The sequence below is a fragment of the Melozone crissalis genome, unplaced genomic scaffold (assembly GCF_028551555.1).
Source record: "Melozone crissalis strain CALT ecotype California unplaced genomic scaffold, PUWL_Pcris_2 ptg000014l_1, whole genome shotgun sequence".
Lineage (NCBI taxonomy): Eukaryota > Metazoa > Chordata > Aves > Passeriformes > Passerellidae > Melozone > Melozone crissalis.
The window spans coordinates 11,484,568-11,628,746 of record NW_026535792.1 but is presented as its reverse complement, the minus strand read 5'-3'; the positions used below and the strand labels follow the sequence as shown (position 1 = coordinate 11,628,746).

The 144,179-nt window shown below is 38.3% G+C and overlaps 3 protein-coding genes across 7 annotated transcripts; 1 reads left to right on the top strand and 2 right to left on the bottom strand.

Moving 5' to 3' along the window:
- Nucleotides 1-11,743: 11,743 nt before the first annotated feature.
- Nucleotides 11,744-25,928, bottom strand: LOC128934750 (aromatase). The gene is made up of 9 exons (XM_054272601.1): nt 24,707-25,928; nt 23,590-23,740; nt 21,174-21,328; nt 20,319-20,495; nt 19,524-19,638; nt 17,561-17,675; nt 16,808-16,970; nt 15,397-15,638; nt 11,744-12,472 (listed from the first exon to the last, which is right to left on the bottom strand). The coding sequence occupies exons 1-9, from the start codon at nt 24,849-24,851 to the stop codon at nt 12,206-12,208; spliced, it is 1,530 nt and encodes a 509-aa protein (XP_054128576.1). The 5' UTR covers nt 24,852-25,928; the 3' UTR covers nt 11,744-12,205.
- A 22,324-nt stretch (nt 25,929-48,252) lies between these two features.
- Nucleotides 48,253-65,576, top strand: GLDN (gliomedin). Of its 4 annotated transcripts, none has more exons than XM_054273025.1 (10): nt 48,253-48,353; nt 52,387-52,438; nt 54,534-54,551; nt 55,201-55,299; nt 55,487-55,633; nt 56,274-56,399; nt 59,092-59,175; nt 59,251-59,376; nt 60,099-60,249; nt 63,582-65,576. In XM_054273025.1, exons 1-10 carry the CDS (start codon nt 48,321-48,323, stop codon nt 64,039-64,041), a joined length of 1,296 nt encoding a protein of 431 aa, XP_054129000.1. In that variant the 5' UTR covers nt 48,253-48,320; the 3' UTR covers nt 64,042-65,576. The 4 variants fall into 4 exon arrangements, with proteins under 4 accessions (XP_054129000.1, XP_054129002.1, XP_054129001.1 ...); XM_054273027.1 differs by having other exon boundaries at nt 48,272-48,353; nt 55,487-55,558; XM_054273026.1 differs by having other exon boundaries at nt 48,272-48,353; nt 55,487-55,576.
- A 346-nt stretch (nt 65,577-65,922) lies between these two features.
- On the bottom strand, nt 65,923-113,790 carry DMXL2 (Dmx like 2). Of its 2 annotated transcripts, XM_054273079.1 has the most exons (44): nt 113,664-113,790; nt 105,557-105,682; nt 103,778-103,849; nt 103,053-103,131; nt 102,238-102,394; nt 101,797-101,863; nt 100,859-101,037; nt 100,366-100,549; nt 98,878-99,052; nt 97,896-98,129; nt 97,504-97,781; nt 96,638-97,334; nt 94,854-94,975; nt 93,705-93,794; nt 92,200-92,317; nt 91,336-91,455; nt 90,651-90,878; nt 88,347-90,026; nt 87,941-88,051; nt 87,030-87,199; nt 86,378-86,475; nt 86,051-86,216; nt 84,801-85,065; nt 83,070-84,157; nt 81,835-82,026; nt 81,032-81,108; nt 80,622-80,752; nt 79,725-79,973; nt 77,924-78,105; nt 77,480-77,610; nt 76,902-76,987; nt 76,470-76,671; nt 75,389-75,506; nt 74,544-74,606; nt 74,076-74,162; nt 73,875-73,996; nt 73,091-73,229; nt 72,118-72,178; nt 71,914-72,041; nt 70,749-70,826; nt 70,065-70,156; nt 69,438-69,490; nt 68,600-68,817; nt 65,923-67,492 (listed from the first exon to the last, which is right to left on the bottom strand). In XM_054273079.1, the coding sequence occupies exons 1-44, from the start codon at nt 113,748-113,750 to the stop codon at nt 67,283-67,285; spliced, it is 9,210 nt and encodes a 3,069-aa protein (XP_054129054.1). In that variant the 5' UTR covers nt 113,751-113,790; the 3' UTR covers nt 65,923-67,282. The 2 variants fall into 2 exon arrangements, with proteins under 2 accessions (XP_054129054.1, XP_054129055.1); XM_054273080.1 differs by lacking the exon at nt 74,544-74,606.
- Between the last annotated feature and the right edge of the window lie 30,389 nt (nt 113,791-144,179).

The following is a 144,179-nucleotide window of genomic DNA, read 5'->3' as shown; positions in this document are numbered from 1 at the left end:
TTTGCTGCCCAGTTGGATTATTAGGGCAGCAAAATGTTTGTAATTCAGCAATACATATTTGGACTGACAGTTGCATTATTAGTTTTGGCTGCTTTATCAGAATGGTTGTTGAATATCATTCCTTTTTAAAACTTAGAGGCAAGGAAGAGTGATTAGTAAACTATTTATCTTTGACAGTCCATATGTGAGTTTTCTACTTTGATTGAGTTTATGGATTTTCTGACTGTTGGTCTGAGAAGCTTTCCCTCTAGGTTGGTAGATGGGAAGGTTCTGTGGTAACTGTATCATGACTGACCAGTTTTGGATTATTTTAGAATTATTTAGAGTGGAAAATACCTTTTTAAAGATATATTTTAGAAAGATTTGTCTTTTAACAAGGCTTTTTAGAGTTTAACCCTGCAGTCTCTCAAAAATGGATTCTTTCTGTGAGTGCCAAGAATTAGATTTTGTTCGTTATCATCCAGAAAGCAACAGATCAATTTCATCAATCAATTTAATTCTGTGCCTCTGTTTTTCCATTTCTGATAAAACTCAATTGTCCAAAGATGCAATACTGTTTTACAGAAGTTGTATTAATTAGACTTTCTCCAGCACGTAATCATCCTGAGTACTTCAGTGCTTTCAGTTTGACAATTCCCTACAGTCCTGCAGAGATTGTGGAGCTATGTCAGCATCATTTTACATGTTTTACCTTGTCTCAAGGAAGTTTCAAATTTTACCTTTTCAGCACTTCAGCAAATTTCCCTGGGAAAAAAATATTCCCCATTATTGAAATTCTCTTTGACTGCAAGACAAAATGCTCAATATCACAACAGAAATACATGGGCAGGTGATAGAGAGGAACTCTTAATGGCTGTACATGTTTCAGCAAGATTTCCTGTAGTCTAATCAATCAGTTTTGTGCATTTAACTGGTCTTGTCAACTGGTTTGTGTAGAATTTTACATCCAGTTTGAGCAAACCACACCTGAGATTTATGCAAAATAGAATTCATCTCACATGGTGCAGTGGTGGGACAATTGTCTGAGGTTTGATGTGAGACAGAAGACTTTTCAGCTGTCAAACAGCAGCTTTGTTGGAAAGCAGGAGGAAGGAGTAGTTTGTGAAAACTCATGGAGAGACAGACCAGAATCAGGCAGTCAGAAGGGTGGTGGTCTTTTTTTGGACATAGCTTCAACAGGATTAATAAAATCTGTTTTTAATTTGATAAAATAGCCTTTTCCAGTGGCTGTGGTGGTACAGTGTGTCTGAGTGCCTAATGACATTGAGATCTGTACATGTCCCATTTAATACCTGAGAACTGGAATGTCTGAGCAGCAAAAGGGAGAACTCGGATAAGGGGAAAGAGAGAGAGAGAACCCTGCACGAGATTTCCTGGGGCTGCTGAAAGCCAGGCCTGTCTGCCTGGCCTGGAAAAAGCTCAATAACACATCATGTCACAGCCAGAGAGCTCAGATTTCTCTGTGTCCATATGTGCTAAACAGGGAAGGTCCTGGTTTCTGAGATTGGAGGTCACACTTTCATGTAGAAAGGCAAGGACACTCCTGTAAGACTTTTCCATAGCAAAAAATGTAAACTACTGCTTGGTTCCATCACAGGGAACAGCTGAAAAATCAATCTCATCTGATTAAGACAACATTTCTGCTTTGTTTTTTATCACTGACAGGCATGGTGAAGGTGTTGAAATTCTAGAATAAAACAATACTCTTTCCCAAGTATATTATTAAAGCTTTATTGAGATGGGGCTGGCTTGTGAGCAGGACCTTTCATACTTGCACAACTCTAGATATCAAGTTTCAACTTTAAAGCTGGAAAAATGGTGATGAGTAAAACACATGATTAATTATGATTAAGTACTTGAATTAAAGATTTGGGGTTTGTATGAGTAAGGTCTCCTTTGGTTCAGGTACAGCTACAGTTTTTTCAGTATCTTCTTTTGAAGGCTGAAAACTGCAGAATTAGAGGAAACGAGTAGAGTGTTGCATTTGACTTGAATTCTAGGCATAAAAATATCAAAAGGCACTTCACTGGTGTGAAGGAGAGCTCTGTAGAATGATTTCCTCTATCATGGATATGGGGAGAAAATATTGCAGCAGAGTTGACTGAGAACAAATGGCTTTCTTGTTGCAAAAGAGTAAATGCAGCATATCCTTAATAAAAGTACTGACAAAATCTCTTTTGGTTAAAATGGGAACAGGATAAGGTCTGTTTAGGCTTCTGTATGCCCTTTATTTTTCTAAAAATTAGATACAGCCAAGACATCTTAGATAATCTGCCTTATGTGAGGCAAAAATATTGTATCTTTTAATACATGTTCTGAGACTTTTAAATTTCTTTATTGGTGTTTTTATGAAAAATTGAATGGGATTTTTTTTTCAAAAAAATGTTTTTGTTGGGTGTTCTGACCAGTGATGGGGTTTTGCCAATGGATTAATTTAAACTGTTCAACTTTTTATAGGCATGCATGTACTTGATAGCATCACCCCCATAACAATCAGTCCTTTGGCATTCTTTTATAACAGCCTGACAGGATAGCTGTGATGGACAGCTCTGTTGCTTATCAGCTGTTTATGTTGTACACAAGTATCAGTCTAATAAAAGATAATTATTTCTGGGAGCCATTGCTCTAGGCCCAAAAATGATATGCCCTCTTGGCAAAAACATTTTGCTTTTAATGTATTTCACCTGAAGAATAATTAAAGCCAGTTTGCAATGAATGTTTCATTCTTCTTGTTTGTCTTCAAAAGATATCTCATTCTAAAGAGATATTGGAGGCAGCTTATTCCCTAAATAATTTTAAAAAGTCTTCATGTAACTTCTCTTGTACATTTAATTTTGAAAGCACAATAGATCTGACTTTACAGTCCAGATTTATTAACTGATATTTTTACTCCTGAGAGATAATGAAACTAAAAATTATATGGCAAGTGTTTTGTCTAAGCATGACTCTTGATGTCTGTATTTCATGCACATGGTGCTCTGTCATCTTCCAAGGTATAATATCAGAGTTCAAGTGTTCATCCAGTTTGTTCTCAACAGAGGCCACTTTTTTTGCTCAAGAAGTTGTGTGGTTTAGATCCAGCGATCCCATTTCGTTCTTTTGGTTTGTGGCTTACAGAGGCATTTCTCTCCCTGGTACAGGATTCCCCAAGGGCTGGGAGGGAGACAAAAAGATTCTGTTTGGAGAATAGGAATAGAGTTCTCTGCAACCAGGATTAGGAAAGTCCAAGTTATTTCTTGAGCTTACTTTTGTTTAATGAGCTGTGAGCACAAATTTTGTGTCATTGTAAGAAAGCTCCATCACATCTCATAAATTAGGAGTGTGGGTTTTTTCCTCAGATACAGTGGTTTTTGTATTGCTGCATGTTTTAGAAAACTGGTATATATGGGACTCAAAATAGGTTAAAAATTTTCTTCTCTTCCTCTTTTTATTACATTAAGTTCAAAAAAATTTTAGGATGAGAGCGCACAAAAAGAATGTACCATTGCACAATCCTTATTTTTGACTAAATGAGATTAGCAATATGCAGCTTATTCTTTGATTTCTGCATGGATCTATGCATGCAGTAGGTGAAACAATCCTTGTTCCTCCCTTTCCATACTAGCATACACACAAAAGATGTGATGCATAAAACATCTTTTAACAACTCAGAAGAATCATCATTAGCAAGGGGAGGGCAATTATTTCTCTTCATTAAACTTCTCAGTGCTTATGTTAAAGTAATCAGGAGACTGTATGCTTTACAGACTTGCATAGTTAAGGCATATCCATTTCTGCACATTCTGTAACACCAAAACCCCAAATTATACTGAAGGGTTAGAAAATACTTGTGGTCAAATGGTAATTTTAGAAATGGCTTTCAAGAGGTGTTAATTAAATCTTTAGTTCTCCTGGATGTGTGTTTTAACTTTTATACAGAAATTAATACAGATGTCTGGCTGCTACAAGAATCTGCGAGCATTTGTTACTGAATGTAACCTGAAGTTAAATCTGCAAGAGTTGAAAAGTGTTTTTTTTTCTGGATTTGAAGACAATTCAGATATGAGTGCTTTTTTCCTCCAAGGCAGTTCAGAATCTGAACACGTTTTGCATGCACAAAGCCAGATTGTGACACAAAGTGCAACCTTAATATTCCAGAATTAAAATACTATAAAAATAATAGTAGCAAAGCTCTGCAGATGAGGTAAACTCTACAGTATCTCAGAGGTCAGGCTGAAGGAAGACAATCTAGGATTTATGTTGTACATGGGTACTGCTGTTTATTGCTTATCAATTAGAAGGACATGGAGTCTTTGCTATTAACTTCAAAATGTGTTTACGATTAAATTTTCCTTGCTTTCAGGAGCAATCATAAAACATACACCTCCAAATCCCACTGGCTTTACATGACATTTCATTAGACTAGCTCAGAATACTGAGATGAACCCCTGTAAACCACACATTGTAAGTTGTCTAAAGGCTTGGTGAATAAATGTCACACTTGAGTTTACTTTTTAGATTTTCAGACTGGGGACCAATATATAAATACTCACTGGATTTGTAAAGGCTCTATTCCAGTAATATTCATTTAGGGTTTTTACTCTGATCCAAGTCCAGTCAGGGGTATTTTGGTGTCACTGAAACACTTCTAAATTATCAGCTTCTTCAGAAGCCAAACATGAATGATGTTTTGTATTGGTTTAATCTCCTATTGCTCTAATCGTGTTCTGCTCCTGCTCTCTGTTCTGTGGAGAACTCCTTGAATTCTCAGAGGAGATTTGGGAACTTAAAAACTTAATTATAAAAAATCAATGTGGAAGCAGATACATGTTAGCAGGCTTAAACAGAAAATTTTGAAAGCATTTTGAAATTTAAGTAGGTCTGTTATTGAATCTGCTCAAAAATTTATGATCCATAACTTGACAAATTTAAAGGACATGGCAAAACTGAGTTCTTAATAGTTTATAAATTTGGACACTATTCCTGCATGTCAATACTGCATACTGCATCATTGCCCTTATTTCAGGAAGTATGCTGGGTTGTTGGTTGGTATAGTGGTGAGTTTGGTTTTTTTGGTTTTTTTTTGTAATACAAATACATGTATTTGGATTCTCCTTTTGGCCTTGGTCATCTGAAGATTGAGTTCTTCCACTGGGCTTTTTGAGCTCTCTCTTTCCAGAGAGCCCAGCAGGGTAAATGCTCACTAGGAAGTACAACTTTTCTGTGTCATCTGCAAAAACTTTCTCACATGTTTGTGTTAATCACAAACCTCACCAGCTTGTGTCAGTGTTTTGAACTAGAGTGCTGCATGAAAACTTTTAACCCTTGAGGATGCAGTTCTCCAAAACAATTTATCCTTTGTGGAGTTGTGTCACAGTTTCCATGGCATTTCCAGAGCCATGTAGTGATAAGAGACGAATTTAAGGGAATTTCAATGGACTTCTGCATTTGCCAGGTGACATGCTGCTGTTGACAAAGAGCTGTAGTGAGTAGCAGGAACTGAAAATGGGAAGCTGTCATTTCTTGATATAGTTTTAAGTAGCTGTTGAAAAAAATGCCAACCAAAGTTTGAGGTTCTTGCACGTGTTATTTCAAGTGGGATATTTGCCTGTAACAAAGGGAAACACAATAATTTACTGCCAACCTAGTTAATAATGATAGGGAAGCAATAATAAATCACAACTGGCAAGTTTTAACGAGATGTATAGATCCTTCAGGAAGTGTTCTTGCATCTCAATTATGTAATAAAATGATACATATGTATTAAGGTCAAGCCTGTTCCTTCCAGGGTGGGGTGTCACAACAGGGCGTTGTGTCCCCAGTTCTGACAAGATGTTCCTCCTGATGCTGATGCCATTATCCTCACCTGTAGGTTCTCTGGAGCCACATTTACAGTAGGAGCTGGATCACCTTCCCATTTCCCTTTAGTCTGAAACTTTCTGCTGTCCCTGAGTTTTACTGGAGGCTGGAGCCAAAGTATTGTCAGGGGCAGTTCCTGCTCCACAGCCTTTGGTTAGACTGTGAATGGCATGGTTTATCTAGGCAAATGTTTACTGTGTGTGCAATCTTGTTTACCCACACCTTCCTCATAGATGCAGGCTCACATATATCCTGACACCTAAGCAAAGGCATTTAAAATGGATTTTTGTCTGGATGCCTTGGGGTTTTGACCAAACCTTGTCTGAGTGAAGGGGCCCATAAGTAAAGAGGTCCAAAGCCACACAGTTACATTGTTTTTTACTGTAACCTTTCCTTGAGGCAGGAGGTTATCAAATCAGCCTCATTGCAAAGATTTAATTCCTTCTCATAACATGCTTTGGGTTCATGAGGTGAAGTAATACAATGGATTGGTAACACTTCTGCAGAATGAATTTATCTTCTTTGCATTGTCTTTAATATTAGAAGGAAGACCATGCATACACTTTCATTTGTATTTATACATCTGAGCTGGTGATATTCCATTTGAAAACATTTCAAACAGAGAGAGATCCATTTGCAGCTGCTTTAGAATTCATTCAGTAGCTGGACCAAGTTCTTTTGCAAAATTTAATTATGTGCTTTCTGAAATGGCAGTAAGTGGCAATTTTCTTAATGCAGTTAGTACCATACTTAATATTATAATAATACTGATTTATACTCTTCTCATGTCTCTCTTGAACTATTGTTTAACACTGAAAAAGATCTTCCAATATTTGTTGGAATTAAAAAAGGATGAATATAAATACAAATATGCATATAGGTGTTAGAAGGTGCAGTTTCTGAATGTAGTTATTTTGATCTATAATTACTTGCCAAGAATATTTCAATGATTGTTAAATGGAGAATGAAATTCAATTCCATCTACATATCATTACAAGGTAAGGGCAAGTTTATAAGGCAGTGAGTGCAATGCTAATCAACCCTTCTGAAATTAAAGAGGAATTAAATGATTGAAATCCAGTGGGAGGTATTTCAGCTCTAATCAGGTTGTTTAATAGAGTTTGGCACATTGTGCCAAATATGCCCTCTTTTGAATGTGACTTGATTTTGGCCAGCAATTAATTAAAGAATAAAGAGTTATTGTGAAGACCTGCTCAATTCTTGGGCTGATAAGTTGGTACCTTCTGCAGAAGTGTGGTGAGGCTCCATGAGGTGTTGGGCCCTGCATTACTCATGAAAATCTGACTTCAAAGACCAGAGTATTTCCTTAGTGATTGCTGTTCTACCGTGGAATAATGCCATAGAGGCACTACATTAAATTAAGCCAGCAACAGGGAAAATATTGTATTAAGATATCATATTGAGAGAATGTGTTGGTATCAGTACATCAAATTAATTGTTGAATTATACTTAAAGTGCTAGCAAAGCCCTACAGCTTCTCAGAAATCATTTTGAGCCCTACCAAGTTAGGTTCTGCTGATCTTGATGCCAAATGATAAATAAAGATTTGAGTAGACTGGGAGAATTCTTTTAGCAAAAGGTGATACTGGAAAATGTTCTGTGCCAGTGCTAATTGGAATAATGAATAAATGGATTATTAAATAAACAGGTTGGTTTCTTGCCAATAAATTCTGTCCCTGGGCTGGGTTTTCTCTCTGTCTCCACGCTTTGAATGACTCCACGTCTCCCTCAAGCAGAGTTTGATACCTGAGTGAGAGCAGGAGTGTCTGGGCTTTCAGCAGGACTTGGCCAGGGCTGCGCTGTGCTTGTGGCAGGGGGAATTCGCCATCTGCTGGCCCTGCCGAGGCTCCTGCGGAGCTCCCTGGCACCTGGGCAGGGTCACCTGCCCCGAGAGAGGGGCAGCAAATCCCGCAGGAGGAGCAGCATCAGCGCCTCCCTCTAGGGCAGCGCTGGGGCTCCTTTTAGTGCAGCGATTCGTCTGAGGGAACGAGTGCTGCAGGAGAACAGGGGTGTGGGATCCACTGCTTGCCCACACTGTGAAACTAAAGATCTGTGCTGGAAAAAGGCACAATCATCACAATTGTGATAATCACAGTTATCACAGCATGCAAACACGGCACTTTCATAAATAGATATCATCAATTTTAAGGCTTACAATAACAGTAGGCAGGATTCAACACAACATCACCTAACACTCTTAACCTCTTAAATCCTGATTAAAAATGTCAGGTGCAAATTCCAGTTTTAAATTACAAAAGAATTTACTTCAAACAGATTTGTCTTAAATTCTGAACTATTTTCCTCTATCAAACAGTACTGCGTTCCTTTCTACTGGAAACTGTCAAGTTGAATTTTCTTTGGAGGTTAGAATTGAATTTAATAGGATATTAACTGAGGCTATAACATTGGATTGTATTGTACAGAAAGTGAACAGTTTATAAAATGAAAATTCATAAAATGAAAGTTTATTATTGTTTAAAAATTACTAATACAGCTTGTGAAATTCTAGGGTAAATATTTTCAATATCAGGTCACTGAAATATCTATTTGCAGCTATGTTAGAGTTTTGTGGTCTTTTATATTTTGTTTTTTAGTGTGCCATTTTCTACCTTCCAGTTCCCTGTCACTCAGCCAGATGTTTATAATTCTGAAAGCTTTTAATTTGAGTGAAAAAAATTAGGCATTGTATACAAATTGAATTTGTTGTGCTGTCTTTTTACGAGTAGAAAATGAGATTAAATTTTTTACTTTCCACTGTATAGTCAATCTAATTATTTTATTTGTTACATTTTTTAATTACTTTAGATACTTTTCTCACTGACAGCTGAGTCCTTTATTTGCATCATCAAGCCAATTTTTTTGGTTATATTCATAAATACCTGTTATCTTAAGAACCACCAAAACCTATCTCTTCCTTCATTAAAGCTTTGATAAAGTGCATTCCTAGGAAAGTAGTCTTGTATGAATTTAAATTATTTTAACTATGCTTTCTTGCTATCATGAAAAATACCTTGGCAATAATACAGTGTCTAAAAAGTGGGAATTTTGATTTTAGAGCATCGTGGAGTTCATCCTTGTATCTAACACATTGATCTGTTAATTCATGCAGACACAGTCATGCATTTTAACACAAGCTTGTGATTCTCAGATTGGGAAAACATGATGAAACATGACTTTAAACTCTTTTGCATACAACTTTTATTAGATGTTTATTTTATTTGCTGACAACATCCACATCCATGTGCTGTGAGCAGCCCATAATCACAGTGAAGTATAAAACACATTTGAGTTTGTTGTGTGCAATGCATTGAACATTAATGGAGCAGTCATGTCACGACTGTGGGCTCTGTGTGGTTTAAAAAGCCACTGGAATTTGTGCAGGGCCTGGTGGTAAAGCACTGTTTAAAACCAGGGCTCTGTTCTGTACAGTGAAAGGCTGAACCTGTTCGTACCCACGTGGCAAGGTCTGAAACTCTGCTGCCCCAGCTGCAGCTCTCAGGCAGGGGTGAGGTTGTGGGGTGGGGAATGGAGCTGGCAGTGCAAAAATCCAAACAAATATCCATGCAAACAGAGCACTGAGGAGCAGCCCTGAGAGTCAGGGGGAGCAGCACTCGGATGAGCTGAGAGCTCAGATCAATCACAGCTCTCCTGTCCAAACGGGGACCAAACTAAACCCTGTAGAAACCACAGGACCAGGAATGCTCTGTTCAAAACATGTCAGACACAATGGGAAATAACTCTGTCTTGCTGAGAAAAAGTAAAAAATGATACTGCTTTATTTTGTCCATAGAATAATTATGGTAATAATTTTTCTGAAGTTCCTGCCTACAAATTCAACAATATAGAATGCATTCAAGAAATCAGAGCAGCATGCATTTTCCATCTATTTGATTTCATAAAATTACTTCAAAATTTGAATGATAATTTATTAATTTCAAGCTTGTGAAAAATTTTACTTGGAGGAGGCCTATAATTGTGAGGTGGGAAAATCAGACAGAAAATTATCACTACAAAATTGGTTTTGTGTGTGAAATAAGCAAAGATATGTAGCCTGCGTACAAAATAGTAGTTTATTCTCAAGAAAAAGAGCTTTCAGTGGATTTCTTTGCAAAGTTCTAATGCAAATAAGAAATACATGCCCACTGAAGTACCCTGAAGTGTTTTATGATGCAGAAAGAGTAAAAAAGTTTTAAACATGGTTGTGTTTGTTGTTCTCCCAGCTGCTTTGTCAATTTCTTAGTTTAAAGGGTATAAAGAATGTAGAAACAGAGGTCACATTAGATATTCCACAGATTCATACCACTGTGGCACTTCATGACCTAAAAAATAGAAATCCTAGGAAACATAGAACCTTTTCATTTGGAAAAGACCATTGAGTCTTACCATTAAATCCTATTTATTCATGTCTTCAACTGCCCAGTTTTGTCTGCATGTACAGGTGGTACATGATTGCACCTTGCTGTTGTAATTTTTGGTATAATGCAAAAGTTATGGAGAAAGTTTTAAAAGTAACCTAGCTGCAATAAATTGTTCATGTTTGCTTTCAAGTTTGATTTTTTAAATTACTGTACAAACTTTGTATATTGTTTTGAGAATTACCCTAAATGGGCAGCTCCTCTTCTTTGCCACCATTCCCAGTTTAATTCATTACCTTTGGGTGGGGCATGTGGTTATTTGTTGGGTCTCTGCAGTTTTTCTGTGCTACTGGATAGATCTTTCTCTTCTGGACTTGTGCCTGAGATCAGTGGTCTGAAGAAATAGATTAATTAATGAATTGTATTTATATTTTCAAAGTGAAGACACATTTTTCTCTTTTTTCCCTTTTTTTCCCCCTTGCCTTCTATTATAGTTTAAATGACTTGGACGGAAAAGGTTAATATAAAGCCCACTGTACATTGGTTGGTTGTCTTTATCAAGGCACTTTGTCTGGAAAATCCCTTTCTTTGTGTTACACAGTATGAAAACTCAAGCTTAATGAAAATGAAAAGTCTCTGTCAAGGAATGTTGTCATTTAGCCAGGAAGATCTTTTTCTTCTTGACCAAGCTGGCAACTCCTCATTAGGCTACTAAAGATATCAATGTCCAGACTGTACAAATTTCAAGATGGGTCAATTCTGAACAGAAAGGTTGAGTAGTTGTCCCTTTTTCCTGTTAAGGATTGAGTATAAACCCCAGCCTGGTTTATAGTTAAAATAAAAACCTGTGTATGCAAAACACCTTGAAAAACATTTCCTAGACATCTGCTTGTTAGTTCAGAACTTCTCTCCTTTGTCACTATGAAACTCTGGGCACTTACCCAGTGAAATTTGCTTCATGAAAGTGTTTATCTTTATAAACTCAGAACCTCTGCACACCAGTGGGCATGGAGCAAGAGAGAGAGAGCAGGACACAGCCCAGAGCTCCTACAGAAGCAGCACCAGGAGTTGTTTGGATTATTTGGAAGGGACACTGTCTCGTGCTCTGGCAGGTGAACATGGGCAAGAATTCCAAATCTTACTCTCTGAAGTGGAATTGAGCAGCTAAAACCAGGTCAAAAAGGGATTTGGCACACCTTAGAGGGAATTTGACCACCTTCACTCAAGATGAGGGGAGGTGGGAAATTTCTGTAATCAATCAGGTGAGGAGGTGGGGCTGAAAGTCACCCCACCCAGGTGGGCTGGTGATGAAGTTTGGTGCTCATCACCTCATTCTCACCCGGCTTTAACTAAGATATTTACAGATCCCCTGCAGCAGGATACTGGGTTTTAAAAACATAGAACTGTTATCTCAACTACCATTATTACCTAGTACTCTGCTATTGGTAAAATCTGTGTGACACTGTGTTTTGTACAAATCTTTGGTATCTAACAGGACAGCAAAACATGTAAAGAAAAATGTTTGACTTGTTCAAACACTTCTTTACAACTTATAGACGTCTTGAATACTTTAAATTGTTTCTTAGTCTTGAAAGGAACTTATGTTATTCATTCAGCTATTTTGAAAACAGCGTTTTTGCTGTGGTCAAATATTGCTAGGTCCAGCTTCAGGGAGGTAGGGGAAAGGGAATTAAGCACATATCAGGTATGTTGGTTTGTTGACCCTCAAACCTCTGAACTGGCAGTGTTTGAAAGGGAAGGCGTAACTTTGTCTAAACTCTATGGTTTTAAAATGTAATCAGGAATTGTATAGCATGGCTTCATGTACAACAAAACTATTCTGTACTTTCAGTCTTTCCAATTCTGCTTTGGTTCTGCTGCACAGGCAGAACAAGGTGTCACTTGAAGTCATTTAGGGGCAACAAAACGTTTTACTTTCTGTATTTAACTAGGAATGATTATTTCTTAGTGGTTGAGAAAATCCTGTAACTTTAGTGCTGATCCATTCTATCACCCTGGCTCTCGTCTGCATTTCTTCTGGGTGTGAAAACCATCTCCAGCAGAGGCTGCCTCTCTATGGGGTGCATGGACAAGTCGTTGTTTTTCTGGATGTTGTTCAGGCCTCTTCCTTTCACTGTCTGCACTCTGCAGCGCCTCAGGAGAGTCACCAGGATTGCCTTCATCATGACCATGGCAATGAACTTGCCCACGCAGCTCCGGGGGCCGAACCCAAAGGGCTGGAAATAGCGGGAGGGGACCTGGGGGAGCAACGGGAGGAGCAAACTCAGAGACAGGGTTTTCTCCTTAAAAGCAGTGAAAATAATGATGGAAACTGGTAGTGGATATTATTGCCAGTCAATATTATTGCCAGGGCTATGTACAAATCACAAATGGGATGGGACTGCTGGGAACGTGCCTTGAGCTGTTGTATTTTCCAGCATCAGTCTCATTGCATGGTTATGACAGTGGGAAGATGCCAGCAGCTCACATCCCAGGCAGCAGACCAAGAACTTAATGTTACAAGTGACTTGAAAGTTTTTTGACCAATCACACAAAGCAAAATCACATTGACAGTAGTTCTATCCAACCACTATAGGCACAGGTACCTTTGGTTAAAGAAAGCTTGCTTATTTCGAATACAATCCCTGCTTGTAAGCCTTAAACACAATGAACAGAGCTCCCTTATTAAGCTTAGAACTTCCTAATATCTCACTAGATACACTTTTCTGCAGCTTAGGGAGTTATTCTAGACCAGTGTTAATGCCCAGACAATTGTTCTATTTGTCCTCACTTTTCTACTTCTTACATAATTTTTCTGCTGACCAATCTTACGGCTACTGCTTAACTCTAATCAGAGTTCTGCTGTCTCTGAGGCCTGCCTTTTGCAGCTTTCCCAAAACCCTCTGATTTTATGGATTCCCACAGATATATTCTGAAAAACTTGTGGAAATCAACTTTTGAGGGCAATTCCTCATTTCACACTGGAAATTCCAGGCCCAGCTACAGGCACTGACAGAATAGGGACCAGCCCTTGGAAATTCAGAGGTAGCAGGGATTGTACAGTTAAACAATTGAATTCTGCTCGTGTGTTTGTCTGTTTGTCCTGGGAACTACAGTGATTTCACCACAAGCTGTGAAATGGAGTGAAGCCTCTGCTCTTCAAATGCATTAAAGTTCATTAAAAAGTTCTTCAGAAAATGTTCATTATAAAGCTTATAAATATCTGAAATGATGCCTTGTCTAATGATAATCACTGAGCCATACGCCTACTCCATTTGTAATTATAAAGCTAATATTTCTGAGAACTAATTTGTCATGAAATTAAATGTTAAAATTTTTCATATTTAATAGAGAGATAACACAAAACTATTGTCTTCTGCCCTGGCAGCTGAAATATGAAATGCAGGATTCCCAGAATTCCTGAAGAATCAACAGCTAGTTTCTGCTACCTTTATTGCCATTGAATAGATCAGTTAAAAAGCAAGTATGGTTATAAAGAAATTATTTTTCTTCATCTGTGTAACTTCTTTTTAAAAAAACCAGGTATTAACCATGTTCTGATTTCCTATTTAACAAGAATAGAGTAGAAACCATTTATTTCTATCAAATCATCTGGAAAAAAGTGTACTGTTTTTTCTTACTTTCAGACTGACAGAAGTGTTCAGTTTAATTTTTTTTAAATAAACTGAGCTGTGCTTTTGGAAAAATTATAGATAAATACAAGTGTTGATAACACAGAGCAAGTACAGCAGCTGGCAGTGCAGCACAATGGCAAATGCACAGCCTGTGAAAATGGAAAAATGTTTAGATTCTAACAATGGCATCTTATCATAAATAATGCTGTGGATTGCTATTCACTTAGAGAACTGGAGGGAAATTGTGCCTGCCAGAATAATTATGTGGCAAACAGAATGCATCAAGTCAGATAGAAAATGTGTGGTTAAATATTTGGTCAAGGGGAAATATTTTTAGTAGCAAAATGTCCTTGTAAATTAAGCAAGATACCAATTTTTGATAGAAATACTTGGAATGTAAATAATGGGTGGCAAAATGGAGTCTATTCACAAGGAATTGTAATTTTGATAAACTTCATCGCTTACTCTTCTTGAACTTTCTGCAAAAACTTTTTTTGAGCTGTTGTTTTTAATGTGGTTTGCAGGATTTGCTCAGCAGTTGAGAAATATGAACCAGGTGGATTAATACTAGTTTTTTGTGTGTGTTATATTTGATATGCTTAGCTTTTTTGGTAAGAAATAGGTAAACCTTAAAGTTTTTTTTCTGGCTTGAGCACTTTTTTGTTTTTCTTTCTTAGTTGTTGCTTCAGGTGTTTGTGAGTCCCTTTTTGGTGTATCAAAGTAATCTGTTCTTTTTTAAAGCTGAAGTTGCTGCTGTCAGTGTTCATTTGTGCAGCTGCTAACATATCAGTGCAGTTTTAATCTCTCCAGGTTATTATTGCTGAACAAATACAGCTTCGCAAACCCAATTGTTTAATCAGTAATCAGCAGAGCAGAGGTCTGAGTAAATAATCTGAAGGATGATTTGAACCAGTGGGGGATTACAAGAAGAAAAAATATTCACATATTGCTTTTGATTGTAGTTCTCCTGGTAGTTAGAACATAACTTCATTTGAAATTCAGAGCTGAACGGGAACTTAATTACTCAACATCTGCAGTATTGAGTTAGTTAGAACTTAGCATTCTCATTATGGTCTATAAAATATTGTTAATTTAAAGAGGAAAAAAGAGAATAACATGGGCACTGGATCCCCAGTCTCTCAGAAGTTACTGCACTGCTCCACCTCTCCAGAGAATGCTCAGTTCTGTGGGCTGCTGGCATGGCTTTAGCCCCATAAAACCTTTTTATTTTGTCCAGTGCCAGGGGATATAATGGCAACCGTGTGTGTCTGACAAATTTAATCAGAGATTTTTAATCAAAATTATAATGTCTGGAAAAACTGTTTTCTATATTATGATTATTTTTTATTTAAAAGGCAGCTTGAGAGGAAAATATCTGCCCAGCTCTAATAATAATAACAGTACTCAGAAGGTTGTATGGCTAATTGGGCACTTAGACAAAGGGAAAACAGTCTTATGGCTGCAAAGTTCTTGAGCAAAGTAAGAGGAAGAGACATTAGCAATAAATAAAATCCAAATTTCTGAAAGAAACAAGATGGAACACTTACATTTTTCTCAAAATTTTCCAGAGAGAACTCGTTTGGCTTTGGGAAGAATTCGAGTTTGTGCATGCGGCCGATGTTGAGGATGATGTTGGTGCCCTTTTTCACGGGGTAGCCATCAATGACATCGTCCTGCAGTGCTTTCCTCATGATCAGGTCCACCACTGGCTGGTATCTCATGCTCTCATAAATAAAATTCTCCACAGTTTTTAAGTTTGGCATGTCATCACTTTGGATGTCTCTGTCGCCTTGTGGAATAGAGCAGATGGTGAAGAGATTAGTTGGTTAGGAATTTAATAACTTCATTGTACAAATATCAGAATATTTTGGGAAGATTCTCGGGTTGAGGTTGTATGAAGGATCCAACAGCTTCTAAGGAGTTGTGTGGCCTTACTTATTGAGGAAATCTGGTATATTGTTCATTAGTGTAAATCCTAGTTTATTAATTAACAATCTTCTCATCTTCTTATCAGTCCTTGTTCTTGTCACCAACAAAACTCTGGGGGTCTTTCTTTGGGTTGTGCATGAGAGAGCAACAAGGAACAACAAATTCATCTTCCAGGAGCTGACAGCAAACAGACCCTGGGGACAGTCTGGAGCTAATTCTGTAGGGATGTTAAATTTCCACCCTGTGGTAAAGCCTTACCTTAGAGGGTAAGGCTTCAGAAAGAAGCGGGGAAAATGAGTGACTGAGTACTCTCATGAGGACAGTGCAATGAGGATTATTAAATGTACCTTAGAAAAAGAGTAAAAGACTTGTGATACATTTTCTGGGGTTTAACAGACCAGAAGTAAGTCTTAAATAAGAGTGGATGAAATTAGTTTCTATATTGGTTCAGTGTCAGGCTTTGAATGAAGGCTAGAGAAGGGGAAGAATACAAATTTGGAATATCTTGATTGTGTTTTGAATAGTTAGTAATTAGTACTTAGAGGAGGCCAATTTGAGATCAAAATGGATGACAGCAGAATATAATTTTAATTTTGTGTAGTCTTTTCCTTCTAGAGTTATAATGAAACTTAGAGAAGTTCTCTATTTTAGCACAGAGAAATACTGGTGATTAGAATTATTTGAAACAAGTGCCCCCTTTTGCTATTTCAGGGTAACAGGAAAATAATTTCAATTGAACTTGAGGTGAATGCTGATACTACTCTGTGGTTGCTGAGGAGAAAATATACCACATTTTTTTCTAATATATTATCAATTCTGATGATTCCTATTTTATTTTATAAATTTCTCACATTTTTTAATTTGCTCTTTAATATAATTTTTTACTTACAGTAATAGTTCATATGTTTTACAGCAAACACTTCTGTTAGGAGGAATTGCTTAAAATTTTCAGATTTAGACAAATTAAATTAGATCACTGCTGAAGCAAAATTATATTCCCACCTGACTGACTTTGCAGCTCATGCTTACCCACAACAGCTTCAATTTCTCTCATCATCTCCTCTTCCACTGTGGGGTGCTCTGCAATCAGGACTAGCATAAAGAAGAGAGTCACAGACAGAGTGTCAGGAGCAGCAATCATCATCTCCAGCACACACTGGTTCACATTCTCAGCAGTCAGATCCCCTCTGTTCTGGAAAAAAAAAAAGGAAATTTTGGAGAAAATGTTGATTGCTGACCTCTGACGCCAACAAAGGTCTTATAGAATGCACAATTTCTGGACAGTCTATCTTACACTAAATAGCATTTCTTTTTTGTCTTTCAGAGAATGACAGCTCATGTTCTGATGGGTGTTTTGTAGGAAAGCAGAAATCTGTGTTCTTAGCTCAAATTCCTTTTAGTTTGTTGCATTTCCTCAATGAGTTTGTGAGCTGTCAGAGATTACACAAGGTAGGAGTGATATAACATTTGAAACCTTTCCAAACATAAGGCAATATATTAAATAATACATAAGGGTTAAAAAAAAGACTGAAGGACACTCAGGGATAGATGCAAGAGTTTTAGGGATGTTGTTTAAGCCATGAAATAAGTATGACAAGCACCTGATCCTGAATACAATATTTCTATGTGAGTCACTCTCAGGGACTCCCCAACACCAACTCAGCATCCCTTTATGATGATGTGACTTTTGGAGAGGCATGTGAAGATTAAATTGCAGAGTCTGTGTTCAGGCGAATGTCAGAAAACCCAAAACTTGCCATATTTTGAGTAAATTCCCAATACCTGTGCAAAAATCAACTGAGATGCAAAATCCATGTGTTCATCCAACTTTTCCACAGTGGAAAGCTTTTGTCTTTTCTGTTCTATTAAAGTTTCCATTGTTCCTTTAAGATCCTTGCTGAAAAGAGATGAAATGCAACATATTTTTAAATATCTGCACCAGAGTATGACTAGAAATACAGAGATATATCAAGAAAAGCACCTAAGGATGGCAGAAATTAAGTATTCCTAAGAATAGTTGTGTGGTTCTCTGCAAAAGTAGTAATACTTAGGCAAAGTGTGTTTTCTTATTATTCTTAAATAATTACTTGACAGTCTGGAATGAATCTTAATCTCTTTTTATAGAATAGACTGAAAAGGAGGGAAAAGTGTCTATATACACTATTAATGAATAAAGGTTTTAAAGATTTATTACCATTTCCAAAGAATTATTTTCTTTCCTTGTATCTTATATTGTGTTTTATCAGTAAGTAAAATGAATTTAGAGAACATAAGGGATGGTTTTTTTAGACAAGTATTAGAAAAATTGTATATTGGAGTAGAGTTTATTTAAACTTTTCATATTTGAATAGTAATACTGTGTCAACAGTTTGTGTTCCAGTGGTGGAAAAAGTAAAGTTCAAAGGTTGTTATAAATTTTGGGGGAATTTTCAATTAATTATAGATTTGAAAGCAATTGTTTAAAAAAAGTATTCTGAAAAGGTTTGGAATGGAATCTTCAGGTTTTTCAAATGTGGATTTGTTACTGTTTACTTAGATAATGTGTATTTGTAGGGTAAATATATTTAGAATTTCAATTACCATAAAGATCTCAGTATTTATAAATATTTTATGTATTAGAAATAGTTAGTAGTCCTTTTTGAAAAGTTTATCAGAAGAATATTACAAGTCTTCATATCCTGTGGTGGTTCTTTGCATTGTCTTAAATCCAGAAATATTTTCTTTTTTCTTTCTTTGCAATAAAAAATTATTAATAAGTTCATTTTTTATGGGACTGCTTTTGAAATATCAATATTTGCTTGCAGGGGCTTTCTGGTAATTACTGGGCTATAATAGTTTATTATCAGCATCACAGGATAAAGCAGTAATCAGTGCCATAATAAAACTAGCAAGCAAATATCAGAAAAGGTGAATCTTGTGTCCGGTGCTCAAGAGCTGTCAATTACCTTGGGTGAACTTGATCTTTTCCTTAGAGCCTTTGTTATGTAGCACTATCAAAGCAATTTATTGCATATCCTTCTTAAGGAACAATTTCACTAGATGGAAAACAAATCCAAAATGGAAAAAAGTGACTGCCAGCTCTTTTTAAAGCCAGCTCTCTTTTGGCAGAAGACAGAAAAGAAGATCACAAAACTGGAAGAGTAATTTTGTGTTTTTGCAAAGAGGAAAATGGCAAAATGTATTTGTTCCTTACTTAGGGAAAAAAACCCTCAACCTTGAAATGGATTATCACACTGAGCACCAAGTTTCAACTCATAAATGAGTGTTTGACTCAAAAATGCATGTTGAGAAATCCAATAACCAGAAACTGCTCAAGGGTTAACTCTTGGGGGTCTGTGCCCTGAATACAGATGGGTTTCCTTGTTTGGACGAGCTGCAACCTGATTGTCCTCAACTGGACAGCAAATATCACTTCATCCATACAATGGCTTTTCCTTGTCTGAACCAAAGTTTCAAATTTGAGTGTGCATGAACTGATATTTTGGTGAATAAATTGGGTCTGAATAAACAAAGCTTTTAACTGGTCCCAGAATTCAGCTACTTGTACCACCAGTGACAAACCTGGTTCTGTCTTGGCTCTGCAAACAGGGGACCTCAGCAGCCACCTTTGCAAGTGTCACAATTTAGTGTCTAAAAGGCAGAGGAAAGCTCTGATTCATTTCCCTTGATTTCCCATTGAGGGAAATGCTTCTTCATAAAAAGAAAGACTCTTATGCAATCACTCTGTAGAACGGTTGATACTCACACTGCATCTTTGTACTTCTTGCACAGCCAAGAAATCTTAAAAAATATGTCAGGCTTTAATAAAAGGGCTTGCCAGGCATCAAAGTAGTTTTGAATCTTAAGCACAATGGCATTTTCTGAAAAGAAATGTAAAAAAAAAAAAAGGTCATTAGTGAAGTAAGGTAAATCTTTCAGAAATTTAATAATAAGGTTGGGTTCCCTACTCCACTAAGTTCCTGGGAATCTGATAAGCAACTGGTAGGTAACATTTGAAGCACAGTGTATGAAAGGTCTAGATCTTTGCAGAAACTCTTGGTAACTTGCTGCAAGGACACAGAGCTGTGTCAGCCAGACCAAAGAGTCTCCCACAGGAGAGCAGAAGCAGAGCTATTGCAGAACACTGGAAAGGGCCATTTAGACATCCTGATAATATTATTTCTGTTATAGGCTGAAGAAATAGAAAATATAATTTTTTTGGTGAACTTTTTAGAGCAATCATTTAGTTTGGTAGAAAGATTTCAGATTCTTGCGTGACTATAATTTAATATTGGAATTGTACCAATTTGGTGCATAAACATCTCTTTAAATGGCACAATTCATTAAGGTGGGTGAAAAGCTAATGCATATTTTTGGTCACGTAAAAATTTTTTATAACTACCATGATACTAAATCCATTCAATTAATTATTGATATGGTGATACAAGGGTCTGGTCTTGCTCTGTTATGTTGAGACAAAACAGCTGAGCGGCGTCAATGAATTTTCCTTGGATATGCATTTCAGGCCCATCCTGAGGCCCAGAACTGGAGCTGTCAGTACCATCCAGGGGGACCCCAAGGAAGAGCTTGTTGGAAGTGTCGAGCATGATCCTCCTCATGAGGTTGAGCACGTTGATGTTGCCCAGCTCCGTGGTTTCCTCCTGCAGCTGCTCCAGGTGCTCGATGGTTGACTCCACGCAGATCGCGATCATCCGCACCAGCCCGGGGCCAGACAGAGCTGGGACATTTGTGCAAAAACACAAAAGGTTGGTTAGGTTTTGTACCTTCTTTATGATGCCTCAAGTGGTGATAGCAGTGTTGATGAAATGGCCAGTTGTGTCATTGGGCTGGTGTGAAACCATTCTGGAGCTTCAGTGGCTTATTGTTCTTAGAAAGGAAAATCCAGGGATGGATTGTAGCAGCCTGAATAGCTGCTGATATAGTCCAGGGTAAGGAAGCAAAAAGGGTCTTTGCTAGCATAGTCCAGGGTAAGGAAGTAAAAAGGGTGTTTGCTAGTATGGTACAGGTTAAGGAAGCAAAAAGGGTCTTTGCATAATATCCACACATGTTTTATTCAACTGTGAGGTGAGACGTTCAAGTCCTGACCCCTATGCACAGAGGGTCTCCCTTACTCTCTATAGGGGCCTGGGGGCTGACCCTGGTCTTGGGGAAGTACAAAGGTGAGGAACAATCAGGGAAATGGGAGGGAGTGGCTCAGGGACATAGGAGCAGACACAGGAACAGGGCAAGGAGCCAGTGGGGTCTAACAGCTTTTTGAGGGAAGCTTCTCGTGTCCCCTAGAGCAGGGAATGTCACCCAGGGTCTCCACAGTGGATTTCAGACAAACACAGCAGCATTTCAGGGAGGGTTGGCTCTGTGTGTGTCACAGGGATGCAGTGTCAGTGCACATGGTTACCTTTGGTGAAAAAGGGCCGAATTTCTTTCCAGTGAGCTGGGTTGTTGTTAAATATGATCCCATTCTCGTACATGCCAATGCACTGCAATCCAAGCTTGCTCCCAAACCGAGACACGTAATGCCAGTGCTTCATTACATGGAACACGCTGGAGGATCTGGGGAAGGAAGGAGGAAAAAGCCCCCAATAAAAGAACTGTTTAATGGACTAAATACAGCATTTGTATGCTGACATTTTACAGTTGCTCCCAAGTGCTGACTCGCATTCTTAATTTAGCAGCAAGTACAATGCTTAGCACGAAATGTTGTTCCTTTTACATAATTAAAAATCTGATCAATGCTTTCAGAATTTATATTAAAGCCATAAGCTGTTCTGCTCAGATTTAAACTATTTTTCAATTAAAATGCAAATAGTTGATGAAGGATTTTTTTAAAGGATTTAAAACTGAATAGTGTGTATACATAGAAATGTGTAGATATATATGACACACTTAGGTAGTGCCCAGTGTCAGATATTTCAGAGGATAAGGTGAAATATTTGATGTGTACTAAATTACAGCTTTACTGTTGTATAGTCAATGCCATGTACTCTTTTGTAGTTCTTTGATCATTCTCAGACACATATTGAAAGCATAAAAACACATGCATCACTTGAATATGCATTATCATAGTACAACGGTATGTGTGGGATAAATAATAAATATTCTTACAGAGATACATAAGGGAAATCCATGATATGCATAATTATATTTTCAGTCAGCGAGATTAATTTGGTGGTGCTGGCAGACAGCATTCTTGCTTTAGGATGTAATTTCCTTTAGAGGGAGCCAGCATTTCAGAAATGTGGATGTGATGAAACACTGATCAAAGGAAATCCAACCAAAAGAAAGAAAATCAGATCAAAGATTTGAAATGAAACAATATGCTTCTTTCTGTACTGTGCAGTATAGTCTATGGGCCAAACCCCAGACTACTAACATGGGCTTAGTTTATTTTTTCAGTCAGATAATATAAACGTGGCTTTTGCTATTGACTGCAAATATCCTTGGTTTTACAGTTTTGCTTCCTCCTGTCCCACATGTCTCTGTGCAGGAGACACATCATAATGTTTCAAGGCAGGGTTTTGTCAAGTGACCTTGCATAAGGAGGTTTTCCTTTTGAAACCTCCAAAAGACATCAGCTATTGTAAGCAAGACTGCAAATCCTTCTCTCTGAGCATTAGCACCTCAGTATCAGATTTGATGCTAAAAGTTCAGATGACATTGGTGAAAAGAGATGACATTGATTTTCTTGTGCAGAAGCCAGGTTATGTTTAGTTTTGCAATGAATTTAGGATCCACTGAAAATTTTATTCTATGTTCTTACTTTAAAAAAAGTTAAATATTCGTTTTCTAGGTATAGCCGATGATTTAAAGCCAGAAATGTCTGAAAAGAAACAATGTATAGACTGTAAATCTGGCACTGTTTAGCAGCACTCCTGGTTTGTTTCTGGTAAATTGGTAGCACAAAGACAGCTGTAAGAGTTGCTAGGAATTTCAAAGCATTCAGAGCATTCTCACAACATTTTACTGCTTTAGCTGATATTTGCAACACCTTTGTAGGATAGAAATGTGAACAGTTTTCTTGTCATGATTACTTCTTTCTACTGAGGTTTAAATAGAGATGAAGCTGACTTGCACCATATGGCAAATTCTGTGATTATTCTCTATGCTGCTCTTCTTTCAAAGGTTTTTACTTAATGAAGGTATTAATTGATTGACACTGTTACTTAAAAGGTTCTGATTCTTTATCAATTACATGTGGTAAACCTTTTACTGCTTTTTTTTTTCTTTTTCATGGCATGACTTGTAATAATCCAATTCAAGAAACCGATGGAGCTAATAAAATGCTAGGCTGAAGTTTAGCATTATGTTTAATACTGTGCATAATTGAAACCCATGAATAATCCCATTAATTGGAGTGGAATTATTCCTAATGCTATAATGCTGTATTTGCTAAGTTAAATCACTGAATTGGAGCCATAACCTTCAAGCATTTACTTCCACTTTAAGGAGAAATTTAAAAACACAGAAAATGAAAATTTGACTTAATAACACATTACAGTAAGCCTAGATCCCTAAACTGAAAGTTATCTCTATAATAAATGGATAGTAAAATAGATGGTAAATTATTTCTAGGATTTAGCCACAGTAATTTCCTATCCACAAAAAATATTAGGAGAATTCACCAAAACTTCAACAGCAGAGTCTTTAAACAGACAGAAGATTAGAAAAAGGTCTAGAACAGTAAAAAGTAATAGGCTTTTGTTAGGACAATTTTCGAAAATAATAACTTCAATTCTGCTTTAGAATAAAGTAGCAAAGAGGTTGTAAAGATATAAAGCTTTTCAAGTTATTAAGTATGGAAAATAAGGATTTACTTGCTAATTATAAATGTTTCTTCACCGCCGATCCAAACTCTCACAAACTCTCCGTATGTCTTGTTGTAGTAGTTGCAGGCATTCCCTACTCCCATCCAGAGAAATCTGCCATGAGAGATGAGGGGGCCAATTCCCATGCAGTATCCTGGCCCTAAGAAACAGGGGAGAGAGGGCTGGTCTCAGCAGTGCTCACAGACAAGAAAACGCCTTTTGAAAGGAGGTTTTACACACGGCAGTCACAGCCTGTGCTGGGCAGCTCACACAAACTGTCCTGCTCTGAGACTGTTGCAGGAGCTGCAGCTGTGCTGCTGAAATCTCACTGTCTGAGAGGCCTCTAGTGCTTTCAGTGGTACCTACAACAAATGACAGTCTTTGCTGCTTTGGACAGCTTCCAGCTGCTGCTTGCTTTTGGAGGGACAGTGGCTCCATCCTAGGAAGAAGAAATTCTCTTTTAGGCAAGAATCTTTTCCCAGGGTTTCTTCCAGGAGTCACTGGTTTAGGGTTATTCCTGTCCAACACCTGTGAGAGGCTGTGCACTGCTCTGCTCCATGCAGCACGGTGTTGCATCTGGTGGAAAATAAGCTGAGCCATTAAAGTCTAAACAGGCCCCCAGAATGTTCCAGAGGGGAAAGGAGATTCGATGTTGTTCTGTTCTAGAGGGTTTTCAGTGCTAAAGATAGAGAAACATTGATAACCTACTAAAATCTTAACAGCTTCTTAGATAACTGTCTAGAGTAAAGGTAATTTAGAGGCTTAAACTTTAAAACATGCAAAAAGTAGTTTATAATGCGCATGAAAATGGGAGTTGTAAAATAGAGTGAAATAGTTGAAAATCCTGAGCTGTAAAATAGTATTTTAGCTTTCTAGCATACACAAAATAAACTGAAGACAAAATGTCATATGACCAAGCCACAATTATTATGGAAGTTCTGAACTTAGAATATGCCTGATTTCCTTTACCAGGAAAGTTTAAGAATCTGTATTGCTTAAACTGATTCATAACAAATTTTGTTGTCATACCATGATTATTCAGCATTAATTTGGCACTTAAATTTGAGAAACAAACAAAAATTACTCTGAAAACTTTAATATTGCAGAAGGGCTAAAGCTGACTTACCTGGTATTGATGAAGTCTCTTCATGATTCCATATGAGGAAGAGAAAGCACATGAGGATGAGTATGGGCACGGTGGCCACGGGCATCGTGTCTGGTACCAGGCTGGTGATGTTGAAGTGCATTGGGTTCAGGGTCTCCAGGACCATCTCTTCAAAGAGGTTCTGCTTGGCTTCAGAAAGAGAGAGAAGGGAGAGAGGCAGAGGCTGTCAGAGGTGTTCAGCTTTGCTTGGTGCCTCTCAGCCCCTTTGCAGTCCCTACAAATGAGCAAATCCGCTCCGGACGTGGCTTTATAACCAGGGGGACTGCCTGGAGTGATTGCTGGGACAAGTCTCATCACAAGTCAGAAGAGACATGAAACAGACACATTTTTTTGCTTGGGAATAACAAAGGTTTTCTGACCTTGATGTTGAGGCATAGTTTTGGATATTTTGGCTGACAGACCTTTTATCTCTGATATCGGCTTTGCTGGCCAGCACTGAGGTTTACTCCTTGCACATCTCTAACCAAAACACAAGAAATTAAACTTTCAGCACATGTGCAAGCATTGAATGAGTTCACTTGCCAGCTTTTGTCTGTCTTATTTAGCTATTCCCTTCCTGCATGCCTGTAGTGCCAGAGTTCCTGAATTTCTAGAATAACTATGGTAGTTTTCAATGATTCAGATAATATACCCCAGAACCACAGTTTTTGTCTGAGACATGTATTATAGCTTTTTTTTTACTGCCGAACTTTGAGTGTAACATAATGAAATATAATGTAAAGCATTTCTTTATGGTTATTCTGTTAAATACTTTGAAAAATATAATACATGCCATAACAAACAGTGTCATAGATTCTCTGTTGCCATATTTTTACTCAGGCTGTAACCAGCACTCAGCACAAGAAAGAAAACCCAAGGACAGCCAACAGGTCTCATGCATAAAGAGAATAGAAGGATTAATTCAAAGGGTTTTTTGCATATTTTTGAATTAATTAGTAAAATATAAGAAGCTGGGTTACCTGGGAAGGAATATGTGTGAGGAGGAATGTGAGCGAGAATTCATTTAACCACAGGAAGGTACTGCTTGAACATGCACAATATTTTATTAAAAAAAAATCTTAATTCTGCTCTGGCGATAACTAAGAAGAGATTTGATTTGTTTCTTCCTGAAACAATATTTCAAAGTTGAAGGATATATTTACTTAGTAGAAGCTTTTAGATGCAGTTTACTTTCAGCAAGTGCTTTCTTATTGGTCTTGTTCTTTGGTTTAACGTAGCTGAAAAAATGGGAACTTGCTCTGTAGTGACCAGCAGTGCTATAATTATGTTAAACTAAGCCAAGAATGGGAGAGATGCTTTCTAGATAGTGAGAATCCTGGTGTGTATGGAGTGTAGGAAGGGTATATGGGAAAAGGGAGCAAGCAGTGGTTTAAAACCTTGCAGTGCGTGCAATGCTCCCTTTTGTATATTTTGTGTCCAGGCTTCTGGGGTTTTTATGATCCAAAGTGACCCAAGTGCCAGGTGACATTTCAGAACCATCCCTGCTGTTGCAATGGGGAGCAGCCCAGCCCTCCTGAGGGTGCCCAGGGACAGGTCCCACCCTGGACACCTCCAGATGTTCCACTGCCCTGTGAGTTGTGAGAAACAGCTTTGTATCCTCAAGCATTTTTATCACAATCATTTATGCCATGGAATTCATTAGTTTGAATTTCCTTGACTGCTACTCCTTAACACAACAAAAGCATGCCTGTGTGTATGTGAATGTTTTATCAGCTTCTGTCCCTTTCACTAAAATGAGTTTACAGCATTACAGAGGGAGAAAACCACACTTGGGGTGTATAGTTCCATTTTATGTTGCTTTCTCCCTGGATCTGCATAAACTTCATGTTTTTACTCCATTGCCACAGATAGGCTCTGATGTACATTGTGTTTTCTGGGTTGGTTTTCATTTCCAAGACATTCTGGTGTGTGCTCAGTAGTTTCACTGCCTCACATTCCCTGTGCAGACAAGCATGGAGCTGCTTATGCATTTGGGTGCTGTGAAATAAACCAATTTCATGCCTCCCAATGTGGATGTGTGAATATTAGATCTGCAGGGTGAGCCCTGGTGGAGTTGAAGGCCCTGATATGTTTGCACAGTGTACTTTGCAAGTATGAGTCTCCCCCTTCTATCTCCTAAAAATGAGTTTTGATCTTGTTCAGCTCTTAAATACTCACAGCTAAATCTTATCACTATTTTGACAGTGGAATGCAGACAGGTTTCTGTTTTTTCAAAATATACAGATAACAATGGACCAGGTTTTAGATTCTTGATTACCCTAGCTTCATGATTTTACAGTTTTTAGTAAAAGAATTTTTTCTTTTTCTATGTCCAACACCTTGCTGTTACATTTATAATTTTAACATCCTGGATTGTTCTGTCATGTAGATAAATGTACTAAAGGCAAAGTAATTGGTTTGAATATTTTATACACTCTTGACCTGATCTTAAACAGCCTTTAGTCAAAGTGGCTTCTCAAGCCCTTAAGCAGTTGATATTTCCTGTATCGAGGGGTTCTTTGCTTAAATTCAATGAGTATTAATGAAACATACTTTCAGGGCTTGCATTTTTAACCTCTTTTTTTCTCATTGCAAAAGCCAGCTGGGCCATGAAAAATTCACCTTAAAGATATTTCCACACAACTGCTTATCCTTCTTTTTATGCGTTGCATCTTTTAAGAACTGCCCACGAGTGAAATCTCTCCTCATAAAAGCTCAAACCCATTTGGACAGTGAGTAGTCACTGAGCAGACTGAAAAATTTAGGAATGGAACTGAGTTAGAGTGCCCACTGTGCATGAAGGAAAGTTTCCCTAGTCTTGCTCATTTATCTGCTGTAATTTTTCTTTTCCTTGCAGCTGGTTGAGGTGGCTCAGATCAGAGGGATTTGTTGATTTGGGTTGTTATTTATGGGGCAAAACTTTTAAATCCCACATCCAGTGGGGGAAAAGAGACTCATTATAGGAAAGGGCTTTTGGGACAGAATAGATGGATGTGCCCAGGCTGTCTGGCCTGGCAGCAATTACAGATCTCAGCACCCGGGAAAGCAGCTGCCAGCAGAGGGCCTTTGAGATTACTCATTTTTGAGATTGGCTACAAGGCACTAGGAGAATGTTCTAGCTTCTGTCAAACATTTTCTTGTTAAAGGTAATGTGAGGAATGATGGGTCCACAGTAAAGGGAAAAGCTCATACATCTAAAGGACAGCTGTGTTGACACGTCTTATTGTGGTTGGAGCTTTGTACTTAATGACTCTGTCAGTAAAAGAGCAAATTCATAAAATCGTATTATAGAATTGGAGCTGAAAATCTCTCTTAATTTTGAGAAGGAGTTTATAAAAACTCCTGAACTCTTGAAGAGCCATTCTTGTGTTGTGGAGTTGCTTCCTTTGGAGTGGTTTGTCTGTCAGGAGACAAAAAAATCTGCTACTTGTTATAAATTCCCAGGTATTAGTAACCTGTATTAGCAGCATCTGAAGCAACTTTTCTAGGTTTAAACAGTTTGGAAAAATAAACAGACTTATTTCATTTAAACCCCATTTTTTTAAAATATCTGCTCCCATTGTACCACAATTTTGGCCAATGTTGATATAGACTGAAGGAGCACAGTATCTCTGAAAAATAAAATAGTGGGTTTTAATTGAGTTGAAGTAGATATTTATCACCAGGTGTACAGCATATGTCACATCCTTGATAGTGGGGTTGTCTTTTTTCCTTGAAAGGTTCTGGAGTTTAAAGCTGAGAACAGGTCAGGAGACTCTTCTAAACTGGGGAGTGCTCACCATTCCTTGTGAGAGGTAAATTACCCTGTAAGCATCAGGCTGCACATTTATTTAGTGCCACCCTGCATTCTGTGGTCTCTTCTAATTCTTCAGTTCTCTCAGAATGCAATGTGGACGTCACTGAGGATTTTCAATCACAATTTATTGGTTCTCTTGAGTTGCACTCCTCTTGATCTGCCATACTTTTTTCTTAATTACTTTTCATTTGTTTTATTACTTAATTATTTTTATCATTTAACTTCTCACTGTGTTTAGTCACCTGATCCTTTGCATCTGTCAGACATCTCCCATTACAGGTGGGTTTGCAGTCCCAAGGTGCAGAGCTGACATTTTAAATTTGGGTGTTTTCATTACTCTGCTTCTGCAGCACTCTGCCTTCTTTAGGAATACTTTCTACTTTTAACTCAATCCTCTGCATCTCAAAAGGAAGATGAATATAGTAAAATGTGAAAAGGAGGGAATAAACCCCCTTTTCAGTCATGTCTAGAGTTTGAGTCAGTGGGCTGGAATTTGTGTAGCTGTAGAGGTCTATCCCATCTAATTACTATGGAAATGTATTCTAGCAGTGTTGAATGATTATTACAGCCTGGTAGATTAATCCTGCACCACTTGATTACTATGAAATCTAATCTAAATAGCACTTACAACTTCATCTGTTGTTTAGGTTAGAGGAGGGGGAGGAATGGAGAAGGGAGAGATGACAGCTTTCAGCAAAGCTTGCAGGTGGGAATTTAGTAATGACCATCCTGGCAATCTAAAGGGGCTCTTGACAAGTAAATGAGGAGGTAGGAGCCTAAACTTGTGTCAGAGGGCAAGGGAAAGAGGCAGAACACAGCCATGATTTTGTGGTGTTGAAAAACATCTGTACTATGTGATAAGAAAGATTGTTACATTTGATGCCTCTGCTATTATATTGAATTTTATTTTTTAATTTTGGTGAGCATTGTTATGACAGGGTTACTTTGTTTCACAGCTGAATAGGATCTGTCCCTAGAGCCTGCTTCTCTGAGATTAAGTTCTGTCAGCTGCCTTTGATAGCACTTGTAAAATGCTGCTGCATTGTTACAGGGCTGCTGGTGGCCCCAGCTTTATCCACACAGCTCAATTTCTTGTCACCCTTTCTACTCAAGGTCTACAGTGAGTTCCAATGTGCAGAGAAGTTTGGAATGGCAAACTTAAAATTGCTGTTGTAAATGTTGACATTCCTACTGTCTGGAGTCAGTTTGGACAGTTTTCATAGCACCACCCAGTACTGGCATGTGACTGGAAATTAGCTGGTCACTAAACACTTTTCCAGAAACAAATACATTACAAAATCTTCTATAAATGTAGGACTCCATTTGAATACTAATGGAGTTCTGTTGTAAGAGCAGTGTACCTTTTTAATGCCTTTTTATGGTGGCTGAGGTGTGATTTGGAAAAATAACTTGTCAGTTTTGAGCACTTTTGTGAAAAGGTCTTGTTGCTTATGAGGCACCACAATGTCCATGAAAAGCATCGCCCACATGGGATGGTACCAGGGTTTCCTGTGACACAAATCATCTCCTGAGCAGAGCAGGGGTGCCAGTGCTTGCAGGGCACCAAAACCAGCTGGGGATGTGCAAACCTCTGCAGGAGGGGCAGGGCTGGCATTTACTTCATCCCAACCTCAAAGTTTCATTGCACCACCACAAGGTCTAATTAACTCAAAACCAATCAGAAAATGAGTTGTGGATGGCAAATGAAATCTCTCTAAAGTGCTTTTGATCAGACTCCTTGTGGCTGTGGCAAAGCAGAACTGTATGAGGGTTTTCTGTAGATAGCTGTTGTTGGTTTCTGTTACTACAGGGAAGGTGTTTTGTTTCTAATTTCTCAAATAAAACCCAGCTCTCTCTACCATAGTCATGTTTCTGCTGTTGTACTTTTACTGCTGGCAAATACCTTGATCAATTTAAGCAAAAAGTTGGTTGACACAGAAGGGATGACTCTCTAAGAAATATTAATTAAATTTTTGACTTTTTCCTCTGGCTATAAGTATCATGTATTCTATCAAAATATGTAAATTAGTCCTGAAGGAAAGTTTATCTGTGTATTTGAAAAAAAAAAAAGACTGAGAAAGAATGCATGACAATTCTCAAACCATTCTTTTTGCAAATGACTTTATTAATCAGATATTAATATGAACTGAGATATAGCAGCTAGAAGAAAGACAGCACCTTTCCACAGCAAGCACCAATTGAGATATACCAAGCTTTGGTTGAATAAAAAAATCCCCAGGGTCAGTTCAAGACTTGTTTTGCCTGAGAATTTTATCCTCACTTTATTTTAACCTCGCTTTTTAAACCTCACTTACAATCCATTTTTCCATGCTGTGACAGTGATGCTTGGAAATGTCAGTTTGTCCAAAATTCACAACTTCCCAACTAATTCTACATTGCTGCGCAGCAGCAGCTGGCAGTGCCTGTCCCATGCTGTGTATTCCCCCAGAACTTTGTCATGGTACACATGAAAAAAATCCACTTGAGAGTCAAAAGTATTAAATCAGAAACCACAGAAACACTGAAAAGGTTTGGTTTTTAATCTATTGGGTCCACATCTATAAAAATATGAAATACTTTAATATTTTCTGATGTTATGTAAACCGCTTGGAAGTGTATTCACGAAGTGAATACACTTTCTTAGGATAACTGTTCTGCAAGAACACTGTGCTGTTTTTTAGAAAAGAAACTTCATAGAACACTTGACAAATATATAGCATATTGCTGCTGTTTTACTACCAAGAATTTGGCCAAAGACCTGCATATTTTCTGCTAAAAAACCCCTCTGTTTAGGTAGTGACAGCATATAATTTACACAAAGATAATTACAGTAGCAGATCAAAGCAGCTCCAGAAGGCATACTTCCCACTCAAAACAAAAATAAATCCCATTTATTTCATGTCCTACCCATGCAGTTTGAAGAAAAATGTCAGAATATGAATTGAAAAGGTACCTGTGTCTTCTTTCACTTGTGGGTTTCTGCTGGAGGAGAGCGCTGTCCTGGCTCCTGGTGAGCTCCTCTCACAGGTCTGGATAGGTTGTCTGGTGATCACTCCCTGTAGCATCTTTTATGCAGGTGCTTCTTGTTGCTAAGAGATCAGTTGCTTGGAGATGGAAGTTTGTTTATTGTAATAGATCAGGGGCTGTTGCTTTGAAAAAAAAATTTTGTTATTTTACCTCTACAGCTCAATGTATCTGCTGCAAAACAGCCACTGACAGAGATACACATGCCTGGTGCTGATTAGAATTGTGACTGGAGAGTCAAACAGAGAATTAAACAAAGTTTATAGTTTGTGTTTAGTGGCTCTGAACAAGGAAACAGATTTGTTGTTTAACTGGAGATACTACTAGCAGAAATTATGTGAACTCTTTGTCGTGTGTATCTAAAGGTATTTTAGATTTCCAACAGCAAGGAAGTCCAAATGTTTCATTCTAAAATAAGAATGTATGGAGTTGTCAAAGACATTGTGTAGGACACAATCCTTCACTCCCATTGCAGAGACTGCTGTCCTACATACTTTGGTATTTGCTGTTTGCTTTCTGTTCCCAGCTGGTTTGATAACTCCCAGAATGACTGCAAAAACTAAGGCTGGTTTCTCTGCTTTGTGGTTCTTCTCCTTTTTGCTGTAGATTAGGGCAACTCAAACAAACTGCCAATGGTTTTGAGGAACTGCATTATGTGATTACAGCAAACATTAAAGTAATGTCCAAAGATCTATAGGAAAAGGTGTTGAAGATGTTAATAGAGGAGACTAACACAGAAGCATGAATAAAGTGCTCGTGCCTGTTACTGCTTTGAAGCAAGAGAAATCCAAATTGTCTCAATGTCAGCGTGGGGAAGTCCTTGGCTGGCTCAGCTGCCTCTTCTTTAAGTTTACCCCATGAGTCCAAACAGACTGTTTTTGAGAAATAGGTCAAAATCATCTTTTTTTCTTAGTACTCTCTAGTTGGGAAAATTCAGTGACTCAGTTCTGTTTCCAGTAGAAAGACACTGGGCATCCCTGTCTTCCACTGTCAGGCCACAAATGTAAAAGATTCTCATAAAATGTTTTCATTCTTCTTCTTCTGAAGAAAGAAAATTACTTTTGAATTCACTCAAAGCTTTAGCATTAGCATTTCTTGAATAAGAAAACTCTTCTAATGGGGCAAGGGGTCTTAGAGCACTGTGATCTCACTTGGAACAGAAGGTGTTGAAGGATTTTGTACAATAGTTGCAGTGATGGAATCTTTTAACTCAGGGAAGGATGAAGGAGACCTAGAATTTTTTTTTAATGTAAAATCTCTTTTGAGAAGCCTTTCTTAAAGTAATTAAATAAATAATGCAAACAGTTTGGGGAGAATAAGGGCTGAATTAATGCACAAATTCTTGTGGCATTATTGCTGCCCTGTGGAAGAGACTCAGATTAGACAACCAGAAACAAACATAATTTCAATCAGACAATGGAACTCTTCTTTTTCCATGTGTACACACCCTTCCATGTCTATTTATTATGCAGAGGCTTGTTTGCAGTACAAGCAAAAGTGGGCAGAACTTCAGTTCTGCTGTATTCAGTGTTTAGAGATGGACACAACAGTGGCTACAACCTGTGGCGTAGTGTCTGATATTCTGAACCTGTTAAAATTACTCTCTTTTATTTCAAAAAGACAAAATAGCTGGTTGTAACTTTTGGGCTGAAAGTTGAGGAAAGTCATGCATCAACTTTTTTTTTTCTTTCTTTTACAAACCAACTGTATATTCTTGCTGCTTGTAGACTAGGGATATTTACATTCTGGAGGAGCTGAGGTTTGGGGCTGGTTTTGGTCCATTGTATGATGCATTTCTTATAGATGGTTAATGTGGGCAGGTTAATATAAGTGATCAGTTCTGAAGCAGATGGATAATTGTTCCAGAGACACCAAATTAAGAAAGCCTTGTACAAGAAAGCTATCATAGAAAGTTTCCAGCTCTTCCCCATGACTTGGAACTGGTTTATGGCATTTAGTGTGGTTGTGCTTTCAGCTGCTGAGAAGAACAGCAGCTTGTGTTGAACTTTCTGTGCTGGTTTTCTGGTTGTGTTTTTCCTTTGTGTTCCTCATGTGTTTTTTCAGAAGCCAGACTTGGTCCTTGTTGCCACTGCAAGCACATCATGGGTTTTGTATTCTGTGGAGGAAGAAGGCAAAGGAAGTTCTGACACTCCCAATGCTTTTGTGGTTGCAGCCACCTCTCACTGATGGTTTGGTTTTGTTTTATTGGTGATGGTCAGGCTTTAGCATTAGGGAGTAACTTGGCTATTGGTGAAAGAGCTCTCAAAGGCAATTTTAAGTTTTAATTTCAATCTATCACTAATAATTTTATTAGTGATTGAAATTAAAACAAATATTAGCTGTGTTTGGAAGCACCTAAATCCTTAGATATTCTTAATTATACATGCACAAAAGAAACTACTTAAGTACTCCTTTTTAAAAGCTCATCAGAATGATGAGATTAGTGAAATACAAAGTTAATATAAGGAGTGTGAAACAAATTCAATTTTTTTCTTGGTCAGCAAGTGTTACTTGAAGTTTAAGGGGGACCAAGAATGGCCAGTTTCTCACACATGGACATTTTTATTTCTTGCTCCATGATAATTTATTTAACCAAAATTACATGTCTAAAAATGAAAAAATCTGTTAAAGTTTTTGTTGGAACTCCTTCTTCTGAGAGTGCTATGTATCTACTCATTGATACAAAGAATTTGTGTATGAATTCAGGGGTAGGAAGCTGATTAAGATGGTCATGAAGTAGCCTTAAAATGGGTAAAATAGCATGAAAGTGATTGTCTATATTTAAAGTAGGTTTTGTCAAGACTGACTTTTGTGGGATACAACTTTAAATCAAATAATATTTCCATATGCCAGACAAAATGTATCTTTCTCTCATGCCAGAGAATTCCTGGAACTTTGCATAATGCGACCAGAATGATTGGACTTGTTGTTCACTACAAAGGTCTATGTTGAATACTACAAATTCTTCAGAGCCTGAGTAGGCATTCACTGAATTAACAAAGTTGGGTTTTATACCATTAAACAAAAATAAAGCAGGTTGTTTTTTTTTTTTTGTTCTAAATATTTCACAATAGGCTGTTGAGGGAAAATGATGCAAAATGCTCTTCATAGCTGAGCAGAAGGGTATGTAACCTTCTAGGGACCCTGTGCCTCCTATGATAACATGATAAGAGCTGGGCTTTAGTCATAAGGGCTTCATTCTCCCCTAGAAACTAGGTAGAAAGAAAATTACTTACATTAAATCAGTGGCAATGAAAACACTGGTATAAGAACCAGCATTGTGAAACTGGTGAGATGGTGTCAGATCTTAATTCTTTTTGTGTCCTGGTGGTTTCAATGCAGCCTCAGAGGTGTGAGGGAAATGCTTGCTTTGCCCCAGGGATGCACAGCCCCTGGTGGACCTGTCCTGTTGTACCCCCTGATGTGTGAGCAGACAAAGAAAGGGGGAGCAGAGACATCTGTGTGAGCAGAGCTGTCAGCACAGGCTCCTGCTGGAGATCCATGGAGATTGTTGCTCCATCCTGGATATTGGTCAGAATCAGATGCCAGGTGGGGAGTTTAACCATGGGACAATGTGTCTACTTTCTTCTCTGTGCCTCTGCTTCTCTATATAAAAGTAAAGGAACCTGAAGTGGCACTCTCAGACACCCCTAGGTTTGCAATAATGACTGCCTGTCTTTCCTAGGCACTTAAAGAAAGGCATTGCTATAATTTAACCAGCCATTTTATTCTTTCTTTTTCTTTTAACTTCCCATGTGTGCTATTTTCCTGTTACCCCTAAGTCAATTATCAGTTACTGAGAGAGCTGAGACTACTGCAAGTGCCTGTGTTCAAATCCTTCCAGTGCTGCTTTCTAATTGGGGTGTGTATCAGCCAGGGGAACAGGTGATGTTCAGCCTGTCAGGTTCTCTCACTGGGGAGCAAAATTGTCCAACAAACACATCCTGTGTGTATAAAAAATTATCAATTTAAAATTGTGTCAGTGAACTGCTTGCAGATTTTGAGTCTGTTTCAGTCCACTGTTGTTAAAGAACTAGCAAAGCACAAAATGCTGCAGAATGTTTGCAGGCAATCAGATTTCAGCCCTTGCCTTCATTTCCAGCCACATTTCCAGTGGGGGGTGCCTGGGTGCTGCTTCTAAACAGCTCCTTCATTTGGCAGCATCCCCTGCACCCTGAAACCTGTTCATGTCCCCTCCACGGCTGTTTCTGGTCATTGTCATAAATGCACCTTTCCAAGAACAGTGTGCATACAGGCAGGTGTATTTTGAGTGCATAGGCAGGTATGTTTTGAGGGATTTAGTCACACAATATTGGAAATCACTCATTTCACATTTGGTATGTGAATTTTTCTTGTGCAGTGTCTTGTAAGGAGCTGTCTTGTTTGGCCTTTCTAGCATTATATTCAGTGCAGGGATGGACTTTTTTGGCCTCACAGCAGAATTTTCTTCATTCAAACTGGAGTTTGGCTTCCCTAGATAATGCCATTTTAAAAAGATCATTGAAGTACTCTCATATCAATGTAATTGGTTGAACCCATTTATACTGCCCATATTTTATCTTTCCTGCCCAGCTTCAGAGGGTCTATACTGCTTGCAGTTCTAATACCAGGCAGATTTGGCAATTCTATTTCACAAATCTTCACAATTCTCTTTCTGGCTTATTGTCCAAACCCCCAAACTTTAGAGTGCTTTGGGAAGTGTGGGTGCTCAACATCCAGAGTGTCATGGTCAGCAAATTTCAAAAAAGAACATTGGCTCTTATTCTGGAAGGAAAGAAAAGCTTTAGGAGAAGCTCATGATATTGTCAGGTACAAAACAATCCATAACAGCCTCTTGAAATCTTTCTGCCTCTACTGCCTGGAGACAGGTGCAAGTCTTCAGACACCACCTTTGGGTACTTGGGGCGTGGTGTTTATGGTTTTGGTGGGTTTCTCTTTGATTGTAAATGTTGTTGATGTAAGGAGCTTTATAAAAGATGTTCCATGTGGCTTTGAACACTCAAAAAAATCTCTTCAGTGATTTCTTTGGTCTGGAACAAGTGCAGGCAGAATGGTCAGTTTTCAGTATGACTGAATGCAGCCCCTTAATTTCTGTACATGAGATTGAATTTTCTTCAAAACAGGTCTCATGTGATGTTTGTGTGCTCTGGGCTTTATTACAACCATTCTTCCCCTGAATAATCCATAAGTGAGGAGGTGCACAGGAGCCAGGGGCTGGTTCAGCTGGTATTTGAGGGTCATTTTCACATCCAATCTGCAAGGAAGAATCTCCTGGCCTTGGGTAAGGAACCTCAAGCCCTGAGAGGTGTCCCTGCTCGAGAGGAGAGTGCCCTGGAGTGCAGTCAGGGGCAGTTTAGAGGGAGCTTGGGTTGGACTCATCCAAAGCTGTATCTTTAGCAGATGTCTGTCTGTCCTGGGAAGCTGGAGGGGAGATCTCTGCCCTGCAGGGAGGGCCCAGAGTCAGCAGAGGCAGCTCACACAGGCTCCCAGGGGTATGGAGTGCAGTGTTTGGCTCACAGTGAATCACAGAAGGGACCCCTGTGCACTGCTGCTCTCTGGGCCCCCCTCCTCCTCTGGGGGTGTCCTGGGGGGGTTTCTGACCCAGCTCTAGTCAAGCCTCTGCCCCTTTTGGGGCCAAACACCTCATTTTCCTAAGCAGTCAAGTGCATCTCTCACACTCCCCCCAAAAATCACTCTTCTCCTTTTGTCCACATCAGACTGATAGAACAGCAGTAAAAATTCCAAATGAAAGCCAAAATGGAAAGAGTTAACAGTATGGATATTTTTCTCCTATTAGTCTGCCTACATAAGTTCAAATCTTGAGACTATTGTAGACCACACTTGTTAATTCAAGAAGCACTGCCTATTTTGAAGAAGGGGACAGTGTGTTCTTGTCACTGGCAGAGGCAGCTGTAATGGTGAATTATAGGAACAGGTCATGCATGCACTGTCTAAAACTAAATTTCTATTTATTAAGTGCCTGAGCATCTACACTTTCAGCTTGTTAGCTGGCCAACTTGTTTTCATTTTATTCCTTCTCCTGAACTGGCGTTTCAGCTGGTGAGAAAAAGAAAGAGGTGTGTGATGATTTTTGTCCTTGATGTGCAAGAACTAGTGAGGACTGTCTTAGATTTTCTGTCTCTGTCTGTGGGCATCAGAATAATTTGAGAGCAACACTTTGGAGAGTGGAGAAAGGTGCTTTGAGAGACAATCTGTTCTCTTGTCATGGAAAAATGTGCAAGATGTTCAGAGCAGTTCAGGATGAGTCTTCAGATTGTTACAGGATTCTTTGTCAGTTAAATACTTTTTTCTCCTTGGTTTTTTAAGCCCTGCTGTCACAGGGATGTCTTTGTAAGTCTCATGCAGTGTTCTTTTATGTCTGCAATAAAGGTGACACAAACTTGTGAACTTGCAAATACTTCCCCTGTTTTCCCAGCACTTACCATCTATTGCTGCCACATTTAGAAAATGCTCCAATATCCATTTACTTTTTCTAAGCAAATTTCTGTTATTTGGCAGTTACAGTGAGAACCTGAATCCACTGCTCTTTCATTGTATCACATCAAATTCTTTTTAATGCTCACTTGGATATATTGGGATGATTCAGGCATTCTTTTATTTAACAAGTGGGGATACTTTCGATGGAAAGTCCAAAACAAACATGCTGAACTTTTGCTGAAATGGAAGTGCAGCCAAACCTCCCAGCCAGTCAAAGCAGCCCTGCTAAGAGTATCTTCACTGCTGAAGGTGCTGCAGGCATTTTCTCAGTGGAATTAAAGCACTGAATGCAACACTAAAGTTTAGCTTGGAAAGAAGGTACGAGGCCATCAGGTTAAAATTCTGTTCACTACTTCTGTTCTGAATCCTCTAATCTGCTTCCTCAAGTGCTGTTAGTGATATCAATTTCTCTGTTAAGGCAGGTTTGGCTGCACAGTCTCTGAAGTGAAGAGGCTCCAGAGAGGCCTCTCTGCACCTGCTTTGCACAGTGCAGTGTGCTCTTGTAGGCACAGCAGGTTTGCAAAAACATTGTCTGTGCACTGGGCTTGTGGCTTATACAGAAGAGCTTTTCAGTGTTTTAGGACTATATAATTTTGCTTGTATATCAGATCAAGTTATGAAGTATTTTGGGGACTCATCAGATTCTCATAAAGTGTTGTGGTTTTTTAATTTATGCTGTTTTGTTAAATAAGAGTAACATATATTTTGAAATGGTCTAAGGAGGAAAAACAATCCATAACCATTAATAAATCCAACTTGAAGCTGTGTAGGATTTCAGGTTGAAAATGCTCCTTTAAGATAATTCCCTCTGTGTTGAAAAATATTCTTTTAACCTCCTGTATTATTATGGCTCCCCCTTGTAAAAGCTGCAAGTCAGTTTTGTAGAAATATATGTTTTATGTTTAGGCCCTCTCATGTAAGAGTTTGATGGAATATTATATTTTCATGCTGCACAACACAGTGTGACAATTGTAACCATCTGCAGAAGAAGCTGTGGGCACAGAGTTACCTGTGGCTCTGTAGCAAAACAGCCAAAATTGCTCTTTGGTTGTGAGCCCAGAATTCATGACCCAGAATGTATGGGAAATGCTGTGATCTAAAAAATTATCTTTAAAGCTGTATGTAAGTATGCTTAGTGCAGGTCGTTTCTGATAAGTTCTGAAATGCAAACAAAGCTGAATGTATCATAACCTGCACAGGTAAGAATTATCTGTAATTATGTTTATCAGCCAGCCATACAGTGAAATGTTTACTTGTCCATTGCAAAATTGCTCACAGTTACTGGGGTGTGCAAACAAGTAAAACACAATGTATTTTCTAAAAACCTACTTGTAAAAAGATAAACTCAAGCTGAAGAAGCAGTATTGAAATTTATTCACCTGAAGACACCTATTTGCTGAAGATTATGTCTAAGAGAGCAGCATAAGGGAAATGGTGCAAAATCCTCTTCAGTGTTTGGTGGAATCCAGTCAATTTTAATACCTGAAATGTTCAGAATTATTAGGGATTCTGAATTAAGCCTTTGTAAATAGTCTCAAAGCAGCACTGCACAGGGCAGTACTCTCAGTGTTAGCTAAGCTAACTCTGAAGGAAATACCTTGGCAGCAGAATGGTTGTGTTACTTCAGTCTCTGCCTGTGATAATTCCCTCTGTTCCTAGTAAATGTTCTCAGATGGAAATTCCTCTGCTGTGCTTGGGTGACTGAAACCACTGGCTGGTGAGGGTAATCAAGAGGAAATCTCCTGGTCTGTATTTTCTTAATGGCTTAGATTGTATTTCTAGGCTCAGGAGAGGCTAGGTCCAGTAGATCTTCCATAAAACTAAATAAATAATTGATCAAAGGCTTGAGTGATAAGCAGTAAAAATCAGGTTAGAGTACTCTAGATTACAACTATTCTTTAATGAACAACCAAACCCATCATTATGGCTTTGCTTCACATAAATATTTATGTATCAAATCATCCTCACCTCTGCTTGCCAGACTCTGTACAAACCTGTGATAAATCCCAATCTAATTCTGTAACACGTAAATGACAATCCCCCATGCATATGAGCAAGAATTCTAAAGTTAGTATCTAAACATTTTAAAATTATAAACATATAAAATTAGGTGGCTTTGTGTAGTTACTTAAATATGCAAGGACACTTATCAGCACCCAAATTACATCAAAAGTAGAATATTAAAAAAAATTTCGAGGATTACCCCACAATCAGTCTGCATCTCATCTCTTCTGCAGAGTAATGTAATGTGGTGAATCACTCTGGAAGGATCAGGTTTTTTGTTTGGTGGTTTAGTTTTTTTTTCCTTAGTAGCTGATCTGGCTGGAGAAATGCTGCAGTTCTTCCTCACTGCTGCACTTCCCCTACCTAGCAGCTTTAGCACAGATTTCCAGTTTTCCCACCTGAAGAAATGTATGATCATGTTTAATTGCATTGCTATTAAACCTACCCTAACATTAGGTACAAACTATACATACAGATCACAAATACATTGCATGCACTAAGTGTTGTGCCCATCTATGTCATTATTCCATTTAACCTACTCATTACAGAGGACGCCTGCACTCACAGGGAATGCAGTGCTGTGGCATCCAGCCGTTCATGTTCAAAAACCTGATAAAATGACTCTTTTTCTCAAAAGTCTTTCTGACTTGAGCTGCTTGTTTAGAAAATTATTAATTTTTGTTTTTGAGTTGTGGTATTTCTAGTCCTTTTGTGGTACCTTCAGATGTCTCACTGTGGAGACAAGGAGCACAGACAGTCTGAGAGGCTTCTTCCCAGACAGGGAATGTGCCAAATTGCTGCCTGACGTGGGTGCAGCTCCAGTGCCTGCAAGGGAACTGAGTATTCTGCCAGAGTGCCCCCTCCATCCTGTGCTCCCAGAACAATCTGAGTGTTGTGGCACAGCCATGTGCCATTTCCAGATCTGCACAGACTTGCACATTTTCTGCTCTGCAAATCAAGGCATACACAGCTCTGAAACAGGGGGAATGCACCCCTTCCTTCAGCTGGAAAAACCCAAGTGCCTTCCACACTTTCTCCCTGAATAGGGCAAAATACTCAAAATACAGTTTTATGTCTGTACTTTCTATTATTGCATGCACAGCTTTTCTGAAAATTGTGCTTCTAGATAATTTATACTTAGAAAACCATATTTCAAATCCAATCTAATTAGAAATAAATGTATATTTTATCTCCTGTTTCTTGCCTTGGTTCCCTTTTCTGTTATGTCTTGAGATTATGGAGTCACTGGAATAGAGAGAGTCTCTTAGGAAATGTGTCTGAATAAGGTTTATTTTAGTATCAGACTTTCCCTGGGTGGTAATAGTTCTGTGAATATGATTAATTTTCCTTAACTCTAGACATTTACGTCCAAACCTGTCTTTTGGCCCTGCTTTGTCAGTAGTAGAGGGAAATAATTTCTATGAGTGACTCTCAGGTCTGTGTCTGCTCACCAAGATCCCAAATCTGTCTGTAAGAGGCACTGAGGTGTCAGGGATAAACTCATTAAAGGCTCCTCTTTAGTTAATCCAGTGGATATTACTTTAATCCTGATTTTGGGTGAATAGAGAGTTGGCAATTATTTGGTTACTGATGGAAACTTTAACTCTTCTAGCTGAAGAAGATCCAATTCTAGATTATTGCTAGATTTTAAAGATGAAAATGGCAGTTGGATTTAAATTGCTTTAGTATAGCTGGCTTTTATGTCACTCTAATGCTTGGTTTTACTGTTAATTGCCTTTGTTACCTCGCTGTATCTTTAAAATTGTAATGGGTTTTCCTATCAGGACCTCAAAAAATATGTCCCATGATTTTGATATGAGTGGGCAAATAGTGCCTATAAAAATCTGCCTAATACAGAGCAGTTTTCTTGTGAGTGTTCTGAGAGGACACTGCTGTTCTCATTTGTAAATTATCCCAGTGCAGTTGGTGCATTTATTTTTCAGCTGTGTTTGGCTATGACTGTGTTCAGTTTTCTGAAACTCAGAGACACCAGTAGTAAATTCATTATTTGACATTTCTTCTCTATGACATATTAAACAGTGCTGTTATATAGTGCTATTTCTTTCTCTTGGCTTTATAAATAGTCTGAAGATGTATATTTATGGTTTGTATAGTTCTATATCAAATTAATGTCTTAAAAGTGCTCAAATAGGCAAAATTATATTTAATCCCCTGTGAATCACAGTGGTAAATATGAATGACAAAGAGTTGAGGGGAATAAAGCTGGAATACTGTTTGTATTCAATATTTCCTGGCTGAACATTGCCAGGAGCTGCAGGGAGTGGATTGTGACAGAGCTGGTTGAAGCTCTGGGCAGGAGTAGCTGTAAGGTGGTGAGTGCCATGCACGGTGAAATGATGTGGAGCGAGGTTTTGGAAGCAGAAAGGCAATCCTACTTCTGCTCTATTTTATATCCAGCTGTTTTATTTCTCCCAGTCTGTTATACCTGGGCACAGAGACATCCACTCCTGCTCCTTGGACAGACCTCTTAAGAGTGGATGGTGTAAGAGAGTTTCCAGCATACAAACTCCAATTTTTATTGTGTTGTTGGAATACTCTCACCAAAAAATATTCTTTGTTGCTTTGTATCTCAACATGGGTATGACATAATTTTGATTATTTTTTTGATACTGGATATTTAATATTTAATTCCTGACTGTGTTTCAGGGTAGTTGAGGAGTGTTCTGGTCCTTTGCTTCCCTACTGAACTGCAGGATTCTGTGCAAAAAACAGGGACTATTTTCAAGGATAGCTATCTGGATTTCTACAGTTCTTCTCATTGTTTTCAGATTTCAATGGTGGTACAAAGTTGTGATGGATCTTTTAAGTCACTTCCTATTTGTCATGTGTTTTGATCAGTTGCTTTACCCCCATAATTTGGATTATGAATGGGTTGTTGTAGCCATGGTGTCTGAATTGTTCTCTTTCTTTGCTCCTTAAGTCATCTTTGTCTATGATGCAGCTTTGATTTTTTTCTAATGTGTGTTGGAGGAATTCTGAGCAGTTTTCTGGGAAAATAGTCTTTAGCTGCCAGTGCCCAGATGAAACATCTCAAAGGCATCTTCCTCCAATTTATTGAACATGCATTCAAAGACAATGAGACATTCTGCTGATGCCACTGAATAGTACTCTTTGTGCTGCAGCCCTTGCAGATATTTATGGGTTTTATTTTGAACTTCAACCACCAACTTGACCTACCTATTAAGAAACACTTTTCACTGAGTCCTCATTTATGATTTATAATAAAGACAGATATTCCAAATGAACAACTGGCATATTCTTTCCTCTGCATAGATTTGCTTATTCTTGCAGCTCTGTACTAAGTAGGAATTTCCTGAAATCAGAAGTAATTTTCAAGGTATCTGTGTCAGATTCCTTGAGGAGCTTTATGTATTTGTGCCACTGAAAAGCACAATACAAGATTTAAGGGGTTGGGGCACTGCTTCACCTTTTCCACACCTCCTCTGATACAAAATCATGAGAATTTTAGTATTTTCTTTGTATTTTTATCTTCTTTCAGTAATTTTTTTTTCCTTGAAAATGAAGCCTGTATCCAATATGCCATAATCTGTGTGGAATGTATGTGCAGAAATGGAGTAGGAGGCATTCTGGTGTGTGTGCCTGATAGAAGCCTGAATTAATTCTGTGGGGTGAGGTTGATCACACAGCTTAGTGTGGTCTGGGTCACTAAATCTGCTATTGTGCCTGACCTACAACTGCTGCAAAGGCATTTCAAACCTACATGCTCCAGTTTCTCTGAACATGAATATGCCAGGACCTAATATGAATTTCAAAATCAAGCCTCTTTTTGCATATAGTCAGAAGCCTTTTGATATTTTAAAGCTAATTCTTTCCTGTAGAAGCAATGTGCCAATATTTATTTCATATTATTATAAATTTTGTATTATTTCAGTGCCAATATTGAAGTGTAACTGTGATTTGGATGGACAGACTCTGCTCAGCTGCTGCTGCATGCCATGGTCTGAGCAATGGGAGCAGGGGTGAGGAGAAAGGGCATTTACAGCCCTGCCTGGGGATTCCTGCCTGAGCACATCCCTGCTGAACACATGGCTGCAGCACTCACCAGGGTCAGCTGTGGCAATGGAAAGCACAAGAAATTTACTGGAAAGCCTTAACTGTTCATCGGTTTGACAGCCCAAAGAATGATCTTCCCCTTGTACTTGGTAGGTTTGGAATCTATTGTAGCTTATGAGTGGTAGAATAAATATATCGAACCTCTGGTGTATTTCTTGAGAAGAAGGGAGATCCAATAAAATCTGTCACTTATCATGGCAGGTTATGAAAGCTTTAAAAGATCATTTTTTCACTTTGACTAGGTCAGGAAAAGAGATTATCTTCTTTCTGATAGCATTGATAAGGACTCTAATCTGTCTGATGTTGTCATGGCATGATCAGAGGCAGTTTAACTGTCTCATGAGAGCATTGTCCTCAGCACCTTGGTCCTTCTTCCAGCATTATCTACCCAAGTGAAATAATGTTCTAATCTCCAATGTGCTTTATCACTGGGGCAGCTGCCAAAATAGATGAGATTTTAGTAATAACAACTTCTAAGAAGTAAACCATCAGTGGGAGCATTAGTTAAGTGTGACACCATCTGAATACATTGCCAGCTTGAGGATAATCAAGGAATATTTTTTATTATACACATAGTGAGTAATTTGGATACAAAAATACCTCTTGTGGGAATGCTATGTTTTATTTTCTGGGAATTAATTTCAGCTCTGCAAAGCTGGAATTCTAAAAAGAATAAAACATGGCGCTGCCTCTGCAGTTTGCATATTGGTAGCTTCTATTTGCTTCCAGTGCTGCTTGGGCAGATTTATGTGACCTTTGTATGCCCTGTCAGTTATGATGCACAGTTAGGATGTGCTTTAGAGACACAGGCTCTGAAATGCCAGGAAATAATTGAAGTGCTGCTTGCTGGCATTCTACCTAACTGAGAAAATGATGGATCTAGGGGATAACACTTTTCTCACATGGGTTTAAATTGCTACTGAGCAAATTTTTCTGTTTTTTTAAAGTAAGAAAATAGCAGGAAAGTTCCTAGAATTTACCAATAGCATTCCCAAGCCTCCATTCTGCTTTGCTGATCACCATTGGGGAGCATTGGTTTTTGTCACTGTGAAGGAACAGAGGCATTGAGCATGAAGTGCATGGCAGCTGGTAGCAAGTGCTGCATGGATGAACCAAAATCTCAGCTGTGACAAGAGATCCAGAAGGAGACACAGCATTATCAGGCAGTAGCAGAGGATAACATGGAGACATTTGAACGAGCTGCTGTTCATATGGGCTGGGGGAGCACTCAGTGGAAGGCAGGGATGGGAATGTCCACAGCTCAGTCAGTCAGCTGCTCCTGCCACTGGAGTAGCTAAAGGATTTTCAGTGCAGTCTTGGGAACCTCTTTGCCATGAAATTGAGCTGTCAGCTGATTCCTGGCTTTCAAAAACGGGGCAGTTTCTCACCAGAGGTGTAACTGTGTGTCCTGGCAAGCCAAAGGCAGGTCTGCACACACTGCCATAAACCTCTGGTATATTTTGGGCCCTGGGGAAGAGCTCTGCCACTCTGCCATTCCAGCAAGTTCCAGCCTGCAGCCTTGGATAGTGTGTCTGTGCTGATCCAATGGCCCATTTCTTAATGAACAATGTTCAGTTGCTTTTTGCTTGTAATGGAGAGAAAACCTTGCAGACTTAGGCAGATGGGAAAACAAGGGTGCTAGGAGTGCTGTGTTGCTTTTGTTATTCTCCAAATTGTAGCTCATAATTCTTATACTCTTTTTTTTTTTACTCAATCATTGCTCTTTGAAATGGACAATAAAAATGAAGAATTGCTGTTAGTTGTGCTGTATGGTCTCTGAGGTGCAGTTCTATTTGTTCTTGGACAGAAAGTTTTAGCTTGCTGGTGTGATAGATTCTTAGTCATTTTGTTATGTCTATGAATTATAAACTAAGCTTGCTTAAGATAAGTCTTCTGGGAAATTCTATACAAGGTCTTATTTCTTTCTCTTCTTTCTCCTTTACAAGTGTAATACTCTAAGTAAAACTCAAATATGCACTTCTATGCTAAGCTGGGACATCAACTGCAGTGTCTCCTGGTTTTGGCTGGGATAAAATGATTTGTTTTCCTGGCAGCTGTTGCAGTGCTGCACTTTGGAGATGTGGAATAACGCTGACAGCACAGTGACACCTGGGCTGGTGCTGAGAGTGCTCACCTGCAGCCAGGGGCTGGTCAGAGCCTCTGAGCAGGTGCACAGGGAGCTGGGAGGGAGCACAGCCAGGACAGCTGAGCCCACCTGGCCAGGGCATTTTCCACACCCAGGAATGTCCTGCTTGGTGTGGATATATTGGGGGAAGCAATTATTCTTGTGACCCTCACTGACATCAGAAAGGTTATTCACATTTATGGAGGACTTTGTGATACCTTCAGAATAGTTTGCCAAGGCCCAAAGCCTCAAATGATTTTTGAGCAAGTGTTTGCTCATTTAGTTCTGTAATTATTCCTTAGACTATCTTAGCGTAGGTTTGGACTAGATACAAGGAAGAAATATTTTGCAGTAAGTGTGGTGAAACACTGACATGGGTTGTCCAGAGAGGTGCTCCATCCTGGAAACGTTCAAGGCCAGGCTGGATGGGGCTCTCAGGAACCAGGTCTGTCTGATGGTGTGCCTGCTCCCTGCAGAGGGGCTGATTTTTAAATGTGCTTTTCAGCCCAAATTACTCTTTGTTTCTGTGCTGATAAGCCTTATGCGTTTGGGTGCCTGGTGATTTTCTTCTGTCTCATCTGCCATCATGGGATGAGATGGAATGATTGGTCTCTCTTTTTTCGTCTTGTTCGACCTATACCTGTAGCAGTTTCATAAGGAAACTCTCCAATGCAATGCCTGAGGATACCAGCACTTTTTGCAGTAATTTTTTATTTCAGAGAGATGAGAAATTTAATATGATGGAGTAGTTCTCCTATCTCTGCTTCTCTACTGTGCTTAGGCAGCTGTAGCACAACTGAGTGTATTAAGTTTAGATTTGGTTAGACCCAATAGTTCATCTGTCAATGTACCATGGGATCAGCATGAATTACAGGTCAATGGTGTAGTTAGAATGGAGACAAAATTTATGTGATCAGTTGCAGCAGAGAATTGTCACTGAGAATTGTGACAAAGGATCAAAGCCTTCTCTTGTAGGAAACTTGGCGTTCAAAAGCTGGGGGTTTCTTGAGGTCGATTTGAAGTGGTATCAATGTAAGAAAGTGCATGGCTTTGATTTGAAATGTCAACTTTAAAAATAACTTTTTTGAAAAGTGTTTTTGAGTTCAAGAGCTTTCACATTCTTCATGAAATCTTGGTATTCAGTCAGATTCTGCTATATGCTCTAATTCATTTTCTTATCTTAGCTATGAATTAACTGATAACAAAATTTACTATATGAAAGGTATCCCCTGTCAGAGAAGGTTTAGCAGTAGTGATTTGGGAAAGGTCTGTGCTTGAATTAACTGATAACAAAATTTATTATATGAAAGATACCCCATGTCACAGAAGGTTTAGCAGTAGTGATTTGGGAAAGGTCTGTGCTTGAATTAACTGATAACAAAATTTACTATATGAAAGATACCCCATGTCACAGAAAGTTTAGCAGTAGTGATTTGGGAAAGGTTTGTGCTTGAATGTCTAAAGCAACGGGTCAATTTTTGTAAGTGAATGACACATGGTATTCGTTAAGAGAGCTCAGTGATGCTGTGAACTGCAGGACCTGTGTCACAGATCTGCGTGATGACAGAATCTGTCTAACGGGGGGATTTTTATTCTGCAGTCTCACTGCTTGACCCCTGGAAAACCCCATGTACAGCATCAGCCCGTTTGTGTCACACGCTGTGCCAGGCGCATCCCGCTCTGGCAGTGTCCGAGGCAGTCCCAGTCCTGCCCGGTTTAGCGGGGCCAGTGCCCAGCCCAGCCCCGCCGTGCCCCCGCACTCCCGGGCCGTGCCCATAAATGCGGGGCGCGGCGGGCGCGGCGGGGCGATGGAGGCGGCGGGCGGGCGGGCGCTGCTGGCCGCCGTGGGGCTGCTGTCGGCGCTGAGCGCCGCGGGCACGCTGTTCCTGCTGGCGCAGTGGCGGGAGCTGGGCGCGGCGCTGCGGGAGCTGGAGGCGGCGGCGGGGAACGGCTCCGAGCGGGGGCTGCCCCCCGCGCCCGCGCCCGCCGCCCGCACCAAGCGCAGCCGCCGCGGGGAGCGCGCCCGCGCACACGTGCGCGCCGACAGCGACGAGATGATGATGATGCTCACCTACTCCATGGTGCCGGTACGGCCCCGCCGGGGCTGCCAGCGGGCCGGGGGCGGGAGAGCCGGGGCTTGGCCCAACTGCGGCCCCGGGGCGGGCACGCACCCGCCTTGGCTCCTGCTGGGCGGCTTTACCTGGAGAGAGCGCGGGGCTCTGCCCCGCTGCCTGCTCTGGGAACGCTGGGCTCGGCTCGCAGGGTACCACCCAACTCTGCAAACCAGACCTACACAAAGGGAGGGAGGTTGGGTGTGATGGGTGTTCGCAGGGGTCTGAGGATGAGACTCTATGTTTCAGAAGGCTTGATTTATTATTTTTTGATATATATTATATTAAAACCATACTAAAAGAATAGAAGAAAAGATTTCATTAGAAAGCTAGCTAAGAATAGAAAAATAATGAATAACAAAAGCTTTTGACTGACTGAGACAATCCGGACAGCTGGACTGTGATTGCCCATTAATTAGAAACAACTACATGATACCAATCACAGATGCACCTGTTGCATTCCACAGCAGCAGATAATTATTGTTTACATTTCATTCCTGAGGCCTCTTAGCTTCTCAGGAGAAAAAAATCCTAAGGAAAGGATTTTTCAGAAAATATCGTAACTACAGTTGGGGGTTGAGTGAAACTCCAAAATTTCATTACAATAAGAAGCCTTCCAGTTTCCAGTGTTCCTGGTTTTTAAAACTAACACTACTAACAGAGCCCCCGTGTTTTTTTGTGCTGTTCAGCATCTCAGCATGAGGCACAGGATATCACCTGACATCTCTTTGAAACTGATAATGCCCTTCCAGTAAGTGCTAAATTTCAAGTGGTATTTGATGGATCAGGAGAACTGTATGTCCTTTCTGTGGTAGAACAGCACAGTTTTTTGCACATCAGTGAAAAGATGATGCTCAGTAGGAACTAATATCATGCAGTTGAAAAATTACACAGGCTGTATAGCTGACAAATTTTGAATAGACTGAAGTGCTTTTGCATTTTGAGATAGAAGAAACGCAAGAAAAATATTACTATTGAGAGAACTTTGGTGGAAACTGTCCCAGTAAGGGCTGCAGGTCTACATGCACAAAAGTGTAACTCAGGCTCTAACTCGTGTATTAATGTTTAAAAAACGGTTTACAGAAAATACCTCTACAGTCATGTTCTGATGGCATTTCTGTTAATAAACTATTGCAATCCTCATTTTACAGTGATAACATCTCCATTAAAGCTAATGAGAGTGTCAAGCACAGGTGTTCAAAGCATGGAGTCATGATAACGACTTTGTTTGGGTTTTAGAGTAATATTTTTTTAAGCTAGGCCCTCTAAGTTGTTGTGCTTTAAGTTTAGAATTTGCAGCACAAGACTTCTGCAAAAAGTAAAAATTTGTAAAGTCACATCATTTTGTACTCAAAACTGTCTTTTAAAGAACTTATTTTAGGAAGTCATCCCTGAATTTGGCAGGTGCAGTTTGTTTTGCTCTATCTGATATGAATTGCTCTTTTGAGTCCAAAAGATCCACAAATAACATTATTGGGGAAAGGATTCTGATCCTGATAGGGCTTGAAGACAGCCAATGCCATTTATGCTAGGTGCTCAGACTGGGATCATTAGTTGCAGGTGAGTGTCTGGATAATTTTGACAGTGGCCATTAAATGTGCTACTCTGCTGTCAATAGGTACCATGATTACATTAATTACATTACATTAATTTTATTGCCCTCTCCAACTAGGACTGAGCATATTGTGTATATTTGAACAGCACGTGGCCAGACTGTGCACTTGTGCCTCTAAATGTCCACTGTGACTATGCTGTGTGTGATGTGCTTCATTAAACCTGTGTATCCTGCAGGGAGCTGCTTGGGAGGGTTTGATTCCTTTTTATTCTTACTCCCATCAAACATTTTTCATTCTCACCACTACACAGTGTGTAACTGTGTGCAGAATCATTTGCTCAAGGGGAAAAGAGTTCTTAGAAAACTATTAAAGCATCCCCTCCTCCCACTCCTGCATTTCTGTATTTTGACTCTAACACCCACTAATGTAATTTGAAGACTTGGCTACTTTTGTAGTGTGAGACAAAGTTCCTCAGAGTTGGTGGGATGACCCCTGTGGCACTGGTGGCCCCTGTTCAATGTGGGCCTGAGCGGAGGCTTGGTCTGAACAGATTCTCTCTGGAGATTAGATCAGAGCTAAATCATCACAGCTCTAATAATATGAGCATATTTTTTGTTCAGGGCCTCTTATTTAAGTATATTTATTTTGCAAGTGAGTAAAATAGGAAATTGCAAATCTGCTGCTGCAGAAAGGCTGATGGGAGGGTACAGACCAAGATTCAAAGTGTGATTTAAGACAGTGCAAGAGATGATGGCTACCAATTATCTGAGTAATATTTCATAGCTTAGGAGTTTATTTTATTTTTATTATCCCACCATTTCTCCATGAGCAAACTAAGGTTTTAGCATTTAAATTATATATTTTAATCTGTAGCTTTTCTTAGTGATGATGCTGGTTGTGAATGGTATCTTTCATAGCTAAGCTGGAGGTTCTGTCACAGGCTATTTGCACTTCTTGAGTGCTCTGTTTTTTAATTGCCACCTGAGTTGCACTGACTGGTAAAAGTAGTGCTGCTGAGATAATTGGAGAGCCCCAAAGTGAGCTGTGATCACTTCAACAACCTCAACAGAACTATTTAAATTAAAATGCAGTTAGAATTAGAGTGCATATGGACAACGTGTATTTTACAAATTACAGGGTAGGAGCCAAGTGTTTTTGAGGAGTGTGAGGGGAAAGAAAACAAGCATATTCTGATATTCAAAATCAGTTAGCACTTCTCAGCTAATTTAAACAGTCTGAAATTCTAAATGTACTGTTCCAGTACAGTCTGGAATCAGTACATTCTCAGCAGGTATCAGACAGAACAGGAACTCGTTGTCAAATATGGTTTGGTTTTGCAGCAAAAGGATACTTTCCACTAAACTAATTGTCATCTATTTGAGTCTGTTAGATTTGACAGTTGAAACTAATGATGTATTAATTTAAAAAATGATGATTGACAGTGGCAAATAACCTTGCTAGGATTAAACTTTATTCTGCCTTTCAGATTGCCTTGCACTTGTTCCTTCTGTCTTTTGGGACTAGTGCATTCCATTAATTTCTATAAATTGTAGATAGAGTAACTGCGCAAAGATCAACAAATGTGCAGCTCTGGGTAAATGGTTCATAAATTATCACTCATTGTACAGCCCTGAAATGGTGACCCTTTATTTTTCTGGCTATAAACAATAGACTTTCCCATAGAGAGCTGAGGGACTTCCAGAGATCATGGTCATAATATTTCTGCTGTTTGTTTTGATGAGTCGCAAAATGTTTTAGTGTTGACTCGCATTATGCAGGACATGTAATGTGAATGTTTGCTCAGCCAAGAACTGTGTATTTTGTAAAGATGACTCCTCTATTGATAAATTTTAGTCTACTCTAGATTAAAAGCCTCTTTATGAATGTGTCTTCCAGCTTGATTTAATAAAGACTTGTCTTTTTCTTGAATTATTTTGAGTGGATGAAGGTCCATTTCAAATTTGCACATCTTGGTTATTCAAAGATAAGAAATTGCTTACTTGGAGCACAGGTCATCTTCCTCCCTGGGTATGCTTCATTAGAAAAGATTCCATCACTTAATACAAATATAAAATAAAATTGAATGTAGTTTTTATTGGCTGATAATTGGATTTTAATACCTTCTGCTGATAGAGTCCATGCTTGGACAACCATATGTGTTCCAGTAATGTGTGAAGTTTAATGACTAAGTGATGTATGGTGTTGTCTGCCCAATATTTTATTCCTATTTTCAGTAAGGATTAAACTGAGGTCTATTGAACAGAGTCCTATGAGAGAAGCACTGCTCAAAGAGATGGATGGTGTAACAGTGTTACAGAATTCTGAATAGCTCATTCTAATAAGCACAGAGGACCAGTTGTATCTTTGGGTTTGGAATTATTTCTGTAGGTAAAGTGAACTGGATACTTTTATGAAATACATTGTTTTCAACTTTAATTTCTTTGCAATATTAGGTCCGAGTGATGGTGGATTTGTGTAACAGCACAAAGGGGATATGTTTAACAGGTATGTTTGCTGCCTTAAGCATTACACCTATGTTACCTCCAGGAACCCAGAAACAGTTTTTTCAAAGAACCTGAGATCAATAACTATGTCAAAATACCGCTATTTATCAGAGTTTTAAAAAAAGGTTAATATGTACCACTTCTATCTGTACCCTCTGAATATAAATGCTGCAATTTAAGGAGCTCAGTTGATGCTACTTGGAGCCATTTCTCTTTGATGTAATTTTCATAGGCAAATCTTTTAGACTTGGGTGTTTCAAATACTAGTTGAGGTTTACTCATAATATTTTTGCATATGTCACACTTCATGCCTAACACAGGACGAACATGCAGGGGGTGGAAACTTGCTCCCATTGTTACAAGTGCAGTGGAGCAGTAGCACTTAGTGAAGTTGCATGTCACCAGTGAGGAGCTGGAGCTGCTGATGGCTGAGTCACAAGAAGGTGTGGAAAGCTTTGTGGGGTTTGGTGAAGTATCTGGTAGCAGCCAATTTAAAAGCTATGGTCCTGCTTGGACGTCTGTCACAGAATGAGTTGTGTTCCCTTTGGAAATGAGAAGTTGAGAAAGAAGCCAGATTTATGAGTTAAAGAAAATGCTTCACTTGCTGTCTAGTTTGAATTTTCAATAAGGTCCATTTGACTCAACTGATTAAACACAAATGAGAACTACCATTGTACACACAGATGTTAAATAATATTTCTGGAGCTATACATCAGTTCTGATTGCAACAGTGGCTGAAGCACAGACAATCTAAGTTTTGATTTTTTTGGGCTTCAGACTTGTAAATTCATGTTACTTGGTGCCTTTTGCACCTTTTTTTCTCTTAACACCATTACTTGAGTGGCTTTCTCTGCTGTAGACCTTAATGACATTCGTGGCTTTTCAAGCACCTTTCTTATGTATCTTATGCTTTTATAAGGAGCCTCAGCTCTAGGGATGAGGAAGGAATTCAATGCACTAATGGATGTAATATAGTGTGAAGGAAATAGCCATTTACTGGCAGAAAGATGTTAACTGGTATTACTGCCTGTACTGATTAAAAGGGATGATTCCTGTAATGGTATTGTAAAATGGTTTTCACTTTACTCATAATGCTTCATAATTAATGCTGAAAATTGTTAACTTTAGGGAAATCTAGTAATTACTGTTATTTTCTGTTGTAAAAAGTGGTTGAAACAAGGCAGTACTTTGGCTGGATAAAAATGTTCAGAGTTAATTTGGTTCTTTAATTGCAACTGTCACCTTTGTATTCTCCAATTGGTTTTCCATTTAAAATTTTTTTGATGTGCATTGGGGATCACAGATGAGGAATCACAGACATTGTTCTGGTTAATCTTTCTTTACTCTTGCCTGCTATGCTTATTTCTCTTTAGAGCCCCACATCTAAGCTGTCTAAGAGTGAGGCAGATTTTTCTGTATTACAAGTCGCTGAATGACTGAAGCAAATCCAATTTCTAAATGTACCAACCAGTTTCTGTGGGAAGGTTGATCCAGAGTGCATAAGTCACATGTGAAAACTCTGACTTTTTATATGAATGACAAGGCTTTTTTTTTCCTTCTTAAATAGTCCTGAATTGCAATCTGTAAAACACAGGGAAATGTGGCATGTGTTTTTAAAGTGTATCCAACAGGATTTTTAATTGTGACATTCATCAGTGTTGTAAAGCCAATATTCTTCCACTAGAAGAGGTTTTTGAACAACATAAAGGAAATATGACTGTGAGGTGTCTTGCATCCATGGCTTTGTGAAGGCACCAAAGCCCCTGACAGTGAGGTTACATTGCAGAGGTTTTTGCCAAACTTTTGTCAATTGAAATTTGAAAAAAAACATGTTTAGGTAAAGGTGTTACTCTTTTGACAAGTCTCAGTCACTGCTAATGCTCAAAGTTATTTATAATACAAAGCAGGTGTACAGATAAATGCTCATTTTGAAATTGGAGGGATTTTCTTACCCTTTTACTGTTCTGATCTAGTGCTCATCAGTTCAGTTTGGAATTGCTTTGTTTTCTTGCTAGGTTAAACTCACTATTTCTTCTTTCTTGTGTTGTTGTTGTTTGTTTTTTTTTTTTTTTTGTTTTCCCTTTCTCTTGTTATAGGCCCCCCAGGACCCCCAGGTAAGACACCTGGACAATTTCAGTAACATTTGGGGCTAATTGAAACAGTTGCTGGTATAAAACATTGAAATGCAGAAATGCATCTTTCACAAAATTGTCTTCCTTTGCTAATTAGAGAAAGGGAGGGTTGAATGACCGCCTGCCTTGATACTGCTTGTATTTAAGTCAGTTCATGCCCCTTCTGAGAGAGGGGAGGTTTTAGACATTTTAATTTTCTAGTGGAGGAAGTAGAAAATTTGATCAAAACCAAATTAATATGTTTAAGTAGCATCTAGGTGAAGAGATTAATTTATATATTAACCCCCCAAGGAAATGGATATTACAATTTAACACTAAAATGATATTTTTAAAAAATATTCGTTACTGATTACACCTTCCCACCTCCCCCATAACTTTTCCTCTTTTCTTACTGAATTCTGTCTCAGTTCTCAGGTGGTTGCAAGGCTATGTTATGAATGGTTACTTGTTTTCTATCTGTGCTGCTTAACCTGTGGGTCTGCTTGGAATAATTCTCTTTATCAGAAAAGTATGAGTTATATTTTGCTGGGGTTTAAATATATAAATAAACATGCTGCATGTAAGGATAATAGATTTCAGGGTAACTTGCATTGAACAGTGAAAATTCAGTTATGCTGTTTGCTTTGATCAGGGCCTCCTGGGCTGCCTGGCTACAATGGATCAGATGGAATCCCAGGAACTCCAGGACAAAAGGGGGAACCAGGAGTAAATGGAAAAAGAGGAAAAATAGGTACAGCTTCCCTTCATATTAGGTTACAGTGCTGCTTTGAAATCCAAAGAAATTACAGCTATCCAGCTAAATAGAGGTGAAGTGCATCCATAACTAGAGTGGATATGGTTTGTAGTAAAAAATATTCATTTATTGGTGCTTAATACTGGAGCAGTGCTCTTGATACTGAAATGGTTTTTATTTCTAGGTTTGCCAGGACCAAAAGGTGATCAAGGACAGAAAGGAGAACCAGGAGAAATGGGTTTGCCTGGCAAGGATGGTATGCCAGGAGGAAAAGGTGCAAGGGGATCCAAGAGAAAAAAGGGGGATGCAAACAATGATGTGATATTAGAAGGTAGAGAAAAGTGCTCTTGGGAGTTCTCTTGCAACAGTGTACTTGACAGAAAAAGATATGCTTCACTTCTGAAGCATGAATATGATCTGCAAGGGGAGGACCAACCTGTACAAATAGGGTTTATATACACAGGGAAGTCTGAGTATTGCTATGCACAGGAGATTGTTCTCTTTGCAAGGCAAGTCTTCACAAAAACATTTCTGCTTGGCCTTTGGGTTGAAGTGTATGTGAATATCACCCTTTCCAGAATGCTTTCATACATTTGACTTACTCCTGCTCCAGTGTAGTTTTATTTTTATATTAGAAAATGAGGGGCAGATTTCACTCAGGAATATGTGAAGCAGCCAAATATAAACTGTGTAAAATTATAGCAGTGTAGTATCTGAAGTGGTAACTCTCTAATGGGCCTGTAATCCATTCAGATAAAATGCATTGATGTGCTACTCCTTGTGAAGCTCTATCTGGTTCACTTTCTAACAAACAGCATTTCAGAGAGTTTATTGCACCATATTCTGTACTTAGGAACCTCTAAAGAAAGAGAGAGGCTGATCTGTGGGTGTCCTGTGGACATGCACAGTTCTCTGCAGGTTTCCTGCTGCCTGGGGAAGGGCTGTGTCCTGACACTGCATTTTGTACCCAGGTGCAAAAGGTGAGCCTGGACCACCTGGGCCCCCTGGACCTCCTGGACCCCCAGGGCCTCCAGGAAAACGTAAAGGTAAAGCCAAAGTGGAGCTTCAGGAGAACATCTACAGCAGCAAATGCACAGGTTAGTGCTTTCCAGTGTTCTTTGCCATTAAACCATTGCTTCAAGTCTCAAAACATGGGTTTAGTTTTGCTGGCACCACTAAAACTGCATAAGCTTAAAGCTGAACATGTGCTCAGGTGCTTTGCTGAAATACAGTTTGTGTAAGGCAGCAGGCTACCTTCATGTTAGTCTTTTAATTGTGTTTTGGTAATGCTCAGGCAATGTATTTACAAATGGTGTCTTCTATTAGGTGGATAAATTTGGAAAGTAAGAGAAATGCAGCTGAAACAATTGGCTTTTAGATAATGAATATTTAATTTTAGATATAAATATAAACCCCTGATTCTGGACCATTGAAGTGTCAGAACAGAGCCCAGGGAGCCTCCTTACAATGGACAGGAGACAGCTGGAGCAGAAATCTCATCCTATTTGAAATTCAGAAATGCATCAACTGTTGTATGAGATAATTGGGCCATTTGCTCAGGTGGCCTCTTTTCAAGTCCTGAAACAAACTGAAATGCTTTGGAGGATAAGCTCTCTGATGGATTTCTGATGGATTTTAAATTGCAGCAGGAAAATGGGAGTTACACTCAAATAACTCTGCAAAGATGAGATATTCCTCGATGAGCTTTTATGTTTTATGACTCAGCAAACCATGAGATCTTATTACTAAATTTCAAGGAATAATCCAGATTTCGTAATTAAATATTCATTACTCTTTCAAGGAAAGAAAATACATATGCTGAATTACAATTGTAATTAACTTATTGCATAAGAATACAAGCCTGGCTTTTTCAAAATAAATTTTGAATCTGGTAAAACTTAGTTTCTTCAAGAGAAGAGAATAATTAGTTGGAAGTGCAGGTATAATTTTTCTCTCTGGTACTTTAGTGAATTCTGGAAGAAACAAAACATCTCTGCTCCATCCTTCCCACCTTCCCCCAACAGACCAAATGAATAGTTTTAATGACTTTTAAACTCCATTAACTCTCAACCAGAATATTTTACGATAGGAAGCAGCAGGATATTTATCTTGGTTTTTGATGGGAAGAAAGTAGTGAAAATTTCCCATAAGAATCTCTGATTGAAAACTGTCTCTTTAATTTTAGTTGCTTTCTAATCCATGCAGCTGGAATACTGCAAATATTCTCAAAGGCAAATCCTGCACTCAGCTCTGCTACAAACCCTGAGCTGGCCCTTGGCTATCCTATAGTTTTAGATAAACTGCTGTACAGGGAACTGCTCCTTCAGTCAACTGCATCCATTAGATTCAGCCCAAGAAAAATCAACTTGTGCATTGCAATTTATAATTTCTGCTGAGTGATTTTGTTTTTTGAAATATTCTGGAAGTATTTTGGGATCAGAAGCTGGAAGGGGATCTCGAGGGATTGGTAAATTCTATCTGTAGGCATTCAGCTTACCATGGCTGGGTGGACTGTTTGTGCCTTACTTGGAGATACACTGTGATCACTTGCAAATTTTCAATGTCATCTCACCAAATGCCCTAGATAATGGAAGGGAGAAATACATGTTGTTCTTGCTCCATCTTGGAGTAGTTTTCTTCTGCGGGAACAAAAGGAGGATATGACCTAAAGGAGAAAACAACAATGCAGTATTATCTGTCCTTTCTTTCCTGAATGTCATGGTACCCTTTCAGCATTACTTTATATTTTTTTCCTATTTTTAACTATCTTTGTCACTTAAACTTCATTACAGACCTGTAAATCCTAGAAATATGTTAGAAGGCAACAATGAAAACGCAAATCTAAAAAATGTGCAGCCTGTGTGTAAAGCACAGCCTGTGTGAAATACTGGAGATAAAAGTTAAGAATGGAATTAGAAAACAAGGCTACAATGAAACCAGCAGAAAGATGAGAACTGTTCTCTCTGGCTATTCATTCGAAGCAAACCGAAATGTGTCACATTGTTTTAAGGGCAGAAGTGATACTTTGCTCTAAAGAAAATGGTCCATAAAAATTTTAATTCAGGCATTATTTTAGGAGTGAATGCTAAGAGCAAATCCAGCCAGCTAGTCCTTAAATTGCTGCGGGATGGGGAAAAATATTTCCAGGTGTTTGATTCTAATGTGATTCTAACCATTTCTATGTGTGTCAATAATATAATGTGTCATTTCCCTTAGTATTTCATCCTGCTTCTTTAGTGGCATGGATGTCAAGCCATGCATTATGTACTCTGTGCATGTGTACCTGTTTTTTATTGCTGTCTTGGGCATTAACATGACCAAAATGCTCTGTTGCCAACAGGATCGACCCTCTCTTCTGGTCTGTGGGGATTTGTGCATGAAGGTTTTGTGTTTAACAACTACTCCTTCCCAAGAAAATGCTTTTTCTCTTACTGCTAAATCAGCCATTTTCCAGCTTCTTCAGCTGCCCGAAGTTATGTCATGAAAAGGGCAACTCTCTCTTCCTAAGTGGATACTCAGAAATTCACAGCTAAGGAACTAAATCTGTTGATTTAATTAGTTACTCCTCAAAGTTGACTGTCAGCCTCAACACTTCATTTCCTTGGCAGAAGTGAGAGCAAGTCTTTACTTATCTCATTTTTGACCACACCAACATAAGCATTTTTTTTTTCCCAGATGAAGCAAAATCCCAGTTATCATTCCTTTATTTTAGTGGAGACACTGATGTGTCCATCTATCATGTCAAATAGGGTAAAACAAGTAATTTTTCTCTTTCTCCCTCCACCCTAGATGAGATATGTGGTGTACCAAATGATGATACCCTCGCTGGAAAGGCTGAAGACAGAACCCCAGAACCCCCTTCAAAAAAAGCTGGTAAACTGCTATGAAGTGTGACTGGAGTGCTACTTTCAGTGTCACAGATCATGGACATGTGCTTTTTCCCCACAGAATGTGTCATAACGTCTGTAGGAAGTCCTGATCAGTATGTCAGTGTACAGCAAACGTTTGGAACTTGGATGAGGGAACCTGCAAACATAAGTGATGAAAGGATTTGGCTCACCATGCATTTTTTAGGTATGTTTAGTAGTAGTCACTGACCAAAAATCTGTTATCTGACATTCCTTCCTTAATCCTTTCAACCTAAACTTGTAAGAATGATGAGTTTTTACCTACCTCTTTTTCAGAATATTTTCCATATTACCTGTTTAATACTTGACTATACATATGGTTGTAGGCATTTTAGACATATCTTTAGACATTTTCAGAGTCAACATCAGATTTTTAAAATAGCTTTATGTTTGGGTTTTCTTTTTTTACTAAATCCAAGTTTAAATGTCTATTGTTTGTGGCCTTTTATCTTTTTCTTTTAAGAGTTTCTGTTTCCTACGGCTTTACTTCCCTAAATTGTAGCTCGGAGTTTTGCCTTTTTGTTTAGCTAGGCATGAAAATGAGGCAACTGCTGCAAAAGCTACATTTAGAGCAGGAAAATATTCAGGACTTAAGTGGGAAAAGGAAATATTTCTGCATACACATCAACTGTGTTCAGAATGAGGACCTATTAGGTCTGTGGGAAGCAGCCTATTGATCATCTTTTCTATAAATTACTCTTGTGTGTCTCTGGATTCTTTTTTCACATTCCAGCAAGGTGAATCACTATTGAAAACACAAATACAATTGTTTGTCTGATAGTTGATTGAGATGGACTTTCAATAGAGACTGAACTTTAGTATAGAGATCTCAAAATTAGATGAACCAAATGCTAGTCCTTTTTTTAACATGTTTTCCTCTTTGTTTAGGAAACTATATTAAAGAATATGAAAATTTCGATGCCTTGCTGAATGGCAGCTACAGGATCATTAACATCACAGGACTTTTCTATGGATGTGGTCATGCAGTACAAAACAATCATCTCTACTACCATCAGGGAGGAACCAGTTACATTCAGAAGTAAGTCAAAGATAGTTGGCCTAAGACAAGTAAAGTTGTGAAGGGAGGAGCAATGGGTTGGAGTGCCAGAGCTGAACCTCAGAAAAGCAGACAATTCTCCTTGTAGCATTTCGTATTTCTTTTTGGTCCTACCTAAACAGGAAGAACAGAGGAATGGTTCAGAGCTTTTTCCAGAACGGAACAACTCATTCTTTCCAATCTGTAACAAAAATATGGGCCACCAGCCATACACACTCTGTGTGTGCAGATGTTGTGGGAAGAGGAAAACTGGGAGAATAGCTCAGGACCACTACTGTGCTGTGACAATTCTTTAGGCATTGTTCAGCCCTGTGTCTCAGGCGTTCACTTCTGCAGTTACCATGTCATAGAGCAACAGGTCCCCAGGATGAACAAGATGCCATGTGCAGAGAGGACAACAAATTCTCTTGGCTATCCTGGGATCCAACCAGGTAGAGACAGGTTCTATTGAACATTACATTGCTGTGGGTGTTCTTCAACTTGGATTCTTTGCTGTGTTCATAATCACAAGAAAGAAATGAGAACTGACTAAGGAATTTGGGTAGCAGAAGAAAGGATTACATTTAGAAGAATAAGCTGTGCACCTACCTGCATCTGAGTCAGAAGTGGTTCAGCTGCAGTGTGGGAGGTGTAGGTGGGTGGTTTTGTGACCATGGCCTACTCATGAAACTTGGCTTTGCAGAGCCCTTGCTGTGCTCTGCTTTGGCTGGCAGCAGCAGGGAATGCTGCTGGCACAGAGGGGAGCACTGAGGCACCTGCTGAGGACAGGGCGACCTGGAATTTTGCACATTCCACTGGGGAGGAGGGGCTCCAGTGTCTGATTTCCTCATAATAAGAAGTTTCTACTATTTTCCTTACACATCTCCCCAGACTAGAACTGAGAATTACATCTCTTATTTAACTTTGTACTGCGGACAGAGACAAACAATACAAATCAACCCCAGAATCTCACCTTGTGGGAAGAGCCAAAGACAGTCCAAGGGCAAGTGAAAGATTGCTTGTTCTTTCAAGTTCTTACACGACTCTGATGTCTGAGCCAAGAACATTTACTATACTTTGATGTCTGTTCCCAAGCCAGGTGTGAGTGCTGCCTTCCTATACTCATGTGCATGCCAAGGAATGTGAGCAAGCTGCAAGGATTCTATAATATTTATTCTGCCAAGCACAAGCTCACTTTTTGGCAGCCTCCTTTAAACATATTTTGGCTTTTTCTCCGGTAGTCTGTAAAAGACAATCACTGTCTAAGCAATACACAGTGATAGGGCAGAGATTCCTCACCTTGCACACCGTTAATCAGGAAATTCCTTCATATACAGATGAACACAAACTGTTGGTGGAATTTTCAAATCCTCTCAAGGAGCTGCTGAGAAATGGCCTTTCTGTTCTGTTCTTCACTCTGAGATTATTTACCTTCAACACAGACAGAATGAGGAACTATGGATTCTGTGACACTGAAGTCCTTGAATTTGGGCTCCATAAAAGCTTCTGGGAGTTGTTGTATTGTTGTAATGGAAAGTAGAGGTGAGGATCTGGTTAGTCCATTTCGCAAATGTTGAAAAAACATTCAAAAAGAGTTTCTTGTCATATTTAAAAGCAGGCAAAACTAGGTTTGTCTGAACCTTGGCAGGTTTTCTCATGATGGTCAGACCTCCAACACTGTGATAGTTTCATTCTTTTTACTTTGGTTCATAACATGCTTTACTATCTGTTATTTTTGATTGACTTTGTTGATATTAGTGATCAGAAAAATGTTTGTAGCTTGATTTCTTGTGGTTGATGAAACTATTACACTACATCTTGTCATTTACCCCAGGATGTCAGAATATCAAAGAATTTCAGAACCATTTGGAATTCCAGGCTGGACTGTCCCTGACTGGGGGAGCCCAAAAGAACCTGGGAATTAAACTCCACTTTTTTGCTCCCTTCCAGATTTTCATGTGTAAAGAACAGGAAAAGATAGGGTGTCATGTGCTGCAGAACTTGTGAATCTTGAGGTGCTTTCTATCTTGTTGGCTTTTAGTAGAAGAGAATCCTGAAAAAAAATCTGCATTTCTGACCAACTACTCCTGTTAAGGTCTGTCCTTTTAGCCCTTGCATGAGGTTATTTATAGATGTGAAACAATGAACATGATTAACTGGGTTGAGACATGTATTTCTCAAATCTCTTCCAGCCTTTAACTGATTGTTTTATTGCGCACACATGCTGCTGGAATATGGAGTTGCTGCAGATGTGAGTTTTACAAAAGCTGAGGGGAATGATCTAAGTTGGGTATTCTTGACTTTTCTTACCATGGTTTTTCCAATATATGCTATCCATGCTGCTTAAACAGAAAAATTATTCTTCCAGTATTGCATGTTCCTGGATCTGAACTGTTCCTGTGATTAAGCCTATCTTTTCAGAAAAAATACTTGCAAGTGTAGCACATTCCTTTATTGAGTAGTATTTTTCCTTTCTCTCTTTGAAGCATGGAGCTATACAGTGAGAGAGAAGTCAGACACTGAAACGTGCTTCTTTGTAGAGGGCATTATTTAAAAAGATAAAGCCATGCTCTCCCTGCCTTTGCTGAAACCCAGTGTTATTGGGTTATTAAATGCTGACAGCAGATGTGTCTCAGGAAGAGCTGATTATCCTCCCAAACCAGTACAGGAACATGATTTAGCCGCTCACTGCTCCTGCCCTCAGATTATCAACCTATTAAGGAATCTCAAGGAATAAAAACAATTTTATACATCAGAGATGGAAGAATTTAGATTGTCCCACTGAGGCCAGTATAAGGTCACAATTTTGGCTCTGCAAAAGTAGGATTTTAATTCCTTTGATGTCTACTTGAGTAAACCACCACATTATCTGGACTGTTTTCATCAGAGGAACTCCAAGACTAGGTGAAGCTGCCCAGAATTCCTGCTGCTTTGGTCAATCACATTTTCTTCCTTTAGCTCCCACCTAGTCCATAAGCAAACTTTTGTACAGATTCCATTTCCCAATTTTGGGCCTTCACCTGGTATTCAATTCTTTTTCATACCCGTTCCTTTTAGTTGCTTCTTTCATCTTGGTGATAATAAAGCTTGCAGACTAAATGAAGTGAAACCTACCAAAAGCAAATCCATGATCTTGCACACCTTTCAGATTGGTTATGACTTTATAATTTTCTCCTAGTGTTTTGGAAGGTCCTTTGAGAACTTAGTCTTAAAAGACATCAGAATGCTCCTTGAACAGATATTTTCAACACTACCTCTATCAGTGGTTCACCACCCTGTGTGTGTGTGCTGAGCTCTGGTCACCTGCACTGAATCCTTCCTGTATCTCATTTCAGGTTCGGGCTCAATAAAGACTCGCAGCACACCCTGCACATCAAAAAGGCCTTACACCAGGGCAAGAACTACCTCTTCTCTAACTCCAAGACTTATTTCAACATAGCAGTGGATGAGAAGGGTCTTTGGATCATATATGCCTCAAGCATTGATGAAAATATAATGGTAGCCAACATTGATGAAGAAAGCTTCTCAGTCAATTGGCACATCAATACCACCTATCCTAAATCCAAGGCTGGTAATGCATTCATAGCCTGTGGCATTCTGTATGTTACTGACACTAAGGACACGACAGTAAGTTTTGCTTTTGATTTACTGAAAGGGAAGCAGATTGATGCAAGGTTTAAGTTACGGTCTTCACAGTCTATTCTTGCTATGCTGTCGTACAGTCTGCGAGACAAGAATTTGTACACGTGGGAGAATGGAAGCTTAATGGTATACCCAGTCCGTTTTGGCACATGAATATATTTTCACATGCCACCTTTGACCAAAGCATCTGTTTAAACTCTATGACGTACACATGGGGGTCTCTTCACTTGGAATAATTTTCTGTTTGCTGCTGGTGGTGTGTAAGTGTGTATGAAAGGGAGATCAGGTGCCTTTGTATAAACACACTTCAATTACATAGGCCATCCTCATATTTTTAAAAAATTGTTGTTCACTATTGCAGATAGCACACAGCATAGACATACTTTTGTTTTTCCTGTTACTCAGCTGATAATTGTGTCTAATGTACATTGATTATTCTGTCAGCAGAGACTATCTGTAACTTTTATTTACAATCATCTTCTCTGCAATCATTTTCTAGTCAGTGATGACAGTCTAATATAAACACCTAAAAAATGAACTTTTGTGTACAAATACCTTTGTCACTTTCATTTAATTTCCATGGATTCTGTGTGACCACTTTTTCTGGACAAAGTTTTAAAACTCTTAAAATAATGGAAATACTTGTTTAAATAGAAAAAAAGCAGAAAGCTTAAAATTTGACAAGTCAAATCAAGTGTTAATAATCAAAAGCAAAATCCAGCTAAAGGAAAATGGGAATAACGACATTAAATACAACTGAATAGACATGAATTGTGTTTCTTTAAAATTAAAGGCATAACCTTTATGATTAAAATTTCATTTTTAACAGTATTTGAGTTTCTTGTGTTGCTGCAGACTCCTCCTTGGCTCTCACTGCCATGCAAACTATACCAGTATAACTTGCTTATAGCTATTTAATAAGGCATATTACTAAAATAAAATGTCCCCGCATTGATCCACACAAATGAAATCATAAAATGAAGGGTATACTTTTTTGCTGCTATTTTTAGAATCATCATGCTGCTTAGTGACTTAATCTGTTGTTAACTGTAAGTCTGAGACTGCCAATTCATATTCAAATTTTTGAGTTGAAGGTGAGAAATAATAGGAACTTTTTAATTTTAATTTTGTTCTGGTATTTCAGATTTCTAAATTTAATGTTGGAACAAAAACCTCTCCTGTTTGTTTTATCTATCTAGATTCAAAATCACAGTCTTGGAAAATCCCTGCCTGAATTTCTAAGCTGCCTGTGCATATAGCTAAAGTTCATGGAGTGCACTCAAATACTTAGGAGCAAAGTGTTATTTAAATCCTGAACTGCACTGAGCTGTTTAATACCTGTGTGATCCAGGCCCTGTTGAAGGGATTAATGAATTTGGGAATGTCTGTGCCTGCAGAACCTTGTTTAGCAAATGTGCTGGAGGAATCCCTCTGCTGCAGCTAAGATCCAGTGTGTGGCACAGGGATGGCTGGGCTCTTCTCAGGATACTTGCTGTTATCACTAAGGTCCTGCATGCTAAGGAGAGAGATGCAGAAGGGAACAAAAAATCATGATTAATGCTTTGAACTAGTTTATACACCAGAACTCACAGATGAAAGATTTTATCTATATGTGTGTGACACTTTACACTCCAGAGCTACAGTTCTGTGGGCTGCTTGTGACTTTTGTGGGGGAATGTGAAGGTTTTGGTTGGGAGTTTTTTCATGTTTGTTTGATTGTGGTGTTTTTTCAAAAAAGGAATTGTGGCACTAATACCACAATACAACTAAAATACCCCTAAAATCAGCAATGTACTTGGGCAAATACAGTTCAAGTTAGATGTGATATTTTCTAGATAATGTACCTACCTCAAAGCATGGTAAACTTCTGCATAACACTGTTGGAACATTTGGATCAAGGTCTTGGAGAAGGAATAGCAAGGAAATTCTACCTCTTTTCTCTTCTTGCAGCTGTGGAACTTAATTCTGTTAACCTTGCACTTGTCAAGAACAGCTGAAAACAAAATGTAAACAGCTAATCTTTTTTATTGACCCTCAGTACAGTCTGAGGTCAAGTTAAATCTAACTCAGAAAGTATCCAGTCAATGTACTGCAGATTTAGATAAATCTGTTTAAATATAAGGAAGAGTTCTAGAATGGGCTGTTTCATGAAATAAAAGTAATTTATTTAACTTACAAAGGGAAAACTAAACAGTGACATTTACCCTTCCTTCTTTTCTCCTACTTCACAAGCTGCAATTTAAAATCACCTTTGGAGAAAGGTGCTTTTTATTCTAGTATATCTTACAATACAGCACAGACATCAAAATTTCATTGGAAGAATAAGACAGTTTGTTAACATTTAAATACACAGACATCCATTCCAGTCCTTGAAGAACATGTTTTTTGTTTACAACAGAAAAATACATCTGACAACAGTAGCTAGTTATATTACAAGCAAACAATATTGAACTCTGCATAGTTTATACAATATACTCTGGTAATAATTTAATTACCAGTTTTATCCGCTATTTACTAGCTGGCCACATAAAGCCTGACATTCATCTGAAATGTGGCATTATATGTTCCATTGGTATTCTCTTAACAGCTTCATTTAATGAAGTATTTTCTGGACAAATGATTTTCAAAACTCAAAGCTGACTAAAATGCTGGATGTCTTCACTACAAACATTTAGTGCTTACAATACATTCCTAAAGTAAAGGCAGGTGTCCAATAGAAAACATAGCTCAGAAAGAAAGGAAAATACTGTGCAAATTAAACCCCATCGCATTTAAAAATGTATTGATGTGCAAGTTACAGTATCAACTGTGCAATAATACTAACTGGGAAAAGAATCTCAGCATAAAATGATACATCTCTCACAGTACATCCTTGATTGCACATGTTCCACGGCGTTTGCATCCATTACTCTTCCTGCAGAAATTAAATACACTGAGTACCCTTAATTAAAACTAAACTATTTTACAATGAGAAGTTGTACACATGCTTCATTTAGCGGGAAAAACTGGAATAAAAGTAATCAGAATCACGTCAGAAATGCTTACTGACTTGTAGAGCCACAGTGCTTGTGAAGTGACTGACAACTGTCAGGATCTTTACAACACTCACAAAATGCAGCTTGTGGGTTACTGAGCAATAACCCCCCCACGACCAACAATACTGGGTTGAATTCCTTGCTTTTACAATCCAGTACATGCATTTCCTCCCCAGTGATCCTTATGGGCATATTCAAAATATACCTGCTGTAAAAGTGTTGGCTTTCTCCCCATAACACTTAATGCTGCAGTAACTGATTTGAAAGGAAACACAATGTTTTCTTTCCACAGTGCATATCACTGTGTTTTTAGCTACTCACAGGGACATTATATGAAACCAGGATTAGCTCACAGAAGGCTACAGAATGTCAAAAATGCCTGAAGGTACATTGAAAGCATTGGGAAGAACCCTCATTTTCAGTGTGCCATCTGCTCCACAGGAGAAGATACGATTGCCTTGCACAGTCTCAATCTGGGTGACACCAGCACCAATATTTCTGAAAAGGGATTGCTTAGCATGTTCATTTTTAAATGAATGAATTAAATTGTAGCCGGTCAGTCTCCACACCTGTATCAAAAGAATGACAAAAGGAGATAAATATTAAAGGGTTTGTATTTTCCCCCCCAATGTTTCAGATTCCTGGCTGTTCTAAACTCTGTTGAGAAAGATAAAGGATATTTTTTTGTTGCCTCATTGCAACAATTACTACTAGTCCAAGAGTCTTGAGAGGCTGCTGATGCAGTGTAAGGCTGCCTTACTGTGGACCAGCTGGGTATTGGGCAGGGTAAAGCTTCCTATGTTACCTGATCAGAGTCCTTCTCCCATCTGCCCCCCAGGAAAGCTGCAGAAATGGAAAGGTTGCAGTTTCATTCAAGATGACTACTGTCAGCTTTTCAGCACCTGGAAATACTTTCCTGCTAAGGAATGCTGCAGAGAGTAAGCTGCACAATTTGTAAGTGTGCAGAGTGGTAGGAAGCACAGCTACCTGTTCTGTCCTAAGTAGCAGGAGCCTCAGCAAGGCCAGGCCATGAAAACCACTGTAAAGCAGTCATCCAGAAAAGGAAAGAAGCTCTATTCACCTTCTCTTTACCATATTGTATTTCCTTCTCTTAGTATTCAGGTAAAATGGCCATTACAACAGGGACTGTATTTCTGTGGTGCTTTGTATTCTTTTTGGTGTTTGTTTTGTTCATTTGTTTTCATGTTGGTGTTTGTTTCTTGCTACTCTGACCTCTCAGTAGCTGTCTGGGGCTACAGCATCAGGAGAAAAAAATAGAACTTGGTGATACAGAAACTTTACACAATGTTGAAGTTACTGAGCGCCCCCTGTGTTACAAAGAAATGTGCAACAGCAAAGCCAGCATATTTTTAAGTGAGAAAAAAACAAAGGTAAGATTTCATAACCATGCACTTTGCTTTATCCACTTAAAATCAGTCTCACAACCTTAAGAAGACTATCCTTTAGAGGGGGGAAAAAAACCTACTTGCTTTAGAAGCCTACCAGTACATTTCAGTTTACAGCATAAATGTAAAGCAGGCTATACATCAAGTGTAGGTTTGGGGTTTTGAGGACTGTTTTTGTTTTGTTACTGCATTACTCTGGCTCTTTCCATAAGACAATACACTCCTCCAGCCAAACACCCTCCCCCAGAAGCCAGCTCCTCCATGCCTTACCTTCATGTTGCCTTCGGCCGAGCCTGTGACAAAATAGTCCTCGGAAGGATCCAGGGCAAGGGCCTTAACAGCTGACTCGTGTGCTTGGAAGGTGAAAAGGATTTGCCTCTGTCTGATGTCAAAGATGCAGATATATCCCTTCCTACCTCCAGAAATCAGCAGTTGATGCTTGGGTGCATACTGAAGTACTGTGGCACCGTGGTCATGACAAGTGAAGGCTGAAGAAGAAGGATGTCAGAATTTAATAGATTTGAAACTGTAAGTAGCTCTCAATCTTAAAATGACTTTCTTCTATAACTTGCTACCTGAATATTTTTTAACTTTGCAGACACATTCCTTCATATGGGTAATGTCTTATCAGCTGACAGCTTAGTGCTCTCATAAGAAATATCTAGATCTAATGCACAAGAAAGCACGATATGCAGTCTAAGTTAATTTAGAATAGAGGGTCATACCTGAATTTAAAATTTCAGAAAATATAAAATTCACTATATGAAGTTGAGATAAATTCCTGATTTAGAAAAAAGTATAGCTGATCTTGAGCAACCTGGTCTAGTGAAAGGTGTCCCTGCCCATGGCAAAGGGAGGGGAAAGAGATGATTTTTAAGGTCCCTTCCAACCCAAACCATTCTATGATGTTCTTTCTTCATACTTTTCCATATAGAGCAGATTAACATCATTGTAGAGAACATGCAGAACCAGGTGCATGTATTAATGTGCAACACAAACTTAGATCTGTTCCCCAGGATGAGGTTTTCCCCTTGCCCCAAATGCACACACAAGCTGTATTTCCTTAGTCAGTAAGAAGCAGAGGTTTAATTTTCACCACAGTACTTACCATGTATAAGACTGTTACTAGATGAAATCAAGGTGTCCCACAGGCACACATTTCTGAGGGAGAAAAAACCAAAATCATTATGGCTTATTGCCAGGTGACTCATGGGGTGACATGACTTCAAAAGTGCTCACATTTTATGGCAGTCTAGAAGGCAGAATTGAACACCCTGCAGTCATTGGAGAGCATTTGCAAAAAACTAAGAGTTTTAATTATTTTCTTTGGTCTTTTATGCTTCTTAGTGGAACTATACCTTCTACCCTTAAAATGTCCGCTGATCAAAGGTTGTGTCAAATAATCATAGAAATTATTCTTTTGAGAGAAAAAGAATTATCTTGCTCTGCTGAACAGATTTCTACCCCCAGCAACAGCATCATGTCAAAGTAGTTGCATTGGGAATATAACCCGAAAAAACTGGTTAATTATTGCCCACTTCTCACACACACTAAACTTGGAAACAAGAAATTGAAGAAATGATATTCAAAGAAATTATCCAGCAAGTTCAAGCTGTAACAAAACTTAGGACAACGAGCCTTAAAATGTCAACCACACATTAATGCCCAAGAGCTTAGCAAGTTAAGGGTGATGAAAAAGTAGTTTTGAAATTCTTCATTGTTTCTTTAAACACACCTGTTATCATTGGATTGTCCCGATGTAGCAACTAGACTTGAGGAGGTTATAAATGCAAAGTCACTTGTGGTTTTACTGTGGCACTGCCAACTCTATTAAAAACAAAACAGAAAAGTGCAATCTTACCAGTTGTTATTTGCATCAAAAGTAATTACTGTCAGTCTGATGTCAGTGATAGTAAAACACAGAGTCTTTGAAACAAAGCTTAAAAAACTGACAGTTTGAAACTGAGAATGGATCAATAGATTAAAATCCAGTACAAAATGAAAAGATACTACAATAACTGACACAGAACAAATCTGCAGTATAGTGTACGACAACAGCCTGAGTTTTAAATTAAGCATGGTCATCATGTCAAGAAGCAGTAAAATGTATTGAAGAGTGTATTTTTACTAAGTTTGGGGGTTATAAAGTTATTAGTTGTGGCTCTGATTATTAATTTAAACATGGACAATGTTGAAGGAGTATTTGTAATTACACATTTATAGGTTATGGTTATGGTGCAATTGGTTTAGCAAAGATGTATCATTGAAACTCTGCAGTTTTGATGAAGTGTGCCAATTAAAAAGCAGCAAAGCCAAATATGTCTCATTTAAGTCCTATTCTCTGGGCCTGTCTCAAGTTTCAAAGACTTTGCTTTTCTCTACAATAATAATAACAACAAAATAAAATCTGTTTACTTACCAGGTAGGGCTTAGGATTTGAGGTGGTTTGGTTTACTTGCCAAATACTTAGAAAACCTTCACCATCAGCAACACCACACTGTAAAGAATAAATTGCATTTATTAGCATGACATGGTGGTTACTGGATGTTTCATGATAGTAAACTGCTGACTTCAGGGAAAAACCCCCCTGAACCACCAAGCCTTCACCTGCAAATTGCATATCAATAACAATGATCTTCAAGACAAAAAATAATAACTAGTTTAGAAGCCAAGTGAGTTCAGTGCTGATTGTTTAATGATTATTTAATGATGGATGCTCTCCTGCATACCCAATTCTTTTCTGGAAATGGAAAATGCATGGAAGCTTATCTTTCAAATCCTAATGTTAGATGCTAAAGCTAACAAAGGCATCATTACTCCAGGACTCTACTTGAAGATGCTTTAAAAAAGTCAGATGCATGATAACATGCCATAAAAGCATGATAAGAACAATTTTGGAAAGATTGTAGTCATGAATGGTAAAATGAGTGAGCTATATTTATTAACCAAAATGAATAACATTTAATATTGTATATTATATGCAGCATATTCTGTAATTATTTTACAAAATAATTTTAGAAATATTGAGAAATACTTTTTATATTTTCTCTTTTTAGTTGGGCTTCACAAGTCCTGCCTGAATGACCTCCATGTGAAGCACAGCAACAAATACATCTTAATTTCTGACTTAAGATTGATTCCCACATAATGGTAAGACTGCAATATTTCAAAGCACAATCAAAACACATTTTTAGAATGAGTTTAAATGACATTCTATGCCACCTGAAAATAGATTTGCTGTGAGATACTTTATATTTCCAGCTATTTCACCTTTGCTGTTTTATAGCTATGTACAGTCATGCCCAAACACCTTTAATTCACTTTTTATAGTTTTTAACTATAATGAAGTGAAATATTTTGTGAGTAAAAGTGCAGACAAGACCTGTTAAAATAATAGAATTGTCAACATGAAAAACTGAGGAGGTGGGTATTCCTCCCAATTTCTTTCTCTACTCTTCTTTCTGCATTTCATATCCCTCGTAGAGTCATTTCTGGCCAAAGCATGTCTTTTTGTATTCTTTCTGCTCTCCACTCTAGTGGAGTACACTCACAGCCTTCAACTCATGGCCTGAATTATCCCTTACCTTATTTCCCTGGGCATTGAAATACATCCTTGTCACCCTGGCATTCCCAGCCTGCTGGAAGCACACCAGCTGCTGTGGCCTTGTCCACTCAAACATTCGGACACTTCCATCTTGTGCTCCTGTAAGATCTAAGATTAAAAGATGATAATTAATAGTACAGTATTTTGTAGAAAATTATAAATTTCATACTAATGATTCACTTACAATACTGATGGACTGGATGTGAAGCCATTCTCTTGACGTTATTCAGATTTCTTTTAATCAGCTTTATATGAAACAAAGAAAAATTAATTAATTTTGAAAAATACAAACACTATTCAATTTTGTTTATACTATTACATGGTAAGTGTCCCCTAGTTAAAAAAAAATAATCTGTTAAGCTAACATTATTTGAATGGTCCTACATCAAAATTCCCATAAGAAAGAAAACTGTTGGTGGTTTTTCCTGAACAGGATGGGACTGCTGGGATGCGTTCCTTGAGCTTTATGGCAGCACCAGTCTCATTACATGGCTTAGACAATTGGAAGATGGCAGCAGCTCACATCTTGCCAGCAGGAGCCAAAGATTTCTTTGTTACAGAGCATTTTAAAAACTTTCTAGCCAATAGCATATTGTTAAAGCTTACAGACAACTGTTCTAGCCAATCTCTAAAAGCACACATGCACCTGCTTCACACAATGCTTGCTTGTATGCTTTCTATTAACAATACACATTACTTCTTTATTAAGCTTAAAACCTTCTACTATCTTGCTAAGCATATTATTCTGCAGTCTTAAGGTCTATCTTGGCCAAGGCTAATACTCAAATTATTGTTTCATATCCTTGCTTGCTGTACTATTGTAATTTTGTACTTTCAGACTTTGCAGCTGCAGGCCTTAGAAACAGAAAGAGAGAAATTAGGGCTAGCTGCAGCTTTCTGAAAGTTTTCTTACCTTTACCGTTTCCCACAATAAACCACCCAGACTGACCCATTATTTTCTATATCACAATAATTCTGTGCCACAGTATATGAGGAAATGCTTATTTTGGCCTTCTTTTTGGCCAGGTCTTGGTTGCTGTTGGCTTTTTATGTCAGTACTGGATTGATAGTATGATGATAATGCATGCTAGGTGTCTCTAGTAAATAACAGATGATAAACACCTCCTCTCCTGAGCTGCAGACACAGAAGTACTCACCACACCAGCTCCAGTGCTGGTTTGCCCAGTGCCTAGCCAGGGCATGGATGGAGATGGCTGGATCTGACTCACTCCAAATGATGGTGCACTTGAAGGAGCCAGTGTTGTGGTAGAACCACGGAAGTCAACGTCATCAGAACTGGAAAAGAACAGTTCTGCTTTAAACAAAAACTTCTTTGCTCCTAATAATCTTTAATTATTTGTCAAGAGCCTAATGGCAGTGGGTAGAGGAAGTGACAATAATGAGACTATAAATTGGTAATTCCTGCACTTATGCAGTACAATTTTTCCATGAGCCCCAAATCTACCCATGTTTAATCTCAAGAGATGATCTCAGTATAAGAATCTAAGCTTCCCTGAGAAGAATATTGTTGGGCTGTCCCTGACGTGTGTGTGCAGGGAGCTGGTACAGAGGAGTGCTCGCTGCAGCTCATGCATTCACAGCTCTCAGCACAGGAATGGAGAGGACAGAACAGCCAGCATCAGCTACCACAGCTGCCCCCCACACTGCACTGATGCAAGGGAACTGCAGGGTGTGCAAGGTAGCATTTCCTTCATTATCTTATCCACCACATGGGATTTCACTCCACTGTGCAGTGCATGCATTCCTAAAGACAGTAATTATTCTCTTGCTTCCCTCACTTGGCAAAGTAATCTGAAACCTACTGAAGAAGAGTAATTAATGTTTTTTGTATGCTCCATTCGTGCTTGCACAGGCACTATAGATACAGCCTCACAGAAAATCAATATTCTTATTAATATAACCACAAAGAAACAATCCTACCTTTTAGATTCTCTGTCATATTCTTCCCCAATCCATATAAATGACTGAGCAGCCAGTAGAGCTGAAATATCAAGTTCTTGAACATCATGTGTAGATGCCAAAACAATTTCATTGCTGTTTGCCTATGCAGCACAAACACAGAATTTATACTAACTATAATTAAGATCTTTTATTACATTTCTTGTAGTATTTGAGGCTTACCTTGTTAACTGCAAATGCCATTATCATATCTGATTCTTTGTGAATGATTTTTGCTTTTCCTCCAGGGTATCCAAGATCTGCTTCAACCTACAAAATATTTATTAAAAACTTCAATTAGTGTGAAAATCCATTTTTAGTGATACATTCAGAGTGCAAAATTCATGCAAGAAAAGTTCAGTGGCCTTAGCATTGTTTCAGTAGCTAAACTTTAGACTTCTCATACTCTTTGGTGTTCTAGTAGCCAAAAGTGATATTTGAGTGTAAGAAACACAAAGTTGTGTGTGCAACACTATTTACAAGGTGTTCGCTCATCCCAATTATCAGGACATCCGAAGTTAGTTCATGGATTAAAAGCCTGTCACACAGACTACACAGAACACACAGCTTCTGTTAGTCACATTAGAAAAGAAAAGCCAGTTCCACAGAACTTTTAAGAATGTGCTAGAGGTTTGGGAGAAGGGATACTACCTTGTTTTTGTGATCTTCTGCTACGCAGTTTTGTTTGACCTGCTCCACACGATCTTCTACAGACTACATAACATCACACAGTCACAAACACAAAACACATGCACAAACAAATATAAAAAAAGAATGAAACATTCCAAACTAGATTTTAAAGGCCACTCTGTCAGTAAATGATGACAAATGTATTTTTAACTTTTTATAAAAGGCACAGAAACTAAGACAGGAATCTAAACAAACTCACTTAAAATGTAATGCCTCCTAAATGAACACAAAATGTATGATATAGTAAATAAATGGAGGAGTAATACACACACAAACTCCATACTTACAGGAATTCTAAAAGATATTAAATTATATACTTATTTCCCATGATATTTATGTGTTGGCTTAAATTTTCAGTTAGAACACAGCAGTTGTAACCAGCACAATTTGTAAAGCCCCATATTATATATTACTATATAATATTACCTTTATATGTATATATTACTCATGCATATATACATATACACAAATGAATAGCACATTTAAATTTCTTTTTCAGTATGACACACCAAAAAAAGAAAGACTTTTCAAATTTCTTTGCTTATTACTGTTATTGCAAATGTTCTGTTTATTAGGCTAGTATTCAAATACATAAAGGTGAGACAAGTCTTGTTCAAAAATATTTGGTTCAGTTGATATCCCAATCAATAACAGTCATGTTGATTTTGAAAAAAATCCAAATATTGTTAAATAAGAGAAACTGAAATATCAATGAAAAATGAGAAGAAAAATTAAATACTAAGGAGACTGAAGAACAGTTATAATTGAGCTTTGTTTTTACAAAAAAAGTTACATTCTTTGTTTACCTCACTCTGCTTTCTTTTCTTTGTGAATATATATCTTATGAAAGTCTCCTGAAGAAGCTCTTGCTTCACAAGAAAATGCCAGAGCCTTTTTGCTGGAAGAGCTGAGTAATCCTTTGATCTGGATAAAACAGAAGAGAGAAAGAAACACAGGGTATCCTGAGTTGGAGGGACGGAGCCTGTTCCAGTGCCCAACCATCTCCTGGGTGAAGAAGCTTTTTCTAATTACACGCCTAAGCCTCCACTGACACAGCTTCAGGGCATTCATTTCCTTGTGTCCTGTCCCTGTCACCAGGGATCAGAGATCAGTGCCTGCCCCTCCTCTTCCCCTCACTGTACCTGCAGTGGGGTCTGCCCTCAATCTCCTCCAGGCTGAACAGACCCAGTGCCCTCAGCTGCTCCTCACAGGGCTTCACCTCCAGATCCCTCACCACCTTCACCTCCAGACCCCTCACCACCTTCACTGCCTCCTTTGGATGCTCTCTAGTAGTTTTATATCCTTGTTGTATTGTGGCACCCAAAACTGCCCCCAGCACTGTTTGGACTCAGTTGTAGTTTAATATATTGAGAAAAGCAAGCTATTTTTGAGTTGAAAACACAGTTCACTATCTGCATTTACAGACACCTCCAGGCATGACACTGTCTAAACACAAGAGGATTAGCCTTAAAAGGACCTTAGTACAACTGTCTTCCTCCTCCCCCAGACATCTGCATGTATTATATAACTCTTATTTTGCTGGGATAGAGTGAGAGACAACTGCTACTGAAGGAATAGTAAAACAGGTTGAATAGGGTGTTCCCAGCAACAGCCACTGCCCTCTATTCCTACAACCTCTGCTCTTTTCTAATCTTCCTTTCTTGTTGCAGCTGTGAGGAGTGCAGCAGAGGAAGTAAAGGCTGCTGCAGGAGACAGGCAGCTGCATAAGAATGAACAAACGGATGTGGGTAAATGGTTTCTGTAAAACTTTGGCTACTAGACCTAAGAGCTAGACAATCTTTGTTTGGCTGTTTAACGTGAGGAGGAAATGCTCTTTAGAATTTCTGTGATCAAAGAATGTGTTTATCCTAGGCAAAAAACACTTACTTGAAAGGTGTGTTCTCAGGTTCAATCATTGCTTTATTGCGGAGGATAGCTGGTCCTGCCCCTACACCCACGTCACTGGGGTAAGTATTGATGTAGTTTGGAGGTGGGCCTTCAAACTGGTCCATTCTATCTTGAAGAATCTGTTCCCAGTGTTCTAAATTTTTTATTACAGCAATGCCCAATGGAGATGTTACAGGCAGATCTAAACAGAAATATTAATGAAATAAGGCTCAGAGAAAAAGAAATTAAGCTACAGCGAGTATAAAACCCCCATAATAACATAACCATAAAAATAATCTTGAAAGGAAATGTACATGTTGGCAATTGTAATATTTAAGGTATTTGATTATTTTAAAGTTAGAATTAAAACATAAAGTCTGACAGAAAGCAATATATACAGAAAAATAAAATGTAAAGCAGGATTTAGCATACCGGTGAATTCCAGACCAGCAATGGGAAAGAAGTTCTTAATGTTGTGCAGAACTAATTTTACCATTGTCAGATGTAGAAGAGCCCAGCTGTATAAAAAGATTTGGTCATGTTAAAAAAACATTGAGTTATCTACAAAGTATTTTTCTTCTTCAAGCAAATACACAGGTTAGAAAACACTGCAGAAAGGTTGTATTTAACCTGCACCTCATTGAGAAGCTGCATTTGAATCAGCTTTATATTATCTTATATTATAACCATTATTCTAGAGCTGGCATTGTGGTTCATGATGCTGAGTCTTAAAAATGAAAATGGGTGTTTCTCAGTTGTTTTCCTCTCCCCAAAAAACTGCAAATCACACTTTAACTTCCTAATCCCTTTTTTCGGGCAAGTAAATGGGGAACTGCTATTGTGATGAAAATTTGTAATTTCTGTAATCCTATTGCCATAGACAAGTCTGCCCAAGTACTAAAATTGCTTCAATTATGTTGGATGGTGCAGAAGATCAATTTTTTTTAAATTTGGAAGCAAAGGTAAGCATATGACGTAATTATTCTAAAACAGTGACAATTCCTGCTGACCTGTAAGAATTGGCATCTGTGTGCTCCTGGATCTGCACATCAGAGAGGAAAGCATCATCCTCCTCCTCATCACTGTGAATGCTTTCATCAGAATCATATATAACACCACTGTCTGATAAAGGGAGAAAGGGCTGCAATGCAAAGCAAAAGTCTGTATAAAAACAATATTCTCATCTCTTCTCTGACTTCACTTATGACTCCCATAGAGTTTAAATGATAGCAACCTAACCTTTAACTCAGTGTCCCCAGAAATACAATTAATTAGCAAGGAGAGAAAGTGTTAATCACTATTACTGACAAGAGGCATGTTTTGAAAGTGAAGTAATAGACTTGTAGGCTCTTTATCCTTTATTATCAGGATAATATTCTGCGTCTTACTACTAAGAGCGCTCAAAATTTTCACTTTATTGTTGTCCCTTAAAACTTAATGGAATTTTCAATTACCTTTGCCATAAAGTAGTCCCACATGCTGAGTTCTGGAGGAATAAACTTCTCTTTATAAGAGGGTCTTTCTGCAGGTACAGGTGGTGGTACATTGCTGTCTTTTACTGGTCTGCCTGGCACCAGCATTCTCATGTTGAACCGGCGGCGGTGTTTATCCATTTCTTCTGATGGAAGAGGAGGTGCTAAATTCAGGTAGTTAAAAAAGCTGATATTAGTATTGCATCTTTAAAATGTCTCTATTTTATAGCTGAAGCAACTAACACCACTGTTATTGGTACTAATTTCTACTGATTTAGAATCAAAGCCAGCCTAAATAAAGTAAGTGTAATCATAAAAAAGTTTCATTATGATAAATTCAATAACTGTGGCATTTGGACATTGAATATATTTTGAAAAATAGTTTTTACATACTGGTTTAAGTTCTTAGGAGATGCAGCTTTTAAAAAGTTTTTTAGTTGAAAAATTTCTCAAGAAAGAAATAAAGAAAGTCAGATAATTTGTTGAGAAATAAAGGAATATGTAAAATATCACCAAACAGTATGCTGCACAATTAGCAGTTACTCAAATATAAACCAAGGAATTCTAAGGACAGCAAAGAAAATATTTTAATAGAAAGACAGGCTTTTTGACAATTAAAGGTTATGATTTAAAATGCCTTAATAGTAATCAAAATATTAATGAGGATTTGTTTTTTAAAGTGTTATTAGCCTGGCAACATCAAATATTACACTTACTTTATTACAAGGGAGCTAGGTATTTAAAAACTATTCTGTTTGTCCAAAAAAGCCACTACTAACACTCATCTACACTGCAAGTCTTTACAAACCTTCATTACCATCCTCTGAAACATCAGAAGCTGTAGCAGCTTGAAGGTTAAAGGAAAACAGAATACATCTCAAATGAACACAACTTACAGAAGTTATTAATGCTATTATCTTATGAAAATAATTGCCCTAAATGAGTTTAACTTACTCTATGAATGACAAACATCTGTTGTGCATAGTTGTAATGGTGCAATGCCTTATTACTGTTTGGCTTTATATTCTGGAGAGAGAATGTCTAATTTTTGCATAAGTTTCAAGCCTATTGGTGATTTAAAAGTCTGTGTGATGTGATTTTTAGTATTGCTGAAGTTTATAACAAATGATTGTATCTGTCTTTGTCTTCAGAGTGAATTCAATCTCCACTTTTGCTTTTCCTCGTACAGCATATTAATACTTGCTCATCTTTGAAAAATCTTGGGTTTAGTTGGAGCTTACATAGGCATGAGCTGTTTTTCTGCCAAACGAAGTTGGTATTTCTTCTCTGTGGTCTCGTGCTGGGTGAAATCCTACCTTGCAATATAAACTGATTGCAGAAATATTGTTTCCTACTTATTGCAGTCATTAAATAACAACACTCACCTCCCATTAAAAAACCCATAAGTATTAACACTGATTTATGTGTTAATAACTGATTTATACTGATTTATATTATTTAACTATTTATATTATTTAACTGGTTTATATCACCCGTTTTTTTTCCCTTAAAAATAATGGCTGAAATTGCTGAAAAATGTTATAAATAAGCACCTTGTATTGCTATTGTTACTATAATAACTACACAGTTTAATGCAAATTCAAAATGTGCTGTACACCATTACAAAGGACAACTGTGAGGCTATTATTTATTTCAGCTTTTTAGCTAATATGTTTACTTGCCCGTAGTTTCTTAAATTCTGCTCTTTAAAGGAAGGCAGGCTCTCCTACCAGAAGAGGCACAAAATGCCCACCGTTGGGGTGACCATTGTGGAGCAGTGTACCTGGAATGTTCTCAGACTGCCTGCGGGGTTTCACGAGCAGCTTGACTCCCCCGCCGAAGACAGCAGCCCACATGCGGCTGTTGAGCGGGTGCGCCGCCAGCCGGAACAGCTCGTTGCACGAGTTGGTGGCCAGGGCGTGGATCAGCAGGCTCAGGTACACGGCGACAACAGCTTCACACAGCAGGATGTTCAGCTTTGGCTGGTCTTCATCCTGAGCTGAACTTAACAGGTTGATAAGTGAACTCACACCTGCAAAGAGGAAAATTTCTGGGGTTAAATGAGTAGGAAGACAAATGGACAAAGAGTAACTGTTTTACTTTTACACTTTATGGTAAACACTAGTAGCCACATGATGCTTTTATTCAGATGAAACATACTATTAACAGTTTTCTTAAAATTAGAAAGATAAAAATTATAAAAAGCCTTCTTGGGTCTGGGACTTTTGCTTTGCACTTCTCTGCAAATACTATGGGCAGTTCAGTGTGCCTATGAAGTTCCTGCACCATTTCCACAGTTTATGTTGTACATCAGAATTAGCTGCTTTGACAGCTATACCAAGTGCAGCATACATGTAGGACAGTACTGTGGAGACAATAGAGGCAGCATTGCTACGGGGTTAGGCAGACTGGAGGAAAACATTTTGTGGTGACAAATTGTCATTAAGTTTATCCTAAAGATCATGGTCTCTTCTTCAGACAAGATGTTTGCCATGTACAAAATTTATTTTTATTTGTTTTGATATGTGAAAAAGTGAAAGGCTGTTACTATTTTGAGAATTAAGCTAGAAACATCTGTCATGGATTATCGACTATTTCATCCCTTATACAGGACAGTGAAATCATTTTGGCACGTGGAGCTGGTCCAGTGGAGCTAAAAGTAACCTTATTTTAGTCTCACCAGGCCACTGAGCAGGAGATGAGTTTGGAGTTGCGTGCTCTTCAATGCTTTCTGTCCTCAGTCTGCGTCGATCACTCAGAAGCAGTCCTTGATAGACCATCCCAGTAAACTGATTTGCTTCTGTTTGACTGCTACATACAAATAAATTTTTTTCTGATGAGAAAGTGAGTACACCAAGTGAGAGTGACATCATATTTTCCTACTGTTTACTGAAAAACCCTGAATGGTGTTATTTTATCTGTGTAAAATTGATCGGGCATATCAAAGGAAGCAATGTTTAATGTGTAAAAGTATCTTTACCCATAAACAAACATTTAATCCCTTTTTAAGTCACATGCAGGAAGAATTTCCATTTAGGATGCACAAAGTATACTGCAAATGTAGGACTGTATGAAAACTTCCCTCTTTACCTGTAGCTGTGGCTGTCACATAGTGCTTGATAAATGGATGCAGAAAGTGAAGCTGCTAAAGAATGAAGTGTGTACACCTAAAATAAAGAGAACCAATGAGCTATATGTTTTATATAAAAGGTGAGTAAAATACATTTCTTTCTAAAGGGTATTGGAAATGTGTTCTGCAGGACTGTTCTAGTTTTAAAGCAAGTGCAAGAAATAGTAACTGAATGTTACTTCGAGTTTACAGCACAGTGCTTAGAAAATCAACACTATTTGTTCAAGATAATTTGATGGCAGTCAACACTTTCTAATATTATCTCAAGATAATTAACTTGATTCTAATACAGAACAGCCACAGTAAATGAGCATACTGAAGTAGTGATTAAGCATGTCCTGTTATGACAATGAATTTGATGGAATGGTTCCTGGAAGCTGTACTATATAACACTGCAGTTCAACGTAGTAGCAGCTACTCAATATGCATGAAATACAAAAAGTTTGTGTAGTCATGATATAATATTTTTGTCTGAAATATCTTTTCTTACCTCAATTATGTGCTTATAAATTCCTTTAGTCTCCAGGAATAACAAAATAACTGGTTCTGCCTCACAATGCAACAGAAACAGTCCAGTTCTTAAAAAGAGGAAATGCAAGGATTTCTTGGAAAATTCAATGAAATCCACAGTGTGAAGAAAATGATACTGTCCAACTGTTAAAAAAGCAAACTTTCCTAAACTCACCCTGTGCTCATTCCTGTCTTTTCCTGCTATCCTTACATTTCATCAAACATTAGGCCTTAGATTAAAGCTATGAATTACCTTGACATCTTCAATATTAGGATGTGGTGGTGATTTCATCTGCACAATAGTGTAAAGTATATCATGGATGTGGTTGTTTAAGTACAGCACAGGATTAGCTATCACAGTTTTTGTGGATGCTATGCTTGCAGACAGCAGTGGTAGTGTTGTGGGTAGTGGAAGTGGAGACTGAAGTTGCTTTACAGTAGTTTCCTGTTACAAAAGAAAAGATCGTATTTAAAATTATGGCTTTGAAAAAAAAAATAGAGATAATTTTACATCTTAAGTATATTTCCCAGATTATTTATCATCTTCCACTGCTGTCTACTCACTACAGACAAGATTTTACTGTCAAAAGCAAGTTATTATTTACTATAAGGTTCAGACTTGATAGCCATGTTTTCTGGAGTACATTTTGATTTCATGCAGGAAGAGTATTTTCATGTAGTTCATTAGGAAGTGTGGAGATTGTCTCTTAAGAAACAGTAACTAAACATGTACTTCCAGTAGCACAAGTTGGTACAACTGGTCACTGGTCTGAGTTTAGGAAAAAAGCCTAATTTGTACTTATCTGAGTTTCTCAAGGGGAAACAAACAGAACTTTAAAAAATTCTTTAATGTACATTCTAACCAAAACAGCTGTGTGTTGCCCTATTTTAAACAGGAGAAATCTAGGACTAGAGCATGTGAAAAGACTTGCCCAGTATCAGATTATTTGCTCTAGCTCAGTGTAGTAGTTAACATTTGCTGTAAAATATCTCTTTTTGTACGAAACGCAGAAAATGCCATAACAGAATACCCTGTCTGACTTTATATTATTTGTTGAGCCTTGAAGCTAACACCTCATTCCTTGTAGCTCCTTTGCATGATTTGCAGAGGTCTAGGAATGAGATTTTGTTTTACTTCAGTAACTGTGAATTTAATTTATTATATAGGTACCTAGAAATTGTGACCAAAAATATGTCATAGTAACACATCGCTGCAGCTACAATACAAACCAGCAACATTTATATTCCATAATCATAAGTTTCCTGATCTTCAGTGTCACAGAGCAGATTCTTCAGAACCAAATAATACATATTGAGAAAAGCAGCCCACTTAAATAGCAAGCTCTTTCTCCAGGAACATTATAATGACCATTAGACTTAGAGAACATTACCAGAATCTATCTAGGCACAAACTCACGCATTTGACATAACTGACAGTCTAGAACTGTTCACATTCATCAGCAGAAATGAATTTTGAATTTGCTTTACCTGCTGTGACTCCTGCAGCAGGAACTTCAGCTCCATCCTTACAGATGCTAAACCTCCACCTTGTGCCCCATGGAGACTACAATAACTGAGGAAAACTCTGAGCAGAGCTTGGTTCTTCTGCAGCCACCACTTGCGTCTCTCAGCGTGCTCTCGCTTCGCCTGTAGCCTGCGCCTTTCGATCTGGTGCCGTTCGTAGGAGCCAATGTCTGGCTTATCCATAATATCTTCGGGGTCAAGCAGATCCCCATTTACTTTGGTATATGTTTTACAGTAGTCTTTGTCCCCTGTGTCATGGTTGCATATTTCATGCATAGCAGCAATCTCTTTTTCCAGCCAGTTGTAAAGCTGAAATCTGAGCTTTCCTCCATCCACTTCATAACCTGTAGCCAAAGTCCTCAGTTCAGTCATAAGGATTTTCAAACAGGCTCTGAATTTCAGTTGCTCAGCAATAACATCAACCTCAGTGTCTCCTGCCTCAGAAACCTCCCCGTGTGGTGTTTGAGCCATGCTGGTGTCTGAGGTCCTCTCATCTTCACTCTTAGAATCAGACTTTTTCATCATTATCCCAACATCCTTGTCTTCTTCATCTGATCCATTTTTGTCTTCACCCCAATCAAGAGTAAGGGGCTCATCATCAAATTTTACTGCTGGTTGACTCCAGTCAAATTGTGCTGAAGATTCAACAGTGCTCTCCAAAGCAAAGGAAGTTGAAATGGGTTTTGACCAGTCTATATCACCACTTCCAGCACCATCCTGTAGGGCTTTGGAATCTGAAACATCAGCCTGGATTGAAGGACTGGATGAATCTTTTTCTCCAGCTAGAGGTGACTTTTTTCTTATTTTTGGAATTTTGGAAAGGACTTCAAGGGCTAGTACAGGGCAGCCTACTTTAAAATGAGCATTTGCAGTAGTGAAGAATAATTTTCTTTCTATAAGATTAATTTTATCAACAAAGCTTTTCTCAGTTTTTAGACCTAAGGTGGCGAGAGTTCCTTCTGGTGAACTGAAGTATCTTCGGATGAGCAAAGGGTGGGTCCGAAGGTAGTTGTAGAAACTGAACACCACAGGATTGCAGGACTTGACAATAACTGAGGAATTAAACAGATATGACATCCATTAAAAATGCTTTTTAGATGGTATTATTCTTTTTTGCAGTTATTTCCTGCATTAGAGATTTATCAAAACACACAAAGACATTTTTGGGTCTAGTGACCAAAAAAAATGAAATAAATTACTTATTCCCCATAAAAAGAATAAAGGTATGAGCTGGATGAGTAGAAAGATATAAATTCTGTCATTTGCCTTGCAATTACATTGCACTACAATTACAGCTAAGCTATAAGGCAGCTGAGATGATCATCCAGGTAGAGATTTCCCCAAGGAAGTTCCTGTACGGAATATGACACCTATGTGGCCACCTGTCACTTAACATCAGTCTTGAATAGATGGGATAGGAAATCCTGCTACAATACTGCTAATTCCTAGAAGTAAGACTAATAATTTAAGTCCACTAGAAAAAAGACCAACCAGCATTCATTCTAGAAAAGTATTGTATGAAGTGCCAAACAAAGACAGCTCTCCTGAGCTTAGCTGACAGCAGGAACTAAGTTTGGTGTTAGGGGGTTGAAGACCCTCTCTTCTTTTTCTTAATATGTTTAATATTAATTAATTAATATTTAAATATTAAATTAAAATAATAATTAAAATATTAATTAATATTTTTTCCCTTACCTGGGTTTTCATCATCATCTTTGGGTGTTTGTTCCAATAATGTATCCAGTGCTCGTGTGTAGTCTTTCATTATCCAGTATGCAATGCTTCTCAGAAATGGATCAGAATGCAACTTAGTACAGCTGAATCCAGTTCCATCCTTCTGGCAACCCAAAATCTTTTCGTAGAGAATGGAGGTGTAGGTGACAGAGGTTTCAAACTCTGATTCATACAAACGAGCAATGACCATGGCCAACTGGATGTCTTCCATTTTCTCAAGGCACACCTATGGTAAGCAGTGGGGAAAAGGTTGTTTTATAAGGGGAGTTCTACAAAATAAAGTGAATAGCAATATATGTTTACAGAACAGATTTTTTTTTTTTTCTCCTCTTATCTGTTCTTTGAAGTATAAATTAATCTTCAGGTCAAAATTGTGGTAAGTGATGGATATCCAAGTAACATTTTCTTCTGGTTGGAAAGAGGCGTACTTTTCTCTATTTTAGGGATTTCAGTATGCATAGTAGTACATAGCATTAAAAAATTAATGTGGCAGAAGATAAGAATGCCTATTTTTGTTCCATCTAGTAGAATAATTGCACCCTCCAACTTTCATGTTATTATGTCACTGGTAAGATATTTTTCCCACCATCTTGTGTAGAATTACATCTCTGAGGAAAATACATTCTCAAGTGAAGACAAACATACTGAAAATAAATAGGCAGATAGATAGTCTAAAGGTTCTCTAAATCCCATCCTCTCCTGAGAGATAGTGCTTAACTTACGATCCTTCTCACAGCTCCCACCTCCCTTGTGGCAAGCAACAATCATAGCTTCACTAAAAAGGGATCCCAGAACTGCTTCACAAGAGAACTCTTGACTTCTTTTTTTTACTTAATGTTGTACCAAGAGGTCATGCAGAATAGCTCGAGGCTGAGCAGAGTGCTACAACTTAACTGTGCAGTTCAAACAAAGTTTTGCCAGAAGGGTCACAGTTCAAACTGTGATGACAGTTCCAAGTACTCCCAAGAGTACTTCCACTGAGAAATGGTATCTGAATAATTATTTTGGCCTTCAAATCAGCTTCTCAGTTGCTTTTCACAGTAGTGTGGAGGTAAATGGTATGTCTGCAGGGCAAAAGGGAGTCCTGTATGGACATGCCATCCCATTTCTGCTGCCACAAATTGTGAAAACTTCCTCAGAGGACAGCTTGTAAGGATGCAGTAACATAGGTCAAATTAGAAACTGAAACTTAATTTCTCAAAAGCAGATACCTCTATAGCATCTTTTAGTGAACCTGCTAGCAAGAAAAATGCAGCTGACTGCTCAAAACGTTGTTTTCCCAACAAAGCAAAAGCATTTTTTAAAGCAGCTTTACGCCATCGGTCTTCATTGAAGTTGTGGCTGAAAAAGGCAGTCATCTTTTCATCATGCTGGGACCTGCATAAAGAAATGCAATGTATAGAGCTATTTATTATGTACCTTAGCACACTATCACTTGAACAATATTACTTGAAATTAAACTCTACTCTTGAATGAGTTCCGCTTTGCATTCCTCGTTCAATTAAGATTTAATCAAACTTCAAGTTAGCAGAACTCACCTAAACAGACCCCACACCACTGCCTTTTTCTTCATAGCAAGGTAAAAAAGTGCAGCATCTAAGGCATCATTGTTCCTCTGGAATGAAGCTTTTGCAACCTGTAGTGAACAAAGCCTACTATTATTGATGAAAATATAAAAGCTGCTGTTAGCTAAATAACCTGTGTTCTTTGTCACAGAGGACGGCAAGGTAGACTGTGTTATCTGTACAAAGCAGCAAAGTAATTTGTGAGAATGTTTTATTCCAATCTAACAGAGCTCTACACTGCAAATGCCTTTAAGAGTCAGAAATACAGCACTACTGCAGATAGCAACCCCCTCTCAAGCACAGTGGGACGTTAGTAATGTGCAAATAAAAATATTTTCTTTAAAATTGTTACAGTAACTCATACTATTAGGTGAAATTCCTCTGGCAATCCATTACTTAAGAACACTTAAGCTAATAACAGTATTTCTTGAATGAACACTGCTTGGGTTTTATATAGGACTCTCATGTAATTGGATTTGGAGTACTAGATAATTGTTTTGCTCCTGGATTCTTTGAATAAACTGTTAACATTTGAAAATGTATTTTACATTAGATGGCTTGGAAATTTAGTATAGTAGGCACATCTAACAGCATGGAGCTAGAGTTTGTAACCAGTAAAAAGTACCTTCTCAATGCACCTTCGGAGAGTGTTGATATTCCTGACCCACCAACCAATGCCCATAGCTCTCAGCTCAGACCACTGTGGGTCTCCCTTCTGGATAGCAGGAATCATATTGATCAACTCCTCCTCGGCCTCAGAATGGAAAGCCCATGCAAAATGGCAAGTTGACAGGCCTAAACAATAACATAAACCGGTACAATTCAGAAGACTAAGAGTTGCTAATAAGTAAATGGAATATTTCAGGGATGCAAAGCGGGGCCTCCAACCCAAGAGCTGGGTACATCTGAGAGACACTGATTCCCTCAAAAGGAAGTAGAGCTGTTAAAGGAACAGCTGAAGTACCTTTTTGCTTGCTAGGGATGTCCTCTACTCTGTACTTCTTTCATAATTTTCCAGTACCCCATTCATAACTATGTAAGATTTATATGTTGAAGGACTGAAGGAAAAATATTCTGTTATCACAGAAGCAGACCCATTTGGGGCCAGAAACCTTTCTCTGTTCTTTAGGTGATAGCTTCTTTGCTTTTATTGTGAAATAAGTTTTCTTATTGTTGTATTAACAACATTTACTCAGATTGAGCAAAAAAACCCCACCCTACTGTGATGAAAATAATAAAGTATTCTTTAAGATAAACTCATGCTCATGTAAAGAAATGGCTTAATTCTTTTAGCAGAAACAATGAATTACATGTACAATCTGTGTTTTATCTGGTTGGGCAATTTATTCATGCCTCAAACTGGATAGGCCCAGAATCTTCTACTCTAGAGCTAACCTTTTTTTTGCTATTTACAGTGCATGTAGGGAAGCCTACATCAAGCCTTTACAAGATAATAGCCTTAATGAAATTGAAAATATGCAGAGAATAGAACTATGACATTATAAATGAAAGGCAAGCAGATGCTGTGAGGGTTACCTTGGTGGAGCAGCTGGACACGGTACAGGGGAGGCAGGGATGTCAGCAGGCAGGTGTGCAGGCGCATGGCCAGCAGGTACCGGAGGCCACATTCATCCAAGGTATCTCTTCCTGTGCCACAGGAAACACACTTTTAAACATGCAGCTGACTACAGTAGGCATGGAGACAAGTTATCATAAGAGTGTATGAGGAATGTATGTCAAGGCTGCTGAGAACCTGAACTACAAGTTATTTATTATGTATGAACTACAAGTTCTTACTTACATCTGTTTTTCTTTCCTGCTGTATCTAACCTGAATAAGTGATGCTAGCTTTCAGCTTTGTTATCCCAAAATACCCAAGGACTAAGTTTTCCTTTGCTGAGAAGAATAAGAATGTCAATTCAATAATATGTCAGTTACTAACCTGAGTAATTCTTATCTCTGTTCTCATCTAGTTCAGTGCTTGTCGTGGCCACAGTGTCTGCCAAAGCTACAAGGAACATTTGCTCCAGTCGAGTGAGGCCTGGCAAACTTGAGTGCATCAGGTGGCTTGAAAGGACACTGGCATGTTCTCGGCCAAAGTAAGTTGGCCCATACTGTGACAAATTAATAACTTTGGATTTACTCTCTCTCTTTTCAGGCTCGAAATCTATAAAGTCTTCGGTTGTAACAGGCTGAACCTGGAACAGATCCGAGTACTGATCCTCTGCTTTTCTCTTTGCATGGTCTTCAGAGCCCTGAGGTATTTTAGAAGTTTCTTCGGCAACATAGGTGGCATCCTGATCTGCAGCAAGCAGTGCGTACAGCGGCAGTGGGGGAATCGAGTCTATCTCTGTGTAGTCTCGGGTCCCATCTTTCCCAGCAGTAATGGTGTCCTTGGCAGTGCTGCCACTCACACTGATGGTGCGAGAAAGATGGCGTTTAGGACCAGTCCCTTCTCCAGCTTCTGTGTCTTTGACTATTGCAACTTCTCCGGCAATGCATTTAACTAAATGTGACAGAATGGCTTTGGCTCGGCGAACCTTACCCAGGTCCATCAGTTCTAACAACTGGGTTGGATGATACTGGGGTAGAGTAGGTGAAAGAACATGAGCAGCTTCAAAGAGGCCCCCATCCTGAATTACAGTTGGAGTGCCAAAGACATCATCCACAACGCCTGCCCCATCAATTACACTGGTCTTCTTCACTACTGCACTTGTTTTGAATGGATCTTGTGTTGTTGAGTCTTCAGAAGGAAAAACGTCGCTTTCTCCATTACCAAACTTGACTGCGTGTTTCCACTGGGCATAAACGTGCATTTCACAGTCCATGCCCACCACCAGTATTCCATCTCTCACCCAGGACAGAGACACAGGCAGGGAAGGAGTGCCATCCACGGATGAAACCAAATCAATGGACCTCAGCAACACCCACTTTGACTTCACACCTTGTTTTATGCTCCCTCCTAGTGGCAGGGTGATGACAGCTACTCCCTCTTTGCTGCTGGTTTGATCTGTTACAATCCCTGAAAGTCTTCCATACATGAAGATGTTGGCACCCACTCCAACTGTCAGTATATGTGAACCATCTTCTTTTGAAACCCAGTCCAAATGCACCAAATGCTTGATACTGGGCACCAGGTATTTGTCTTTATTCAAAAAAGCATCTGACTTACTGTAAACAAATAAATTACTATCCACGCTGACCCTTGAGTCAAGAACACTTCCAACCTTAACTAAATCATCCAGATGAATTGTCTGTTCCAAAACCCACTCTGATCCTCCAGTAGACTCACATTCAAGAATACAAACATGCATGGAAAATTCTTTGGAAACAAACCCATTATGCTGTATGGGTTGTTTGTATGCTACTGCAAGACGTCCTGTGTAAGAACAGCTAACAGCAACCGGCCTTCCTATTATGCTCACTGTACTGCTGTTGTCTTCCCCTTCATCATTCATTAAAGGCCATTTTCTCCAGTGGTAGGTCTCCTTCTCCTCAGTTCTGCTGTTCAGGTCAGTCTCTACAGTGCATCTCCAGAACCGCACTCTGTTGTCCGAACAGGACGTTACTATCAAATACGGTGCGAGGCAGACAGGGTATATTGATGAGGAACTCAAGTGACCTGAAGTCAGAACAAACATTTGCTTTTAGTAATACACAGTATAATGCCTTTATGATTAAGGCAGATATAACACTGTCTACCTACTGCTGGAGAACTTTACAACCTGGTGTTATTTTTAAAATTTGGATTTGGATAAGGGCAAATAATATCAAAGCTGGTAACAGTCTTGCAGCTTGAACATTACCTATTATCTGCATTTTTGGTCACTATTCAAAGATAAACTGGAACTGAACTAATTCAGAGAAGGGGTCTTAGAACAATGAGAGGAATACAAAGACAAACAGAAGAAGGTGTTAGTGCATCAGGTAAGAAACCCACTATATATAAAAAAAAGGAATGCTGGCAAATGAGCAACTGGGTATAAACTGTTCATTAATAGATTAACACTAAAAGTTACATTTCCAACTATTAGAGTGGTAAGTTTCAGGAACAGTGTTCCTGTGGGGACTGGATACATTTACAGAAGAGTAACATGACATGGGCATGATGATTTGAAAGCACCTTTTCAGTCCTTTGTGTTTTCTGTATCACTAAATCAGAGTCTTACAGGCTGGGGAGATACAATGCTATAAACCAGGAGATAAATCAGTGGACCAACTGTATAGCAAAAATTGTAAAAGTTACCTGCTGAAGGAGTTGCTCTTACTACTTCCACACCAACAGGAAGATCCAGGGGCTGGCTATACACAAGTCTGGAGCTCAGAATGAGTTTACTGGCAGTCTGAAGGTTAGCAATTGATGAAGATCGTGGTATGGGACTTATGCCAGGCGATACATCTGGAGAAGAATCCACAGTCTTCTGCTCAGGTACACTAAGCTTATTATCTGCTGAAGATGCTTCAGTTGATTTTGCTATATTAAAAAATGCCAGCAGTGTTAAAAAATTGTAAGGACAAAGCATTAATATCTGCTAATCAAATTTATTTGTTTTTACAAGAGCTCAAGTTGCATACAAAATCATTGTACAATGTGTGCATGCTGTGTCAGTTTTATTGCATGCTGTGACTATTCATTTAGGACATCCATAACATTCTGAAATACTAATAGTTTGAAATAAAGAAGCCACTGCTTAAGCACATTACTTATCCCATCAACGCATTTTAATATTGTTAGTAGTTTAAAATGCCATCAATACTTGTAAGGAAGTTTACTGCTTCTATTACATTGATATATTATTCTGAAGATCCTTGATTTTTAGGCTTCTGCTGGGCAAAGGTGATACAATTTGTTTTATAATAAACCATCAAAATTTGTTTTATCTTAAGTAATATGATAGAAATGTCTAAGAAAATTACAACCACTCACTCACCTAAACAGGCTTGGACAGATTTGAGATGAAGATGCCACATTTGAAGAACAGAACAGCCACTACTATCTTTTTCAATTACAACCAGGTAGAACTTCTCTGAGAAAGGTGGTGGACGATACCCTGTAATTTACATATCATATATAAAATATATAAACATATATATTGATATAGGGTCATGAAATTTATATTTAAACGAAACAATTTTTCCGTAGCAAAAGATGCCCTAAAAACTGGCAATAAAATCCCCATTTTCATCTTTGAAATAAATGGTTAGATTATAAAATATTGAAACAGTATCATTAGTAGCATGCATTAATTGACATTTTGATTACTCATGACAACAGAAGAATTACAAAATAGATACAGACTTACAGACAATCTGAGTATTAATGGCATATCTAATTTATTAGATATTTGCCTTTCCATTCAGTTTGAACTATTTTGCCAGATTATAAAGACTCTTCCACCTGTCTTACTTTTTCTATTGAAGTTTAAAGTCTACTCCCAAACCTTCCAGTGATTTTCCATTGTGTTAACTTGAAAGCCAGATATATTGGCATCATTACCTGCACCTACCTATTAATGCAGAAAATGTGCTTCTATTCTGTTCACATTTTATATACAACATAAACACTTTGAAAAATGTACTTTGTCATATAAGCTGTTTCACTCCAGGCAATTAGAAACTCTTTGTTTAACACCATTTAGCAACAATTCATTTGAGTAATACATGACAGCCATTTCACTAAATTTTACAGATTCTCATTTAAAAGTAAATTACCACGTGCCAGTCAGATTTTAGTATTCCTGAAAAACATTTTTTGCTACCAATTTAATTCAAATTAGTTAGAGTTCATGCTATACCTTGTGATGGCTGGAAAAATATCTCAGTTTCCTTCCCTTCTGCATCCTCCTTATGTGGTTTGTATCCCAAAATGAAGTCTTCTTGGAAGACATGAAGCAATTGTGTGTTTGAGCCACACTGAAACATTGAGCAACTGTTATGCTTCCAGAACAGTACAGCAATACTTAGTATTAATGCAATTAATTATTCCCTCAGTGCAGTCTAGCTACCAATGAGGAAATCTTTCTTTTATAAAGTTTAAAGTTATCATCAGAAAAACCAAATATTTTCCTTTCATATTATGAACAGCATGTTCTAGAACTCATCATTTGTATATTGAAATAATTTCACCAAGGTCTGCCAGGACAGACAAATTCTGTAATAATACTTCTGCTGCAGTTATTGACAGATGAATTAGTATCTGATTCATTTTTATTTCTTTGGTGTTGAATAAATAACAGTGGCAAAGTGTCTCAGACTTTTATCCCACTTCAGTGGGAGGACATGTCTGCAGCGAATTGCTTGGGAAATCTGAAAAAGGGAACAAATTGCAGATTTTCCTTCTCTCAGATATCTTAACATCTGTCTTTTCTGACAGCAATGTATTTCTTCACAGTAACTCCACCTCGCTACAGAGAAGGCTGCTCATGGTGAAATCCTTCCCTGCTGGTAAGGAAAAATATATCCCTAAAATAGAGTGATGGCAAAGTAATGCTTCAAAACACTTTTTTTTTTTTTCCAGAGAAACAAGATGGTATTCTTTGTACTAATTTATAAAAATTATAGGAAAATGTTTTGTAAATCTGAACCTAAATTTGAAGATTTTAAGTTACTGATACATAAAAGACACAGAAATTTATTGACAATATAGAAATACTTATTTATAAATGTCCAAACTCCATAGTTTTCTAATTAAAATTGGTAAAACTCACTGTTTTTGCAAGCTGCTAACAAAAAACAGCACTGGAGCATATATAGTATATATCATCAAAATAAGTGACTAAGAAGAAGGTTCAGTTATCCTACCTGCTCATTGATTGAGAAGTATAGCTGTGTTAATTAATAAATTTATTTTACAATACAAACACAAAAAGCTTGAAGTCATACCTGGCTATCATTCTTACATTCTTACATTTTGGATAGTCAGATCTAATTTTTAGGTTTGGGCTTTTAAAAGTTATTTAAAATTTATTTTTGGTTTTTTGTGTTTGAGGGGATTGTAATTATTTCCTTTAAATTATGATACCATGGAAATCATTCTTTAGTAAAGTTGTGTTTTCTTCAATAATATGCTTAGAAAATATAGCTTTACTCTAAAAATGAACTTTGAGCTCTTAGCAGCTAACAAAAAGTTGGCTTAGTAAAATGCTCAAGGTATCTCAATATTCACAAAAATTCAAAGCAGTCATTGTCACCCTAGAAAAATGTAATCTCTTTTATGTCTTTTCAACAGATTAGGCTAATTAACAGACAAAGTTATTAAACGCCCTTATGTGATACCCTAGAGAGTCAACCATTTATTTACTTTGTTAGTTATTGCATCAAGCTCAATGATACATCCTGGTCGAGCAGTAGATTGTTGGCTCACAATATTAAACACCTCCCCAATAAGTTTCTGAAACAGAGAAAAATGAGTAGAATTAGTATATTTTTCCTTTGGACAGAAGAAAATTGCAGTTGCTTATGATAAACTGATGCTTCAATTTTTTCTTGTTGGCACAAACCGTAACAGAGTTCTTGCAGTTGTCACTTTGACACTCATGAATAATGTATTTATCAAAGTATGTGCACTGTTGTGAGTCAGTAGCTCTTCATGGGGATGAAACACCAGCTTTTATGGAAGCTAAATATTGCTAATTTAAAGATTTATCCTTGCATAACACCACATAATGTGTGCAATGAGAAACAATATACCCTTTCACTTCTCTTTCAAGCTTTTGTCACAACATGTAGAAAACACCTTCAGTACAGCTTATATATAAGCTGAAAGTTCTATTGATTTTTGCTGAAATGTTCATAGTCAATGCTCCTAGAACAGATTCTTCAGACTGATCTGAATACTGACAGGCCTTGTCTTGCAAGATGGTTTATAAAATAACAGAAGAATGGGAAAAAAATTAAAGATGTGTTTATTTATACAATAACAGTACAAGGTCAGGCTTTACTTTTCCTAAAGTCACAGAAATGAAAGATAAAAAAGAATGAAAAAATTAGTTATTAAAAAAAGAAAGCTAATATGACCCTTAGCTGATTCCCTTATATCCCACCATCTCTGCCCTTCCTCATATATAGATGTAACTTAGGTGGATACACCTCAGCCTTGCTCTTCTGGTTTCCTTTTCCCTCTTGCTCTTGACTCCCCTTTTCTGAGAGGACAAACTAAGAAATCCTATTTTTCCTTTTCCCGCCTGCCACAAGTTGGAGAAACTTGTATGGGAAATTTTGGTTCAGTGCAGACACATTTAGTAGTAATAGCTGCATTTTTTCTGCTAATGCTTAAAGAGAGCTGCAAAACGTGCAACTGTGCAAGATATAATGCATAAGATCTATACATGGAATGGCACAAAAATCACACAGAACTAAAGGAAGACAAACCACTGGAAGGGGGGAAAGGTGAGTTACATTAGTTGTATTTTAACAGTTTCAAACCAAACCATTGCTATGTAGAACTTACAGATGATTCAGGGTCAGATAATTCATCCAGAAGCTTTCGTGCATCTACAACAGCTTGATAGAGCCTCAGGTTTTTGCCATCTGATGCAACAAAGCAAGCACTAGCAGAGTTGCAATAGGTACCTAATAGGAGATACAAAAAAAATTCATGAAGAAAAAATGGCAGTCAATGGTACCAAGCAGTCTATTACAATCCTCAGTATGTGAACATGCTTCAAACATAATTTTCATCAAGCATTGAAGCAAAAAACCTAAGCAAATGTGTGCATTATTACAACATCATTTGAACTTTGAAATAATTCCCTTTCTGTTCATGAATGTACCCAGAACTCCTCAAAAAGGTTCAGCAATCTAAGCTGAACTCATGTATGTTTACAAGCACTATTCACACAAGCCCCAGTCTGTAGTACACCTAAGGGAAGGCTGCCATTCTTTACTCTGGTCATGTTTGATTTGCTGTCACCTCCAGGGCATTGCTTGGAAGAGCCAACTCCACATTCCCAAGGTTGTCACAGACAATTCAGGGTAGGAGTCTAAGGGGAAACTATTCAGCCATGGCTTTCTTCCTTGTTTATTGACCCTAGGCTCTTTACATAAAATTAATCTCTATGAATATTCCCTTCTGCCCTGCAGTTGAAGTGCAGACATAAAAGTGGAGGGAGAAATAGATACCTCTAGAGTTCTGAACAAGATATGAAAAATATAAGAGTGTCTTTTTTTGTTTCTCAACAGTACATACAACAGGCTTTACACTGTGATTTCCATTTTCCTCCAAACTACAAGAATGCAGCTCATTATTTGTGTTTAGAACACTTTGTGGGATACAGACAGCCCAGAATGTTACTATGTAAGGAGAGAAAAAGAATTTGTTTTATTTTAAATGAAATATATTATGTATTTATAACTTTGCATTAGTATAAAATGTAATGCTACACCCACAGTACAAATGGCTTTTGGTACTGTATACAAAGATGACAACTACTACAACACATCTTTGTGACAATTAGAAAATAAGTATCTGTGTGGCTTCATAGAGTAACATTTGTAGAAGTAATTTTCTTAATTGCAATGGAAAGCTCTAAAATTAAAAACAAAAACTGAAGAATTGGTCAAGGGCATCATACATCAGACGTTGTACAGTCTGACCTCTGAAAGTGTTCTTTGCAGTTCTGTAAAGTTAATGTAGTTTATTTATTTATAAATATCCTGGGTTCTAACTGGGCTTTTGTAAGCTTCTGGTGGTCTGAAGAACTTCAGTACTGTTTCAGGACCTCCTAAGCACTTTTAAGCCAGCATTTTAAAGGGATTTGAGCCAATTTAATGCCAGTTTTACCTGAAAATCTTCCCCTATAGTTCTGATGTTCAGGTGGTCCAATTACTAGCTCTGTTCAAGCCAATGTCCCTGCAGCTGCACGCGGCCAGCACCCTAAGCTATCAGCACACTTGCATTTGCAAACCACATCAATGCAGAGAGCACTCAAGGGAAGCTGCCTGAAGCACTGGGGAAAAGCAGCATCCTGTTCTCTGTGAGAGCAAAGAGTGCTTAGTCACACAAAGGAGTTCCTGAGTGTCAGCTGATCCACAGGGACTGCAGACACACTCAGACCACTGCAAGTGATTTGCAGTAGCTTAAAACAAAGTAAAAAGGCTTAATTTGCACAGTAAAAGGAAATTTTTGAAAAGTAAATGTAAATACACTCCAAATAAAACAGTAATTTATTGTAACAAATTAATTCTACAACTCACAGTGTTAACTTTATATGGAAACATGCCAGGTGCACTCACCAAGGCAATAGCTGGGAATGAGTGTTGGAAGCCAGGCTACATTAGAGAAAGCAGAGGTGTGAAGAGAGTTAATTCGAGCCAGCTCAGACACTCCTCCAGTGTAGGATAAAGGTCCTATGGGGTCTACTCGCCACAGAATCAGCTCACTGTAGATTGCATTTGGGTCGTGGAATGTACGGGTTGCTGCATTTTTAAGCTGCTGCTTAGAAGAACCTCTCTTATGTTTAATAGGATCCATCATCCTGTTTATCCTGTCGGAGTCCCAGGAGGTGTCTGACTCAGGAGTTAACAGAGCATTGTGATGAGAAGATGTCAGCAGCAATGGTAAAACAGAATGGCAGGCCAGATCATTGAGGTGAAAGCGGTGTCCACAGTACCTGAACTTATGGGATACAGTTAGCACAGTAGTGAAAGCTGATTTATCAGCAAAAGTAACTGCCCACTGGTTTAGAGAGCCATCTATGTGTTTGGAAATCATCATTACCACAGGAGAAATGATATTCACATTTGCACTGTCCTGGGCAAAGCTTGGTCCTTTATTTGCTAGAGTATTATCTGGAAAGTCCATTGTTTTCTGCTGTGCAGCACTGCTGCTGTCTTTTACAAAGACAGGGCAGGCATACATCATAATATTTTTGCTAAGGGAGCTAGCATCTCCAGATGGAAATGCAACAGGAATCCTAGAGGAAAATGAAACCTAAAAAAAAAGGAAAAAGAAAATAATCAGAATATATGAACTCAGCTTCAGCCTGATTAATGTTAGCTATTTCACAGAAAGTACTTAAACAGAATTCCTACTGATATTCAGCTCTAAAGCAAAGGACAATGTTAGCATTAAAAATAAAATAATTTCAAATATGCCATACCTGAACTTGTCGAAAGATGCCTGGAGTGTGTTCATCTAAATACTTCACGTGCCACACTAGAAAGGTCCCATCAACAGGATGGATAGTGAACAGCATATCTGGATTCCTGTTCCATTCTGTTAGGAGAAAGTCGATTTTCCGGTCCAATAAAACTGTGGGCAGAGGCAGGCGAGGGCCTGCTAGCAGAGATGTTTTGGGGCTTCCCTCTCTTTCTCCATCTTCATGCTCTGAAGAGCCTGTACCAGTCCCTGTCTCTGATTCTCTGTCTATAGACAAATCTGCAACAGAAATATGCCATTTTTTGCAAAGATATCCCTATCAGTTTCCATTCAACACAGAATTTTTTAATCTGCTAGTAGTACTAGCTGGTCAGAACTAACCAGATTACTAACCATGATCTAACTTCATATGTAAGCCTTTTTCTTTTTCTTCTGTTTCTTCCTCCTCTTCAGCTTCAATATCAAAATCTTGTTCTAGTTGTTGTTCCGAAATTTGTCTTAGATGCTGCATGAATACTTCAATAGAGGATGTAAAATGAAATTCTTTATTATTCAGCCAGTGGACAACAAAGCCTCCACTTCCTTCATCTGTATTAAAAGCAGTTCCAGCCAACACTGAAGGAATATCTGTGGACATTTTGAAACAAATAAAAAACCTATGTATTAAACCATATAAAGCTATATATTAACCACTCATCTTTTTATTCATATATATATATATGTACATATACACATTTCACTTATTTTAGGTATAACATAGTTTGTGCCTGCAAGATTAAAAAAGGTAAAGATCAAGATTTTACATCCAATTGTAATGATAACAGTAAAGATATTTTAAGGTCAATACATTTACATGAAAATTTATTCTTATGTGAATCGTAAATGATATTTAGTGGTTCTAACTGCTCAATTTCATACGTTGCAGTGTTGACTTTCATGTATGGATTTTAGGTAAAGAAAGTCACTGCTCCTTAATATTTTCCTTCTTTAAAAATATTCTGCATTATTCTATAAAAATCAGATGTTTTCCCACCAAAAGACTCTGATACAGTCTTTTTCAATCGCTACATTCTGCAGGATGCAATTACTCTATTCATCATATACCATGGCCCTCCAAACCCAAGAATCAAACACCAACTAGACTGGAAATTTATGTTTCTTTTGCCTTCTGATCTGCAAAGATGAATTTAATTTGCTTATAAAGATGCTGAAGGTATTCAGAACAAATTCAGCTTCATTTGTCTTAAAAAACTCTATGCCAAATAACGGACTTCCTACAAGTTCCCTCTATTTAATGTGGCAAAGCTCAGCTTCCTTTATTTTTTCCATGTTGTGCAAACACATTATTGCAGTCTAATCAATGTTCATATTTCACCTGTATTAGGGTTGATGCTTGCTGCTATGTGGAAGTGACCAAGCGCATTTGCTTGATGGGAAATGTGACGCTGAACTTCATGAATGCCCTGCTGATCTGGCAGTACATCTGTGTGGGTAACAAGAACTGAAGACCTCCTTTGTCCTTTTCTCATATTTTTCAAATGATGAATTGTCTGTTGTAGTTATAAAAAATAAATTAATAAATACCAAAAACACTGTCAGATAAAAAGTTACACTTACATAAAGCTTCTTTCTACTAAAGAAATGAAGACTAATTTCAAAAGGATTATTTTAAATATATTTCAACACAGATTAGTAACATGATACATCTAATTAGTAATTAGATGCATTATGTACTTCTGATATCTACCCAAAAGTAAAGCTCTTCTAACAGTCTTCTAAAAGTTCCTTTAATATCTACTCAACAACACCACAAAAAATACACAGGATTTTGCACAACATTAATGGACAAAATTAAAACAATCTAAAAGCAGTAACTTTTGTAATATAATTTTATAATGAATTGTTTTTGTATGACTGAAAATTTCTGAGCATATAAAGAGCACAACTGATTTAACAGTCTGAAGTGTAATTGCTCCCAAGCTCCCTATTTATTGATGGCCATGATATTTAAGAAGTAAAACCTTCATCTGATTGTAATGGTCTACAAATGAGTGGTGAGGTGTTTTTTTGTTTTCTTATCTTTCCTTGGTTTTATACTGATAGTGTAGTGCTGAGGATAACAGACCACCACTTTGTCATCTAGCAGGATCATCTTTATTAAACACACTTGAGTATTTATATGTTTTTTCTGTGTACAAGAAGGATCAAATACACAGCCAGTGATTAGAAGACTGACCAATCAGACAACTAAATGGAAGAACAGATGTTTCTTTCTCTTTTATCTTGGGCACTCTCACACATCCCACACAGTTAATTAAAACATTCTCACACTCACATTTGTAGCTGCAGATGATCTTTGGTATGCCCTTTCTCATGAGAAAAAGGTGTTTGTTAAGGTTGACCAGGAGCAGCTGCTTCTACAGACAGGTTTTCTTTTGCTGTAAACTTTATAGACTCACTAAGAATATAAGACTGTCACTGAAACAAAATTATCTAATGAAGTAACTAAAATTTAAGAGTTTATTTATTATTTTGTCTTTATAATTGCAGACTTTCAGACCAAATCACAATGAAACCATCATTACTATTCCACATTAAACATTGTCTCTTCCCATCACTGTTAGCTAACTATAAAAAAAGCAAATTGAGTTTTAAAAACATGGTGCATGAATGCAGAGTTGGAGTCTCTGACTTTTTCAGTGTTTAGTAATAGACTTCAAAACCTGATATGGAATAATTCAGGTTATTCTGTTATGCATATAGGTATTACATAATATACATTCTTAGAGCTCTATATCCTTCAATATTTAAAGTTTTGAGAATCGTGAAATAAAAACGTCACAAATTAAGTATTTACATGTACCTCTAGTGCATGTTGTATAGTGTCCTTTTGCTTTCCAGACTGAGAGATGGTGCTGCTGATGCTGGAGGTGGTGGTTTCACAGATCTGCTCCCCCAGGAGAGTATCTTCGGGCAGCAGCGTCTCTGCCCACAGCCGGCAGATGCCATCGAGGCATGACGTGAGTAACACATTACAGACCAACCCCCTGATGGCAGAGACAGCAAAATTACTGCCTGGGGAACTCAGTTACATAGACATAGCAGAAATTAGGGGAGTGTACAAGAATTTCGTAGTTACTGTTTTATCCAAATTTCTGCTTCTCCCCTAACTGAAGGTTAACATGATTATTAAACCTGGTGATACAGAACTTAATGGGAAGGTATTGCCATGCCTTGTTTCTTGAAAATATAAGAAGAGAAGTCTCATGCTCTTGATAGCAAAACATTAAGCAGAATGTTAAAAAAACACCTGATCAAAGGCTTGCTTGCTTTTTGAAAAAAGGCAGCTTTCAAACCTGGGCATGTACTTGCTGATGTTCCGCCAGGAAAATCCTGTCACTGCTCGGGGATGTGCCAAATAAACAAAGGAAAACTGCACATCCTCTGAGCCTTTTTTCTTTTCTTCATTCTCTTGGGGCAGGAGAGATGACTTCCAACCAGTCATAGGATACCAAACCTTCAAGAGGCAGTCATCCTAGGTAAACCAATAAAAAAAGCCAGGGGTTTAGGTAGCTATAATTAAAAATGTAACAAAAAGGAAATTGCAAGCAATAAGCAACTGCTGTTCTGGTATTGTTCATGAAAATTTGGCTCAGAACTCAAATTCATCTCGCTGTTCAACTAACAGTAGGTGCCAGTAAAAGGTGCTTACCTATTGAGACTTGTAAACCAAAAAAAATCATTCAAATGAGAGGGTGACATTAAAGAGAATTATTAATTGAAAACTTAACTTGAATAGTGCTTTGACAAAAAGTATTGCAAACTGAAATAGAATTGATAACTGAACTCAGAATTCACTAAATAAAAACATTCTCTAATTTATCCAGATTTGTGCGTACTATACCAAATCATAATGATCTCATTACTTTCAACAGAAGTAGAAAAAATTTTTATGTATATCTGAAAATTCATCTAAGTATACTACATCTTAAACAATATATGTGTATATATATATATATATATATATATATATATATGCATATATATAACACATACATACATACGAGTCTGTACCACTGTCATTCATTCAGGTATTGAGTATGAGCACACAGATAAATCCGATTTCTTGCTGCTAAAATCCATGGAATTACACAAAATACAGCATTACACAGATCATAATTTACCTTTGCTAAGACTACAATAGAATGTATGTTCCAGGACTATTCATATTACTTACTTTTGTCAAACAAATGAAAAATACTTCAGAAACTTAATTGGTTTTTTTTGTCCTTACCTTCCCAGCTGTTGCAAAATATTCACCATCAGGAGACCATGACATCAAATGTACTGATGTTGCAGTCCTACAGAACACAAGAGCAAGTTAAGTGTGGTCTTTTTATTCTAAAATATTATTCCATAGGTATTCAGTTGATTCAGTGTTACTGTTCATTATTTAAATTTAATATTAATGTAAAAATTAGTTTAAGTATTTTATAGTTGTTTTGGTAAGCATAATTTTTGAATAGCAGGAGCATAAAAGTATTTTTATACTTTATTGAAAAAAACAGCTCCAAAAATTGGTTTAAATACAGCAAGCCTAGGTAGGATTCAACAGGAGTGAGGATTTTTTATTTGAAATAGCTTATATTGTTTGAATTTTAGGGTATTTAAAGGCACATTTTAAAATATAGGTGAGGTAGCATTGCAATTTGTCTTAAAACAAAAATTATCTCACTTGCACTGCCAGACACATTTCCAGTCATTTAGGACCGGGAGAACTTTATCATCCTTGATCTGACTGCTGCCATCATCTTCTTCATCTTCCTCTAGAATGTCATCAGATGGAGGGGCCCACAATTGCAAAAAGTCTGTTGCTGTCAATAACCTGTTACCTGAAAGGGAGTGATACCAAAGCTATGGAAACAGGATGATGAAGGTATGTTGAAAGATTAAGCCTCTCATCATATTTTGTTGTGAATTATCGAAATAGGTTGAATGCTAAACTTTAGTCCATTTTAAATATGATAAGGTATTCCATCATCTCACCCAGCTGGTTTTATTAAAACATTTTGAATTTATAGTATCTTTCAAGAAAAAATACCAAGGCTTTTTATTTAGCTCCTCTTTTTGCATTGTTAAAAGGAGAACTTTGAATCATAGAACTGTATTTACTAATCAATGTTGCAGATGCTTAACAGCTATTAAATCTCAAATAAATACATAGACATCTTATAAAGATTTGTGTCTAAGTACATTGTTGACTTCAATTGTGCTAAAATTTCATTTAAATTATTATTAATGACAATTTAAGTCCGTTAACAACTTAGCACTGTGATTCCCAAACCAAAATCTTACATAAGAGAGGCAAACACTTGGCAAAGCATCTTAACAAATGTTAACTGTAGCCTCACATTTTATGCAACACTGCCTGAGAAGAGGTAATTTAAAATCTGCATATTCAAGCTCTCATTTTATTATATTAACAATATTTTGTGTTCAAGTCATTCTAACTACAAATGTTGACCAAATATTTCACAAATGATGCATTACCTTGAGGATCCCAGGCCAGGTTGTAAGTCATAGAACTGAGGAAGAATTGCCCAGTTTTTAGCCACTGACACTTCAGCTGCTGTAGTGTAAAAACAGTCAAGGATTAAGTCTCACATCAACAGCAAAAAATAAAGATATTGGTATTTCTTTCTATATGAAATTGCTATTAAGCCTGCTGCAAAAGTATTAAGTGGTAGATTGCTAAATCTAGTTTTAGTATGTTTTTAAATTGTTTTGTAAAATCTATCTGGACTTGTCCCACATACAAATATTTCTGTAGATTACTTTTGAACTACTGTGACCATAGATTTAGAGGAACATAAGGGATGGCAGTATAGATACCACAAAGATTGTGAAACCTGCTTGAGAACATCCTCAGTGCTCAAGCGCTCAGCCATGTCTGTGCTGTTAAAATAAGTCTGGGTGCACTAAACAAGTCTGTGCTGTATGTCTGTCCTGCACCTCTCATAACCTCACAAATAAGAAATACCAGCTTGTCATTCTAGTATGAGACTCAAGAACAAAATGTTGGGAACTTAGGAGAAGTGCAGTCCACAGTTCATTCACTGGAAGAGTCTACCCATCCACTTGTATTATGATTGGTGGAAACTGTTTATCCATTTTTCTGTTGTGTGCCAACGTAATATAATAAAAATAACTGGCAGACAGACTTTTGCCTCTTCTAAGAGCCTTAACAGAAATAAAATAATGAAATACACACTTACACAATTTCTTTTATGAGAATTTATACCAAGTGGTTCAAAAATGCAAACAGCGTTTCCATATGATGCAGCAATCTGGGGAAAGGAAAGAAAAAAAAAAGTTGAAGACTCAAAATGTAAGGTTAGGAGGCAAGTGGAGTAAGTGCTCCTTAGTATTCCAAATTAGCTAAAGAATTTCCAGTACCTCTTCTATGTGCCAGGTGTGAAATTTCACTTGAAAAGTGAAATTAGTACAAATGTAATTAACTGTGTTATGGGTATATTTTCTTAAGGCAATTGAGGAAAACACTCTTGAATAAACCCACCTTTCACATTTTAACTCTAAACAGGGCAGACATCTCTTTCTGTGGCACAAACAGTCACAATCTTCTAGAGCAACTACTCTTAATGCACAAGAGAAAGTTGATGCCTTCACTGCTTCTGCTCGTGTTCTGTGTACTTCACAGCTAACTAATGCATTAATTATTAGTGTCTGTGTCCCTAGATTCCATTTTGTATCACTAAATAATAGTTACAAAAAGCAGAAAGAAATGCAACTCTATTTTTAGCACTCAAATACATTTTGAGAGGATATAAATGGTAAATAGAAAAACTGAAGTACATATGCCATTGAACCCTTCAGTTTCTTTCATTCACTTATTTCCCAGAAATCTCTAAACACAAAATAGTATTCCTTAGGTATTTATCTGGGCCTGTTCCTAATACTCATATCCTTTAAATACTTCTAACTATCTTTAAAACTTCTCTTTCTTCTTTAGAAGATTTTTAAAGAAAAACTGTTTAAGTCCTTCCCATCCAGGATCTGGTTTCCTCAAAACGGAAATGATGCAAAAGTTTCACGGCATTTATTACGAAATCTTATTTCTTCCTTAGGGGGAGGGGGAGAGAAGGTTGCAACAACAGAGTCAGTCAGAGAACAGACTGTGAGTTCAGAGTCCTGAATGCAGAACCACCCAGGGGTTTGTGGTGGTCTTGTAGGGACCATCTCTGAAGCTGGGATCTCTCTCCCACTCTTACAGGGACTGTGCTGTTGATGTTCAAGGGCTCTGCCAACTAAATCTGCCCAAATCCTAACGAGGGCTCCCTCAGTACTGGTACCAATTTTTAATTCTAGTCAGCAGCGACAACTGACAAACAAAATTTGCTCAGTGCTCTACCGGAACTCCTAGAAATTTTTTTTCCTTCCTCCTTCTAACCTGTCTCTCTAGCATTGTTTAGGGATTTAGAATGAAACCACTAAGCAAATCAAGGGGCCATGCAGTTATGACAGCTCTTGGTGTAGCACTTCTAAACACACTAAACATGCTGAAGCCTTTCTAAATGTATTTCAAATTCATGACTTTGCAGGACACACACACATATGTGTATATGTATGTATAGATAAATGATTTATCCGTTTCTTCTTTTGTTAGATGGAAGCACACAAAATGGAGCCAGTAACCATCATTTCAGTACCATCCCAGTTCTGATATTGTACTGTAACTAATGCATCTGTTCACATTTTGTCACACCTCTTATTGCAGGTCCCAGAAACGGAATAAAACCTTTGCTCCAACATGTCTCCTGCTTCCTCTACCCTCCTCCCTCCCCCAAATTACTAATAAATTGAAAGAATAAGAGTAACACAAGAGGTGCTACTCAGAAAGTCCCAGATCAATAAATCATGATCTTTGTTGGGAAATAAACTCTTTCATTCCCTTAATGTATTATGTTGCTGTTTAATTATTTAATTTAGAGTTCTCAAATTTTAAAACTTCTATACAGATTTATTGAAATCCTTACCCTGCCTTGTCGCTGGGAGCACTCCACGCAACTGACCTGGATGTTTCCATGTTTAGCACCGGGAATAATCTGCACACATTCAAAGTCATTTGCCAGAATAACAATGTCACAACCAGAGCCATATGCCTGAAACAATTTTCAAAAGAAATAAAATTAAATGTTTATTTTAAAAGCTAACTAAACACTTGCTACAGGACTGATGTTTTTGGAAGCTGTGAATATCCCAGTTAAACAGGAAGTTACAATGTAGCGGGTTTATTCCTCACTAATTCAATGAGCAATAAGGAAAAACAAAGTAGCAAGGGAGACCACAACTCTATCAGGGTTTAAATGAAAGCCAAGAGAAAAGAGTAAAAAAAAAACCAACTCAAATCCTAAATTTCAATCAAGAAACTTGAGCTCTCTATTTACTTTTTGTTTAAGTTTTAGTAGATTTTTTTTCTCCCCTCCAATTCTTGTTGACACTTAGAGCAAGGCAGTCAAGCCAGGAGCATTTCTTAATGAATTTGCATGTACCTTTCTTCAATAATTGTGTCTCATGCCTCCATCTGCCTTCTTTATAATTTTTTTAAATCAAGATTGTTAAGGGATTCTTTTCCATAACAATGTAATTTCTGGGCTTTTCTGAGTTTTAAGAAGTCGTATTACTATAAGACTGTAAAACAACAAAGATTTCTTTTGGATATACTGTTGTGCAATACACTCTATATTCCAAAGAATTTGTTTACATGGTAGCTATAGAACAGTGACAGCCTGCAGCAGGATAAATATATACCTGTCTGCCAACCTTTCACCTGTTCTAAAAAGTTTAATCACTCCAGATTATCTGTCCCACTGAGCTCCCACCTTCAGGCACAGAAATCTCTCCCTAGGATCTCCACTAAGCCTTTTACAGTAACCAGTTAAAGCTGGAAGTTTCTTTCCTTAAAGCAAGTTTTCCACGGATTCCAATACAGTAGGCAGAAATTTATAACACCTGAGTTAAGCAGAGAGTGCAAGTCCTCCACAGTGAATTTCAGATGGTATAATATTACTTGTCACTTTAACTTGTCCACTGGATTTTTCACAATATTTTCCAAAATACTGAGTCAGCCCTTGCCCTCTACTTTGAGATCAATCAGTGTAAAGGCTACTTTATTGTAAATGTATGAAAGTTGTATTTCTATTGATTTACCACCAGTGCCCCTCAGTGGCTGCACTAAGATGAGGGTGCAAGACAACCATTGGAATCAGAATGGACAGTTTAGGTCTCACGACTTTCTATGTCTACTTCTAATTCTCCTGAGAAGGCGCAACAAGTGAGAAAGGCTGAAAAAAAGAGTTTAATTTAGTGAAAGTACGTCACTGCATGGAACAGAAAGGAACAGCAATGCAAGCAGCAAAGCAGAAACTCAGTCCCCAGGAATTAATACACCACACAACTGCACACACAAAAATGAAAACTGCAGATAAGACAGATTGTCTAAAAGATTTCCAAGGTCACCTCACAAAAATAGAGTGACACAGTGTTGTGTGAGACATAATAACCCACACTGCTGTTCTGGGAAGCTCTGAGGAACTGATACTGGAGTGATTCACAATGTAAGCAGCATTGCTAAAAGGTTGTTGGAGTGAGATTATCTGTGTAACAGAATATCCCAGCTCCTTGATGACTAGGCTATGTGATTATTAGACTCAGTCTGGAAGGGAGTAAGTTATTATTAAAATTGAATAGGATTATTTCCAGAATGTAAGAGAAAGAAAGATGAGATTCTGCAATAAGTTCTGGCATTGAACAGAAAGTCCTTTTGTTTCGTTGCTTTCCTATTTTTATACTGTATTCTTTACAAAACAAGCTTCACCAGCAGTGTTGAATACTGGATGAAACAGTATAGGCTCCTTAGTGTGAAGGAAGAAGATTAAGACCAGGATGTGAATGCCCAGAAGTAGACAGGAAAATAAAAGCACATCCTCTGTTCCAACAATTTATTCAGAATTCAAATATTCACAAGAAATTTATTCTCCTACTTAAACTTCAAAGGGTGAGCATTGAAACAGAAAAGAATTGAGTCATCTTCTTTTCAACAGTCTTCTTCATAACTACCAGTACAAACCTACTAAAAGATGTGACTTAAATTATCTAAATAAAAAGAGGTGTTGATTCACTTAAAACAAGGACTTAAACCTTTCAAATTCCCAATTCACTGTTGGTATTCATAACTTGAGTTGCAAATTTCTAGCTACATTATTATACATAACTTATCATTAGTTGCATTTTTATTAGCAAGAGACATGTATGTGTGTGTCAAATTGTAAAAGTAAAAGGCTTATCAACTTCAATTTCCTTATGCTTAGTGTTTTTAAACATGCCCATTTGTATGTGTTTGCACAGCCCATAATGCATGAAACAGAAAATAATTTATCCTTGGCTATGTCTGTTTATTCTGTGAAGCAAAAGAATTTAGTGTCTTTCTCTTCAAACATTTTAGTTTTTCATCTCTTCTGTCCCCTACCTGCACTTCTTCCACCAACAAAGCATTAACTTTTCAGCTAATTATGAACTATTTAGCATATTTTTACACAGGTAAGTGAAAAGGTGGTTCTTATTCATCAAGATACAGAGATCTCTTTCCTTTGTGAAATCTTCTCACTGTCACTTGTAGGCATCCTACTCTTTGCCTGTGCTTACTGCTGCACCAACAAGTGACTCAGCAGCCTGAGTGCCCTGTGCCAGCAGTGGGGACCCCTTGGCTAGGGGGGTAGGCAGAGCCCCTTCCCAGCAGCAGGACACCAGCCTTCAGCTCTAGGCTGTTAGAGCAAGTGCTCCTATCTCGTGGTTCTGGGGTCATTTTCTTAGTGTAGATATTTGTTGTAAGAATGTGCCTTATTTCTTGAAAGTATATGAAATCTTAAAATAGTTTTATGAAGTAAAGTCATTAGAACACACATTTGAAAAAGGTCCACATAGTTTTATGTATTGAAAGACATTTTCATATTTCATGTTATATGCCTAAATACAAGTTCTTCATTTGATTGCTTTTATGCAGCTTTTCTGATGTCTTCATTATATGAACATGTTTATACTTTAAGAGAACACTTTTCTGTTAAATCCTCTTTTCTTTTGTCCTTAAGCTGGTAATGCAGCAGAAACACCCCACAGTGACAAAGAACAGGGAAGTGTCACAATATTTAACATCAGTAGTTCCTTAAGGATTCAGCTGACAACATCTTCATGAGGTCATTTGTGCCACCACAGGTCTCTCCTGCCAGAGAAACAGAGGCTACAATATTGGTGGTAGCAGACTGACAATCTGCCTAGCCTGATAAAAGGAATGGAAAATTGGTAAGCCATACAGACAGGAAAGATGAAAAATACAGCACTGAGATACAGTAATGGATGAGAGCAGCACAGAGCTCTTAAATAAACAGAATTATGAGCAGTGACTGAACAAAACAAGTGCAGTAAGAACCACCCACATGGAGTATCTGCCAACCACCATTTCTAATGTCACTGATAACTTCAAGGAGAAAATTAAATGGAGTTGCAAAACCGCCAGAATGCAAGGATGACTTGCAGGATCCATAAGAAATTAATAAGCTGTAGTTTGCCAATGTTTGCTCTATCTATCAAGATCTGGGACCACTGAAATGAACAATTACAAAACTTTAATTGAATGCAGGAGCACCACACAGAAGTAGGACATTGTGTCCTAGTCTAACAGTTTATGCTATATCCTCAGTTTTCAGATAATATGACAGCAGCACATGCTTCTGTCTTTTTCAGCTACTCATGTTTTCCAGTTTGCTTCTGGAACTAAGAGACAGGGAAACAATTATTCCTTCACAGTCTCATCTTGGTTTTTCCTTATACAAATACTTCTCTCTGTATAAAAAAAGCCAAAAAAATTCTCTTTCTATAACCTGCAACTCTTTACAAATTTGGCATAAGCATAATAAAACACAAGTCCTCAAGCTCCTGTGTGTACTGTCAGGGATGCAGAGGCATTTCAAGATGGTAAATGATGTAGAAGAAAAAGAATCGGTGCTATTAAAAACTGAAATTCATAAACATCTAAAATTACGTGAATTAAAACATCTATTGAAACCTGAAAGTCTGTACAGGGCTTAAAGGACTCCTCTAGTAAAACAACACTCATTTTTACATTTCTGGCAGAAATTTCTCCACCTTCCACTTAGCAATGAAGACACCTGAATCCTGAACTGTTTCCAAGCTCTCATTCAATGGACATCACTTGCACTTCCTCCCCCTCCTCCTTCCAAGTACTTCTAGAATTACATACACTTAATGCAAACTAGCAAAATAACTGAGAAACAACTCCTAACTTACTACTAGCCCATGGCCTGTGAAACAGGCTTTCCTACATTGGCATTTCAGACAAATTCATGATTAAATACTTTACAACATGCTTAAAAATACAGAGATAAGAAAACTCAGTAAGGATTCAGATATTAAGCATCTCTAATCCAGTTTACATAAAAACAGTGCAGAACATATAGATATATGTAAATAGTAATAAATGAGAGGGATTTGCAAATAAGTAGGATGAAGTAGTGAAAACGTAGGAGAACCCAACACAGCAGAGCAAACCTATTTTCAATTGCTGTATCTCGTGGACATCTGTGTGAATGAAGGTTTTGGTGTTTTCAACAAAGTAAACAAATTTACAGGGGTGTGGGAAACTCATCTGCAACAGCTTCTGGAATTCACCCCACACAGCTCCAGGCCAAGTGTCAGTACTGGAATGAAATATATTAAGAAGCTTGTCCTTTTCAAAAACGAGAAATAATAAATGAATTTTTTCTGACTTCTATCAGTAAAATTCTTAGATATCCCTAAAATCTGACCTTCTGATATTTCATTAACGATGTCTATGGTTTTGTATTTTGCGCAATCAGTGCAAAAGTAAATACCATTTCCTGCTTGTCTGACACTTGAAATTTTTATACTTACAGAATCCAGCCTCTAGGTAAATGACATAGCTATTTTTATCTATTCATTTTTCAACCCAGACTAACCTTAGCAACAGTTACATTCTGTTGTAGCTGCTTAACCAGCTCTTTCAGAACAAAAGCTAAACAAAATTAGCTGTGGTTTGAAAAATGCATTTTACTCCCTTTAAAAGCTTATTAGCTACCAGTTAGACTGTGAGGTACAAATACCTCTTCTGTCAAGGCAGGGCCTCTGCTGTAAGGCCCTCTGCTTAAAGCTCAACCTTCTGTAAACTCACTTGTGGAACACAGTTAGCAATATTTGCAAAAATGAGAACATGAACTAACAGCAAGCTGAAAAGTGTACAGAATTATTCCCAGAATAATTCCCAGAACTCTGCCATTCAGTACTTTGCCCCTTTGCTTAAGCAGAGTCTTTTCAGAGCTCAGACGAAGGAGGCTGAGGAGACTGTCTGGTACAAGATATCATTATGGAGTTATTTTGCTTCTAATCACCCTTCCAACAGTTCTTCCTGTGTATCACTCGCTCTACCAGACCATCAAGCAGGCACCACACATCTCTGGGCCTCAGCCCTTCCTTGGGAAAGGCTGGATGTGTGTCAGGATTGCTGCAGGCAGATGTGGGAGCTGAGGGAGGAAAGGACCCTGCACATTCCAGAATAAGCACTGACAAAACCTTTGTAGCCAACCTACAGACAGCTGTCTCTATTTCTTTGGATCTCTATGGTTTTATGGAGCTGCTAATACTTGTTTTAGCAGGCAGAGAGAAAAATAGTGGAAAATTATTTATTTCCCTGTCTTATTCTCAGAATAACTAGATGACTTTACCAAAGCTTTAAAAAAGTTGAGGCAGACTGTGTTATCATCTTACCTCTAGCTACACTGACTTGGAAATTAAAAGCTTACCTTTATCCCCAGCAAGGAGTCATGTAAACAAGCCAAGGACAAACCACAGAAGAAGGGAAGAATTAAGAACCTGAGAATTGCAATGTCCCTAATCAGGTTAGAAGAAAATGTGTTTCTTTTCTCGGAATCCTAAGATTGCTGGACTTGGACATCTAAAGTACATTCATCTTAAGAGGAAGTTTCTCCTACTCCTCCTCAAGAAAAAAGGGAAATAGCTCCAAACCTATTAACCAGTGGGTACATATATATACATACCCAACCCATTATTCTGCTGTTAAGCAGAGTATTTTTAACAGCAGTGATTCATTTCTGCACACAAAAAAGCTGTATTTTCAAGTGCCTGCGATGAATCAGTTGTAGCAATTTTGAACTGTTCTCACGCATTCTCAACACCCCAACACCAACCAAAACGTGAGTGGGCACATGTGCACACAAACAGCAGCTCCTGTGCCACAGCCCTGTGGATTCCCACAGACACCTATGGATTCCTGCAGATACCTGTGGATTCCTGCAGACACCTATGGATTCCCACAGCGTGCTGTGCACATCTCCCTTGCCCTCCTGCCCTCTTCCCTGCCCTGCTGGTGCTGTGAGCCAGTGCCTGACGGGTGCTGGGGCTTCAGAGCAGGTCTGCAGAGCCAGGCTCTGTCACCTGAACTGCAAAACCTGCCTCAGGATCTGAGCTGAAGCCCTGGCTCCAAACAGCTCAGCGGCTTGGGGGCACAAAGCTCTGTCCAGACAGGTGATGATGACTGACAGAATTGGAGGTTAGGCACTAATGAACTGCCTGCAGTCAATGGTAGATTATGGTTCTACTAAGTCACACAGGTAACCAATTTCCTAAGAATCTGGATATAAGACCTCAAACTGCCTGTTTGCAGGTAGTTTTTAACTGTAGAGTTTACTCTAGGATCAAGGCCTAAAAGAACAGGAAATAACACCATGAATACAGAGAATGAAGAAAAAGCACAGAAGAAAGATACAGCTATAGAAGTCCATAAGATACATTTATTAAAGCATACTTATCTCTTTAGCTCCTTGTTTGCTCTATTACAAAAAAATTGGATACAGCAGCCAGAAAAACAGTGTGGTCTGTTATATGCAGTTCCATAATTTAAATCCTACCAAGCAATCCTGCATTGTTTTGGAAGATGCTACCTTTGCTCTTGGAAAATTCTTGTACAAACCACAATACACATTATGATTCATTACTGATGTTATCAAAGCTATGACAAGAATGGGCATAAAGTTATGCTGCATAATACTATTTGATTGACTTTTCAAATTGCCATTGTAAAAAGGAACACATTAGAATGTGAATGTGAGTAAATGACTTCTTATATAAAAATCAAAAGTAAAAGAGGTCCCTTTAATAGCAGTATGGCTGCATAGCAGCAGAACGAGGAAAATAAAGACAAACATGGCACCTTTTATTTCTTAAGAGTCTCTAGCATTCATTACTGAAATAAGACATTGGTGATAATTCACTGCAAGCTTTAAATGTTTCACGAGTCTGCTGACATTTATCTTACATTAGAAAGGATGTTCTGTATCATTTTGCTTGGAACTGGTTTGTGCCTGGGGTAATCTTAATATAAAATGCAGTAAGACAAGTGACACCTAAAGAATAAGATACTGATTAGATGGCAGCAGGAAAACACTGCAGAAACTGATCACTCACCAAAATCAAAGCATAACAAGCACACGTAACCTAACGGAGTGAAACTGACATTAGAAATTGACAATAAACAAAAATAGCCTGTGAATGAGAAACAGATTGTTTTATAAACTACGGGGCTCTTGAAATTCACTTAGTGTGTCTCTTTATCATCTTTTCCTGTTTCTTTTCCAGTTTGAGAGGAGCATTTGACAAATTGGTGTTTTAATTTTTTAATTTGTGTGTTAAGGCTCAGTAATGGAAGGCAGACGCTCCTCAGTAGCGGGCAGGCTTCGTCAGAGCCCCAGTGCAACTGACTGTGTGCGCTTTGCAGATGAGATATAAGCATACACAAAAATATACTATAAAAAATTAAAAAATAAAGACAGACAGAAGGGCCCAGCGAAATGCGAGCACACCCACCGGGGGGTTTCCCCGGCTGATACAGAGCACGGGGCGCTGCCAGGCGATCCCCGGCCGCCCCCAGACCCGCCGGTCCCGCAGCGCCCCCCGCCCGCCAGGCTCCCCTCCCTCCGCTGTCCCCGGGCCTGCGCCCGCCGGGCCCAGGCCGGCCGCGGCCGCGGCGCCCGTTACCGTGAAGGGGGTGTCCTGCACGCTGCCCACGGAGTAGCCGTTGTCACCGGGGTTCACGGCGCCGGTCAGCACCTGGTGCAGATGCATCGCGGCCCCGGCCCCGCCGCGCCGCCGGGACCCGGATGGCTCCGCGGGCGCGCGCGCGAGGGCCGGCAGGGGGGAGACGGGAGGGGGGCGCGCGGCGGCGCACGCGTCGGGCAGCGCTCGGATCAGGTGAGGCGCGCGCGCGCGGGCACCGCCCTCTGCTCGAGCAGGGGGCGGGCCCGGCTGTGCGCGTGTCCGCGGGCGGGGCGGGGCTGGGCTGGGCTGGAGGGGGGGTTGTGAAGGGCGCGCGCGAGGCCGGTACGGGAGGGGGGGTGAGCAGGAGTCGGTGCCGTGAGGAGGGAGGGCCGGCCCGGAGCGGGCACGGACGCGGCGGCGCCGGGAGGTGAGCGGGCCCCACTCGCCTCTCGGGCGGCAGGCACGGCAGCACGGCTGCCGCGGCGGAGATGCGGAGCACGGCCCGGGGCGGCGGGAGGCGTGTCCCGGGAGCGCGGCGGGCGGGGCGCCCAGGGGAAGCCGTGTCCTCAGCCCGGCAGGTGTGGGCGCGTTGCCGCACGGCTCGCACGGCTGCCGCTCGGTAGTTAGATGTACACATACACGTACACACACACATCTGTGTATATATATAGTGCTTCTGAGGGTGGATTGGTTGGTTTCCTTAGAGAATCCTCTCGTTTGGTCATTTCCCAGAGAGCTTGGGATGCTCTCGGGAACGCACCAGCGTCGTTCCAGCGCTGTCCGCAGAGGGGCCGGGACCTGCCCGCAGGGAGGGGACTTTGGTTAACGTGTTCAGTTGAATTTCGTGCACCTCACAGAAAACACGGCCAGGCTTTTGCTGCTTTATTTGTAATGACCGCCAAACACTCTTGGAAACGAGTATGCCTTTAAGTATGACTGTCCTTCTCTGTCTCAGAGGTGCAGAGAAAACTGGATCCTGGAAACATCTTGGAAGGGATTCTAAACTCTGACTGAGAGAATAAAAATACTCTGTGTGTTGTGCCTAATGAGATAAGGAAAATTCTCTGTTTCCCAGTCCTAGGTCAATAGAGTAGTCTCTCTGTCGTTAATAATTGAAGCTGCAAAGCTCCCACTCCTTTAAAGTCTATGGCAGTATTGCCTGAGTCAAGACTACAAGATTTATCTTACTTGTACTGCTTCTTAAAAGTGTACATCCCATACCACATGAATGAAACGCTGCTCAAAGTGTAGAGGTAAATAAACACGAAGTCAAGTTACATTGGGATGGAAAAAACATGCTTAAGAAAACACTTCAGATTTTGTCTACTTCCATGCTTGTTAGAGGCAATCCCTTTAAAAAGGCCACAGTGTCTCTAGCTGAGGTGAAAGGGAAAAAGGAAAAAAACATTTAGATCTTCAGTTGACCTGGTTAAACGTGAAAACACTATCTAATGTTCGTGTTCTTCATCTCACTATTCCATAACTTTTCCAATTGAAGGCTCTTCCACATAAGATATGTAATTTACAACTGATTTTTATTATGAGTGAGATTTTTTTTTTTTAATTCCTGCAACAGGACTTAAAGGCAAAAAGTCCTTGGTGGGGCTTTTTTTTTTTTTTGGTTAAGATGTTTGTTTGTTTGTTTTAATGAGCAGAATGAAATCCAGCTAATGCCTGAAAAGGGCAGCTGGCTTTTGGATTGGCAGCTGTAATGAACAGCGTGATCTAAAGGAAAGGGTTTTCCTGGCTGTGGTGGCCTGAAGTCTTCACAGAAAGCTGAGTACCTGCATGATTGGTTCAGTCTTGCTAGGTACAGACATGATGAGGCAGACTTTTGGTTTTCAGTTCAGTTTTCTTGATGAGAGTAAGACTGACTGCAGCTCTTGTGGCTGAGGAAATGTGGCTACCTCTGTGCACAGAACTTTGAGCAAGAGTCAATCTGCAATTCTCTGCAGATAAGGCCTCCACATTCTTCCTGAAAGCAAATATTTTCACCTGAGTTTTGCTGACAGATTGTTTTTCACCTGAAATCATTCTTCCTTATTAGAGACTTAAATGCCTCACATTAAAGTAATTTTTTGTCTGTGTGACTGTGATTTCTATACCTGAGACCATGAAACATTCTCTTCCATATACATATATATATATATACGTGCATGTATAAAATGTAAAATAATAGTAGAGATATGTAAGGGGCCTTCAATCTTTTAATTTCCCCTTTAGTTATTGTTGCTTTATTCTATGAATTTATTTTCTTTTTAGCTCTAAACAAAGTTCCTGCAGTCCTTCTGCTGGAGTCTGTTTGCCCAGGAATTCCCTATTTTGGCTTTCCCTTTCTCTTTGTGAGAAGAGAGCTTCCAGCCCCTCAGGACAGTGTCAGCTGCATGCAATCAGCAGGTCTGTTTAATTCATGCTAATAAGGTACAGCTGGAGCTGCTTTAGGTGGTGTTTTAAGCAGGTGTTAGGAATGTGGGGAGTGCTTTGTTCCTGGCTAGGTCTGGCAGGATGAGCTGGGTGACCTCCCCAGGCTGTCTGTATCAGGTATGTGGGTGACTGTGCAGCTTTGCCTTTTGCTTCTCCAGGTCTAGAGGTATTACAAGGCTGAGACTTCAGTCGTCTTTTCTGCTGCTTCCAGAGAGAGAGAGGGAGGCAGAGGAAAGGGATCCAAATTTAGAGAGCAAACTCTGAACTACATAGGTGCTATGGAGAAATAACTGCTTCCGTTTGCTATAGGGAGCAGAATTTTCACTTAGCTAAGGAAAGTAATCAGAAGTCAATATGTTTCTATATAGAAGCCATCATTATGTAAAAAAAAAAATCTAACAAATTTTTCTAGTTTTGCTTAGGGGTAAAAGCTAGGAGAAATGTTTTGCTTTTGGCAAAAGGTGGGGTGTTTAATGGGAAGGAAGAAATTTCAAAAGGTTTTACAGTGAGATCAGCTTAGAGAAAAAAAAAACCACTTGTAAGAGGCATTATGCCAGATAAATATGTATGTGAGACTGCCTTTTATTGCAAAGGTGAAGTGCTGCCTTGGTATCTTGAAATTTGAAGAACATCCCCTGTTTCAGCCACTTAGTTGGGTTTGTGGTTCTGAAAGCCTTTAGCATTCCACAAGAAAGAGAGACTCTGAGCACTATATTTTTATGATTCTGTGAATATTTTCCTCATGATTCTTAATGGGTATCCCAAATCTTCACTGGGTACACTTGAACAAAGTGTATTTTTTCTTCTTTAATAGCTACTTGTTGGTTTTTCTCTACAACACAAATTCAGGTGTTAGCCTGGAGAAAATCCTGTACTTAAATCTATAAGTTGTGACATCTGTTCTCTGCTATTAATTTTTGAGCTGCAATGTGTTCTTTTTTCCTACCTTTGTTATTACTGTTTGAACAAGATTGTGTCCAGAATGATCTTAATATGTAAACTTTTTATTTCTGTTGTTCATTCTCTGTGTGTTTCTCTAGAAGGCCTTAAAGGCATTAATTCACCTGAGAGGGACGATCCTTTCTACTGTACTCTGGAAAGACCTTGCTACAACACAGCTTTTGCTTGTTCTTTTTGTTAAAGTTCATGGTAACAGATAGTCTTGCTTCCCTAGGGGTATCTAAATGCTGAACACTTTTGGCAGTACATAGTTTGCACATATTTCCCTCTCTGAACCCTTCTTGTCTACAAATTCCCACAAACACCCACAAATACAATTTTAAAGAAGAAAAAAAAATAGGATTGAGTTATTTGGCAATTTTTCAGTTATAACTACTTAGATGTTAAGAAAACAGAGATGGAGTAAACATAAATTACTTCTAATAGTGATATATGTTATGACTGGATTTTATTGACAGGATTAAGTGTTAACTAGTTTTGTTGGCTGAATTTATTCGTGTGCTTGGTGTTAAATATGTGTCCTATAGAGATATTTAATGAACCTTTTATTGAACAAATGTGATCAGAATAATTTTCAGAGCATTGGGATCCTAATATATAGTAGGAGGCACTGTTATTTCAATGTAAATATTTTTCTTCAAGTGGAATAGTTAGTGCTCTGGTCCCTTTCAGTTCTGTTCATTTGTGTATCCTGCCTTTCAATATGATTTCCAAACAACTGGAAAACAGAATCCCTCCAATGAAGTCACAAATGACCACATGTAATGCATTCAAGTGCATTAGCTCATGCAGCATGTACTTTAGCCTCCGCTCTAAAAGATGACTTAATAGAATGACAAATTTTATTGTCAATGACACACTAATAACTTTGCTAATACATAAACAAGCATTCAGACTGAGTTTTCTTATGGCACTAGGTATTTATAAAACATGTTTTATAACATGTTTTCCCTGGCCCTTTTATTGGGGAACAAAAAAACACAAAACAAATCCCAGATGCATTCTGAGTCATATTCTACTCAGGATTTCAATTCTTCATTTCAGAGGCAGATGTTTCTGTCCTTAAGGAGGTAATGAAAGGTGTTGCATGAATTTACAGAGCAAATTCCCATCCAGGAACTGGTGGACCCCAAAGGATGATTCCAGTTATAAATTTCTAATGACTGTTTTCAAGCACAGTCAGGTCTTCAACACCAGCAGTTTTACAAGCATCACAGGAATAATGCTGCTGAAAAAGGCTTGTATTTAAAACCCCGTGTGAGAAACTTTAGCCAAAATATTTTGGGCTGACATATGAAAAGCTTTTTATGAGTTCAGATTTGTGTTGCTTTTTTGGTAGCTCTTGTACTGGGCATTTCTTTAACTTCAAGGCGCCCTGTTATGGATGCCTTCTCACTTTATAAGTGTTATTAGGAATCTGTAAGGGTGGGATTTTTCTCCTCTGCTCTTTTCTTTTAGCTTTCCATATGGTACTGTTCTTGAGTTTTCCTGGCACCTATATAGGCTGTTTTTGACACAACATGCAGATCTGCATGTTTGCGTGCTGTGGGCTTTTTGCCTGACATTTTCTGCAGGTACCTGAATGCATCCTAATCCAACATTTTCAATACTCACTTTTGGTAAAACCTTAACTACCTTAAGGCTGGTATGTTATTCATGGTTCTGAAGATTGTAGTATGGGTTTTTTAATTGGAGTAGAACCAACTAAGCTTGTAACATTATAGCTGTCAGTTTTGTTTCCTTTGAACTGATGATGGAAATAACATGTGCAATCATGTGCATTTAGCTGCTGAAAGTCACTGTGAGCCTCTTATGTTCTTCTGTTTGCAATATTAAAACCCAATAAATGCTGTCTTTAAAGGTATGTTTGCATTTGGTAAGGAAGAAGAGTGGAAAAAGTACCCACACTGTTTATTTGTTTTGTTCTTTAGATGCTCAGTGGAGGCTTTGGAAATCAACATCTCCGGTTGAGTACTTAGCTAGGTCTTCCCAAGTGCCCCCTGGAACGTCTCACTCTTTTCCTGTCTGTGCAGGGAATGCATCACAAAAAGAAGTGTGCAAAATAAGACTGAATTTGCCCCCTGTGCAACATGTGACAGTTAGGTGTAACTGAAGCACTGTGTGCTGGTTGTTGGGTTTAGTTTGGTATTTTGAGGCTCTAATCATTAACTCTTAAGTACTCCTGTCTCTTGCATAAACTCTCAAGCTGAACAATTGCTAATTAACTCAATGGCATTTTCTTGTGCTGAGCTCAGAAGTGTAATTTATCTCTATGGGCTGTGGCTTGGGCGATATGAATGTGTTTGCTGTGGGTAATTTGGAGACCACAAGTATTTTATTTGCTTTATGCATTTCCAGGCAGTCTGTCAGGACAGATATGAATCACTTGAAGTGAAGTAGTTACCAATATTCCATCTCACTATCATAATTCTGAGCCATCTCCTCAGCTTTGCCTAGTGTAGAAATTTATTTTGAGATGTTGAGGGAGTTTCTTATGGCTAATTGACTTTTAAAAAGCTGAGGATATAAACCAGACCACATAGTTAATAATAACTGGGGCTGTGTGAAAGTCTGATATTCTCCACATCTTCCACTCCCAATCAGAGTAAAAAGTTGAAAATACAGTGTCTTCTGGAAAATGGAAAATCAAAAATCTTTTTAAAATTCCATACACCCCCCATTCAATTTGACTGCCTTGCAGCTGATCTTGGTTTAACACCTGCTCATAATTTGTGTCCATAGAAAAGCCTTTGAAAGTGTCTTGCAATAGTACATGAAGAGCATTAATATTTAAGGTATATGCTGTATTCTAAAAATGGCATCTATGGAGGATAGCTTGAGAACAAAGTGCTATCTATGTATTCAGTTGCTAAAATAAATAATGAATCATGTGAGGTTTCTAAGAGGTGGCAGTAAGTTTGACAGGTGATATGCAAAGCTCTATTGACTTCATATTTTCAAACTGGTGACTGATTTATTTGGGATTTATATTACTTGTAATAAATAATGAAAAGCAAGTAACTGTTGACAATAAATATTTTCTGAAGAGGATTATATGTGCAACAACTAAGTTCTATGTAACTTCTCTCCAGAGAATGTGAGAGGTCTGTAGAGTTTTCTAACTGGAGCTTCTCAGTGCAGTTGGTTCCTGTGTCAACACATTGGATCAAACTGATCTGCAGGATGCTGTAGTACATGTAAAAGAGAAATTTGTGTGACTCCTCATATTATATAGTACTGAGAATCTCTAGGGTTATTTTGGGATGTGAACTGTGTGTTCTGCTCTTGCAGACAATGCTGAGATTGTAATAAAGATGTGTGCTTGTGGAAGACATTTTCATCCTACAGCTGCACACAGGGTATGAGAAGTGAATGTAAGGCTGGCCATGGTTAATTATGTTCTGCAACAAATACACTGCAAGTGCTCTCTGCTATCCAGTCATATACCTTAGGGCAAAATAAAGGGTGAAATCTGGGCCTAATAAGCAAATAATTTTGGCAGTGAATTGATTGCTGGGAAGAGTACAGGTTTTCTTAAATTTATGTATATTTCCTTGAGATTTTGTTGTGCTCTCCTGATTCATGTCCTCCCCTCCCATTGCTTTCCCTTTTTCCCCTTTGTCTCCCTAAGCTCCAGAATTCCCTAACTCAGTTTAAACAAATGCTGAAGTCCCTTGTATATATTGAGGAAGTTCTGGACAGCATAAAGAAGAGAGTTTATTTAGGCCCTCACTGTTGGTAAAACTGTGGTGAAAGTCTGGCCCAGGAGAGGAATGGATGTCAGTACCTGCAGTTAGTGGAAGTGATGCTGTTAAAGACAAGGTTGATGTCACAAGGGCTGTGGCAGGGCAGTATGAAGGGGACTAAGGAGGTGGCAGCCATGGACAGGCTTTATTCACTGCACTCCTCATGTCACACCTCATCTTACAGAAGGGGCTCCTGTTGTTCCACCAGCCTAAAGCATAGACCAGGTGGTTTTTTTGACCTCAGGGTTTTTTTTGTCTAACCTAGACTGGCTGAATTTGGGTTATCTGCTTTGCCTGAAGAGCAGAGGGCAGCGTTAATTTTGTGATTGTTGAAGGAGTGATGAAAAAGCTGGCTGTTCACTGGGGACAATACAGGGAGAAGCCAGACCTGAGCACTAACTACTCTCAAATGGTAGGTGCTGAGCACCTCTGCCAGGTAGCAATGTGTCCATGTGTTGTGAGGGTGTGCACAGGAATAAATGAGTTAAATGGTGGTGATATTTGCCAGCAGCGTGATATGGAAATGCTGCCCACTGCCTCACACAGATCTGCTACCATCTGTTCACAGAGATTTGCTACATTAAGAGAAGCAGAAAATGGTATAATTTTGCTTATGTTAAAACTTGTGGGAAAACTTTCTTTTGTTTTTTCTCTGGATGTTTATTATCTCTGCATTCAGGTCGTATCTTTATTCACAGTACTTTGATATTCCATGGATATTGCAAATTTAGGTGAAGGAGCTTCTGCTAAGTAAATAATATTTTTCTATATCTCATCAACATTGGTTTTTTAAAATTTTTTCCTCAATTCCAGCAAATGCATAATTGCAGTAATTAAGGCAGCAGGACAAGCACTTTGTTATGTGGATCATAGAGTATTTTTTATATCTTATTGATGAGGTAACCACAAGGGATCGTTTCAGAATAACCTTGTAGTCATTGTTATCAATCTATATTTTAATCTTTAGTGTTAAGCAGATCAAATAGAGCAATTACAATTACTGTTGTGTTTGTTAGTGATGGGTGTTTGCAGTTATTCTTGGCCAAATAACCAATTTAAAACATTTTTATTTTGAGTACTGGCTGGGCAATCCAAGTAAGTCTGTGGTGTGGTCTGTTTGTAGAGGGTCTCAGACTTGGTGTCAGACACTATTGCAAAGAGCTGTTTGGGCACCAGCTGTGTTGGGCTACTGAACTGTGCTAAAAGATCTCATGCACAGTGTGTGATATCTGTAAGAATTATATTCTGATTTTCAAATGCTCTCTGATTTTTCTCTATCCTGACGCTTCTTTGTGCCTTGTTAATCTGTTTTGAAGTCATCAGTTTTCACTTAGCTAGAGAATCTGTCAGTATTTTGCTGGCAATGAGAAGAATAGTTGGTACGTCTGACCTTCTGCCTGTTCTTTCTGGGGATCCATGGAGTAGGAGACACCCAGGATGAGCTTCTGTCTGTTCCAACAGTTTTCTACTGGTAAGAAATCACCATGGTACAACTTCTGTTCCTGAAAGCAGTGGATTAGGTAAACCTTGGATTTGGCCTGCTTTGTGGCAAAGTAATGCTCACAAGCTCAAAAGCAGCAAAGTGGTTTCCATTTGGTTCTGGTACTGGGCCTGGTTCCAACACAAAGATTAATTATTTCCATTATGTCTTGGTACTAAATAAATGCATATAATGTTGAAAAGGAGAGATGCTTAGGAGAGTTGGATCAGCACTACAAATGATTGGATTGTTTGGTCTTGCCATCCCCAAGAAAGGCTGTAGATATAATTCATCTACTTTGCAGTCTATTTATTATGGTTTGTACAGCTTAATTTGATGCTTGGGTGCTTAGACCTCTAGCACCAGTGTAAATTCTCCATCTGTGCATTGTACTAATGCAAGAAGGTGAATTTACAGACCTGGCTGTTGAGTGGAATCTCTCTTCTGAAGAAAATGGAAACATTTTATAGAGAAATAAACCAGAACAGCTATTGAACAGGAATTCAAAACCTCAAAGAAATGTGAAATAATAATTATTTTTATTATTTTGAATACTAGATGCTGAACTGTTTGAAATGTAATTTCTTCCCACCCCCAAAAGTGGGTAACTTAGAAAACCTGGGATCTGATGCTGGAAAAACACCAGGAATACTTTCCACTTCCAACTGCAGTGACTAAAATGAACTCTAATATTTTTTTTTTAATTCATGAAAGATGCTTATGGGTTTCTATCTTTTGCATTATAGAACCCAAAGGCCGAAGGGAATTATGGTGTTATATGCATTTTTGTGTGGTCATTTTACAGGCCTGTTCACCTGGCAATACAATTTGTAATTTTTTTAGTAGTAAAAGACATATTTCCAATGTATGTATAATTTGTCAATGCACTTTAAAAACATATCTGCAATAGGAGTCCATTTTAAAACTCCTGTCTCTTGACTGCTCCAGCTCCCAAGGAACAGAGTGGCTGAATGTTGTTGGCTTTTTCTCTTGTTTCCAGCTGAGTGAAACTGAACAGATGGGAGTGGGAGAAAAAATGACGAGCCAGTGCAGACAGTGTGAATAATTTGTTAGGTTTTGGTGTTTTTTATTTTTCTTTTTAATTTGCAAGGACAGTGCATTTATTGCAAAAAGCAGAAAAAATATGCAGGTGTGTTTGGAATGTTGCTTTTCCATAGCTCAGAAATTTCTTCAGTTGCTACCTGGATGTAGAGGGAAGGGAAATAGTCTTTGGTACTGTATTTAGCAAGGGTTGTATCCACAGGGTAGCACAACCACCAGAGTTTCAGAGCTCTGCCAGATGGTGTTAGCTGTGAGTAAGTTCTGTGATTCATTTGGTAAAATATTTGTCATGGCAACAGAGGAGCCTCTGACTCATTGGTCCAGTCAGTGGTAGAAACCACCACTGGTCTCACCAGATGTGAGGCTGGACATAAGAAATACCTCATGAAGCTTTTTAGACTGGTTACTTTGCTCAGTGAGATGTAATTGGAAATTATTTTCCCTTGTATTTCCATCTCAGGCTTCAGGAGACCTTATGTTTTTGATTTCAAATACCTAACATGTCTCCAAAAAAAAATCACTAAATTTTTCTTTATCTTGTTATTACGGTAACTGATCAAAGGAGAATTTAACTTTCATTAAATCCTCTCCTCTCCATAACTGAACAAACAGCAGGAAGATTGGCCTAGGAATGGAATATCTACTAGAAGAATCAAAAGGAAGGGCTGGAGGCTGGAAAAATGCTGGATTCTTTTCCTCTACTAACTCTTAGGGAACAAGATGTGCAAGGTGGTATTCTGGCAATTTGTGCTAGCCAAAACACCCACAAACCAGCCGTTTTGTGTGCTTGATTCTCAGTTATTCTGTTCTCAAATATTTATTCTTCAATTTATATATTAGTGTCCCAAAATTTTTATCTGCCTGTCCTTGCTAGTAATTAGTAAGTAGTAATCCTGCAATATAGATGAGAATAATTTTCCAAGGAATGCTTTGGTAGCTTTGTTGGAAAAATGACTAAGCATCCTCAGAGACAGCCTCACATAACATTGTTTCAGGAAGGACTTATACTGACTGAATGGATGTCTAGAGAGACACAGCAGAAGCCTTTGTGACATTTTATAAGCTTTTTTAAGTTAAAGGAAATATCTAGGGACATAGATGGCTGCAAACCCTCTCCCCTCCCATCCATAAGAGTGAAAGAGTACAATACCCATAGAATATACAAGGGTCTTACAACTTAAATAGTCAGAATCACTGTTTAGGAGTAGGGCTTCCTATGTTGAAAACTTATTATTTCAAGAGGGAGGCAAGATCTTCAGCTTTCTCTATTAGTACAAGTCAGGCTTTTAGCTGTTTTTCTTTCCAGAAGTATGTGATTTTTTTTGCTCTTTTGGAATGGACTGGTGCCAGAGAGCCTTCAATTTTGAAGCCTTTTTTCTGATCCCAGAGGATCATCTTTCATGCACTAATGAAGAAAAGTGTATTTGGAAAGAACCTGTACCACAGTGAATTTTAGGACTTTAGTGGATGTGCAGTGGTACCACTTTGTTGTATTTGATTGAGCTCTGCTTACATCACTTTGGGATCATTCCCCATCTCCTAGAAATGCCATTCAAATATCTATCTCTGTTTTCTTTATACATACATAGGTATCTCTTCCTCTTTGGTAGAGACATAGCCAACATACCCCAATGGCTAATGAAAAACATAAGTATGGGCAAAATTGCAGGATAACTTTGTTAACTTATCTGTGCTTTATTTTGACCAGATTGCTTCTGTTTGTGTTGTCTTGCAGGGTTTCTTGGAGTGAGGGACTTATGCTGGATGTTCCAGTGGCAGGGGAAGCAGTAACATTCAGAAATGGTTGGTGTACCCATACTTTACATTTGTGTTGCTCTGACCCTACCATGTTGCAGGTCTGCCATCAGCTGTTAAAATGAAATCACAGAATAGGAGAGGAAAGGGAATGAAACATTCTGTCTCCTGTCAGTCAGCATGTAGCTTTCATGTGGATGGGACTACTTTGGAATGATGTATGGGACAAATGGAGCTGCTGGTGATGACATAAAACTACACTGAGGTGCCTTGTTGTGAGCATAACATTCTTTTTATTTCTTATACTTAATGTATCATTAGAATGATTGTGAAAAATAAGTAAACAATTGATTCATTCAAAATAATTAATTTTCAAGAATCAAGGAAATGGGTGATACTCTACTTTTTTCAGACTGAAAAAGATTGAAGAGAATAAAAATCAGAATTACTAATGAGAAAAGGAAGTGCTTAAACCACAATGATAAACCTGATTTCAGTAGTTTTATATTTGAAGTGATGTTTTCACAGCTGATTCTTCCAATTCAGAATAAAAGGAGCTATTTAGTATTGCACTTGGAAAACTGAATGTTAAATACAATTCTACTCTGGCAGAAACTTTATCCTTTTTTATAGTGGAAACAATTTTATAGGGTCGATTTTTTTTTTTTTTTGTCCTGAGTGATTTATCAGTTGTCAAGTGATTAGAAAGCTGACAACCTGACACTTGAAAAAGCCCTTTCCTAAACCTGATGAAAGGAAATCCTTTTAATTAATTTGCTTTATTCAGACTAAAATAGAGCTTTGCTAGTGGAAAGTTAATTTACTGGCAGAAAAAAAAAGAACTAGTTTATAGAACCTCACCTCTAAACCTCATTTATGGATCAACCCTACAGAAATACAAAGCACAATGAGTAGTTCTTGTCAGTGCTGGATTTTAGTATCAGTTGATAAAAAATTATAACAAACGATCTCTTGATTTTTATCCTAGGAGCACATTGGCTTTGTTGTTCTATTTGACACCAATTAATTAGGTTGTTCTGTTCTCAGAATGACTGCCTAGAAACAGTTGCTTTCATGTATTGTTGTTCTGTGGCAGGATTTTGTTGCTTGCTAAATTGAATCCTTTTCAGTCAGAGTTGAGGCAGAGATAGTATTGATTCTCAGGAAAACACAGACCTCCTGAGAGTCTGTACTCCCACTTAGTCATCTGCTTAAGTTTAATGCTGGCCCTAAATATGTGGGTATTTTATGAAGGCTCGGGGATTGCCAAAGCATGTGGCAGTAATTCCAGGAGAAAATACGTGGGAAATTCAATAACATGCTGCATTTTCTGTAGAGCATTAGTGACACCCAGTGGGTTTATTTGGTCATGGACTAATACACATTAAAAAGTTTAGAATAAACTTAGAAAAAATCCTTTAAAAACTGGAGGTCAGAGGACACAAGAAAAAACTGTTGGAGTCTGTGGGTCTTTGTCTGGTATATCTGCTGGCTCTACTTCAGGCTCCAAAGTTTAAGTAAGCTTAAATAATGGGAATGAAGGGGGAAAAGTACACTTCAAAGTTGTCATGAAATGGTTCTCATTTTATCAGGGATGTAATAACAGCGGAGAAAGAAGGAAAATTATTTCATTTCTCACAGCACAAATTTTTTACTTTCTCTTTGCTACCTCCTCTGTTTATCTGACATGATTTTAAAATAGTACACTGTATTAATGTATGAGTTATTCTTCTCTTCTACTGTGGCTTAGGTAACTCTTTACAGAAAGCTTCATTGCTGTTTTAGTCTATTTTCATTACCCCCTTAATTGGTTTGCTAGAACTTGTTAGTTGTTTTGCAAATACATTTAGCAACTGATTAATGTTTGCAATGTGTTTTGAAATTATAGTTCATAAATTGTTTTCATGTGTTAACTCTTGCCTCATTCACAAGCAAAACCTGTTCCTGAAGCCTGTCTTAATGATTATTAATCTTCATCATCCTTAGGATTAATTATTTTTATTCAACCTGTAGCAGGAGACCTGAGCATTTGTACAAAACCTTAAAATTACTGTCCTAAATACAGATGGTCACAAGGACAGTTATTCCAGCAGAGGACACAGAAAGGCCAGACAGCAGGACTTTGTACCCCAGTGACACCAAGATGACACATTCTTACCAGGACTCTTCTGGACTTTGGAAAGTTGAAGGAAGAAAGGGAAGGATGATTTGGGGTGGGAGTGTGAGTTGGAAGGTAACCTAATTAATATTGAAATTTAGCTTCTGATCCTATCTATGTTCAGCCAGGGGATGATTTAAACTTTTGGTTTTATGAGGGAAATTCAGGTTCAGTTTCTTACTTTTAAATTCAACCTGTATAGTTCTAAATATATCTGCTCATGATCTGTAACATGGTGATATCAGTGTTTCCAGGGATTGAGAATAAATAGATTGAAGCCTGGAGACAGTATGGAGCCAGGGCAGTGCAGTGTGCACATGCTTGATTTGGTGGACCTAAGCTGTGCCTTCTTTCTCACTGAGAAAGGAAAATAAATCTTTTAGTGATGGGGGATAAGGAGTGGCTTTATGGAAGAGAGAGAATGTTTTCATTGATTTTCATTAGGATAAAATGCTCCTATTGTTAGGGAAGACTTGCCTAGCAGTATGCTAGTCCCTTTTTAGGAGATGCTAAGGGCAATCTCACAGATCATGGCTGCATTTTTCAGCATCTGCTTCACAAGAGATGATGTTATGAAGGGGGTGGTTTCAGTCTTGGCATGGGCAGCAAAATGCACTGGCCACAAAGTTAGAAGACCACTCAAATCTCAAAGTTTGTCTCTCAGGCACATCGTATCTATAGCCCTTAATGTCCATTTCTGTATAATATTGATCAATTTAGAACAAGTAATATTTCCATTTAGACAGGCTACTACCCTGCTTTATGATTGCAGAGGAGAATCCATGAAATTGAAATGAGACCAGTGGGGGATTGATTTTTCTTATATCTGTCTAGCTTTATCAAGGCTTGAGCTGAAATATTCAAATATCATGGTTTTTTCAGATTCATACCTTTAAGTACAGAATATATTTATCATGTCTCCCAGAGAAATGAATAATACCAAGAGCTATTTAATCATGAGCATGGAGATTGCTCTGCAGATTGCAGTGCTCTGACAGTGCCAGTCAACATGGAATAAGAAAAATTGTGCTGGGAAACAAGGTGTCAGAATCATAGTTACTTACAAAGCAGTAAGCATAGCCCATACTTTCCAAACAACACAAACAGAGATATGAATAGAAAGAAGCAACACCATCTGTTCTTATTAATTAAATTTAGAAACGCAAAATTTAATTTTTAACTTGTAGTTATTTGTGATATCTGATACATCTCACATATTATCAATACTGGGATCCAGCCTTGTCAGGGAGACTGGAATTAGGAATATTCTGAAGGTGGCTGAGTTATTTAATCCTCTTTCACTTTGAAAGAGCATATCTTCAGTTAGGCTATGAAAGCTGCTGGACAGTCAAAGTCTGTGAGCTCCAAACCTCTAAAACCTCTCAAGCTTAAATCTATTCTGTGTTTTAGCAGTTCTTGGTATAGTTGCACAATATGTTTTGTTTTGCTGTCATGTAAAATCAAGCTGCTATCAGCTGCACTTGTGAAGGTGTGACATGTGTCTGTGTTCCAGAGAGGCAGCATCCACACAGGTGTGTTGGAGCCTTTCTTTGCCATAGACACAGCCTTAGGCTGTCAGCCTGGAGCTTACAAATGTGAGGACTCCTGTGCACAACAGGAAAAAGATGGTGCTGTGTGGGAGATGGCTCAAATACAAGAGATGAGGGAGAGGAAGATCAAGTGCTACCGCATGGCTGTGCACCTCAGCTGGATAAAAGCAATGATGCTGTAGTAGTCCTGCAGACTACAGGACTCTGTCACTCAGTGTGAAAATTCTTGGTGTTACAAATACAGTCAGTGCTCTGATTGTGTATGAAATTCATCTGATTGCCAAATCTTTCAAGGGAGACCTTTCTAATGAATATAAATTAAATATCTGCCTGCTGTTGATCACTTGAAGTCACCAGAAGAGTGTATGGATGTGTGGATTCCCACTGGTTTTGTGGGATTAAATGTTTTTGCCTTATCCAATGGCTGAGTGCAGGCCTGTGCTGAGAGGGATCAAGGCAGAGCTTGGATAGGAGCACAGGTTTCAGTTCAGGCAGCACAGATTTACTGCCATTAATGAAATAACATGTTTGCTCTGGCTGATTATGTGTGCAATTTCTAAGTTTAAATTGAATTTTAATGCCTCTAAATAAGAGCCTTTCTCTTCTCAAATCATGACTGATAAGAAAAAATTAAATAAACTGACAAAGCAATTTCTTATTTTGCATGGAAAACCTTCAGCTGAGGAGATGTATTTAAAATTCTTGGCTAGTTTCAGCTATTTGGAAGGATGGAATGTGGGCAAGAGACTTTTGATGATGGAATCCACACTCACAGAAGCCAATGGTAAAAAATACAGGAACATGAGTGTGAAGAGGAACAACAGTGAGGAGGAGCAGGCATCTTCAACAGCACCTCTGCAGCAACTTTCTATTTAAAATAGAAACACATCTGAGTGGTGTAGTCTGAATAACTTTTTATAAGGAGCTTATGGGTTAATTCTAGAATTCTTTAGTCTCTACCACTATTTTAAGTCTTTACTAATGATCAATCAGAACATAATTTGTAAGTGTTGTTACTTTTTTTGTAGTCCAATTCAGACACCAGCCAGCAGAGATGATGAAGCTGGTACTGAGGATCCAATTTTCAAGCAGTGGTGTCTTTCTGTAGGGAGGTGTTTACATAGCTTGGCACTAGCAGACGGATAAAGAAAACGGCTGAGGCAGTGAGGTGGGTTTTTTCCTTTGGCCAGATTTCATATTTGGATATAGGGAATCTCTGAAAAAATTCAGCCCCATGCTTAAGAATATTATGCATATAAGGAATGTGGTATGTAAATCAAATGGGTGGAGTTGTTCTGCTGGGTTGGAACAAATGCAACAGAGTCTTTTCAATTTGAATTCCAAACAGCTGCTTGGTCTTGCATAGGACATTTCTATTTGTTATTTCTGCCTTCAGATACACCAGATTCCAGTCCTTATTGTATGAAGAAGAAACACACACGTGCATGGAATATGGATTGGTTACCTTTATTTGAAACTATTTTTCTTATTATTACTCTGCACTCAGAAAAATAAATCATACTGTCAAGGAGCAAGCTAGGTAACAATTACAGCATATTAAAAGGAGAAGAATGAAAAGCACACAATTCTTGATCAATCTTTAGACTCACATATTCGTTCAAATATTCATTCATTATTCACAATTAATAATTGCTCAATAACATTCAGTGGGAACAATTCAGGGAAAAATGGTTTTAACTGAGTCAAGTATTTCTTCATTACAAATAATAATATCCTTAATTTCTGATATATTAGAAACTGTTTCACAGCATAACAGTCACTGCTAGAGATTTCTTAAGTACTTATTTACATTTAACACATATTTCTCAAAGTGAATAAGCATGCTGAGTTACCAAATTGCAGCATGATAAGTTACAAAATTATTAATTTTAAAATAAATATTAGCATTTATAAAACACAGCAGTCATTTCAAAATAAATACGCAGTGATGAAATTAAAAATAAAAATCAACCTCAAGACTTAGATGTGAAGTAGTCTTAAAAAAAAATTCCAAAGCTCTTCATGCATACACAATCTCCTACAGGAGCTAATAATTATGCAATCAACCCTACTGCTTGTTCTGAATTTCTTCTGTGCACATTATGAAAAGAAAATATATGAGATTTAGACAAGTGGGTAGTCACAGATTTACCCAGCCTAGGAGTAGGAGCTGAGTGCACAGGTACTTTTATGGAGAAAAATATTTGCAGATTTGAAAATGTAACATAGAAAACAAAATGATGGGAATTACAATTAAGGTAACTTTGATAGCTATTCTGCTATTAAGTAACTGAGATTCAGCAGATAATTTGTTTTGTGTATATTGTATTTTAAAATATTTACTGAAACTCTTGAAAAGTACTTATTATTAGAACAAAATCTATTAATGTGGTGTATTTTTATAGCACATTCTATCACATCTTACGATGATACTAGGAAAAAGCTCAGCAGCTTTTTTTATATTGGACCTCAGTCCAAAGACTATTTAAATAAAAAAGATTGATTAATCATTTGATAGGACTCTTTTATAATTTAATTTTTGGCATCACCCCAGAATTTTTTAAAAGCTCTAAAAATATTGTTTCACAAAAGCTGTAAGTGAAATGCACATTTGAATTATTACTTCTTTGAATTGCAGGGCAGCCACTATAACATTCCCTGGAGAAGAATCGTACTTGCAATAGAGGGCTAATATAGGTTTGCTAAATGGATTAAACTTCTTATAACTGATAGCTGTTTTATGTCCTCCAAAAAAGAATCCTTGGAAAAAAAAGCCCGAGTTGAATTGACCATCCCTTTTTAATTTGGAAGTCGCTTGGCCATGCTTTAAGGTAAACCCTGTAAAAAAGGGTTGTCTGCAGGAAATGTTCAGATTACTTGGGTGGACCTCTGTTGTATTTATGCAATCTGAAAAAGGTTGGTCTAAAGGAAAATTTATTTTACTTTTAAAAATGACAAAACTTGGATGCAATATAGGGGAACAAGGTGAGCAATGAAAAAGAAATTAAAATCATCGGCGTAGTTCATTTGAAGAAGTAGCTCTTTGGGTTTGGGTTTTTTCTTGTGAAATTTGTTAGGTCACTGTAGCTGACAGACTCTGTGTGGTGACTTAGAGGGAAATGTAGGCAATGCCTAGACCAGTCCTGTTTTTCAGGTACTGTTTCAAAGTACCCTTTTTGTTCTTGGGTTTATTCATATTTTGGTCAAAAACATGGCAGTTTTGCCAAAGCACTAACATTGTTTAATGAGTTTTGATTCCTGTTCTAACACCTTACTTGAGCAAATCTGGGGTCATTTGGAAAAAAGGAGACTGCCCTGAAGAGCAGCTATGGAAACTTCTTTTGGCATTTTAAAGTGGCAGAAAATACTTTATTTTCTTATAGTCTTTAAATTAAATCTGTTGAATTCTAACCCCTAAGCTGCTGCATTTCATAGCTGGGACTTGCTCTGAAACAGCTCTGCAGAAGTATCCTCTGCTCAGAGGTGTCTGTTTTTAACATTGTGCGGCTGTGTGTGAAACTTGCAGGGTAATTTGTTTCCTATTCCTCCCTGCTTTGGTTACTTTGCATGTTTCTGTTGATGTTATCTCGGTTTTCAGATCTCCTTCGTTAATTTTTAAGTTCCCCTACCTATTGTTTCTGAGTTGAATGAGTTTGTGAATACTTTTTCATTTGGTTTTGTTTCCTGTTTCCAGTCTATCATACATCCTATACTCATCAGATTGAAACTCATGTTTAAGAGCCATTGCCTGGACTAGAAAGTACTAATTGCAAAGGTGACAATATTCTTGGGTGTTCTCAGGGACTTCTCCAGTATTGCCTGTGTTTGTTCTGGTGGAGCTTGTTTGCCAGTCTTCAGAACTGCTTACTTTGTGTACCTTGTGAGGATCTTCCACTTGCAAGAGAAAATCAGTGATTCAGACAGGTTTAAAATGGAATTTTGTAGTGTTTAATGGCTATTGCTAGAATAGAAGCTTTTTCCTTTTAAGGCTTCTGGAGCAGAGATGAGATGCTTTACCTGACTTCAGCTGAACAGGATTTCTACACTAGATGCTGGTTGTCATTCCCGAAGGGTCCCTGTAGTGTGGAATAGAAATCTGTTAGAATGGCTGGCACACCCAGTCAGTCCAGCCTGTCAGGCTGTTTGCTGCCACGGCCCTGGAGCTGACCCCAGCCCTGGTCAGGGGCAGGCAGGGAGTGCCAGCCCCAGTGGGCAGCACTGACAGAGCCCTGCAGGATGGACATGGGCTGAAGAGAACAGCACCTCATACATGCTGGATGCTTCATAGGCTGAGCAGTGCTTGGGGGCACAATGAGATTTGGGCTCCCTGAGTAGGACAGTTTTGTCTTATTAATGGTTTGCAGGTTTATCCCTGGACCAGAGACTTGGGATTGTCACAGGACTTGTGTTGATCCAAAAATGAAAATATTTGAAAGCGTTTATCCTTCGGGCTGAAGTCCTCCTGCCCTTTTAACCTCTCAGCAAGAGACCTGGTGGAAGGTGGGCTGTATATCAGCTGGCTGCATACCAGTGACCCATGGCTGCTAACTGAAGGGTTTAAAGGACTGAAGAGTTGGAATGATAATTTTTTTTCTCTTAGGGTTTTTTTTGGTGTGGGTTTTTCAGGAGGACGTCTGAATTGGGCCTTGCTAATTGAAAGCAATTCTCAGAATTTCATGGAGGACTACTCTTCCATTGAATAAGACCTTATTTTTTTGACTTGCAAGTAGGCTACTCTTCTGTGAAGCTCATTGCAGTTTGTTCTTTTCAGAAAATAGGTTCAATTATGATGCAATTTAGATTACTAAGTTGAAGACTGTCATCCTAAAGTGTGTTATGTAGCTATTAAGCAAAATAAGCACACGTTTAAGGAATTGCTTTTGATGTGTTGTTTTTTCCTTCTCTGATTTTTCTTCTGATGAGTTGAGAGAAATTTTGTTATTGCTTTTGGAAGCATTGGAATGGCTGGAAATCTGGATGTGCATCCAAATCAAATTCATCAATATCTGGATTTTGGCAGCAGACACTTCCAGCAGCATAGATGTGTCTTAAAAAATTAATGTATGCATATGCATTTCCTCCTTAAGAAGTTTGCTTTCACATGCTTACCCAGAACCACTGTACTTGAGTAAGTTAGGGAAGCCTCTTTGCAGTGTTAAATAGTGCCATGAGTTATGCTAGTTGTGAAATATTTCCACAGAGCAACTAATTCCAGCCATCCTTCATTTTAGTAAACGGGTTTCTCCAAATTGGTTTCATCACTTACTGCACTTGTTACTTGCACCAAACCTCAGCTGGCACCTAAGCATTAGTTTCAGCATCTATAGGAGCTAAAATGATGAGTTTTTCTAGTATGTGTCTGTGTGTGCAAGTTCTTAGAAAGTAATTGAATACCAACTTATTTTTTCACCACTGTGATTAAAAAAGGGCTTAGAGAATTTTGCTGAAATACAGCATTCCTTCCTTTCTTTGTGAAAAAACAAATTTGTCTGGAAGGAGACAATTCAATCACGAAAATTCAAGCATGATCATTTTTAAAGTTGTCATCAAGTAAGAGTTTGAGTAGTAACAGTTACAATGCCTTAACTTGAGATTGCAAGTCATTCACAAAAATGAATCACTTACCCAAATAAATAAATTATTGAGGCAATGCAGCATTCATTATGAAACCACTGAGCTGTGTTTATATTAAAGTCTTTACCTCTCCCAGCAGGAGGAGTCAGAGAAGTATGTTATAATAATACTTCATCTTTATATGGTTTTAGATTGTGTAGTAGGATGGATTTTCCAGCAGAGGGAGAACCATACTGTATTATCAGGAACTGAGCTAGAATTTTGCAACCTCTAGTTTAATGAAAATTCCTAATGCTTTGCTTAGAAGACATACTTATTTGTTCTGACTGCTGTTATTTTGAAATGTCAATATATCTTTCTGCCAAATTTGTTATCAGTAATTTTTATATAACCATAGTTTTGATATTTTTGAAAACATAATTGAATAGCTATATGCCTGTTTTATAAGGATTTTTTCCACATCAATGATAGTCTGGCCTAATGAGTTGTACTTGTCACTGATTGCAATGATAGATGTTTCTTAATTGTTAATTAAACTATGTTAAAATATGCATTAAGGGGCATATGTGTGATAACATTGTTTGTCTAGCCATTATCAGAGGAATCTATGGATAACAACTGTAAAAAAACCCAAACCACCAAAACCCAGAGCTGTGTTAGAACAGTGTGCTATTGGAAGGGGAATGTGGGTGAAGAGTACAGCATGTTTCAGATGAAGAGCAATGCCCTGGATGCGCCAGACTCGGTGTATGTGTTCTGTCATCACTGCTTCCTTCAGTGGCCTCAGATCTGTTTTTGCTGTGTGAAGCACTTTAGCCATGTTCTGTTACTGGTGTTTGGTGATTTGTTGGCAGTGTGTGGTTTAAAGGATATGTTGTAGTCTGTGGAGCAACTGTATGTATCATTTTAGGTGCTATTTTATGAGAAAGAGTAGTGTCACCACCAAAGACTTTTCAGCAATAGAACATTGTGTTGCAGACCATGATAAATTTTGATCACTGCTGTCTCAGCAGTTTCAGCTTTAAGAGACTGTCAGAGAGAGAGGGGCTGATGGAGGCTATTTAAGCTTCAGTGAGGCCAATTTTACCCTCTATAACAAAATTAACCAATATGGAAATAATTATTCTGCAATAACTACATGTTCTGTCCTTCTTGTGAGAGTGGCCATGTTCAGCAGTGAAACTAACAGCACTGGGAATATTACTGGATAACTCGTCCTCAGAGAGCAATTCATGTAACACCAGCAAATTACACAATGTCAGTGCAAGGTATTGAAGAACACATTACAATGACAAATTAGAAGTGCAAGGTCCTTTGAATAATGTAGTTCCTGTGAAGGTGGAAACTCATTTCAGAGTAGCTCTTGGGATTCAAAGGCTATTTGGGATTTATGAATATGGCAGATATTTTGCTTTTTGAGTCTGGGGGACACTGTAGCTCTTTAGTAAGGCTCTTGTTTATGTAAGATGAACTTGCCTGTTCATAAAAATGGCAATATATCCTACTGCCTCTCTTCTACAGGGAATTTGCATGTAAAAACTGTTTAGGTAATTCCAGGCCTTTGCAGGGAGGTATCTTGAGTTGGCAGATACTGAGTATAGTAGCACTGAGCAGGTACTGGATCTCTGTTAGAGGGCACTGAAAAATTTCCTAAAATTATATTGGGGGCTGGGATTGAGCAAAAGTAGATCTAAATCCTTTTATGTATCAAGATTTTTAAGTCCAGTCATAAATTGTCGTCCTTAGGAAAAAAATCTCATTTTCTTCCCAAGCTCAGTTTCAAAGTCTGCTTGAAACCCAGATAAAACCCATTTTTTGTGAGTAAAAAACATATTTCTCAGGCATCCTTGGTCATGCTTTAGTTCAGTGTTCTTGATAAAGCAAAACAGTCTGGTGCTTACTTCTAGTTGCATGCCATCATTTGGGCTTTTTGAGGCTTATTTCAAGATATATTCTTAGACTAGACCTAACATCATGTTTCTCAGTGTTTCAGAAATATTTTCCTGGGTAGTAATTTCCCTAGTGAGGCTACATACACAAACCCCAAACTGGGAAGAAATGATAGTGCAACACTTCAATGATAATCTCGATTTTCAGAAGGTCCTACTGAGCACAGCTTGCAATGCTCAAGGTCTCTTTATATTGTCTTGTCATCCATGGATTACTGTTGTAACTATTTGTGCAGGAAAGCTGCTGTAACACCCTTTGGCAAAATGCTCAGAGTAAGTGCAGGTACAGGTAGAAACTTTAAATTCTTTGGGATGCGTTTATTTCCACTTGAAGTAGTTAGGTACTAGATTGAAGATTCTCTTGGCTAGACCATGATCTTCAAAAATTAAAGCCAAGTGTCCTTGTAGATGTTATTGGGGTGTAATTGTAGGAAATATTGCTTATTAATCTCAAAGAAACTCTATTTGATAGAAATGATAGGAAAAACAAACTTGTAATAAGATGAGGAAAACATAGGGAGACATTAATGTAGCACCAGACCAGCAATATTTGAAGTTCAACCAGAGAATATGTAGAGTACCAAAATCCCTTTCTCTCTGAATTCTTAGTATTTGCAAACTTATTTCAGAAAAAAATCCCTGTATTGTTTTATGTAATGAAACAGCTGACTGAATTCTAATGACAGCATCACCCTCAGTAAATGGGCACCTCATATGGTTGATGAAAGAAGTTGTACTTCTTCTTGGGTTCTGTGTACTATTCCAACAGTGACTTGTAATGTTCATTTGTGGGAAATGGAGGTTTTTGTTAGTGGACAAGTAAAAAACTAAAAGATTTAAAATCACTTTAGTCAACAACAGTGTTTTCTTTTATTTAATTAAAGTTTGGAATCTTATTTAAAATACCAGATCAATTTAAATATTTGACATAGTATTTTCATTCTTAGTCCGTGCAGAATATTTTTCTTTCTTTGGCCAAAAAACTACTCTATTCATGAGTAGTTTTGATTGACTTAAAGCTGGCTTTACCAGTGATTTTCTTTCTTTATGCAATGAGCATTTTTTCTGATTTCACTCAGCCTTCTTATCAAGAGGATAGACTTATGCTGAGTCAAGCTTGGCCTGAATGCTCTTTGACAAGACAGAGCAGAACCAGTCTGCACTACTGTAAATTTAAAAGGGAAGTTAAACAAAAGGTGAAAATAGTGAAATAGAAATCATTTGAGGGAAGACAGGAGGGAAGAAAGGAAGAAAAGGGGAAATGTACTTTTTAGCATCCTTAGTGCTTCCTAAAATATTTGGTAGGCTTTGCCAGGAAGCAGAAGTGGCCTGAATGTCTTGGTAGTACTTGAAGAAGATGGATAGCTCTGCCTCCCTAAACTCCTTCTCTTTCTTCCCTGACCTTCTAGCTTTTATTTAAGCCCAGGAATTCATGCCAAGGCTTGTTGAGCTCATCATTTGATCTCAGAATCTCTCTTTCCTTGCACACAGCTCCACTAAACCTAGAATAAAATCCTGGCTGCGCTGCAAATATTGGCATGCATGGCAGGAAGTTGTGCGTAAAGGTGTGACTGCATTGTCATTCTCTTACTCTAGTGTGCTACGTGAGGGAAAAATACTGCGGTCAGGTTAGGGTTTTGTTGTTCTTTGTAAAGCTTTACCTGCTTTCATCTGAATTTTCAGTACATTGTTATTATTGGTATTGAAATTCTTATCATTCAGTTAATTTCTTTGCTGTTCCTAATAAATTACTGTATCCAGATTTGCAGTTATGGCTGGGATTGTTTCTGCTCTGTCGTTTTGTAAATATTTTACTTTTTTTTGCTGCTTTCATTTCTTGCACAATACAGAACAATCTGCAGCTATTTCCGCCTAGTCACACTGACTGCCAACCAATTAAACTCTGGCAGTTTTCTAGTTAGCATCTGCATGTGTTTTCATGTTTTGTGTGCTTCATCTGTACATAGAAATCTGCACTGTAGCCTGATCTAGAATATTTTTTCTGTGTTTTGGGTGTTTAATTAATGGAGAGATAAAATTTCCAGGTTGATCTGCTGTGAGATACAGTACCTGGCATTTCCATTCTGAAGTCTCGGCTAAAAAGGCATAATGAACATTTAGCTAAATGTCCACCAGTCACATCAAATACTGCTCCAGAGAGGTTACATGTAGCCCTTGCTGACTCTGTTATCAGGAGACATGAAGACCTCTGACATTGCCAGACTGTCTGACTGCCAGCTGGCAGTGCAAACCCATCACCTTAATTCAAGTGAACTTCAATGTGCTTTATTAATGCTTTGTGCCTTCCCTGCTCTGTGGGTTTCTGTTATGTAACCGATTTCTCATCTTGCACAAAGAAAATGATCCCACAGGCACCTCCTTTTAAAAATGCACGTTCTATAGTAATTCTGTAAATAATCAGGACCAGTTTTCCCCTCTATTAGTCTCCATTCCTGCTCTCCAGAGGGGAAGTGAAGAGTAGGGCTGCAGAATGGGGAAATGTGAATGGTGTCTGTGGCCAACGTGGCTGGACAGAAGGGGCTGCCACACCCCCACCCAAAGCAGCTGGGAGTGAGAAAAGACATTTTGTGGACTGTCCTTGGCTAGAGCAGATGCTCCCCTGTTCCCTCTGGGAAAGATGCTGAGCTGGAAGACCTCATGGAGTCCACATTATTTTATTTAGACCTCATCCTCTGCTCTCCTGTGCTGAGTGATTCTTGACAGGACCACATATGACCTGGAAAGAGCTCAAGCCATGTGCTAGCCTAAATTGACTTCTGAACAATTAAACAGCTGATTTGATGTATTTGGGTGTGCTTGGGCTCAAAAGGATCCAATTTGTATATGTGTGACTGTGGTGACTGAAATGTGTATTAATTTATCTGAATTCTCAGTTACAGCTGTGTGGCATCACAGAGCTCCAGGCAGGCTACACACTCTGTAGCCAGTTGAACAGCCCATTTTCTTGCACTTATTCTGCCCTTGCACTGGTGCTCTTGGCAGCAGCAGAAACTGCACTCCAGGTATTTCCCAAGCTACCACGCGTGCTGTCTGTAGAAGGAGCTCTGTGCCAGCCAGGCAATTTCCTCTGTGCTGCAGGAATGCTCAGGGTTGAGAAGGTTGAACACATTTCTAGCTGCTTTTTGCCATTTTGTACTGGGTAAAACTCTTGGAACCAATTGAGTCTTGTTCTCATGGGCTCTCATTGTTACATTGTTGTGAGCAGAGCAATTTTTCTTAGCTTAAATTCAAAGTAGACAAGATTTTTACAGCAAGAGCGATGTAAGTTTTTCAGTAGAACTGCTTGATTGTATTTTTAATGGGATATTTCACTTTTGCATATGGCTGAATAGGTACTAAAAGCTGGGAGGTGGCAAAGTATAAATGAAGTAATTTTGACTGCAAAAGCTATGTTAGGGGCAGGCTAATTGTATTCCTCAAGAAAAGGATTAACTTCGTGAGAAAATGTAGGTGTGGTCTCAGTGATAAAAATGTGTTTGCTGGTGCAAAACTTCCTCTGTTGGCTACTCTTGCAGCACAGTGTGCTGGATTGCCTCTTTCTGCAGTTTTTGTACAAGCTGTAGTCACAACTTGTGACTGTATATATTATATACATGGAACGGAAAGAAAAATATTTCAGATAAATTTAAAGATATGAGAAATTTTTATTTTGGTATTTCCCTCATGGACCTAACGCTTGGTTAGTGACCAAATTAGTGCTAATCGGTTTTATAGCTCACTAGTTACCATGTGAAGTTGTCCACACCTTGTGTATGACAAAATAAAGATAAACTAACCTATGTTTGAAAAAATAGCTATTGGGCTTTAGCTTGAATTGTCTCTGGAGTAATAACTTATTCCTTGGTACTTGGTGCAAAATGAACCTGTATAGTTTCCTACTCCTGTGAGTGCCCACTCCATGTTTATCTGAGGGGGAGTACCACTGAATCAAACTGAATTGCTCTTTGTCATGTTCCTAAGTGAACATCTAAAGACAAGAGAAACAAGTGATGAGTGATGGAAAAATGTGTGATAGAGGTGAATAAAATGAAAAACAAAGTTTGATTATGACAAATGGACTGCTTCAGTTCATTGGCATCTCAGAAAGAACCGATCTCCTGAGGCCTTGATTTTTCTCTTGGGCTTATATAGAGCTCATAGACTGGATGCTTGGTAGTGTAAATCAGCATAGTGCTGCTGAAGATGAGAGATGTGGCTGAGGAACTGCTCTGGGAGGAATTATTCTGGTTCATATGTGGTGTAAGATGGAAATAGTGTGTGCCTTTATTTAGATCAGGCCCTTGAACTAAGGTATGGACAACAGATAAATAATATTCTTAGTCATGCCTTCAACATCATGCAAGTGATCAAAAGAGCAGAAAGATGGAAATAGAAGCAGGCGATGAATAGGGTAGAATCATTAAGCAAGAAACACTTTGGTGAAGGCAATCAATACCTTAAGGCAAATCACAGTTAATGTAAAGGAGCTGGAACTGCAGGAAATACCTGGCAGTGTTCTTCGTCTGATGGTATTGTATCTCTGAAGCAGCTGGTCTTTTGCTCATCCCAGAGCCTGTAATGTGACCTAACTCTGTTGAAAAAAGGTTCCCTGTACAATTATGTATCACAAACCAATCTTCATATAACAAGATCTGCATTTCAAGTGCATCTGAAGGGCTAACTGTGCTGTTTGAATGTATTTGAAAGATCCTTCATCTATAATTTATGTACATTGCTTGTGTCAGGTATGTATTGATTACCATTCTATTGGGTGTCAGTTCACTCTCTCCAGAGATGCAGGGAGCAAAGCAGAGAGCTGGTCCTTCCATTGGAGCTCTATTAAGCTGTAATGATTTGCAGTCATCCATACCACAGCAGCTGTGTAAGGTCACAGAACTCAGGACTGGAGCAGGCTGACCTGAGCAGTCTGCAGTTCAGCATCCCTGTGGAAATGCTTTGCTGTTTGTTCAGTCAGACATGGAGGGGTGTTTTGCTCCAGAAGTTCAGTTGTACACACCTGTGTTACTTGAAGATTTTAAATGTAGGCAGCTGTTCCTTGGAGTTATGGAGTCCAATATATTCCCATATCTGGCTGGACAGGTTTATGACCTGGATCATGTTTTTTAAAGAATCATAGCATGCACATCCTTTCCACTCCCTTTCCCTGGTTAGTTGCAAGGTATGAAATCGGCAGTCATATATTGGAGGCTTTTCCTTAATTTTTCTTCATAAGCAGGAAAAGTTCAATATCTTCAAGATATTTTTTTAAAAAACTTTTTTCAAAGTTGCTGTGTCTTTAGTTGTTATTACTGGTCCTTATTATATGCAGTAGCACTGAGAGTTTAAATGAAAGCATTGAATGTGCAAAGTTATATATAAATACAAAGCAAAACTCAGCTGATTAGCATTAAAGAGTTTATTATCTGGATAGAGTGAAGGGCTGACATTGTAGGGGCTCTCCCTGAAATGCCACAAACCAGCCTGTTGCCAGCTGCATGTAGTCAATGCTGTATAATCCGCAGCTGTAGTGGGCAACTGCAGATACAGTTTTTCCTGCATTGCTGTAAGTATCCATCACCTAAGGAACTGATCTTTCTGTGGTCATATGTGCCAAAATTGAAAGGGCATTATGACCAAAATTCTGGAGGCTGCAGTAGTTTACCATATCCCACAAGACCCAGGATGCGACACTTTTGGATGGCTTTTTTATACTTCTTAGCCAAGCTGGATAAATACCTCTGGACTGTATGAAGCAAGTTTCTCTTGCAGTGGGGAGCTGTGCAGGTGGTGCCTTTTGCAGAGCTTAGCAGGACCTGTTACCCTGAGTGCAGCACTGCACTGATGTTCTCATGCAGGCTGGGACTCTGCTGTAGAAGTGCTGTTTGGATCAGCTCCCATACAAATGTATCCTTAACTCCCTGTCCTCACTGCTATGAATCCATTAAGAGCTTTTTCAGACTCAGCTTGTCAAGTAAGAAAAGCAGGTCTTGTCAGGCATTTGGGAGTGCTTTGTGCTTTTCCATGGATGAATTTTTAGTCTCTGAAGTGCTGAGTCATGTAACTTGGTAGATCAAGTACAATTAGAGTTAATTTTGTTTTGCCTCCAGTCTGGACTACAATGCTGAAAAGAAAGCTTGGATTAAAAGAATTTTTCAAAACCATATCCAGAGGGAACAAATACCACTGATTAACTTAACAGGTGAATAAGCATCATTGCACTACAGAAATATACCTCTAAAGTGGGTTCTCAGTGCTAGAACTCCAAGGGAAGGAGCTTGAAAATGACAGGTATTTTCTCTGTGTGGCTTATTTGTAGACAATGAAGCAGTTGTAGGTTTTGGGTATTTTTTTTTTTGATGGTGATTTTGGTGGTTCTTTTTGTTGGATTTTTAATTTTTTATTAAGTATTTTTTAAGAATAGAGAAAGCCTGGATATTTCTATTTATTTCCTATATGTTTATTTATGCTTTATATATTGAAAGTCAGGAAGATTGTTATTTAAAAGGCAACAGAATCAGTGTAAGAAGCCAGATGTAGGAAATTGGAGAAAATGCCAAATTTTCTCCAATGGCCATTTTTGATGTTTATGAGACCCACAGCCTTCCCTGCAGTGTGCCAGTAAGGGCTGGTTGTGTGTTAAAGTTCCTCTCCTGACTGATGTCTCTGTGTCTTCCACCAGGCAGCAGAGCTCATGCTCTCACTTCCCTGGGCCTTTACTGCATCCAGCCCTCCATCTCCTGCAAAGAGTATATTATATGCACTGGGACATGTTACAATTTCTTAATTTTCAGTACCTTTTACCTTAACTTAGAGACTATTGAATTATTTCAGAGCTAGGTTGTCTCTCCATCAAATATCTGTTGGTTGTGTTTTTTTCCCTCCCAGATATAACTGTAAATATCTGAATGATATAGAGATTTTTTTTTTTCGGGTACCCTGTAATGAAGTATCACTTCTTACTGTGCTCAACAAACCCTTTATTTCATGCCTGAACAATGCCTGGGACAACTCACATGAGAAATGCTAACACAGTTCTAACTTGTTCAAGGTTTGCCCTTGACTTTTTGTTGTACATCTAAAGGCATTTTTCTCTGCTTCAGGGAACTCTAGCAAGTGGCTTTTGGAAAAAAAAGGTGGTTTTTTTTTCCCTTTCACTCTAAGCTTTTGGGATTCCTTGTACTTGTGGAAATCCAGTGAAGAATTTCCTTTTTTGCCACATAAGTTTTATCTGCAGCCTACCTGAGCAAAGACGTATGTTGATAATTTCTGGTATTTCTGCACCAGTAAACACCCTAGTTAATGTTGCAAACAGTCTTTTATTAAAGCCCTCTCTTTATCCCATCAACTACATTTAAAAAAAATTCTGCTGTCTCAAAACTGCCATCATTAGTCTCAGCTCAAAAGTTTTAAAGGAGGTTTCAATTAAATGCATTCAGCTATTATGTGAGTGGGAGGAGAATAGAAAATTTCTATTACTTTTATTTTGCACACAATCACTTGGACACACTTATGTATTTCAACTGTGGTGAAATAGGATTTACATGTGCAGAGATGTTCATCCTGTCAAAGCTTATAGTTGGACTTCCTTTCTTCCTATCCAAATCATTAAAAACTAAACTAACCTAAAATCCTATCAAGTTGTTTTCCTCCATTTTAGAAACAATGTTATGGAATGGGAAATGTCTTCTTTCTATTGTATGGGTGGATTAGAAAGACTTTCTGGTGTATATAAATTTATTTTTAAGGTATTCTACTAAGTATTATTGAGACAGGAGATCGTATACCTTGTTATGTTTTCCATGATTTCCTGACATGTCAGTAGTATAGATACAGAAGAAGATACACCTGGGATATTGCA

What these genes read in the sequence shown, in the direction of transcription:
- DMXL2 (XM_054273079.1), bottom strand. Translation starts at nt 113,750, where the DNA reads ATGCATCTGCACCAGGTGCTGACCGGCGCCGTGAACCCCGGTGACAAC. An exon ending in GCATCTTTCGACAAGTTCAG is followed by an intron (nt 97,335 to 97,503) that starts GTATGGCATATT and finishes CTTTTTTTTTAG; the next exon opens with GTTTCATTTTCCTCTAGGAT. An exon ending in TGCTGGTCTGGAATTCACCG is followed by an intron (nt 76,672 to 76,901) that starts GTATGCTAAATC and finishes ATTTCTGTTTAG; the next exon opens with ATCTGCCTGTAACATCTCCA.
- LOC128934750 (XM_054272601.1), bottom strand. Translation starts at nt 24,851, where the DNA reads ATGGTCCTGGAGACCCTGAACCCAATGCACTTCAACATCACCAGCCTG. An exon ending in AGAGACTTCATCAATACCAG is followed by an intron (nt 23,741 to 24,706) that starts GTAAGTCAGCTT and finishes CCTGTTTCTTAG; the next exon opens with GGCCAGGATACTGCATGGGA. An exon ending in TGGAAAATTTTGAGAAAAAT is followed by an intron (nt 12,473 to 15,396) that starts GTAAGTGTTCCA and finishes TTGCTCCCCCAG; the next exon opens with GTCCCCTCCCGCTATTTCCA.
- GLDN (XM_054273025.1), top strand. Translation starts at nt 48,321, where the DNA reads ATGATGATGATGCTCACCTACTCCATGGTGCCG. An exon ending in TGGAAAAAGAGGAAAAATAG is followed by an intron (nt 55,300 to 55,486) that starts GTACAGCTTCCC and finishes TTTTATTTCTAG; the next exon opens with GTTTGCCAGGACCAAAAGGT. An exon ending in CAATGATGTGATATTAGAAG is followed by an intron (nt 55,634 to 56,273) that starts GTAGAGAAAAGT and finishes TTTTGTACCCAG; the next exon opens with GTGCAAAAGGTGAGCCTGGA.